The sequence below is a fragment of the Pavona decussata genome, unplaced genomic scaffold (assembly GCF_977016875.1).
Source record: "Pavona decussata unplaced genomic scaffold, jaPavDecu1.1 SCAFFOLD_8, whole genome shotgun sequence".
Classification (NCBI taxonomy): Eukaryota; Metazoa; Cnidaria; class Anthozoa; order Scleractinia; family Agariciidae; genus Pavona; species Pavona decussata.
Genome location: NW_028145431.1, coordinates 1,082,585 through 1,222,797, shown reverse-complemented (window position 1 = coordinate 1,222,797; position 140,213 = coordinate 1,082,585). Strand labels below are relative to the sequence as shown.

At 39.0% G+C, this 140,213-nt stretch overlaps 13 protein-coding genes and 1 long non-coding RNA gene across 20 annotated transcripts in view; 8 read left to right on the top strand and 6 right to left on the bottom strand.

Moving 5' to 3' along the window:
- The window catches only part of LOC146488780 (cilia- and flagella-associated protein 74-like), a 37,310-nt gene extending 19,389 nt beyond the window's left edge, over window positions 1–17,921 (top strand). For both annotated transcript variants that reach the window (XM_085113696.1, XM_085113693.1), the window contains exons 30-50: window positions 135–263; window positions 894–981; window positions 2,333–2,506; window positions 3,450–3,542; window positions 4,737–5,054; window positions 5,847–6,002; window positions 6,533–6,675; window positions 7,485–7,610; window positions 8,105–8,214; window positions 9,283–9,338; window positions 9,420–9,539; window positions 9,665–9,820; window positions 10,155–10,296; window positions 11,073–11,138; window positions 12,110–12,198; window positions 12,893–13,019; window positions 13,952–14,076; window positions 14,959–15,027; window positions 16,182–16,247; window positions 16,922–16,951; window positions 17,414–17,921. In XM_085113696.1, the coding sequence (XP_084969822.1) occupies window positions 135–263; window positions 894–981; window positions 2,333–2,506; window positions 3,450–3,542; window positions 4,737–5,054; window positions 5,847–6,002; window positions 6,533–6,675; window positions 7,485–7,610; window positions 8,105–8,214; window positions 9,283–9,338; window positions 9,420–9,539; window positions 9,665–9,820; window positions 10,155–10,296; window positions 11,073–11,138; window positions 12,110–12,198; window positions 12,893–13,019; window positions 13,952–14,076; window positions 14,959–15,027; window positions 16,182–16,247; window positions 16,922–16,951; window positions 17,414–17,533 (2,503 nt within the window). In that variant the 3' untranslated portion in view covers window positions 17,534–17,921. The remainder of the gene's footprint in view (window positions 1–134; window positions 264–893; window positions 982–2,332; window positions 2,507–3,449; window positions 3,543–4,736; window positions 5,055–5,846; window positions 6,003–6,532; window positions 6,676–7,484; window positions 7,611–8,104; window positions 8,215–9,282; window positions 9,339–9,419; window positions 9,540–9,664; window positions 9,821–10,154; window positions 10,297–11,072; window positions 11,139–12,109; window positions 12,199–12,892; window positions 13,020–13,951; window positions 14,077–14,958; window positions 15,028–16,181; window positions 16,248–16,921; window positions 16,952–17,413) is intronic.
- A 3,680-nt stretch (window positions 17,922–21,601) lies between these two features.
- On the top strand, window positions 21,602–42,291 carry LOC146488779 (uncharacterized). 4 transcript variants are annotated; one of them, XM_085113572.1, is made up of 5 exons: window positions 21,602–21,740; window positions 31,857–32,685; window positions 35,080–35,431; window positions 38,964–39,173; window positions 39,844–42,291. In XM_085113572.1, the coding sequence occupies exons 2-5, from the start codon at window positions 32,068–32,070 to the stop codon at window positions 40,881–40,883; spliced, it is 2,220 nt and encodes a 739-aa protein (XP_084969698.1). In that variant the 5' UTR covers window positions 21,602–21,740; window positions 31,857–32,067; the 3' UTR covers window positions 40,884–42,291. The 4 variants fall into 4 exon arrangements, with proteins under 4 accessions (XP_084969698.1, XP_084969689.1, XP_084969708.1 ...); XM_085113563.1 differs by lacking the exon at window positions 21,602–21,740 and adding an exon at window positions 22,908–23,067; XM_085113582.1 differs by lacking the exon at window positions 21,602–21,740 and adding an exon at window positions 29,536–29,680.
- Window positions 42,292–43,254: 963 nt separating this feature from the next.
- LOC146488778 (inosine-5'-monophosphate dehydrogenase 1-like) lies at window positions 43,255–51,466 on the bottom strand. The gene is made up of 6 exons (XM_085113544.1): window positions 50,821–51,466; window positions 49,629–49,799; window positions 49,177–49,358; window positions 47,889–48,164; window positions 45,832–46,174; window positions 43,255–44,045 (listed from the first exon to the last, which is right to left on the bottom strand). The coding sequence occupies exons 1-6, from the start codon at window positions 51,083–51,085 to the stop codon at window positions 43,741–43,743; spliced, it is 1,542 nt and encodes a 513-aa protein (XP_084969670.1). The 5' UTR covers window positions 51,086–51,466; the 3' UTR covers window positions 43,255–43,740.
- A 2,026-nt stretch (window positions 51,467–53,492) lies between these two features.
- Window positions 53,493–55,746, bottom strand: LOC146488777 (uncharacterized). The gene is made up of 2 exons (XM_085113553.1): window positions 55,167–55,746; window positions 53,493–53,769 (listed from the first exon to the last, which is right to left on the bottom strand). The coding sequence occupies exons 1-2, from the start codon at window positions 55,602–55,604 to the stop codon at window positions 53,638–53,640; spliced, it is 570 nt and encodes a 189-aa protein (XP_084969679.1). The 5' UTR covers window positions 55,605–55,746; the 3' UTR covers window positions 53,493–53,637.
- A 1,332-nt stretch (window positions 55,747–57,078) lies between these two features.
- On the bottom strand, window positions 57,079–61,175 carry LOC146488776 (signal recognition particle receptor subunit beta-like). The gene is made up of 8 exons (XM_085112328.1): window positions 61,056–61,175; window positions 60,726–60,820; window positions 60,220–60,297; window positions 59,630–59,715; window positions 59,046–59,105; window positions 58,891–58,967; window positions 58,112–58,166; window positions 57,079–57,348 (listed from the first exon to the last, which is right to left on the bottom strand). Exons 1-8 carry the CDS (start codon window positions 61,156–61,158, stop codon window positions 57,135–57,137), a joined length of 768 nt encoding a protein of 255 aa, XP_084968454.1. The 5' UTR covers window positions 61,159–61,175; the 3' UTR covers window positions 57,079–57,134.
- A 1,648-nt stretch (window positions 61,176–62,823) lies between these two features.
- On the bottom strand, window positions 62,824–65,315 carry LOC146488775 (ankyrin repeat domain-containing protein 49-like). The gene is made up of 2 exons (XM_085113536.1): window positions 64,761–65,315; window positions 62,824–63,119 (listed from the first exon to the last, which is right to left on the bottom strand). The coding sequence occupies exons 1-2, from the start codon at window positions 65,194–65,196 to the stop codon at window positions 62,863–62,865; spliced, it is 693 nt and encodes a 230-aa protein (XP_084969662.1). The 5' UTR covers window positions 65,197–65,315; the 3' UTR covers window positions 62,824–62,862.
- Window positions 65,316–65,415: 100 nt separating this feature from the next.
- LOC146488774 (bifunctional peptidase and arginyl-hydroxylase JMJD5-like) lies at window positions 65,416–74,274 on the top strand. Its single transcript, XM_085113524.1, has 10 exons — window positions 65,416–65,657; window positions 66,995–67,202; window positions 67,437–67,550; window positions 68,477–68,631; window positions 68,772–68,863; window positions 69,881–69,953; window positions 71,100–71,172; window positions 72,727–72,762; window positions 73,327–73,437; window positions 73,794–74,274. The coding sequence occupies exons 1-10, from the start codon at window positions 65,416–65,418 to the stop codon at window positions 74,034–74,036; spliced, it is 1,347 nt and encodes a 448-aa protein (XP_084969650.1). The 3' UTR covers window positions 74,037–74,274.
- A 91-nt stretch (window positions 74,275–74,365) lies between these two features.
- Window positions 74,366–81,387, bottom strand: LOC146488773 (adenosine receptor A3-like). The gene is made up of 2 exons (XM_085113528.1): window positions 80,822–81,387; window positions 74,366–77,059 (listed from the first exon to the last, which is right to left on the bottom strand). The coding sequence occupies exons 1-2, from the start codon at window positions 81,048–81,050 to the stop codon at window positions 76,077–76,079; spliced, it is 1,212 nt and encodes a 403-aa protein (XP_084969654.1). The 5' UTR covers window positions 81,051–81,387; the 3' UTR covers window positions 74,366–76,076.
- A 3,276-nt stretch (window positions 81,388–84,663) lies between these two features.
- Window positions 84,664–93,766, top strand: LOC146488772 (tRNA (cytosine(72)-C(5))-methyltransferase NSUN6-like). Its single transcript, XM_085113517.1, has 10 exons — window positions 84,664–84,770; window positions 85,130–85,282; window positions 87,997–88,201; window positions 88,468–88,624; window positions 89,766–89,926; window positions 90,875–90,915; window positions 91,378–91,525; window positions 92,125–92,285; window positions 92,986–93,111; window positions 93,556–93,766. The coding sequence occupies exons 1-10, from the start codon at window positions 84,687–84,689 to the stop codon at window positions 93,733–93,735; spliced, it is 1,416 nt and encodes a 471-aa protein (XP_084969643.1). The 5' UTR covers window positions 84,664–84,686; the 3' UTR covers window positions 93,736–93,766.
- A 1,408-nt stretch (window positions 93,767–95,174) lies between these two features.
- On the top strand, window positions 95,175–101,119 carry LOC146488771 (zinc finger MYND domain-containing protein 12-like). 2 transcript variants are annotated; one of them, XM_085113509.1, is made up of 8 exons: window positions 95,175–95,389; window positions 95,598–95,739; window positions 95,900–96,071; window positions 96,690–96,859; window positions 97,365–97,487; window positions 98,456–98,575; window positions 99,004–99,153; window positions 100,685–101,004. In XM_085113509.1, exons 1-8 carry the CDS (start codon window positions 95,280–95,282, stop codon window positions 100,796–100,798), a joined length of 1,101 nt encoding a protein of 366 aa, XP_084969635.1. In that variant the 5' UTR covers window positions 95,175–95,279; the 3' UTR covers window positions 100,799–101,004. The 2 variants fall into 2 exon arrangements, with proteins under 2 accessions (XP_084969635.1, XP_084969630.1); XM_085113504.1 differs by having other exon boundaries at window positions 95,176–95,389; window positions 98,456–98,579; window positions 99,008–99,153; window positions 100,685–101,119.
- A 1,760-nt stretch (window positions 101,120–102,879) lies between these two features.
- On the top strand, window positions 102,880–104,269 carry LOC146488770 (substance-P receptor-like). The gene has a single exon (XM_085113494.1). The coding sequence runs from the start codon at window positions 103,008–103,010 to the stop codon at window positions 104,121–104,123; it is 1,116 nt and encodes a 371-aa protein (XP_084969620.1). The 5' UTR covers window positions 102,880–103,007; the 3' UTR covers window positions 104,124–104,269.
- A 6,985-nt stretch (window positions 104,270–111,254) lies between these two features.
- LOC146488769 (neuropeptide SIFamide receptor-like) lies at window positions 111,255–113,956 on the top strand. The gene has a single exon (XM_085112318.1). The coding sequence runs from the start codon at window positions 112,345–112,347 to the stop codon at window positions 113,509–113,511; it is 1,167 nt and encodes a 388-aa protein (XP_084968444.1). The 5' UTR covers window positions 111,255–112,344; the 3' UTR covers window positions 113,512–113,956.
- Window positions 113,957–117,118: 3,162 nt separating this feature from the next.
- On the bottom strand, window positions 117,119–122,027 carry LOC146488768 (uncharacterized). Of its 2 annotated transcripts, none has more exons than XM_085112300.1 (4): window positions 121,809–122,027; window positions 120,764–120,852; window positions 118,754–118,963; window positions 117,119–117,480 (listed from the first exon to the last, which is right to left on the bottom strand). In XM_085112300.1, exons 1-4 carry the CDS (start codon window positions 121,906–121,908, stop codon window positions 117,382–117,384), a joined length of 498 nt encoding a protein of 165 aa, XP_084968426.1. In that variant the 5' UTR covers window positions 121,909–122,027; the 3' UTR covers window positions 117,119–117,381. The 2 variants fall into 2 exon arrangements, with proteins under 2 accessions (XP_084968426.1, XP_084968432.1); XM_085112306.1 differs by having other exon boundaries at window positions 117,119–117,465.
- Window positions 122,028–125,771: 3,744 nt separating this feature from the next.
- Window positions 125,772–132,325, top strand: LOC146488767 (uncharacterized). Its single transcript, XR_014865155.1, has 3 exons — window positions 125,772–125,829; window positions 130,355–130,455; window positions 131,680–132,325. It is a non-coding gene; the product is annotated as an uncharacterized LOC146488767 (long non-coding RNA).
- Window positions 132,326–140,213: the final 7,888 nt, after the last annotated feature.

Sequence of the window (140,213 nt, the reverse complement as noted above, 5' to 3'; positions counted from 1 at the left end):
TACACACCTCCACAGTTTTGTAATCCTTGTAAATTTGCATGAAAGTTGTAAAGTAGTATGTAGAAATAAAGAAACTTGAAACTTGAAACTCAAAGTTACACTTATAAACAGCTCCGTTTTTTGTTCTCCTATAGAGCCACGTCAGCCCTGAGGTTGAAGTTTGAAGTTTGTAAGGAGCTCAAGAATCACCTGGAGCTGTTACCTAAAACAGCTTACATACAAGCTGAGTCGCAGTTCTCTGCACAGCTAAAGTTTCTTCCCAGGTGAGAAGGATATCACGTCGTCTTTTACATTTATCGTACACCTTCCATGTTGAGTGGGGAAGGTTCCTTGATTATCAGATCTTTCAAAATCACACAATAAAAGTAGGAGCCAAAGCATTGCTGGTTGCAACATAGAAAAGCATTTTTGCCGTAAATAGTGATTTCTTTGATCGGTACATTTACATTCATTTTGGAGCGATGTTTTTGAACGGTAAACCTCAATGATGCATTCCTCCGACTCCCGTAAATCAAATGGAATACAATATGCAACAAAAGACTGTTTCCGAGTTGCTTTGAACCTCATTATGAAAGCAAAAATTAGAAAATTAGCTTTCATTCATATGCAAACAAAGCTAATTTCCATTGAACAGTTTTGCACTTAGCCTCGCTTTCATAGTGAGGTTCACAGCAACTCGGAAATGGCCTGTTTTGTTGGTTCATCCCAAAAGTGGGTTTCAGAACAATTAGGAAAACATACTTTACACGGGCTGAGACTAATATCTAACCTCATAAGTTACAATATATAATATAAAAATTACTAACAACTATTGTTAAGTTAAAAACTTCATATTGAAAAAAAATTCATATTGGTAGTTTGATGTCATTAATGTCTGCTGGACTGTATTTTAGGCAAACTTTGGTGGATGACTGTCCGACATACTTTGACAGTGAGACAAGGTTACTGGACGCACCTATGGTCATACGAGTGGCAGATCAGGTATTTTGACCCTCCCCTCCCTCGTGAATTAATCAAAGATACTGTCAACCTGGTTCTCTGTACTGTAAAGTATTTGTGACACTTTCTAGTTTTTGTTTGTCTTGTTCTTATAGCTCGTGTTCCTCTTCGCCAGCGGACTATATAAACCGCTGGTTAAAGTGCAGGTTTAGGATACCCATTCTTTAACGAAAGTTTTGAATGCAGGTGACCACACGTCGCACGAATAAACTGTTCTGAATATTTAGTTACGTTTCGTTGCCGGATCTCTTGGAGTAGAAATACACGTGCCAAACATCAGTTTATGTGTAAATAAACCAAACTGTTTGCAGGGCTGACACTACAGCAAAGGGCAATAGACCCTTCTCCAAAATGGCGGCAACAGATTTGAATGTGTTAAAATTGAACTGAAGGAAAAACTGATATCAGCACTAGAAAGAGCACCTTTACTTTAGTAACCTTGCAAAGTTTTAGCATATTAGGTGTTATATCAGCTTGGGAAATGTAAGATGAAATTTGACAAATTTACAGACGTTTGTTTGACTGGGGGTATACGTCATATCCCCAGTCATACAAACGTCTGTAAATGTTTTCATTTTTCAACTTACATTTTCTCAGCTGATATTACACCCGATATGCTGAAATTTTGCAGGGTTACTAAAGTAAAAGTGCTTTTTCTAGTGCTGGTACACGTTTTTAATTTTAACTTATTTGAATTTTCGGCCGTCATTTTGGAGAAGGGTCTATTTAACAATTAGATTATGAGCTCGAGATTTCTATCGCGTGATAGTTGATGAGGGCGAAGCCCGAATCAACTATCACGCATAGAAATCGAGAGCGAATAATCTAATTGTTTTAGTATAAATCTACAAGTCGTTCAAAACTAAACAAGTAAATTATCTATTTCCTCATCGCAGACACTTCGAAAACGCGAAGAAGCGGCCGCCATTTTGTTGAGAATCGCTACTCACTATCTATCACAGAATAGATAGCGAGTAGCGTAGCCAATCAGAGAACGGCATTCGTGATAGAACACTATTAGATTTATACTAATGGCCAATATTTCAACTAGTACTACTAGTCTTCTTCAGGGCCAGAGTTGCAGTGAGAGAAAATGGAAATAAGCTTTTTTGTGCCGTTATTTTCTGTCATTGTAAGTTGAAATATTGACCAAATAAATTGCCCGTTTGCCGTAATGTCGGCCCTGCAATCATTTTGGTTTATTTACCCATTCTCTGTCATATATGGAAGCCATCGGAAAGATTGAGTGACACAGTGTGGTTTTTGGGACATTTGAAAGGATTGTGTGACAGTTCATGTAGTATATATGATGTGGATATGTTTTTGTCTCCAGACCCGCCCAGTCCCCTTCACGGTCAGAGCGGTAGTGACGTCATCGGACATAGAGTTCAACGTGCAGGACATTGATTTTGGTTTTTGTACCGTGCGGGAGTCTGTAAGGAGAACAGTGACAATCACCAATAAGTCTGTATTGCCGCAGCAGTTTGGCTTCTGTGGAGTGCCAGATGTGAGTGCTAGCTGTCAACAAGCAGTGCACGGCTTATGAATTTTGAATTTTACCACACTGGGCCGGGTTGTTCGAAAGCCGATTAACGCTTATCCACGATTAAAAGTTAACCGAGGTTTTTATCTCGCTCATTAAAAATGATTTTAAAGGCTCATTTTAAGCTAATGGTAAAGAAAAGTCTTAGGCAAAACTGAGGGACAAAAATCTTTTGGACGAATCCTTATGGATAAGTAAATACACTCGAATCAAAGTTCACGTTAACCCAGGATTAGCTTAATCGGGCTTTGAACAACTGGGCCCTGTTCATGAAAATCCGGTTTTGTTGCTCTAAATTAGGGTGAATTCATGGGTCTTTGGTATTGTATCTAAGGTTTTTTCTTTGTAGTTTGAAGAATTTGAAGTTATAACAAAGCACCTCCTTGTTTGCAATACTGAATCCTTGGACATGAATTGGAAAGTTACTCACAATCTCTTTCTGTACTAAACCATTATACCTTTCAAGATTTTCATAACATTCTATTTCTTTCATTTTACAACTTTACAAATATGCGTTTCCTGTCCATTGTATAAATACTCGAAATTGATTAGTTTTGGATGATTCTTGAGGGCTAATACTATGCACAAAATCCACGCATCTTGTCTATTGTCTACTAAACTGCGTGGGTCGGTTATTAGAAGATAGTTCAGACGGTGTTTAACAAAACCACTTTCTAAGCCATTTTCAATTTTGCCAACAGTCATATCTAAACATTGTCTGCTGCTGACAGTAACAAGAAGGCTTGCATCCCAGACTAAAAAACTATTTATCTACTAGAAATAAACCACTTATAAAAAGATTTGGAGGCCCACTGATTGTCTTAAGCCGCGGCCTTAGTTAGTCTGTTTAAATAATTGGCCCCGTGAGGTTTTGCCAGCTTTTTATTTGTGCTTTCTCTGTTTTCAGACAGTTGATGTTCAGCCCAATGATGGGTTTGGTACCCTGTTGCCGCTGGAGAGTTTTGATGTAGATATCATGTTTAACGCGAAAAAGGCAAAGGTAGGGAAACATGTCAGATGCATTTGAAACAATGATAAAAAGTCAGATGAGAATAGACCATTTTCGAGTTGCTTTGAACCTCATTATGAAAACGAGGCTAAGTGCAAAGTTTTTGTTATAAAATTAGTTTTCATTCACATGCAAACAAAACTAATCTTCATATAAAAAGTTTTTGCACTTAGCCTCGCCTTCATAGTGAGGTTCACAGCAACTCGGAAATGGCTATTACAGCATGAGATCTACAAACAACACAATACTGATTGTTTGGTGCGATGAAACATAACATCAGGCATCTGTTTCTCAAAAATCGCAAAGTGTTTTATGGTGCGAGAAGTATTTTTTTTTTTTTCAAATTTGTTTTCTATTGATTAGCAGTAGTTTTTCAAACTGCAGTGGAACCCCGATTTTACGATCGTCGATCTAACGATATTCCCGATTCAACGATCAACATTCTGTGTCCCGGCAAACGTTATTTATAAATCCGTAGTTCCCTTACCATATCGTAAAATCGAGGTTCCACTGTAGTCCAATGTGTTTCTTAATTTCGTAAAGCTTTCAACGCTTTAGCTTTAAGATGTAATATATCAAACACAAGGAAGAGTGTTTCATCAGATATCCAAACACTGAGAAGTAGGTTGGAAAAACGAGGCGCAGCCGAGTTTTTTTAAACGACTTCGAGTATCTGATGAAACACACTTTCTAGTGTTTGATATGGATTCTCAAATGATCAATAATTCTTGGAGAAATTCAAGGCTAAAGTTGGCAAAATTTTATGGTAATTAGGATCACATATCCAAACCACGGTAACGATAGTGATTTTCTTTGTTTTCTCTTGATGAATTATTAATGAGTTTGAGAAAGTTTTAAGACAAAACGATTGAATTTCTGGCAATGAACGTTATCCATGCTAGATAGTTTTTCGGGCCCGAGACGTTTTCGAGTGAGACGCACACCAGTATTTCTATGTACGTATAATAAATTCAATTTTGAACTCTAAAACTGAAGATGAAGGAAGAGCTGTCGAAACATGTCTTTGAAAATCAAAATTGTTGGGGGCAGGGCGGACTTAAATTTCATCCGACATGACTGAAATGCAGCATTTAAAAAACCCCAAACCTGACCTAACCTGTAAGACCGGTATTACCTGTTGCTATCTTGTCAGTCAACAGTGTTGTGGTTTGCTCGTTATTTCAGGAGTACGAGTTTGATCTAACCTGTAAGACCGGTATTGGCCGTGAATTCAAGCTTCACTGCCGCGCTATTGGTGTTCTGCCGCCGCTGGAGCTGTCACACTCTGTGATTAAAATGAAAGCTACTGCTGTTAGCGACACGTGCTCTGCGCATATTGACGTCATCAACTCACACACCAGTGCAAACGAGTTCACGCACCCAGTCCCCAGGATTGGCTCAGGGCCCATTGTTGAAGTGGGCCCCACATCATTCGAGTTTGTGGTCCCCGCTGGAGCACCCCTGACCGTGTCCCCAGCTGTTGGTACTGTAAATCCAGGAGAGGTAAGATAATCATCTGCTCACGGGCTTAGTAGTTTTGTCCGCATTTTAGACTTTTTACTTACATTTTTCTACGAGCGCGCGAAAGCGAAAGCGCACGGAATATGACCTGATACTTAACGGCAGAGGTTGTAGGCCGAGCTGGCTAAAATCAGGGGATATTCCGCAAGATTGAGCAGGATAATTGTTTTATTATTCAACACCTTGGTATCAAAGCACAGTTTTATTGCACGGAGGCTGGATACGATCTTTATTTTATTTTTCTTTCCGACACATTAAATGACGCCATATCGCAGGATATCTGTTGACTACGGGCGACGAATATTCAGTGCACCGCGACTATATTTGGACAGTGTTACAATGCGATAAATAGCCGATCCAACAAGCGCGAGTAGAATGATTGTTTTATTAACAACAACCAAGAAATATTGCTAGATCTCGTTGATTTTATTTGCAAGAATGATTAAAAGACGATTTAATGGACGCTATTTGTCAGGCGTGGTATAATGGCTGATATCCCATTGCCGCTTAGCCAATCAAAACTCTGGAACTACATTATCCAATGGTCCAGATAATACTTAAATGATGAATTGAAAAACGAGAACTTCTCTCCTGTGACTCCTGTTTTTAGGAGCAGACGAATATTTTGCTTGAGACCAAAATTAATAGTGCGGAGTCTGCTAGCCTTACCTTTTGCGCAAAAGCCACGAAGAATTCCTGAAGTGCTGAAAAATTTATACTTAGTTAACAATCCCGAGTGTTTCTTCAGTTTTCACCCACGGTTCTTTGTTTCAGCGGTGTTTGGTTCACGTGACCTTTAATCCCCGGATGGACCCTAATATGGTGCGACTGGAAGGCGTGCGCATGATGGAACGAGAAGCTGAGGCAGAGAGAAAGAGACTGGAACAAGCCTCGCCCCAGGAAAAACCGCAAGAACAACCCGCTGGACAGGTGAGCCAGTGGACGTACAGTTGTTAGTAAAGGCCGATTTAGACGGTACAACTTTTGCTTACGACTGTCGCATGCGATTTCTAGAGCACGCGCAGCTCGCGTCATGCAAAAAATCGCACACAACTCTCGTCATTCAACATTGCCTATACCTACGATTGTCGTAGAATTTAAAAGTCGTACCGTGTAAGTCGCTCTTAATAGACCTTTATCACTCGGCGGCCATGTTGAGTCTCAGGAGAATAAAAAGCTTTGTTTTAGCACGGTAAGCCTCGCAATAAATTCGCCTCTGACCGAGGCTTGCCGTGCGAAAACAAAGCTTTTTATTCCCCCGAGACTCAACATGGCCGCCGAGTGATAAGGGTCTATCGGATTGGCAAATTTCAAGATTTTCTTGTTAGGCAACGATTTTAAGCTGCTTTACGGAGCGCGAAGCGGGTTAAAGTTATGTAGGGCAAACTTGCAGCATGTTTTATTTAAATTACAGTTAATCTGATAGCAATGTTCTTCTTTTGTTTTCAATGATTCAACAGAAGAAAAAAGGCGGCAAACCTGCTCCCGCTGGTAAGAGCCCCAAGACATCACCAAAGCGAGGCGGTTCACCGAGCGCGCCAAGCCTGGTCACTAGAGCCAAGTCCCCCGTCAGAACATTCACCATTGACGACGTGGTTGATGGGTAAGATGATTTATTGCTTGGTACAGTGAACAATAAAGTCCTTTCTTTAGCACTCCATGGTAATCTGTTTTGCAAATTTGAGTGATACGAAATTTTGAAATTTTTATGATTTCTGGGGAGCGTCAACCCGTGTAAGCTGTGTTGGAATCCCGTTGTGGGCTGAATCATTTCAGCTCACTAAATTACGGAGATTACTAACTGTTTTGAAGTCGAAAGTGTGGAAAATGAAAGTATGCGTGAGAAGGACTGTTGCTCGTGACAAACCAGACTTCATACTTAACCGACTTATATTATGATGGTTCTTTGCTTCAAAGCATTTATAATGCCATCTTAAGCTTTATCAAGTTACTAACTTCTAAGTGTTAATACACCAACAAATTGACCCATTTTTTAGCCCTGTTTGAGTCAATATCCAGGCCGTGGTCGTAAGACGGGGCGCAAAGCCTGGCACTGTTTAGTTTTAATTTACTTTGCCTGCTTTAATCACGGTTCACTCGTTTGTTAGGCTCGATTTCCGCCGCTCCCTCGGGTATTGGGTGAAAAAAATCGGCCCCTGATTGGCTAAAACTCTGATTAGAAAAATAACTCGGGTTTTGATTTTGGGGTGAGCGCGGGCTCATTTTCCCGAACAGCAGCTGGTAATCGAGCCTACTCGTTTGTAGGCATATACTTTATGTTAAGGTTAGGGTGACTATATGGAGAGTTGGGTGACTATGTGGAGGGTTAGGGTTAGGGTTATGTGGGTGTCTATATGGTACCATTACATGTATTACTCGCCCGTTTGTAAGACACTTGTTCTGTTTTTGCAGGTCCAATGAATACGAGAATGCGCACTTAGCTCTGCTGAGGACTTACCATAATACGTTTTCTCGTTACGTCATTCCTTGCTTTCTTGCCCCAGGACGATGCACAGAACCGAACACTCTGTCATGCAGGTGAGAGATGACGAAAAATGGTTTCTTTTTATAAAATGAACAATTTTGGTTTTGAAAAGTTGTCTTTTTATCCCGTTACACTGAGTCAATCTACTTCACGCGTGACCAGTATTTTTGAAATTTGAACGAAGTTGCGAAATTTATATGCCAGTTTTGAACTAACTTCGGCAGCGAGATTTCAGAGTTCCCGTAGAAATTTCCCAAGTTTGTTGACGGTATAAAGCTCTGAATTTTCTTTACATTACAGCATTAAGTATTTCAAAAATAACAATTGTTTCCCAAGTATTTTGAATTTTTTTTTTCAGTTAATGCGTCTTTTTCGCAAAGATTTCCAGAGAAATCTTCAAGATTCCATTCAAATGCCGGGCACGACAAAGAGAAATTCGAATGTTCATTTCATTTTTGGAAGTACTAGTCCTGCATGACGTAGACTGACTGTAACTTATTTTGTTTCGCAAACTCAGCAACTTTTGATTGCTTTTTGCTTTCCTTAGTGTACACAACACCTTGTTCCTGGAGGTGCATTGCCCAGCTGTTAGGCCACATATGGTGGTGGTCTCCGATTGCGGAAGAACAGTTGTGGACTTTGCAAATGTGTCCCTCGGTAAGTCTGCCTCTCTGTTTTGCGATACTTTCAACAACAACAACAACAATACTTTATTTTACCCCATTATTATTACAACAGAAAATATAAATATATACATACAATAGATGATAGGGGTGCTGGCTGCCCGAAATAACCTAAAAGTTAAAACTGCCAGGCAGCCAGCTGTAAGAAACGATATTTAAATGTTAAGATCAGGGACACAAGAACAAACACACATAAATACACACAAAAATAAAGTTAAAAAGAGTTAAGTAAAGTAGTAGTATATTAAAATGACCACAATTCTTACGTTGCAAAACAGTATTATTTCTTATCTTAGAATTGCAAAACCAAAATCGAAGTACAGATGTCTAGTAATCTTTGATTAAGTGTTGTTTCATTTTCTTTTTAAATAAAGACAAAGAAGATGATTTAATATCTTCATCAATGGAATTCCACACTGATGGACCTTGAAATCAAGGTCATCATCAAGGCTGAGTTCAAGACCATTCATAGCTGTGCCTTTGCTGAGAATACGATCAGTCTGAATTTATGAAATATCATCTACCAGTGATCAGCATCAAATTTCCCCTTGCAATATCAATGCTTTTTCAACCCCTGAGGTCATGAGAATTAAGGATATGATCACTCAAGGGGAAATTTCTTGATATTGTTATAACTTCTTCCCACTACTTTTATGAGAAGAGTACGAGGACAAGATAGGAGAATTTTTTTCTTTGATATTAGGGGTTAAAGGGTTAAATCGCGTATGAAGGATTCTTAAAAGACATGGAAGACCGTCGCTGTTATGCACGCTACTTGAACAGCTGCGTAAACAAAAAGCTGCAAAACAAATTCAGGCCTAAACGGCATTCGAACCAATAACCTGTGCGATGCTGGCGCAGTGCTCTACCAACTGAGCCATCAAGCCAACTGGGAGCTGGTCATTTTTTTAGTTCGTTTGAACCCGTTAAGAAAGAGAATACATTGTTCGTTCCCTTTCTGCCATTGTTTCAAATTTAACTCGCAGACTGAGACATTACGGTTGGTTGTGTTTAATACGATATTGTTTTTCCTTCTCACCAGGTCAATCCGAAGTGAAAAGTTTCACCATCCAAAACATCTCTGACGAGCCGTTGCAAGTGAGTTCATCGTACTTTCTTCACTTGTAACCATGACTGGTTGTGTTTTAACGTTCATGAATGTTTTTACTTGTTTTACAGCTAAGCTCCTCGTTACTAGACCCTCACGGTCCGTTTCAGATGCTAAACGCGCTGAGGATACTGGAACCCCAGGCAACTCATAACATAGTGATATCATTTGGTCCTAACGCGCCAAAGGAGGTGAGTGACTGATTGCGTTACTTACAACACGTCGTTTGGTCCCAATGCGTGACAGCATTGCGTTACTCATAACGTCATCATTCTTGTCAGATTGGTTAACTATGCCTGTGTTATTCTCTTTATAGTTTCACGAGGTGCTAGAGGTGGGGTGCCCCCGGAACACACTTTACATCAGACTAAAAGGCAGGGGGGTGCAGCCCGTGATCTCTCTGTCGGTGGAGGATGGTCTACTGGACCTAGGAGACGCCTTGGTGGGGGACACAATTTCATCCTGCTTTACGGTGCGTGGATTTTAAAAAACGTAAACTTAATGAACTGAGGGGTGATTTTGTAAAGAAACTGCTGCGTCGGTGGGGGTGTGAAACATAAAATTTGATATCAACGGTTGATTGTCGACCGTAGAGAAATTCAAAATTGAATTCTCTTTACGATGGACACTTGACCTTATCGACTCAGTTGATATAAGCTTTGTTTTTGTTGTGAATTAGGTTGGCGTTGGAGGGACAGAAAACCGTTTCAGTTCAACTGTGTTTAGCATTACAAATCAAGAACTCTTGGAGCAAACTTGTTGTTGGAATGAACTAACGTCACTTGTCTTGTCTTCTCTCTCCTCAGATCTCCAACACATCAGAGCTGTCAATCAACTATTCTCTCAACCTCGACAGCTTGTCTCAGTTACGTCATAGCCGTGCACAAGTGTTGCCAAGGTTCCTCCCGCCATTTGATGAGCTGGCCGAGACTCAACTGCACGTGCTGGGTAGGCCGTTAGGGACTTGGCGCGTAATTCAGATATTTTAAATTATATTTTAAATGGCCTGGCCTGTGTAGCAGTGGCTTCCTTTTGGAGAGCGTGGGAAGCCCGTGAAGGCGTAGAAAGACTGTTACACAGGCTATGAATGGCTTAGTGTGTTTTCCATTTGTTAGAACTGGCTGACCGGCCAGTTTGTAAATCGAGTGCGTCATTTTTGGCTGGGATGGTGCTGCAAAATCTTGAAAAATAATCACTCCGAAAATAGTACGCGCCATTTTGAAGAAATTCGAAGGACTGGGAGAAAACGTATCCTTCAGATTGGTACGTAGTATATCAAACACGAGGAAGAGTGTTTCCCCCGATTTCCAAACACCGAGAAGTAGGTTGGAAAAACGAGGCGCAGCAGAGATTTTTTAACCAACTTCGAGGTGTTTGGAAATAGAAGGAAACACTCTTTCGAGTGTTTGATATAGCTTCTCAAACTATTAATAATTCTTGGAGAAATTCGAAGCAAAAGTTCACAAAATTTTATGATAATTAAGATCACATTTCTAAACCTCCTTCACGGTTGTGATTTGCTTTGTTTTGGCTTGATGAATTATTAATGAGTTTGAGAAGTTCTGTTTACAAACTGTCTGGTCTGGCCGGCAAATGACAGGTGAACGTCACTCTGAACTGCTATTTTGGGATCTGTTTGGTTTGGTTTGTTTGTGGTTCCTTTACAACTGCCTTATTCGCATCACATTTATTCATTTTCCTTTATTTTATTTTATTTTTTTCAGGTCCGTCCAATTACAATGGCATGGCCGTGTTTGACTGTGTTCCTGCTCAAGGGACTATTGGTCCAGGTAAGGCGAGAAAGGAAATCAAAACTCGTTTAAACTTTGCTGTGAACACTTGTCTTGTCTGTCTCTGTTGTTTGAGTTGGTTCTGGAACCGGCGCACAGTCTCGTCAAAGTGAGATCGGTGCCTAAAGTCTTCGAGCAGTAGATATACAGGAAAGAAATGCAATGTTTCTTCTGCAAAGGTGGAACAACTAACAAGGTTTGCAGTCACCGACACTTGATTTTCGAAAAGCAATTTGTCAACGAGAACGCGATAGAGCGGTTTTCAATTGAGTGTCGAAAGTAATTTCGCGTTTGCTTTGGTTTTGCATTACTAAGCTCCGTGATTGGTTAACAAAGCTTCGAATTCAGTAGATATACAGGAAAGAAATGCAATATTTCTGCAAAGGTAAAACAACTAAAAAGGTGTGCAGTCACCGACACTTGATTTTCGAAAAGCAATTTGTGTACGAGAACGCGATAGAGCAGTTTACAATTGAGTGTCGAAAGTAATTTCGCGTTTGCTTTGGTTTTGCATTACTAAGCTCCGTGATTGGTTAACAAAACTCGCGCCACTTTCTCAACCAATGGGAATCCAAACCAAAACCAATCGTCTTTTGGCCGCACGCGAATTCCCGCGCTTGGCGCCTGTTACATGTATTACATGCTTCGAATTCTGATTGGCTCGTTGTGTTGTTTACATCTGTTGCGATTGGCCAGAGTAATTACTTTGGTTTTGGTTTCACGACACTCAATTGGAAACCGCTCTAAAACAAAATGTAGTGGATTAAACCAGGAGCTCATAATTAACTTGATTAACAGAAACCATCCGTATTTGTTGCTAAGCTCGCTGTGTGTTGGTGCGTTCTAAAGCATCACGGATACATCACGTTCAGGTTATCTGTTAGTAAACAAGTGCTGCCTGTGACATAGGTAGAGTATCTGCCTTTAATTGTATTTATTTACTAATGTACGACTTTTCTGTGTAATTCCAGGCGATTCTAAGGAGATCACCGTATCATTTAACCCCGATCACGCCAGCGAGCTTTATGCAGACGAAGTTTCTGTTGAAATTAACAGTGGGGTGAGCGCAAAATCTCAATTAAAACATTTTTTTAATTGTTTTTATTTTAATGCAACACACAAAAACTAGTTACAATAAAATATTTTACAGTTTACACGTCTTACATCGATTACATTGCTTACGGCAACTTAAACTGAAAAGAAAATTAACTCAGTTAAAACATGATAATTTTTATTGATGATGTAAGCCAGGGATATTTACTCACGGGGTTAAAGTTAAATTTCTGCATCATAATTTGTTACTTACTGCACGACAATTATTAGAGCTGCTTTCAATTGAGTGTCGAAAGTAATTACGCGTTTCCTTCGGTTTTGCTCTACTACGCTTTGTGATTGGTTAACAAAACTCGAGCCACTTTCTCAACCAATGGGAAACAAAACCAAAACCAATCGTGCCACGCTTGCACGCGGTTACCCGTGCTTGGCGCCGGTTACATGTATTTACTTCGAATTCTGATTGGTTTGTTTTGTTGTTTACGTTGTTCGTGATTGGCCAGAGTAATTACTTTGGTTCTGATTTTACGACATTGGATGAAAGGTGTGCGTGATAATTGATTACTAAAAGCATGGTATCTAATGATGTATACAGCCAATCTGAACTTGCAGGATCACAGCGTCAAGTAGAAGTTCTCTCTTTTAGTAACGACATTCTTCCTTAATTTGAATGAATTGTTCTATTTTATGACCCATTTCAGGACAAGCCCTATTCGATCAAACTACTGGGCCGCGCCTGGCAAAATATCGTGTACATGAGGGGCTGGGACGAGCTGATGCCAAGTGCTGAGTCACTCAGAGCTGAAGTGGAAGAAGAGGAAGAGGAAGGTCTGGGAACTAACTTTTATTTATTTTGGAGTTGAATTCAGTATTCATCAGTTTTGAACCCGACTAACTTCGTTGTTGCATTTAAAAGTTTGTGTTAGCTTCTATCGGCCTTGACCCAGAGAAGAAAATTCCTGAGCACTGTGAGCTTAGAATCTTTGTTTTGTCCGGGGCGAGGGCGTAAGGAAGAAGCGAAGCATTTTCAGAAAGTGTAACCTTGATCTTACACTAAGTGCAATATTTTTCAATATTTTTAAATTGTATTTGGACAACTGGTGAACAGAAACGTTTTCATTAGTTTTTAAGCCAAAGTGTATAAAAATAAGTAAATCACTTTATTTAAGTGTCAATATATTTAGCGCAGAGCACTAATTGGAGATACTTTCCAGGTCGAATTAGAATTTAAAAGTGTTGAGGACAGGGGAAAACCGGCGCACCCGGAGAAAACTTCTCATATGCATATGAACAACACAATTTAAGACTGTGCAAGGTTTGGCAGTGCTTCCAAGATCAATTGCCACACGTCAGTTATTCACCTTTCGTCTTATAAATACACCGTCAACTAACAGTAGATAAATGTATGAATTTAGTAGAGCGGTTTTCAATCGAGTGTCGTAAAACCAAAACCAAAGTAATTGCTCTGACCAATCACAACAGATGTAAACAACGCAATGAACCAATCAGAATTCAAAGCAAATACATGTAACCAACGCCAAGCGCGGGAAAAGGCATGCGAGCGAGGCACGATTGGTTTTAGTTTTACATCTTATTGGATGAGAAAGTGGCGCGAGCTTTATCAACCAATCACAGAGCGTAGTAATGCAAAACCAAAGCAAACGCGAAATCACTTTCGACACTCAATTGAAAACTGCTCTACACCGTCAACTAACAGTAGTTGAATGTTGAATGTATGAATTTAATCTTTTTTTTTTTAGATGGTAAAGCAATCCAGAAGACTGTCCTATTAACAATGAAGAGTGTTTCAACTCCTGATGGGTATGAACCTGTAGAGAGGGCTGTGGAGATCGGGTGCATTAAGTCCAGCATTCAAACGAAAAAGGTATTGCTTTAGGTGTTAATCCCCGATACAAATGTTATAAGTATTCATACATCCCACAGAAGTCAAGTCCAAGGTATTTGTAAGTCTTTGCACGTAGCCAGACGAACATTTTTACCGGGATAGTAAGGGTAAAAAAAATCAAGTTAGCGGTATGCGCGAAGAAAGTTAAATCAGAAACAAAACAGATCAATGCGCCTTTCCGTGGGCGAATGAGTTTTTTACCCTACCTTCGAATATAGAAGCCCCGATATTTAGAACCTCACATAATGCCTAAAACTCAAGCGCACTCCTGATTATGATGATGTAGATGATGATGCAGCTGGATCAAATTTTACAGTGCACATGAATTTAATGAGAAGCTCGGGTCAGGAGAAGGAATTTCTTGCGCTCGTTTTGAGAAAATCAACCACCATGGCTTGCAATAGCCAAAATCTTAAATTTCTTAACCTGTTTAAAATATGTTTTGAAACTATTTCTTAAAGTCTTAACTAAATTCCAGATGTTTTGAATACGATGAACTTGGAAATTTTTTACCAAGGCTAGTCTGAACATAGATTTTTTTTGGGGGGGGGGGGGGGAGGGCGAGCACGGGCACTACCTCAGAGGGTAGTACTCGGGCACTGGTCGTTGGCACAGCACTGGTTTGAACAGGATATTGTTGGTTCTTGCACCTTTACCCCACTCCTCCCTGCAATAAATTAAACAAAATGACGGGCGTTTAATTGGAGAACGAGGAAACGATTGTTTCTTGGGCACCAAGGAGTCTGAACAAGTTCCTTCTCAATGCTCCGGATACAGAGCCCTGGCACGGGCACCTAGTGTGAACAGGGCCTTATGTTTTACAGAAAAGGTTGTCATGTTATTGATCTGTTTTCTCTGCAGTCCAGTGATTTCTATTTTGATAATCCTAAAGAAGCCAATGAAAGGGGATTCAACTTTGAGCCTCTAAAGGTGAGCGCTTTAATTTAACCTTCTTTACTCTAGAGTTGTTATTTTTATTAATAATAGAGTTTCAGTCGCTTCCAAGCTCTTCTAAATCAGGTGCAGAGTATCTGTGGTTTGTACTAGACTCTACAGCTTCAAAAGTCTCTGCAAGTGATGTTGGATGTCAGCTTCCTAGTTTCATCCGCAGTTGATATATGGATTTTCGTATATTTCGGTCGTTTATTTATCCTGCACGGGTATATTACGAACTCACTAAATGACCACACAATGTGCACTGCACCGGTATCGGAGGGTGATGATGGTTTCGAATAATTTTCCCAGCCTGAATTTATGGTTAAGTTACGTTCATAACGTCAATGGTCCTTCGTCTATTTCATTTTTGTGGGTAGTGCACTGTACTGCTCTACCCACTATGTCGTCAGGCATGTAAGAATGAGTGAGTGAGTGAGTGAGCGAGCGAGCGAGCGAGCGAGCGAGCGAGTGAGTGAGTGAGTGAGTGAGTGAGTGAGTGAGTGAGTGAGTGAGTGAGTGAGTGAGTGAGTGAGTGAGTGAGTGAGTGAGTGAGTGAGTGAGTGAGTGAGTGAGTGAGTGAGTGAGTGAGTGAGTGAGTGAGTGAGTGAGTGAGTGAGTGAGTGAGTGAGTGAGTGAGCGAGCGAGTAAATGAGTGAGTGAGTGAGTGAGCGTGCGAGCGAGCGAGTGAGTGAGCGAGTGAGTGAGTGAGTGAGTGAATGAGTGAGTGAGTGAGTGAGTGAGTGAGTGAGTGAGTGAGTGAGTGAGTGAGCGAGTGAGCGAGCGAGCGAGCGAGTGAGCGAGTGAGCGAGCGAGTGAGCGAGTGAGCGAGCGATCGAGTGAGCGAGCGAGCGAGTGAGTGAGCGAGCGAGTGAGCAAGTGGGCGAGTGAGCGAGTAAGTGAGTGAGTGAGTGAGTGAGCGAGTGAGTGAGCGAGTGAGTGAGCGAGCGAGTGAGCGAGCGAGTGAGCGAGTGAGCGAGTGAGCGAGTGAGCGAGCACAGCACTACCCACATGTTCACAATGCGTACCTATTTTTGTTTTTCCTTCATCAGCGTAAATCGAGTTGTTGTTGTTGTGTATTTTTTATACTTGCTAAAATCAAGCAATTCGGTGGTATTATGACTGATTTTCATGATGTTTTTGTGTTTTAGGCGGGAGTAGATATTGGCGTGAAAAAGAACATTGTCTTTCGATGGCAGCCTCCAGCCGGCCATGACGTAAGTTATCAACAGGGCTGGGTTGCTCTAGCGCTAAACATTGGTTAAGAGGTATTAAAACCTATAGGTTGTCATGGTATTTAACCCAGGTTAGTGCTAACCATGCTTCGAGCAACTGGGCCCAGGAGTTTACTCAAAAATATAAATCACTTTATTTACCCTCAGGTTTGTGAGGCTGGTTAGGACTCTAGCAAAAAATGCTAACGCTCCGAGCAATCGAATTAGAATTTGAAAATGTTGTTTTTGAGGAGAGGGGAAAACCTCTCGGAGCAAGGACGAGAACCAACAACAAACTCAACCCACATATGACGCCGATTCCGGGAATCTAACCTGGGCCACATTGGTGGGATGCAAGTGCTCTCACCACTGCGCCTTCACTGGGATTTCTTTTAAGCTTAAAGAGTGACAACTTGCGGCGCCTAAAATCTGCAAATGGTACTGTACTATGTAGATCATAAGTCAATAGTAAGCAAGTGTTAGACTTTTACAACAGAAGTGCTTTAAGTTATTTCCCTCGACAAGAAACGTTATTCCACATCGTTTCCTTCTATCCGGGTGTGTAACTGGGTACCGGCAACACACTGCTGTGATTACCCTGCGATGGACTAGCTTCTAGGATGGTAATACGTTTAGTAAAACGTCTAATCGTACATTCGCTTCTTGTTCTCTCACAGCCCAACCAACCTGTCAACACCAGCACCATGGTAAGTGGAAAGTTATCATTTTATGCCATCTTTTAGAGCTGTTTCCAATTGAGTGTCGTAAAACCAAAACCAAAGTAATTACTCTGGGCAATCGCAACAGATGTAAACAGCACAACGAGCCAATCAGAATTCAAAACAAATACACGTAACTGACGCCAAGCGCAGGAAAACGCGTGCGGCTAAAACACGATTGGTTTTGGTTTGGATTCCCATTGGTTGAGAAAGTGGCGCGAGTTTTGTTAACCAATCGCAGAGCGTAGTAACGCAAAACCAAAGCAAACGCGAAATTACTTTCGACACTCAATTGGAAATCGCTCTATCAGACGCTTTGATTGAATATCTGATTTGATCAAAGTTGTTCATGTTCTCTTAATATTCTTCGTAGTAATATCGCAATTCGCTTGTTAGCGCGATGATTTTACAAAGAAACGCTTCTTCTTCTTCTTCGTTCACTGTTCACAGTTGACTGTTAAGAGTGACGTCACCACTCAATACAAGATCCTACTTCAAGGATTAATCACAACCGAACAAAGACTCCCGGATGTTGTTAGTCACGTGGGCTCTGCAGTTCAAGAAATGTAGATATCAAAATACTGACTGGCTGATATGGACGATTTGCAGACTGAGTTATTTAAGTATGGAGTTGTGATCAGCTAGCTTATTTGTGCTTGCAATTTTTAATAATAAACGTTGTACGCATTGCGTAAAAACATAATGATTCTCTTTGTTGAGAAGAGAAAAAAGCATATATTACCTTTGCTACGAGTGCGACTGTATTTATACAACTTCTCATTTTTATTCAGCCTGTCAACGCAAACGGGTTTGTAATATTTGCCGCCTTTTTGGTAAGATGTATATTTGCTGAGTTTGAACGTTGGTGCATTAATTTACGGTATTGTCAGCTATTTGAAGCCTGTTTTATAAGCAAGTGTAAACATTTAGGCTGTGAAAATAAAATTTGGCTGGAATAGCTCTGCCTCAGTAGAACATTGTTGCGAAATGATTCAGTCATGGGGGGGGGGGGGGGTTAGGGGGGGAGGCAGCGGGTATTGTTTTTAAACCCTTTGGTTGGAAGTCTTGAAATCGGTATGGATTTTAGAAGCTAAGTCTGAAAAACGGGTGTATTGGAAAATTACAAATTTGGTCTGAAATAGTGTCAGGATTGGAAACTGCCCACCAAAGATCCCAAGATTGTAACGACCATGTTCGCATAAATTATCTATCTCAGATAAATTTGGTTTTTAATTAAAATCTCTTTTTTTTTCCTGAAACGAGAGGATGGTGATTACTACACCACGCGTCATTCGTTTGAAATCAAAGTTAAATTTGAAGTTTGGTAACGTAACCGGCAATTTTACAGCTCGCCAGGGTCTTTGTTTACACTGAAGTGTTTTCACGAATGTTTCCTCCTCATGGTAATAAAATCAATCCATCTTGTTCTGTCGTTTACACAATGTGTCGCAGTTTAATGAGCTTGTTTCCAGGCCAATTTGAGGCAGATATTGGACTGTCTGTTGTATAGCAACACTTTTTAATAGTGGTGAGTGTCGGTGGTTCTGTGGGTTGAGAAATAAGAGTTTAGTGACGGTGGCGGTGGTGGGAAGGGATGATATATATATACACTCGATTGCAAAAACGTTGACACCTAAAAACCATAAACCGTGAACGATGAGACCCAATGGCTTTATGGGTATAAGTGTACTAAATTTATTTGCATAATATTCTGTCCTCGTGCGACGGCTGATGACCAAAATTAGTGACACGTGGTGAATGATGAAAACTGTCCAAGCTTTCCTTAAAGTGTCCAAGTTGGCCAACAAGGGCCAATTTCAGTAATATATCATTCGCGATTTGCCTAAGTTCAAAACAGGCAATGAACTTAAGCAGTATTTAGTAGAAAATTATTCGGAAGAATTAAGTCAGCATTGTACTTTTTATTGCAACGAACGAGAATAGTAAATTGTTGATTATGGAAATGAGGTAATTGTTCAAACACTACTCACAAAAGTTGAAATCTGTTGGGTCTCGTCGTTTATGGTTTATGCTTTTTAGGTGTCAACGTTTTTGCAATCGAGTGTATATATTTAGCAAAAACATGATCGTTGCATAAAGCAATTCCAGGGTTTTGATTGGCTTAGCGGTCATGGCATATGAGCCGTTATACCATGCCTGAGAATCGCGACCATTAAATTGTTTTCTGGTCGTTCTTGCAAAGCAAAATAAAAAAAGATCTAGCAATATTTCTTGGATGTTTTAATAAAACAATTATTCCACTCACGCTTGTTGGATATGAGATGATTATAGCCAACTCGGCGCTACGTGTCACGTCGGCTTTCATCATCTCATATCCAACAAGCCTGAGCGGAATTATTGTTAAATAGCCTGAGGTACAAGAAAGAGATAAAGAAATGGTGCAAAAGGAACGCGTTGGCGGTAGAGGACGGGTATAGAATGAAATTGGTGAAAGATAGAAGAATTGTGGTCGTGGGGATCCAGTGTGCAATCGTGGTACAAGAAATGGAAAGAGTACAAAAGGATAGAAACTTGTGAAGGAGGAGGAAGAGTTGAAATAAAATTGGGTGGGCGGAGTAGCCGAGGATCTGGAGTATAATTTAATGTTGAGAAGATTCGAGTTGAGCGTTAAATGACTAACTTTGAAAACGTATCGGTTTAATTTAAACTAGGCAAACCAGTCAGCTGTTAAACTTGCCCCTAAGGAAAACAATTACGGTACATCAAGATCAGTGGTCGACACGCCATTGTTATTTCTATCTATCAAGCTAATTGCGCAATCGTAGTGCAAGATGTGTACAGAAAGAGAACAAAAGGGTAGAAATTAGTGAAGGTGGAGGAGGAGGTGGAGGAGGAGGAAGAGGAGGGGGAGGAGTTGAAATAAAATTGAGTGGGCGGAGTAGGACGAGGAACTGGGATATAATTTAATGTTGAGAAGATAACACGGCGCCACTGACAAAATGTTCTTTGTTCGAGTTGAGCGATAAATGACTAACCTTGAAAATGTGTCGGTTTAATTCAAAGTGGGCAAACCAGTCAGTGATCAAAATCACGCAGGCGTAGATGTTAAGCTTGCCCCGAAGGAAAACAGTTATGGTACATCAACATGGCCGACACGCCATTGTAATTTATATCACTATAAAGGAGGGGATGGTGGATTTAGGTAACGCTTGAAAATAATAATGTTGCCCCATTTCCACTATCTTAAAAGGAAAGATTTACTCAGAATAATACCCTAGCAATTCTCAGAGATCAGATGGTTCAATTACGAACCGGAAAATATTCAATTTGCAGAACGAGGTTTGATCATGAAACCCCGCAGCTAAGCGGGGGCATAGTGAGACTAATAACAATGCAATGAAACGTGGAGTGCACAGTTCCGTGAAGAGTGGAATAAAACGTTGCCTTGGGGCTGACACTATGTTTTGAAATCCTTTTGTTCTTGTAACTAAATTAACAGGTCAGGGACTACAATAAATCATGATGTAGCACGACTGTCACGCAATACTCTCAAGTTGAGAGTATTGCGTGACAGAGCCCTAATTTTAGAGATAATGGACTCACGACCATTGATTTTACATACAGACGTTTATAAAATCGCCCGTCTCTAAACAAACAACCGTACAATTTCCTGAATTTGAAGAACTAAATCTTCGCAGGTTTACTGATTTTATGGTGCTTTTTCAAGCAGTGTGAATGAAGTTTTGTTACTCCTTCTAACAACAAAATTTAGAATTACAGTTGTGAAGGAGAATATGGCTAATTCATCAGATATTCAAGCCAATACAATGAAGGAAATTATCACTCACTAGAGGAAAAATATCTTGATTCTTAAACAAATTATCCCAACCAGCTCCCCCAAAAATTAGGGGAAACGGCGAGGAAAACATGTATGTTGATATCGGAAATTATACGGTTAAAATCCCTGTTATTGGATTGGAGAGCACTAAACACAGCGATATTAGAATGCGTCGCATTCCTTTTGTTTTTTTAAGTGACTGTATCACTCGGCTTGAGTTTGTATTTTTATCTCGTTGATAAATTAAACCCTTTTAAGTCCCAATCTAGTGACTAGTATCTAATTTCTTCTTACCGAATATCACTTCTTGTGAGACTTATGGAACGATCGCCGAAACATGAAGTGTCTTAAAACCAAATTCTCCCAATTGGTTCCATTACAAGTATTATGATTTTGCGACTCGAGGGTTGACTAAATTTCGCTCACACCATAACAAGTTTGTTCGAAGAGGACCCACCTTGTCTGAGGGGGGGGGGGGGGGGGATATCGAAGACACCACCTATCTCATGAACATTACCGACAAAATTTTATTGGCTTTAAATTTGAGTTGACATAGAAATATTCAGCTAGCAAGAGACAGCATTGCTAGATAACCAAGAAAAGTGAGGTCTGAATCTCATTGTCATTTTTTACTGCTGGATAAAGGGGTGGATATGCAATAAAGACACCATCTTTTGGGGTTGGGGAAGGGGGGTGTAGGCAGAGACCATCATCTATTTTGTGGCTTGGTGGGTCCTGTTCGATTAATTTTCTCCATTCACCTATTGTTTGAGGTTGATTAATTAATGCATGTTTAATGACTCATGACGTAACTTATTGTGTCAGTTACAGTCAACGCTATTTCTAAACACATTGATCAAAATTGAACGAGGCATTGTATTGTTTGAAGTGCAACTGATCAGCACGAACTGTAACGAAACCAGGTTTGACTTCTTAAAGGAAATCGATAGCAGAGAGCTAGTAACCTCGAAGGAAAAGGTAAGACACTGCTTTTGGCATTATCAGTCACGTACACTAAGTTGGTTTCTCTTCGGTGTGAAGTCGACAAGCCTTGATTTCTTCAAACAGTACTTTGCAACCACGAGTTTGATCAGGAGAGCGTCCGCCAGGCTTTGCGAATTGTCAAAATTACTCTTAATGGAATTAACCTATGGGAGAATTTTTTTTCACAAAATTCCGTGACAGTGGAAGTGAAAGAAACTGATCTTTTGGACTGAAAATGCATTCAGTTTGGGATAAACGGGAGTTGCGTGCGAAGGGAAGTCCAAACATGCAAATCACTCTAAGTTCTAAATTGTAAAATTTATCTGACGTATTTTCTGATGTCCTGTCTTGGCTCTTTTTTTTAAGGATTCGTACTTCAAGTTGCGAATTCCGGCCCAGCGATAAATGAATTTACAGAAAAAAAATGAGGACGGGGTGTACGGAACAAAATGAAATTGTATCCTCGACTCTCGATCGTGAAAAAGACAGATACCCATAGCATGGCGGCCAGTAAATAAATATCCTTTTGTCGATTTGATTGATTGGTTGATTGATTGATTGATTGATTGGAGTTGATAGGGTTCGTTTTTTTTTACTTATGCTCGCAGCATAACTTTATCTTGCTGATGTTTTTGTTGTCGTAAGTTATGCGCGCGACAAACTGACCAAATTGTTTTTCTTCAGCTACAAGCACGCAAAAGAAGCGGTCGGTGTGTATTTGGGGGCCACTCATACTTTCGACCTTCAGACTGCCGTCGGCGACCACCGAAACAAACACATCCTAATGCTTTACGCTGATTGGTCGCCACTTCGTATGGCGAACAGAAATATCGTCAAACAATACTTATTGTAAAACTGGCGGATGAACGAGCACGCACGTAGTGTTTATACCAGAAGGAACGAGATGCGTGCGAATTAATCCACTGGTACGCAAAGCGCTGTAATCTAGCAAACAATTGAAGGATTTCAAAAAGCAATCAGACGTAGCAACAGAGGAGTTCTTTGGGAGGGCATTGTTTTTCCTAAGTGGAAGACAGCTGTGATGACGTCAATGGGTCCGTGCAAGCGAGGCGCGATGAATGCGGCCATGTGAAGGTCATCGCACCGTCTCTCATTCCAGCACGCGCGCGCCGTAGTCACTGTCATTAGATATGAATTGAATAAAAATCTTCTCGATATTTGATTAGCCTCCAAAAGGCGGCCCTCGGTTGCGCAATGTTCGCCAGATTCTTTACATGGTAATCATTGGAATAATTTTTCTGCGCAGCTTCGTCGTCAAGAAAGCCTTGAAAGAACGTTTTGGTTCCTGTCTTCGTACCAGGTGCGTTTATTTCTGTAATCAGTAGGCTTTATAAGATGAATTTGCCAGTGCGAGGTAGAGCGTCGACCGTAACAGAACTGAGAAAAATTTTTATTTGAGCTGACAGATGGCAGTTTGTTATGCAATGAAAAATAAAAACGGGCACAGGTCAATTCGTGCAAAGTAAGGCAGCCACAAAATATCTGTATATACATTCTCGTGATGGTTCGAGAGTATCAATACCTCACCACTACTGGGAGGATTTTGCTACGTTAGAACAGCAACTGCAGCAATTTCAAACTCGAAATTAATCGGCTTCACTGAGTGCGATATTTAATATTTTCCTGTAGGACGTAGCCGCCCTTTTTGCTGCATCTGATATTTTGATCGCCAAACGTTCACTAACCGATATTGTTTTTACAGTAGGAAAATTAATTCGACCGATGTAAAGACGACCTTACTAGGAGAAACTTTTTGCTAAATGTTGGAAACGATTAAACTGCACGCAGCTTTCAGAATTATCGTTCATCGTAAACGATTCATACGAGAATGTTTTTCGTTCCTCCCTTCGGTAGATCAGACCGGCATTTTAATTTGATAGCAGTGCATTGTGCAGGCAGAGGACTATTGTTTCCTGCCGCCCGCCCGGCAATTCACAACAGCGAGCGTGCGGGAGCTCACATCACTTCACGCCAAGCAAGAAAGCCTTTAAAAATGATTTTCACATTTCATTTACAATATCCAAATGTTATGTTTGTAGCCATTAGTTATACAGCTAAACAAAAGACATGAATTCTTCATGAGTTTGCCAGACAGGAAAAGATTTGGTTGAATAGATAGGCGGGTATTAGTTCCGTTATCATCAAAGCGGCACTGAAATAAAATTTTAGTGAAATGTTCATTCGAGGCCAAATGTACAGTTCTGTGTATAGTAAATGATCTTTACAAGTGTGGTTCCAATTGAAACACCGATCTCTCAGAAAACAGCAAACCACAAAGTTCTTAGTATTTCGATGCTGTTAACGGTATTGAATAATCCGCTGAGAGCACATTTAACAGCCATTAGAAACGCACTACTTTTTCATTCGCGTTAAGCTCCAGCTTCACGGGTTATATTCGCGAAAATGGCTGTACGGTACTGGTAAGTCCTTAGAGTGAAATCAATACAAACGATTCACGCCATGTCAAAGTAACATAATTTATTTTAGGGTGGAACTGGTGTCGCTAAACACCTAAGTGATTTCAGGAGACTCAGTTATGCTGTTGTATTTCAGCTCATCTCAGTTTTCTTCGCTGCAGTTTATGTCCAATTATTTACACGAATTATATTCTGTACAGAATTGTTCAGTTTAGCTTCATAAGACTAGAGCGGAGTAGAGGCTTTCTTGCAGACAAAGTATTTTTGTCTGAGAGTAAGAAACAGTTTACTCCAAGGCAGCTAAGGGTTCGTATTTGACCTTAGTCAAAATGATGATCAGGCGAGCCTACCAGAATAATTTTCTGAGATAACATAACCTGAGATGCCTGTTGTAGACAAACCCCAACTCTTTTGACTCAATAAATTGAAATAAAGATAATTTTTAAATGAATAAATAGTTTACAGATGCATTTCCTAAGGAAACTTTGTCCAGTGAAGCCTCGCTCATATTGAGAGTGATATGATGTGTTGGTTTGCAGTGGAAGTCATGTTTGGTTTTGGTCATTTTATCTGCCTTGGTCCTGGAAAATCAGTTTGCCGTCTTAATTTAATCGAAGGTTTATTAACCTACGTGTATCTACATAAAAAGCTCACTGATTCAAGCCTTCTGAATTGTTTATTTTGTCAGCTGTGAATTTCGATGTTACCTCAAGAGTGAATCCGAAGGTCCAAACTTGCTCATTAAAAAATCAGTGTTTTTGCATTTACAAAATGTTGTCAAACAAGCAGGCGTCTAATGACAATACTCACTCAGTCCCTTGAATTTTGGCCTCTTGGATGTAATTCAGTCTTCTAGAACCATCTTGTAAAAGAAAAATGAACAATTCTACACTAGTACAGGATATAGCAGCTTCACTTGAATGATGATATGTTTTACAAACAAGTTCTGTGAATGGTAATGTTTCAGCGTACTCAAAAGATAGATCGAAACATTCTGTACAGTTCAGAAACAACTATACAAAAAATACTGCTCCATAATTTTCATTTGAGTGGCTCAGTACAGTCCAGAATTCTATCCAAAGACTTGTAGAACCACCCTGCTTATAAATAGCACCACAAGAAAGTAAAGCGAGACTTCTCACACCTTTGTGATCACACTTTAATATGTCGTTCACACATGCAAAAATTTGAGCCAATTTGTATGGTGAAATAGACAGTTCCACAGAAGACTAGCTTTCACTTTTATTTTTTTCAGTTTCAGTTTCTTTGTGTAGATCAAAACCGAAAACTGAGCAGTTCAGGTCAAGCATGATAAATATACACCACAGGAAAGCCCTGCTCAAAAGCGGGGCTTTTGAAGTGTACTGTTCCAACTTGACTCGCCCTCGACTCATGATGAAAATGTGGAAATAAGTTGTCAGCACAACGAACGCACCGTAAAAAAATTGGATAAATCAATCAAGCAGTCGAAAATTTCATCCACAGATGAGGGAGACGAGCCAGCTTGTCTCGCATATCCTGGGTGCTACAAGAAAAGTTATGCTCATTAGCTTTCATATTTTTTTTAGAATAGTATGGTCACCTTTTAGGCATGATTTCATCCACAGAGTATAAAGCTGGGACCACGTTGCACAGGACAACAAATCAGTGTACCACTGGGCCGCCATTTTAATATCACAGGTTTGGGTTTCATCCACATTAATAGGCTCTAGTTACCATGTTGTACAGCATGCATTTATAATAAGCATAAACAGCGCCACACCGACAGAAGAATGAATGCTCAGTAGCTTGCATTTGAATGGTCACCTTAGGGTTTCATCCACAGACTCAAGAAGTTAAAAATCATCCTGAACAGCATAACAAACAGCACAACAAGAAAGTACTGCTCAGTAGAATGCTCATGGTCATACTTTAGGGTTTCATCTAAAGACTCAATAAGTTAGAAATCATCCTGAACAGCATAACAAACAGCACCACAGGAAAGTACTGCTCAGTAGATTTCATTTGAGGTGTCACACGTTATGATGTCGTCCAACTCAAACGCTAGTACTACAACAGAGTACACATCTAGGCATTTTACATCACTAGATTGAACTCTGAGGAAGAAAGGATTCAATGTAGCGTGTCAGTTTGTTGTTTGAGGAAGTAAGAAGATCCTCAGTCTCCACGCCCTCTTGAGTTCCATCCAAACAATTTCGTTAGATAACGAATGAATTTCTTTTCAATCTTAGCAAAGTTTTTCTTCCTTTAATGTTCCATAATGATTATTTATGTAAAAAATATCATTCAGATTTATTCTAGGGTAGTTTTACTGTGCCATCTTTGGTTTGAGTTTATACCTTGGAGGATCGTTCCCATTTCAAACCGGTGTAGGGGAGGGAATTCGTGTCAGATGATCTCAGAAGCCAGATGATTTGTATTCTGTATGTACATTTACTCAATATTCCTGAAACTAAAACTTGACCATATTTATCTATTAAGATTAAAACAACTCTATTGAGGCATTAAAGTAGTCATTGCATTACCCCTGTTTTTACTTCCTACTGTTTTTGTGCCCAGTGATGAATACTCGTTTTGAGCAAATACCGAGAATCTGGAGGATACACTGTTGCGGCTGAAGAATTGGTAAAGTCTCAGTACCTCGAGCGACTGTCCCGTAGAGGATGAACATGATTCATAGAAAATAATGAAACATTACAATGCCTGCAAAAGAGATTATTTGGAAGTGATTTCATGAGAAGTGAGATTCCCAAGTAATCGGCAAGTTCTTTTCACAGGGCAGAGGAACTTTCTATGCCTAAGCCTGCTGTGTTTCACTAGCAACCCAGCACTGAATCGGACCATCCTATCTCTGAGAGAACCAACGTATTTAGAGACGATTAAATTCCCCTTTTATCAACCGAACGTCCTCAATCACTATCTTCTAGCTGTTACATATCAAATCTTTGTCAAGCTAGCAGAAGTACCCTTGAACGCCATGATGGGAACATTTAACAGTTACAAACAATGGAGTATGTAAACGAAGAACTACAACTACAGATGCATAATAATTTCAAAATGTTTGTCTCTGGGAGACGAAGAAGCGATGATTTACCCGAGCAACGAGACTTCCACCTCGAATCTCTTGCTGTGTTGGTGCATCAGAAAGATCTGCTCGAGCGAGACAAAAGGCATCATGTTTGGGATCAGCCCTCCTACCTTGAGGGCACAGCTTTGCCAAAGAATCGACCTAATGGTAGAATAAATATGAGGAAAACGTGTTGCAAACTGAAGAAAATTTAGTCTATCTCCTCAACATTGAAGTAGACAAGCTAGACTAACCGCCAAATAGCGAAATATTTGACAACGATCAAGATAGCAAATAGTGAAAGTGAACTCTTGTGGCATAGATACATTTAACGGGCGGGGTATTTTTATGGTTGAAATGAAATGTCCAGTGACTTTTGATGCAGTCAGAGGTCGTAAAATCGACATTGCTTGCATAAAGGGAGAAAAAAATACCAGCTATCGTTCATCAGTAAAAAATAAAGTAGATTTCCTGTGCTCGGGTCAGGAAAGATTGCAATGAGGGCATTGGATGATGCGTTAACTCAGCGTGCGCGATGACAGCAAGCTTAATCTAAACAGCATTGCTCTTAGCAAGGTTACGGCTACAAACTTGTGTACTACGGCGGCCTTAACGTAAAAACTTTTACTGACTACGAATAGGCAAACATTATGAGTGTCTCAGCTGTTAAAATTGTATGAATTTCGATAACCTCTACAAGTGCATTGTAGAATTGAATGCCTTGGCAGTGACAGCAAGCATCATCTTTTGTTAGAATCCCACACAACAGCTGGTAAGGCGTTATTTTACCGAATAAATCCATAAACCAACTAATTTTACTCTAAATTTTGCGTCTAAAATGAAAAATTTTATATTTACTTTTGAATGCTCCAAGGAAAAGAAAAAAAACATAAAAGAATTAATTGCTTAAATGTTCTTGTCAAGAGGGCTTTCGTGACAAAGAAATAAATTGTCATATTTCCGCACAATCTATTTATACAATGTTAGAGAGTCGCTTTTGCTTACATTATATCCTATGGCTTCCGTTGTTGTTTAGCCTTGGAAAAAGAGAATTTACCTTACTGAAAATCTTTTGTTATCCAACACAAGACTAGCATGATTAACAATTCACTTACTACGCATGTCAGCAGCCGATCACCACATGCCCTACCGAATGGGTGGCCGTATTGAGCAATACTTGTTCAGTTATTGAGCAACCTTTGAACAGTGAATGGTATTGTGCAATTGTTATTGCTTCTTACGAAACTTGCAGTTTGTCGCGGAAAAGGCGTTCCCCTCTCCAGTGAAGGTAAATGGGTTTTTTTCACATACATATCTAAACACAAACAATTATTTCCTTAAAAGACAAGCTAACAGGTTTTGTAGCCAGCTGGGATCATGGGGAAAACAGCTTTTGGGTGGACGCCACAGTTTGTCCACGCACAGCCGGTTGTAGTAACGACCAGCTGATATTTGAAGGGTCGGAACCTTAAAAAAAACACTTGACGACAACTGTCACTCTCACATAGTTTCCAACAATAAGATCCGACTGGTACCTTTTAATTTTGTTCAAACATTGTTGTGTTTTATCATGATTCCAACGTTGTATTTTTTTTTTTAGGAAGCTGTTAATTAGTTCAGATACTGATCCCACAACCTTGAAGGCTCAGTGTTTTTCATTGTCCTAGACGCCAAGAAAGGTTTCGCACTCAGTTTGACGTTGTCGACGTCAGGCGAGAACACTGATCCTACAAAACATTCTTTCTGTGATGGAAGCGCTACTGAGCCCACAATTCCAAAACATCCATGCAATTTTTCACTTTGTAGGTCTTTGTACTCACCGCTCCCAGGGCGCCAACAATTATGGGAGCACCACAACTTCTGTACAGTTCTGTAATCCTTTCTCGGCAAGCTCTGACCCTCTTGCCGAAAGGGTAGGGAAAATCGGAGAACTGTTTACCAGTTCTAGATCTCTCTACGTTAAAAATGTCTTGAGTATTTTATATATTTCCGGTATAGGATCCATTTGAATGGTAAATGCGAACCTGAATAATTCTCACTCTTTAATGGAGCGGATTGAGCAATCCTCATTCAATTATTCCGACAAATTTGCCACGTGCAGCCATTATTGTTTCTTTCTTTGCAAATTCGATTTTTAAACAATTTTTCCTAAATATTTATGCGCGAGATAAGCGATCAAGCTTTGCAGTCAGCTGTGATACCGTCCGAAATACGACTGCTTCGAACACGATCAGCTCTGTAGTCTGGCCAACTTTTTGACGCCTCATGACATCATAGCTAACGTCAGCCGGAGAAAAGATATGCAGCTACTTTGCAACTCTCCTCATTGTGATGTTGAACATTCAGTTGTGAGCGTTGTAAATTGATGGAGATGTAGTTAGTTTTGGTTAAAAAGCGGCTCAATTCTTCGTTCCTCAGTGTGTATTCAAGTAAGTCACTGGACCTCTCGCCATTGTATGTTGCATTTGAAACATGGTTAGTTCACAATCGTTGAGTTTTACTAAAACGCTGGTACCTTAATATATAAACAAAAGAGCTTTCTTTCTTGATGATCGTGACAACTTTCTACCGACGTCCGCTCTAAACCATTTAGCGCGGCAGCCGAAGCGCATATAGATTGCTCACAGTAATTCTAAATAAACTCGTCCTAACCATTTTTAGACTTTTTAGAAAACTCCAAACCGTTTCGAAAAGGCAGATTATATAACCTTTGAACATGCCTCAAGAAAATGACAAATTAGTTGCAAGATAAGAATTTTTCCCTAGAAAAGGACAATAGGTTTTATTATTTTTCTAAGTTAAAGGTCGCCGATTTTTTCCAGCCTTGGTGAACAATAAGATTGCGGGGCCAAGGTTTCAGTAAATTAATCTGCAGTGATAACACTCATTGTGTGATCCAGACGTATTCATACGTGGATTGTAAATCACTCAAATAGCCGTTCGATCGAGACTCCCGCCATGTTAATAGTTCAAATTATATGCTATACATGGGTGGATGCGATATTGCTTCAGACCTTGTAATGCACCGAGCTGCGTCTGCTCTTTTCAGTGACATTCTCACGTGCTATTTCAGTATTCAGGTCGCGCTCTAACAATGTTAGCTGTACCTTCTTAAGTATCGATCTTAAACGCATAGGACATCCGGTGATAGCAAACTAACGAAGGATTTCCTGGGTTAAGACTCTTAAAAGCGGACCCAAATCAAACAAATGCGAGTAAAACGATCATGCACGAATCAAACCCCGAATAGGGAAATGTAGGCTGCATTTTGCTACTATTTGGTTACAAGCGCCGTATATAATCAAAAATACCTTTTAATTTTTTTTTTACACTTCTCTGCGTGACTTATTGGATACCTTACATTTGCGGAATAGCGAATTTTCCAGTCCACCATTAAAGACTGTCACACTAGGTCTGCAACTACTCCGTTGATTTTTTTAAAGATCCAAAGTCCGAATTAATCAGAAATTATTCCGTAAGGGGTATATCCTTAACGACCTTGGCGTTACAGCGAAACCGCACAGTCTTTGATATATTCTCTTTTGATATCGTTTGAACAGGAAGCGAAAGCCACTACATATTCAATGGTTTGAATATTTATAGCTTGTCGCGTGTTCACAGCGATAATGTTATGTGTCTGGCAAATTACTCCAATAAATAAGGTTTTTGTGCGAACCCCGCTTATTCTTCAGCAAATAATATTCTTCGATATCAAATATGCAGAAATAAACTCTATTTATTCTGCATCACTTCTCGCTAACTAATACCGGGATTAATTTACTGACGATCGCCTCGCTGCGATTGCGAAATCGCTCAAAATCTCTGTCGGCCTCGAGGTTTGAATTGTCAGGAATTGCAAAAATGTTTCTATCAAAATCTTGCGATCTTTTTCCCCGTTTTACACAAACGAACCAGTCTCCATCGTGCCGTTTGTCTAGTCGCTGTTTTCGCCACAACTGGTGAATTCATAATTTACAGGGGGAAAGCAATTTTATCACATCTTTCGGTTAGTTTAGTCTCGATCGTTTGCGTGGGATGGAATGACGTCATCACTCTCGCAGAGCACAATGGTTTGATTATGAATCTTTGAGTCGTACGTGTACATGAATTATTCACAAACTGGCTGATAACACACAACAAACGCGCCACAAATGGCGAAAATCATATTTTTGTTCAGCTGCTGACGGAGAAAATGAATTTAGCATAAAAAAGGGAAACTTCGCAAAGTTCTGCTTCGCATCGACTCACGTCGACGATGTCACTTTCAGATGCGATCGGTCGGCCATTGACGTAATTAAGGTTTACGTTTCATAAGCTCCGTCTAGATGAAACAGGAGGAATTGAAAACAGATAACTTTTCAATTGGAGAAGCGTGTTATACAACATCATATCAACCCCGTCTTGCATCTCACAGTTTTCACGCCCCAACGATCAACTTGACAAGATGAATTTTAATTTTTTTTCCCCATAAAAGAAAATTTGCTGGCAGACATGAATTTAGTGTTTTATGACAGGACAATGAAATGCCGTAATAGTAGACTTGATATTTAGTCCTGTACTCGTTTCTCATTGGTCGACTTAACGGTTAGCGTTTCACTCCGACAGGTCGTTAGCCAATCAGACGTGTGAGATGTCAGCAGGGCATCACGCCAAATAAAAGCGGCAAGCTGATCGCCGACAGACGGCAGTTGGCTCGCCGCCGGTGTCGCCCCGTGAAAAACAGAGACTTTACACATGATAACTTCCGAGAAACTTCGCGTTCTCTTCACATTTCTTTTTGTGGATCTGCAATTTGTCTGGCCACGAGAATGTGAACATGTCTGCTAGTGAAACCGTTGACCCAGCAGTCTCGCTAGACGTCAGCACAGGTTTACCGCATGCTAATGAACTTACGACACTGCAGCAAAGTCTTGGCTCCGGATATAATCGTGACGATTCTCACGAACTAAACTCCAACTGCGGCTCCTCGGCACAAATGCCTCCTTTGAACCAGAATTCTAATTCTACGGGAGCAGGTCCCGCTCACATCAACTTCACGCACTCAGAAGCGTCCAACTTCGGCGTGAAAATAGAACCAAGCGATACAGCCCAAAAAAATATCGGCGAGCCGCTTCGCTTTGACGTGAACAGCGAGCGGACGCCTGCAGATGGGCTGGTAACGGAAGAACCGTTGGAGATACAATGCGGAGAAAATGCCGCGCTGCTATATGTGTCTAAATTGTGTCAAGGAAGCAAAGGTCCTTGTATTTTATTTCAAGGAGAATGGTTGACTCCAAATGAACTTCAGTACATCAGTGGAAGAGAAACTGCCAAAGACTGGAAAAGAAGTATACGTTACAAAGGGAAGTCTCTGAAAAGTCTGATCGCACGCGGACTTATCAAAGTTCACCCACCGATATGTGACTGTCTGGGATGCAGAATCTCATCGCCAGTGGTAAGGAATTAGTTTTTATATATTTATACAATAAATCACTGATCTTAGAATATTTCATTTTTCGACCTCTGTGGTCTACCAACTTAGGTTGTCGCATACTGCTGTTGGAATTGCATTCATAACATGTTCACAGGTAACTGAAGGTTTACTGCCAAATATTACATAGCTCTTTTCCTGATGATATAGAAATTTTCTTGGTATGTTTATGTTTCTCAGCATGCTGGAACCCAAGCCGGTTAAATTAAAATCTGAAGCCCCAATATCGGCCCACGAAATCCATTAACATTAAAAAGGAGACAATTATCCCTCTCTACTTGTGCCACTGTAATAACCTTCGGTGCAGTTTAGAACAAATGACCCTAGAAATTTCAATGACAGTCTACAAACAGTAAGGCGATTATTGATCCAGAAAATCACAAATATGGGTAAATTTTTTTTGGTACATCTCAAATATTTTTTGTTCTGCTAATTGACAGCTTTGAAAGAGCGCAGATATTTGTTTGCGAATACAATCAAGTTGACGGGAAAAGGCGGGACAATATGGCGATAAACTTGACAGTTTAGAGAAACAATGGCCCTTGAAAGTGTTTCACAGTTTTAGGTGTTTGATCAAGTGACATCAATACTTCGCGGATTCATTCTTTGTGGTGGGGCTAAGCTCGATTTTGCCTGACAGAGATAATCGTTCCACTGTTGCGATAACGTTTTGTGAGTACGACCGTGCAATATCTGGAATTGATTCTTTTGTTCCTTCGATGATTCATGTTTCGACGCTACTTGTAGTTGTTTGTCCAGGTTATTTTTTGATTCAGTATGGAAAGTGCAAGCGCTCTGTGGCAAATTCTCTTTCTTTGCTACATGAATAGCAAGTGAGTTCGTCATATAATTAAACCTAGCAGACTTTATACCATAGGGTCAGCAACAAATACCCCTCACACCCCACCCGCTGCTTTCGACATATGAACTCAGTGTTTGACATATTCTACAATGCACTTTGTTTCAACGAATCAAATCATTTCCGGATCTTGTGTGAAGCACAGGATTGATACGCACTCGCGTAAAAGTACGATCATGGCTAAGCACACGAACATACTGCGAAAAAAATAAGTACAAATGTTATTTGCAGGCCCCCACCTGCAGGATGTTTACGAGAATTTTTCAAGCATGTCTGTTTTGTTTTGCTGTTTATTTATATATTTTTGCCAGTATGAAATTTCCGAAAGCTCCGTAGAATGCGCGCTAAATACCTAGTAATTAAACGAGAGGAAATCGAAAGGTCCTATCGCTATAGAGTGGCTGGATTAGCTTTAATTAATAAAACTTACGTCCACGGGTCAAATGTCAGTACAAAACACGGCTTTTCTCGAGTACATTTTGTGCATTTGAGACGCCGGGCGAATTTTCTCACGTACGCAGCAATTTCGGCATTTTCGAACCCCAGACACATTGCACTGCTCACAGAAAAAAAAGAGAATACAATTTTTATTGGGGTAGAGCTCCGTTAAAATCTTTTTACAGCATTTTGAGGTTTATCCTATTGCTATATGCAACTGACAGCTTCTTCATACAATATTTAGCCAGCGGAGGAATTGGGAACGAATGATAGCCTTTCAATATCTTCCTGGGGACCTTTGCCCATATCATTTATTCCTGCCGAGCACTTCGTGTAATACTGGTCTTGAGGCTTATCTATTGTTTATGTGCTAGCTACGGTAAACATTGTACCTACACCAGCGCACTCAGAATGTTTATTGAAGTGAGCATTCAGCTAAAAATATTTATTCAGTTTAAAACGTGTGACGGCTGTTAGAACCGGAGATCAAAACGTGAACTGTTTAGGACGCTCGTTTGTTCCCGCAGGCACAGCTAGTACTTCAGTCAGTGAGTAGTATTTTGAGCATTTCGATGGAATATGTGTTCAGATGCCTCATGCAGGCATTCGCATTGATTGTGGAGAAAATCTGCAGGTTTTGTTTAGGAATCGTTAACTCGAGCTTTCGCAACTTTGGAGAAGATAACACTTTGCATTTCACTGTTTTTCGGAGATACACGCATGTCTTGTTGAAGAGAATCCCAGCAAGGATGTTTCGGAAAAACTGAACAAATGCAGCTTGAAGATTTGGGTGATAAGGTTCTTTTTCCGACTAAGGCTTTCTGTGACTTGAGTTTTCAAGCCATGAGTCCTTGGAGAACAAACCGTGTTAGCTTACACAGATATCCTTTTAAAAAGCTCTTGAAAACGATCTAAGAAACACGAACGATTGAAAACGTTATTTAAAGTAAGTAGTATACTTAAATGTTCTTTTTCGGTGGACCTGAACTTCGTAGAATCTTCTAAGTTGTTTTCAAAATCAGTATCTCCGAGAACCAACTTTCTGTTTTATTCCGGAACAGAACCGCGGCAGATTAGCCAGTAAATGCAGTGTTTCGTCTCCACCCTCCCCCACTAGAAAAAGGAAGGAATCTTCCAAGCCTGTCTGGAGGCAAGATGGTTTTGACGGCGAGCTGGGCTTCTCTGGCGCAAGACAAAGCTCATCTTCTGAAGCCGACAACTGTATGACTGTGTCTGTTGTGCGCAACGGCGTTGATCCGAGGGCTTCTCCGGTTGATTCCAACTCATCTACCACGTCGGATTGTTCCGACCCTGCCGACGACTGCCCATTTTCTCCCGGCACTGAGCCTAAACGAGCGCGAAGTTTATCGCCTGTGAACTCAGCTAAGCTGGTCAACATGAAAAGAAGAACAAGTAAGTCCGCAGTGTTATTGAACAATGTCCGGTGTTGTTTCTCTCAGCAGCCCCACAAAACAAGCTCGTATCTGCTGTTTATTTATACAAGCAACTCTGGAATGAAAAAGTTTCGCTGTTTCCTCTGCTATATATCGTGCAGCCATTGTTGTTAATGCAGCGAGTTCTACCTGAACGGAATAAATCTCACGCATATAGGATTACTGTCTTTGGCTATATAGAGAAAATAAAATCTATAGCGCAGCTACAAGAACGAAAGGGAAAATGTTTTTGTTTGCACTGGAGACAGAGAGTTGAAAATTTTAATGGGGTTAAAGGTATGCTATCATTTTGGAAAAAATTGGGCTTGTTTCAAATGTTATGTTGTTGACGTGCCATTGGCTTGGCTCTGGCAGTTGTTTAATTTCCAATTTATCGTGTAACAAGACAGAACTCGGCGCCTGCACTATATGTTTTTAGTTACGTGCTGTAGTGGTACGATTTGAGACTGGTCGCAGTGATACATGTAGTTAATCACGACAGTAGCTGCACTAATAGCAACTTTTGAGGCCGCCTTTATTGTTGACCGTTCATGAAAAGGAAGCAGTGAAATATACCATTAGGTGTATTTAGAGTGCTGGACAGAACTCAGAAACGGTGTCTTGATATTTTAAATTCCTGAATTCTTTCTCTTTTTTAACCTCAGATACTCATTACTGTTCGATAATCTCTTTAATTTCTGATTTAGTTGAAAGAATAACAGTCAAGGTGAAAAGAAATATTTACCCAAGCGGCCGTTTGAGTATGTTGTTGAAAGAGTAATTTCCAAATCTAATATTAGACTGTTAAAACAGAAAAAAACCTTACTGAAGAATGCTTTGCTTTGACGTTCTTTGGAAAATGAGAACAATTTTTACCTCAGGCATTTAAAGAAAAGACAACGCGAAGTAATTAAAAAAATTAACTTCTGCTCGTGGAGGCACCCGTGCGATGAGTCATTCGCGTTCAGATTTTGTTGTTCAGACGAAATATTTTATATCTTGTGATCAAAGTGCCAATCAACTGAGAGCAGTTACGTGTATGATTTTAGGCTTCATGTCTGATATCAAAGTCACCTTTTATCGGGAAAATATGCTGAACCTTTATAACCCGCTATTCTTGAAAATTCAGTTACAATAGTGCTATCGGATTTTCACAGAGGACAAAAAGTTGTTCGTGCGTTGGTCGAAAATTCTTTTACCTAGAAGGTTCAGTGAAATTTAATATCTTAATTGAATTACCTCTTAGCAAATAAAATATTGATTTAATTGTACAGTGCAGTAAGCCCTACTTGCCTTTTTATTGATGCTCTATATAATTTTTTCCTGTGAATTTTTCCGCTCCAGAAGTAATTCAGTTTTCATCGCCAGTTCTTAGTTAAGACTGAAGTAAAGCCATGAAATAATTGGTAGTCAAGATCCATACTATAATCCCTTTGCAAGGTTCGTTAGCTCTTTGCCTCCATCGTGTTCGTTATTAAAGTTTATTTTTGATGCGAGGAAAAGAGTTTTATAATGTTACCATCGCAACTTGAGACCAGCAATTGCCCTGAATCCGCACTTTACGTATAAAAAAGTTTACTGAATTAGATACAGCCTGAATAAGGACAAAGTGTGGTTCAGTTATACGTTAAACATCTCGTTTCACATGGTATTGTTAAGCATGGTTGTAAATATCGCATGTGAAACATCAAATCTCAGTGAGTAATATTCTCCCATTATTTTCCGGCAGTTGACCATCATCCTTTGTTTGAGAGAAGGCACCTGGGCTCGTCTCTAAAATGTAGCTGTTTTAACATTTTCACGACGGTGAAACTGCACATGTATTTTTCTTTTCTGTTCATTTGTTTCTGTGTTAAAATCTCCTACCTATACCCTTGTTTCGTTTCAGCGGCCGCTAAATTTGCGAGTACGTGAGAAAATTTGTGACGTCATTGCGCACAATTCAAGAATAGCTTTGTTCCTGGGGCTTTTTGTTCGATCTGCAACAAAATATGACTTATTCTGTATCAAATTTTCGTGCACTCTCGAGATTAATTTTCTCTGCTGGTTGTCAGCGTTAAAACCCTTTTTCCGGATCTGCTCTGAGCACGGAAGTGCGTTTTACATACCACTGCGAGCAAAATAGCTTGGCCCGGCTTGCATGCAAATCGTAAGCGATTTCCTCTCATTTTCTTTGGAATCATTGTTTGCTACAAAGGCGGTCACAGAAAACATTCAGCTTTTCTAGAACGCTGGAGGCATATCAGGAAAAGCCCGGTGTCTGGGAATTTGTTTTTCCGTGCGATGTTGAGTTGTCACCCAGTGCGTCTTCCATCAATACTACAACACCACGCGGTCCGCAGGAAGTCAAATCAAAATGGAGCTATATTGGGCGTCTGCGGATTCACGAATTTTCCGCGCTTACCGGACGTCTTTTTCTATTTCAGCTTTTGTACTCTGATGCAAATATAAGGAAACGGTTTGTGAAAACAAAGCAAAACAAAGAGTACTAAACTCTAATGGGTTTTATGCCCGCTATTCTTAGTGTTACTTAAAAAGCTAAATGACACGTCCGAAAGTCCAAAAATAATGGTTAAGTTTTGTTTTTAAAAATATGCCTCTGTTGGACTTTTGCTGCGGATCGCCAAGAGATGGATTGCAATTTTTTCAAGTTCTTTCCTTTTTTCGTTGAAAGGAAAGTACTAAACACTACAGTCTTCTCTTGTTATGCTGGGCACCCCCTTAAAACAGCAATACTTAAAAAAGACCGCTTTGTTCTTTTGCGTATTGTTGTTGTCATGACGACGCTTGCCGAAAAACTGAAACCAATATGTATGTAGTATCGTGAAGAAGGGATTTTACAGACGCTTGGCGAAAAAAACCCTGTGGCTGTGTTTTCTTTTGCGGCAACTGAAATAGTTTGCGTTTCATCGAGATTTTTAGCTTGTCCGTATGTGGGAATCTATTTTTGTTTGCTGTGTACACAAATATCGTTTTCTCATATGTTGCGACAGCTTATCGGAGATTAACAAATGACACGGTGTACAGATAGACAGCTGAGGCGATTCATCCACCGGCTGCTCGCCTTCCGCTATTTTTATTCCAACAGATACTGAGCTGTGTTTATCACCCGCTTGGTTGGTCATGCACAACGTGTGCAACTTCCTTCTTGAATTTGAAAGAAACCGCAACACGGTCATATTGGGAAAAGTCTTTTCTAAGTAGGTTTTGAAACAACTTTTCTTTAAAGCAACCATAGAAATTAACACAAACGCCAATCTATCTCATTTAGAAACATGTTCTGCTGACGTCTATTGGAGGAATATCGAAAAGTGAACTAACTCATGATGGCTGGCATAGTATCAACAGTTGAAGGGGAAAACTATGAGTTGCTTACTTGACGATAACAACTATACCATTCGGCGGGGTCGTCATCGTAACGGGTGGAACGCTTGATATCTGAATTGAGGAATAAGCAAGTTTTCAACAATGTCTCTATCTAAATCATTGTTATTCCTTTTGTACTTCAACAGCCGAGAGATTCCAGTTCGACCCAAAAAGCACGTTTTTCTTCCGAGATCTTCCGACCGAATACGCGTCTCCGCCGAATACGGACGCTTCAAAGCAGGGGCGAAAAGACCTTACCCCAGTTGAATTAGCGAACCATTATCGATCTCAAGAAACGGGAGAAATTCCTGGTGGATCCCCGGGAAAGAGGAGCGCTTTTAGAGCGGTGCATCAAGGTGAGATATCATTTGCATTCATTTAAAGAGGACCCTGGCTAATCTTGTCGTAAAATTATGAAGTCTCCCTTAATGATTCGCAGTACAAAGGCGAATTCTTCTTTTCTGGAGGGAGGGGAGAGGGACGGCGGGGGATGGACACAAACTTCAGAACCATGCTGTTTTTAGCTTTGATATTTCATTATTTTGCTTCAAAACATGTATTTTTTGTAGTGGTAAGTCAGTTGGTTGGTACGTTGATTTTATCACGTTATGAACGTTGTCAGGAGCGAATTGGCTCGTATAGTTGTTTACTGAATAAAATTGAGACTTCCTGGGCGAGGAGCTAGATGTTTTTCTTATCTCAAAATGATCATGTCATTTTTTCCCTGCCACGATAACACTTCTGTTCATTGAAGACTATGTTTTCCTAAATTGGCTGATGTTTAGACCATTGGTACGTTAAAGTTTTCAAGTATTCCTTTTGTGTCTTTTTTTAACATGGGAAGAGGGAGGGAGAGGGAGTGGGGGAGTTTAATAGAGCTTTCCCGATATCGAAGAATTTTTTGATACGATACGATACGATTTACGATATCGAAGAGTCTTCGACGTCGGAGAAAATCACACCATCAGTTAGGACTCTCGGTCGAGTTCCGACTCAGCTGTTCATTCTTATTTACTCTTTCCACAGATACACTCAATTCTCATAATGAGATGGCTGGTGAAAACCATGTGAACAGCGATGTTCTTCAGCGAGACCTTGCCTCACGAGCAGCAAAGAACCCAAAACAACAACAAAAACCACCCGCGCCATTCATCCCATTCACGCAACTCCCCAGCCCCTCCCCCCTCATCAGTTCCACCCACACCTCCCCAAGACTGTTACCAGATCCCTTGTTATTAGCTTCCCCTCACGGTCCAAACATTTACCATCAAGCTTTAAGAGGGAGCCTGTCTGGAGTCCCTTCAGCTGCTTTACATCAGAGTTTAATGCACTACAGACTGCTAACACCTCCCTCACCTCACAGTCCACTGGCACAAAATATTCCGCTCCAGTCCTCCTTTATTCAAGCCAACGCTGCTGCCGCGGCAGCAGCTCGCGCTGGTCTCCAGGGCCTCCCGGTCACACATTCTTCACTGTCGATGCACCGTCCCTCCATACACACATCGTCTAAGAACACTGCTCTCATGAACGGACACAATGATGAACATACGAACTTGAAAAAACCCCGAATCACGCACATGGACGACGAGAAACAGGGAGACGAGGATCGAGATCACACCAAAGAAACAGAAGCTAACTGTGAAAACCGAAATCCTCAAGCTTCGGTTTATAGTCGTGATTGCGTGACCCGAAAAAGCCCCGATGTTTCAACAGGTTCAAATGAAAGACATAGTCCATTCGCCACACCCAAGGCTTCACCAAGCGGTAAAGACCCACCTCAAGTGCTACCTCATAAATTGGTGCCACGCTTTTGGCCGGATTTGAACGAGAGTGTCCTGGAATGGAGCGTTGATGACGTGTGTCACTTCGTGTCTTCTCTGACCGGATCCCCGGATATCGCGCATGCGTTTAGAGAGGAACATATCGACGGACATTCGTTTGTTTTAATGCAAGAAGATCACCTATTGAATAGGATGTCAATAAAACTCGGGCCCGCTCTAAAAATCATTGCGCAGATCAAGAAACTCGCCGAGAATTTAGAAATCGAAGAAAACAGCTCGAATTAAAGCCGATATTTGCATTCGTATTTACATACTGTACACTCAGGACGTGCTTCTATTAACCTATGGTTTCCTGTAACCTTACCTTTTGTTCGTAGCTTGACATCTTTAAGGAACTGACGCATTATCACTCAAATGTTAAGACTGTGTGGTTAGCCTGATGTCCAGACGTTCGCCGCGGGCGTGAGGCGACCTTCACCTTACGAGAATGTTTAACCGCAGATTTGTGGACTGATTTCCGCCATCTATCACCGCTGTTTCAACGTACGCGCGAAGCAAGCTCAATTAACACAGCTTTATCGTTATCTGCGTAAAAAACATCTCATTACATGTGGTTTAAAACAGTGTGTTGTTTGTCATATACAAAAGATTCCGAACATTTCAACAGGCTAGTTTGAATAATTTTGGTTTCTCCTGCCCGGAAATGTCCAGAAGGAACAGAACGCCTTGAAAGTTTAGTTCTTTTTGGTGGAGATGTTTTAACTTAAAAGTGTACGTCCCTTTTATTGCCGACCTCCCGCAAGTTCGTTTCTGTTTGCTGTTGTTTCAAGTTTTTTCGGCGCTGTTCCAGCATTTTCGCGTTAAATCTTCAATGGAATTTCCCTTCGTGGTTTTTTGACAAAACCGCTTGCCCAAGTCAATGCCAAACAAAGGCAATAAAATCACGTAGAAATCTAATTTTTCGTTGGCTGTAAATTCATGTGAAAACTTAAAAAGTTATTATGCAAGAGGACTAAGAAAAGACATTTAGCTTTTTCGTGTATTATATAAAGATTAAGAATCGGTAAATCAAATTAAGGTGTTGCATTGTTCATAAACGCCAACGCTTTCCGTTTAGAGAGAGTTTCAGAAAGCTAAAGAAGCTTTTCTTTGACTGAGAAGTGTGCAATTACTGACGTACCAGTTTAGTTTTTAATAGAGCAGAAATCGTTTGTTGGGTTTTGCAGATTTTTTTTTTTAATTCTTGTTTGGATAGGTAAACTTTTTCATAAAAATCTTTATTTTATGCCGATGAAAGGAAAATCGAAACAAATGCGAGGTATAAGTATACTGAATAGAATCAGAGCGTTGAAAACGCTATTTTTCTGTTTAATACCTGACATATTAAATATTTAGAGACCACAAGTCTATAAAAGAAGTTATACGCCGAGTGTGTGTTTGATATGTGGTGAGAAATCATGATATTTATTTTATTTGTTCGATAAGAGTTTTAAATTGTTGTATGAAAACAGGAGTAGAATAAGAAGCTAGCGTCTATTTGGGATTGAGGTAATCCCAATTAACTGCAGGGTTTGTTGTTTTAAATAGACCTTTGCGTTTTGTCCTGGTGCAGGTTACCGCAAAAAAAAGTAAACAGTTAAGTAAATACGCAGAAATAAGAGTGTGTCAGTTTGAATAAACAGAAAACAGATAACTTTGGCGTTGATGTCTGTCTTGGGAGATAAGTTTGCATTATGCGTTCAGTTTTGGTTAATTCAGGGTGCGTTCGATTGGGAAATCCGGAATCCAGATTTCCCAATCGAACGCAAAATCCGAAAACGGATTTCACCTCCGAGAAATCCGTTCTCAGGGTGGATTTCAATTAAGAAATCCAAATCCGAATTTTTTGGATTTCCTTTTTTGTCGTTCGATTGGGAAATCCGAAAAAGGATTTGCTTGACTATTCTCGTGAACAGCGGACTATCTCGAGCTAATTAAGCGTACGTTTTTGGCGCGGAACGGGTACGCTGTTCACGAGAACAGTTTAGCAAATCCTTTTTCGGATTTCCCAATCGAACGGCAAAAAGGGAAATCCAAAAAATCCGGATTTGGATTTCTTAATTGAAGTCCACCCTGAGAACGGATTTCGCGTTCGATTGGGAAATCCGGATTTAGATTTCGAAAATCTAAATCCGGATTTCCCAATCGAACGCACTCTCAGAGTTCATCAGTCCAGATCGCGTGGACAGTAAATGCTACGTAGGTAAAGTATCACGTGATAAGTGTCCGGCAAATAAAAGCTGTGCCACGTGACTTTTTTAACCGATCCGTGATATGGTGGATTCTGCAACACGATTCTCGTTGAACTAAATTCTTTTTTGACTAAATAATAATAACTGTAATGATAAATAATCGATACATTTGCCGGATGGAAATAAATACAAATTTAGGTCAAAATGTAATTATTAAAAGTAAATTAAACGTTTTCGATCACCCAGGTCATTACCGAAGCATAAAACCGGACGGACAGGGATGGGCAACCAGAAAGCATTGAGAAATATCTAATAACATGTACAACTCTTACAGGCCAAAAAAATATTGAAACGCATATCTGAAACAAAATATTCATTCGCCTGCAGGTGTTTGCTCTCGTAGGAAAAAAGACAACAACAAAAGCAGTTTTTGTATTTATCAAACATCGCAAAACTTTGTTAAATTAATACACGTCACACGATTCTTCCAAGACAGTCACTCCGACCAGCGGTTGTATTCAGCACTCATGCGCGCTAGTAGTTTAGTTTTCACTCAAACAGTCATTAGTCTATGCACAGCCACTCCTCTATTCCTCTATTCGCAGACTAACAAGCAGGATGATCAAACTGATCATTTAACCCACAAAAGTAACGCTTTGAAATTTCATAGTAATGTGAACTTGCAGCAAATTTTGTTCACTACTCAAACGACTTTAAGCTATGCTGTTTTCACTTTGGGGACTGATTTTTCAATTCTGTAGCCCTACCATAGTAGAGCGATGTGAAACACACAAGCGTGAGGGAAAATCGCGAACTCTCTCTCGATCGAGAGGATTTTCGCCTGCTATCCTATACCTCTGAGAAATAAGAGAAGACTCCATAGCATACAATTTTGAGGTGAATGTACTAAGCTAATACAGCCTCTTCTCGTACGAATGTAAACCGTGAACTCCTCCCTCCAACTGCGCTGAAGGAGATCTCTTCTCAAACTTGAGTTGCCCGTTGTACATCATAGACCGTGTTGCAGACAGACTCTGTGTACCCATGTCTTGACAGCCGTGTTGAATTCCCGTGTACAGGTATGGGACAAAGCGATGAATGCTGCCCTTATCAGGCACAGTTCCGGAAACTCCCTGTGCCACTTTCATTCTCTGGCTTTGTACAAAATAACGGCTTTGACTTGCGCTATGTTCCAGCGCGTCCAATGACCCCATACCTAATGACCAAAGGAAAACAACTGAACTTGCTAAGAGTTCCGTAATTAACACACGATCTGTCATCTATTTTTGCTTTTCCCAATTTTGGGCGCAGTTTTAAAATTAGCTTATTTCAAATGACCTTTAGCTTTAAAACCTCATTTCCGGATTTGCGATGAGGAAACTGCGTCGCTACTCGCTCTCATGCGCGTATGCAACTTAAAGTATTGTCTTAGCTTGTTTTTGTTATTGAATTCTTTGCTTTAGCAAGGAAACAAACTGTATCATAAAAAATCTTGATGAAATAGATGTCTTTTACTTAGTATTTGACAAATAGTCTTGTTTCCGTGCAGTTTAGCTGTTGTCACATGTACTCCATCTCGACCTGTGGATGAATAGCTCTTAAACAAACACTCGATACCGTATAATATCCACCTCATAGCGGTGAGATATGGTTTATTATCAAAATTGGCTTCTAAGGACCCATTAGGACCCCTTGGGAGATTTTAATGCGACTTTATTTTTTCACGAAAATTAACCAAGGATATTTCGGTTTCTAACGAAATATAAGAATTAACGGTAAGTTGGTGAAAAATTAATATTTCGATATATGATTAACAACCTTTTCTAAGTTGCTTTGATAGCAGATTAGATTTGCAGGGAGTGTAGCGTTTTCGTGTGTGTAGTGCAGAACTACTTCAAAATAGCACAACTGTGTTCACAAAAGTTATTCAATTGTCAAATATCTTTGTCATAGAAGCGCAGCCTTCTTTGGTGACGAGACCTGTGCGTTAGCCTTGGCTTACTTCTGTGAATTTTCTGCGCCAATATATTTTTCTTTACAGTAATCCCACAAAGCCAAAATCTGGAATAAAACCTGAGTGCAATGTCCATTAACGCCATTTTGATTATAAGAAAGCTCATTAGGCCAATAGGGTCCATCGATCGACATGAATTATGCTCCTGCTTGATGCAGGATGCCTCTTCAATGTGAAGTTCTCCCTCAAGGCCCTTCCAACTTCTGTTACATTTTCCAAAACTCTTTGCTACTACCAGTTTACAAGAAATGCTTCTAGGACGGACATGACAACGGCTCAAATTATCGCACGAAAGGCCAGACTACCACGCCTACAGATTAGTGTACTAATACGGAAATCCAGCTTAAATTCCATTAGGAAAGGGACTTATCTGTACTAAAATAACTGACACGAGATATCCACTAATTCGATTGAAGTTCAAGGACTGAGATCCTCGAGTAATAAGGTTTTAACGTAAGATCTTTTAATTAAACCCTTTCGACACTGGTTTCAAATGGTGTCGTTTGTTTGTTTGTCTTTTAAAGATATCGCCAAATGAGATAAGAGTTTGTATAAGAATTGATAGCCAAAAAAATCTATTCTTAAATGTGTTATTTTGCAACTTTCCCCACTCAAAGCCTAACATAAGAGTTCATTGAAACACACTACAGAATAGACCGCAGCCATTGATTTTAACTTTTTTTCTCGAACGCGTTTTTTCCCATACATTCTCTGTACTGAAAATTACAGGAAATATGTGGGAAAAAACACGATTGAGAAAAACGCAAACCAACCTACGGTTTCAGGTCTGGAAATTAAACGTGTTGTTCCTTTAAGCCTATATCTATGTTAGGTTTGGAGTGGAGAAAGTTACAAATATGTACATTCGCATGTAAATTTTTTAGCTTTCAATTCTGATGCAAACCTTTATAGTATTTTCCAACATGTTTCCCCGATTACCCATGAACCCATGATATTCTTTGTGATAAGGCATGTTGAACAATCTCACCTCTGTACTTCTTTAACCGGACTCCATCTGAGAAAAAGTACTCTCCTGGTGTCTCTGTGGTTCCCGCCAAAAGTGATCCCATCATAACTGTTGAAGCGCCGAGCGCAAGCGCTTTGATGATATGACCAACAGACCTGATCCCTCCATCAGCTACCACAGGCACACCAAACCTCCGCGCATACTCCGCCACGCGGAACACAGCGGTGGCTTGGGGCCGACCAACTGCCATAACCTCCTGTGTAATGCAAATAGAACCGCTGCCCATTCCCACTCGGATTGCATCTGCACCTGCGTCTATGAGGTTCTTAGCCTGGGCAGCGGTTACAACATTTCCAGCTATGACCTGCAAGAACACAATGCAATTTGAAGGTCATTTCGTTAGTATAAGATAAAATATTCGCGGGAGATCTGTATGTATATGGGCGTTTACAGTGGCGAGCCATTGCAAAGCCCATACAGATCGGACGCGAATATTTTATCGTTCTTGTGAAAAGAAACAACAAATTGAATGTAAAGTATTTTTATGCAATTCGGTCATTAGACATGCATGTCAAAATATCATAGGTCCCACAGGAGAGAAAGCACGGGACAATAGTACGATAATTTTTAGTCACTTGTAAACCGTGAGTATGGCGACAGGTCGTTTTCATTCTCCGAAAACAGAAGCGGGAGAAATTGCCTTACTGTCTGAAACAGTACCTAAAATACGAAATATAAAATGGGCGGTGAACGTTTTTACTACCTGGCAGAATACGAAAATGTACAAAAAAAAAAAAAAGCGCAGCTGGAAACAGTTGGAGGGAACGGACTTGAGAGAACGGATGTCGAGGACTTGTCAGCCCCACTCGAGCATATGTCAGCAAAGAGTTTAAACTTCTGACTGTGCTAATTCATTTGTGAAGTGGCGAAGCAAACTGGGGAACGGTACATTCCTAAGACGTTCTACCTACTTGTTTGCTGAATTAACCACCATTTGGGAAACGTACGGGGTTACATGGCTTTCAACATGCAGGACAAAATTGAAAGGAGGTAAAACGGCATTCTTTGAAGCGATATATTTTTTCTTTTGCATTTTAATCATTACAGATCTGTATCAAAAGTTAATGAATACTAATTAGCTGAGCAGGAGTTTGTATCAAAAGTTAATTCTACTGTTTAATAATTCATCAACCCCAGCCTTTCCCTGCTAGCTGCTACCTATTCAATCCCTCCCCGTGCTTTCAGACAGTTGATTTGTATTGGAGTTTACAGAGGTGTACATGTGACTCAAATACTACCTATTGATTGGTCATAACTTCGATGAATAATTAATGATTTTGCAATATTGGATCTCGATCGATACATTTCCAGATGAATATTTTAAAAACTATTTCATTAGCGCGCGTTGGATATGAGATGCTAGATAGCCAACGAGGCGCATAGCGCCAAGTTGGTTATAATCATTAACCGCGTTAGAAAGGCTAAACGGCGACAGCTTTTAGTTTTGGGAACTACGTGGTTTTCTTTACTTTTACATTCTCGTCCCCAAATCCTTTGGCTTCTCCTGGCTGCGCATTTCCCCCCCCCCCCCCCCCTTCCCCCTCAAGTCATACCAAAAATGGGTGGAGCCCTGGGGTCGAGAATGTCACATTGAAAGAAACCTCGAAATGATAACGCTCTGAGTTCAGTAAACGATCAAGGATGGTGACTGAAATCCGGTATTCGGTATTACAGACGACGATGATTTTAAGGTATATTTTTATGCTTCGATTGACTTAACCTGCCTGATAAGCCCCAGCTTTGGAGACAAAGTACATTTTATAATTGACAATTGATTAGCGGGGGATTTTCTGGTGGTGTAGATTCCACTCTCCTATAGCCTTTGTGGCTGGGGGTATTTTTTGGCTGATAACTTGACAAAAGTTTGATGACAGACCTGCGAAACGAGCGGGGACCATTTTCTTTGTTACTTGTATTTGCGCGTACGCTTTACAAACTCTTTATCTGCGCGAAGAAAGCTGTCGGCTTCGAAGGGCAACTTTCCCGTAACTGCGTGATTATGAAAGGGCACAACGCACCTGCAAATCTGGGTACTTCTCTTTGATGAACTTGATGAGATTGATCTGAAATAACGAGTTTCCCTGGGACGAGTCCAGCACTACTACATCGACACCAGCCTGCACTAAGGCCTCGATTCGGTGTTTGTCTTCCTCGCGCGTGCTTACTGCAGCTCCTACCAAGAGCTGTTTTTTGCTGTCTTTAGAGGCCAACGGATACTCGCGGTTTTTCTTGAGATCTGTGTGCGCGATCAATGACACCAACTCTCCCTTTTCGTTGACAATGGGCAGCTTTGCCTGCAAAAGGGTGCAAGGGTTATTCTATTAGACGGATCTGCGGTTAGAATGTACAACTAACATGTAAGTGAGAAATTTTAAATTACTTTCAGGACAAGCAACACAGGCCGGTACACACTCGGGATTTTTTTAAGACCCGCACGAACATTCAATAGCAATCAGAATACGAGACAGCACGCTTTACAAGGTTGACGAGCTATTTTCATTTCGTACTGGTTAAAATATGGCTTTTGTAGATGCCCAACCAACGAAAAGAGTAAGACCTTTTTCTGATTCAGCGCACAAATTGACAGATGTGCAGTCGATCACAAAAACCACAAAAACAGCCACGTTCCGCTTCCGCTCTCCTCGCCACTGCACAACATTCCAAAAATCGTAACAAATCGAGTTCAATCAACAGTGAAAATCGCAGATGGTTAACACAGGTGATTTGACGCACTTAAATTCCCCGATGATATCGCATCCGAAATCCCAGCTGTTTGAGTTGCCCTTGGCCTACCGACTCCATCTTGATTAGAAAATGTGACAATAACAAACCGCGTCAGGAAAGTTGTACATATTAGTACAAATGTCTGGTTTGATAAGATTGTTTGACCGCCGGGTAAAGAGATTCGAGTGCTGACGTTTCGAGCTTAGCCCTTTTTTTAGAGTGAAGCAAACAGTTGTGGGTTGTATGCGGTTTATAAAGTGAGCAGCGCAGCTACTGTCGATTTGGAAGACCAAACCAATCGCTCGACACTTTAACCCACCTTTCTTTCCTACCTTTTTTTTCATGTGACCATATTTCCACAAATAGTATTTTTGCTCAGTATTTAACCCACATGCATAAAACCCACAAGTCCTTGATACGAACGGAAACGAATCAAATAACCTTATCAACAACTCATCTGGGGGAAACAGCAATACTCCTAGTTGGTGCATGCTTCGGATTGCGACTTAACCTTTTACCTACAGTATGTTTCACATGGTGTTTACTTGAACAAAGCGTTTGTTAAAACTTTGCCGACTTTACCTTTTTACTTTTCTGTAAGATCTGATTGGCTTCTCTCAGCGTACATCCTGACTGAGCCACAATTAGCTGGTCCAGCGGTGTCATTACTCTGTCCAGCGTAGAATCATACTGATCTTCATCAAGAAAATCGATGTCACGTGACGTAACGATTCCAGTTAAAACCCCACCAAGTCGCCCAGTATCTGGAGAACAAAAGAATAACAAGTTGTGGATGGGATTGATCACGTTCAGGTCACATGATCAGGACTGGCGATGATGTTGGGGAAGCGCCAAAAATTCTGTGATCATTTGCAATCGCGTGACCGTGATGGCAGACGATTCATACATGCCTCCTACGATCGTGCAATCGTGTGATCTTCTGGAAAGCAGTGTTCCGCGAAAAGAAGCCAAACTGGGCTCCATAAATTCGGACCAGGTTTCAATCTATGACACATGAGTATTTAGTTACTTACCGGTCAGTGGTATGCCAGAAAAACCAAACTTCTTCTTAATCTCCATGACGTCACGAACGGTGTGAGAAGGGCTAAGGACGATGGGATCGCTGATAAATCCTTGTTTAAACTTCTTTACTTTGTGTACTTCATTGGCTTGAAATTCCACGCTGCAGTTATGATGGATTATTCCTGGGGAGACGAAGAGTGAAGCGACGGAAAAGCATTATATCACAGTGTGGCAAAACCGAAGAATCAAACTTTATAGAGATTTTAGACCAAACGGAAAACAAATCAAAATAAACTGAAATATATTGAGATATGTTTATGGCTTTTTCGTGGTAGCACCGAGCCTGGTGTGAGACAATAAGAAAACAAACTGTTCTTAGATAAATAGAAATTCGCAGCAATTTGAAGGAGGTACCGTGATCTGGAAAAAATATGTGATACTGTAACTATTTATATTTACTTTCTCCTTTTTATTGTACATAACATGATACGCTTTTCTATCTTATAGTAGCTATAAATTATGCAGGGCCCCTATTGATGCCAGCCTAGTGTTAAAAGGGCCAACCTGCCTAAATAAAGATGACTTGACTTCACCCGGAACTTGCGGCGTCGGATTGACCACTCTGCCACCCCACCCCTAGAGCTTCAAGAAAATTACCGTGTGGTGCGTGGATTTAATTGTCACGCGATTTGTCGCAACTATTTAACTTTTAAAACTCTTCAGTTAAAGCGGCAAACAATACAAACTTCATTTGATTGCTTTAAGTTTAAATAAGGTCAGATTTCTCTGTTTTATTTAAATTAAAATAGTTTGTATTAATTCCACTCCATGAATGAAGTTAAATAAATAAATAAAAATCATCTGGGTGATGATAAACGAGGTTGAGCAGATTTGTATTAAACCAGTGTAAACTCAAGCCGGTCCGGAACTTGAGCGATCGTCGATTTTGTGACCTCGTTGTTTCCGAGTAAAAAGTAGATATAAAATAAAAGAAGACGTCAGACAACATTTAGCGAATATTTCAGCACAAAGTTCATGTTATTTACCGGATTCTGTCCGCGCGGGTTTCTCTCTCTTGTATATTAAAACTCTTGGGGCACGAACTCGACTGTTTGCATTTAAAACATCTACATCATGGATTTTCCTTGGGCAATTGAAGGAAAATCAAACAAATGATGCATCAATTTTAGTAATAATCCATACCTATTCCTCCGTGAAGCGCCATCGCAATTGCCATTTTGGATTCTGTCACGGTGTCCATTGGCGAGCTAACCAGAGGAGTCTTTAGTGAAATCTTTCTAGTGAGAGCTGAAGCAAGATCAACAGTATCGGCGGTAAAATTGATGAATCCTGGTAAAATAAGGAAGTCATCGTAGGTTAAACCTTCACCGTTCCCAAACAACTGATTCGCACTCAAACCGTCTTCAGGGACATAACTTGTGTGACCGCTAATTAAATATTCCGCCATGTTTGACGTGGAAACCTCCTGTCGTTTAGTTCTGTGTCGGGATCTTCGAGATCACAAGAGTACTCACAGCGCGATAATAAGCTGATGACAATCACAACAATGTAGATGATCGGTGTTTTGAAAGCTCTCCTCTTGTCGCCAGAAACCTTACAAGTTCTTGTCGACAGTAACAGTGCCGGTGAATTAAGGCAGGATGCGTCACTGATCTCGAACTACTGCGATCTGACGAGATTCTGGTTGGAAATTGCAATCGCTAACTGTTTCAGTACTCGTTTATCCGTGCTATACTGTTGAAAGATGATATTTCTTTTGCACGCGGCAAGCTGGAGAGAAGTAACTGAGCGACACTGGGGTGAACGTCGTAGTGGTAATATCACGCGCGTCTTTTAACGAGATGCAAATAGTTAAAGATATGCTGACAAGTGTCACGAGTGCTTTGAAATAGTCCTCAAGGGACAAAAATATTACCAAATATTTGCATACCATATCGCATGACCTATGCATTGTCAAATATCCATTGGCTCTGAAGATTAGGCAACCGGCAAAAAGAATTAAAAAATACTCTAGCAATAACGATGCTAGATTACGAGTAGTGTCTTTTCTTTGCCGGAAGAATAGTAGAACACACAGAGAGTAGTCAGGAAGGACAAAAGTGCGCGAGTAAAAAATGGGTTGCCGCGGGAAAGGATTGCGTGTAACAGGTGGTATTCTCGCGCGCCAACTCGCATGTTTTCTCGTTATTAGAGTAACCAAAGAGAGGTTGCCTGCGATCTTATAAGACAATTATTGATTAGCTTTCAGTTGCTAACAAACTGAATTACACCATGGTTGAATAATTAACAACATATTATTTATTTCGTTTTTATTTTCAACAAGTATACAAATTATAGTAATATAGTCAATTTACACGTCAAGAATATAACAGGCCAGGCCTCCAGATTTTGTCCAAAGTAGTTTGGATAAAGCTGTGAGGTGTGACTTCAGTTGCAACGCTTCAAGAGGGTCGAGCATGCGTATTATACAGTTGTATTGTGAACTCTCCAACTCCTCAATCAAATAGTGGAATGGATTGTCAGCGTCTATTTTAAGGCCCCATCCGCACTTATTCGTTTTCAAAAGTCTCATCTTGCCGAAAACGTTATAATATTTTCCCCCATCCTAGTGTTTTTGTATCGTTTTCACCTGTCCACGCTCTAACGCTCGGAAACAATGAAAACGACTTGGAACTGGGTTGCGCATATGCAGATGCCCCAATTTGGACTGAGACCTATGTCGTGTCTTTTCCCCCGCAACAAACTTTCATGTTGCAAAAAAGTAGAAACAGCGTTTACGTTTACTTGTACGTGGAGGCGGTAATACTGCGCGCAACCGAACAATCGCAACTTGCAACGCAACAATTCAGTGTTACGCTTCCCTGCTAGCAGAGGCCTCTTTTCCGTTGTATTTGCGCCCGTCAGTTCAGCGAATACAACGGAAAAGAGGCCTCGACTCTGCTAGCAGGGAATTGTTGGACCACCAGTTGCAAGAAAATGTTGCCGGTATTATTTGGCCTTTACATCATCATTGTTTTCAAAAGTTTTCGTTTCCACCTGTCCACATATACACTAAACGACGGAGCGGTTTCAAAAGTCACCACTTTCGTTTCCGAAAATCTCCGTTTTCATCAGGGTTTCGATCGTTTTAGTATGGACAGTAGGCAAAAACGTATCAAAAAGTATGCGTTTTCAAACGGAAACGTACGCATTAGCGTCGGTGGACGGCGCCTATCTACTGTGTCCTGATTTTAACGAATTAGTAGGTATAACTTAAATGAAATTTGAAGAAAACATGGTCGACATTATAGCTGTCGAATAGACAGATAAGCTTTAAAAATTTTAAGTTCACTGAGTTCAAGATTGCAAGGTCAAAGTCGAAACACTTTGTACTTTCAGCGCAAACCCTGAGTTCATTTTACCCAGACAACACAATAGAGACATTAGATTCTAGTACAAGTGCAACTACCAACAAGACATTTGACTGCAAGTTTTTAACGAATTACTGTAAGAAGAGATATGTCCCTGCAAACTTAATTTTATTCTATGTGAGCAACAAGCTTGACACAGCTATAATGTTGGTAGCTAAATTTGTGATTCCAAAAGACGAGATCACCTACATTTCGATTTCACCACTTCTTCGTTCTCACAAAAACTCTAAGTAAATGACGACGGCTATCTCGTTTTCCCGCCAAAATGACACTGGTTCACGCGTGCGCACTCTTTGTCTATTGGAAAAACGCGGGCTCGTAGTCATACTCGTACTTTTACTAGAATCTTAATGTCTCTAATAGTCTGCAGAGCATGAAAAACGGTTATTTTTTTATCAATCTTAGGTGTTTGTCTTGAATGGGTGCTTCTAGCTCTGGAAGAACTCATCCTCTTCGCTTACTTTGGCTTTTTAAAGTCACTAAGTTAGCTGCTTTGTAGCTGGTTTACAAAATATTTCACTTCCAACGGTGTCGGGGGACGTTTGGTCACGTGGTGCCGCGCCTAAAGGTAGCGGTTGGTAAGCTGTTATCAAGAGAGAAACTCGGGCTCCTGGCTTCCTGTGGAGCTGTCTGCTGCCTCTCCCCGGGAACTCTCCAACTCCTCAATCAAATAGTGGAATGGATTGTCAGGTCTCTTGTAAACGATTTGAGCAGCTAGGTTCTGACATGAAACAAAAGGAAAATAAGCGTTGGCAAAGTTATTTCGATTATTTATATCTATAGAGGCCCGTTTAAGATTTTGCAGCACTGGTTCAGTCTGGTTGAAAAACAGCACTAGGTCAGCACGAGGTCACCTGGATATGCTGAACTATTTTGGCGAAGATTGGGTGGGGGCAATGAAGTTTAGAGCGTATAGCTATTTTATTCACGTCATGATTATTCAGTCAGTCACTCAGTCAATCAGTCAGTCAATCAGTCAGTCAGTCAGTCAGTCAGTCAGTCATTCAGTCAGGGTATTTGGTGAGTCTGTCAAGGTTATTTGGTGAGTCCGTCAGTCAGTCAGTCAGGGTATTTGGTGAGTCTGTCAAGGGTATTTGGTGAGTCTGTCAGTCAGTCAGTCAGTCAGTCAGTCAGTCAGTCAGTTGAAATGGATAAGGGGGTTGGTTTCTAAAGAAACTGTGGTGCTGCGTCGGTGGGGAGTAGAAACGAATGTTTGGTTTATCAGCACAGTTGAAATATAACATAACCTTTACTTATCAACTCTGTCGATAAAACCAAACTTTAGTCAGTCAGACAGACAGTCAATCAGTGCACTGTTGTCAGTTAATCCTGCAATTACTGTACGTTTATTACAGACAGTCAGAAGCATAGTCATATTCAGTCAGTCTGTCGAACACACCACTGTTTCTTACAACATGCAGATGGTCTTAATAAATGGTCAATTATCCATGCTCCGAATCTTCCCACCATCAGTTCCCTGATAACCGAAACTTAAAAGATGTCAAGTTCTTATGCCAAGTCGACAATAATTTTGCAATTTGTTTCTGGTCTGGGCCCAAAAAGCTAATAAACTGAGCTGAGATTAAAAAAAAAACAGTAAGGTTACTTTATCCTGTATTTTGTTCAGAAAACCGGTCAACAATGTCAGCAAAACGATAAAAGAACAGGTCTACATTTGCATTAAAAACAGGGCCGAGGACTATTCTTTCAAATTGCTTTCGTTTTTACTACAAAGGGATTTAAAACGGTTAAAATGTGGCCGAACAGTTTTTCAACTGGGACTAGCACTGAATTGCCGAACGTGTTTAGTTAAGAGAAATGTGGTGACGTTTTATTGTGAAATATTCAATTTGCTAGGTATATAAAATGAATATTATACCTAATATGCTAATTATCTCGATCCGTGCGAAGTACCCGGACCGGCTTCGCTGTGTATTTAAACCATATCACTGTTTAAACTGTGAATTTGATTAAAAAGTATCGTACGCGTTGAGACCGGAATTCGGTTGGTACCATTACATGACCAATATATAGAATGAAAACTGGTGAAATTTTAAATTGTCGAGTTTTCGTTTAAGATTATGGAAATTAAAAATTTCAATTTAATTTGTATCTCACCTGAAAGAGCCGTAGAATCTGATGTTTTTCCAGATATTTCACAGACTGGATGAAAGGATCGTCTTCTGTGGCCTGTATTTCGAAGGTTTCTCCTTCGCTCTTTCTAGCGACTGCATCACTATCCAATGAATTTTCGTGTTTTCCCACGAAACTTACTTCTGTAGAATCCGAATTAAACGACGTACTTGCTGTTCTCGGTTGAACAGTTGCATCATCCAGATTTACGTTGTGATCAGCGGAGAGAGAAGAGTTTAAGCTAGTTTCCTCTGCTGTACAATCCGAAACACTTTCTTTCCTGTTGAATTCACTGTCTCCTGTTTCTTGTAATGATGCGCTATCTTGGCTTTCATCGTCGTTTATACTTTTAAAATCGTCACCCGCAATTTTGTCGGGGTTTTTCGTTGACGGCCGTGAATCTAACAATACATTTTCGCTCATGATTTTCCGTCGTCAACAGTGAGCTACATCAGAAGAATCGTTAATTAAAAGCAAAAGATTTTGCAAGTTAACATAGCCATTTAGATTGTTCATTGTTTGGGAAAATCGCTGTTTGTATTGAATGTTTTATTGAATTTTCTTTCACATGCTAATCGCCAACAATTAAGGTGACTGCTGCCATGGCAACGAGTTCAATTTAATAACATACCAGTTCTTTTAGATGGTGGCTAATAACCTTGTCATAAGCCATTGTTTTGAAGCAATTATGCTTGTAAATTTGAATTGAAAAGAAATATTACACACGGATTACACCTGACAACACATCTGTCACGGTCATGTCAATTTTTATCATCCCTTCCCTTCAGACAAAGAAAAAAAATTTTCATTTTGGCCTTATCACGGTTTGCGACGCCATTTTGACGACTACGCAAACACGTCTTGAAATAACAGTGTTTGTATGGAGGATTTACAAACAATAACCGAGGAATGTAGCTGTGCTAGAAAGCATCTAGTTGCGTTTTGACATTTCCATGCATTTGTCTGTAAAGCGAGCGAGCCGTGAACTGCTACTAAAAATTGTTCGCGGGAAAAAAATACAGGGAAATGTATGGAAAGTTCAAAACGCCACTGGACGCTTTCTGGCACAGCTACATCCCTCCAATATTTTTCTTAAAATCCTTTTCCAAGTCATGCCAAAAGTACCCAATTCATGAATTTTTTAGAAGCGATGTTTAATGAAATTATTCGACATCGAATCTCCATACAAACGCTGTTATTTCAAGACGTGTTTGCCTACTCGTCAAAGTGGCGTCGAAAGTCACGAAGTCAAATACCCAATCAAAGAGGAGTAATGACAATTAAATTATCATGCTCAAGGAAAAGCAGTCTAAACATAAGTCTGCTCGGGAAAGGCTTGACTCAAGGAATTAATTCAGACAGAGGTTCCTAGTATTCTTTTGGGGTCCAAAAGGTAACTTCTTTGCTGGTTGAAGTATTCACTGGCCGTCACAGGAGCATCCGGCGGTAGAGATGAACTCAGGATAAGGTAATTTTTTTCCTTTTTTGTCATTCAGGGGTAAGAGGAAACAAAGGAAATTTTGCGGCAAGAATTGTTTTATTCTCGATGCAGTGGGAGACATTGCAAACGAGTTAAATATTGATGTTCCAAAGATTTAAGATGAAAAATTATTGGGAGAGAAAAAGCAACCAAACAAATAAACCAATAACAACAAAACAAAGAAATGAAAATAACAAAAAAAAAAAAAAGCAAAACAAAACAGAAACAAAAAAAAAAGATGATTTTGATGAGTATATGCCACCGTGAAACATATAAACTTGAGTATGTCAAATTTTCTTGAAAAGGAAAGACAAGCCATTTAAATGGAGAACGTTGGCGACGGGAGAATGGATAGTACTGTTGTTATTTGCCACAAAGTATAAAAAACAAACCAAAAAAAAAACACGACATGCGGAATAATACTTAACAGTTTATTTCTTGTTTCGCGTACATTATTTGATTTGTTGACGTTTTTAAGCAATCTTTTCCAGCCATTGTTCCACTGCAGTCAATTTAGCCTCTCCGTCCGCCTGTCCCTTAGCACTGCACTCTACAAACTCCACCTTCACTGGTAACACGTGACTGAACTCAAAATCCTTGCCTTTCTTCCCGACATACACCGCGGTGCTAGTTGAGCCGCCATCTTGACCTTGCAGGGCAGCGGCGCGTGTGACGCGCAGAGTGTTACTGAAAATGAAAAAAAGAAAGAAAAAAAAGAAGGGCAAGTGGTTGGTTAAAACAACGAACAAGAGTCAGATGGATAGCAAAAATAAAAGCTTTTCAAACAGAATATGAAAGACAAAAAAACGGGACTGCATGATGGCGTAATAAGGGTATACCACATGCCTTTGTCTGTCTGGAGAAAGCGAAAACAGGGACTGTGTTTGCCTTATACCGGAGAGTTGCGCGCCGTTTACACGTCTCCGTTTTTTCATTGTTTTTACCAAACATCATACGATTGAAAACGCTTCGAAAACAGAGATGCCAAAAAGACTAATCCGAAGTGGAGATATTTGAAAACGGAAACTTATTGCTCACGTGTGGACAGCAAAAACGAATGAAAACTGAGGTCTACTTCCTTGTCTATCGACGTCACTACGCTACGCCGATCTCAAGTGAAGTCTGTTTCAAGTCCATACCAGAAACTCGCGCAAAATACGCCCGAAGTTGGTACAAATCGCTTAGTTCCAGGCCGAATACCTTTGGCGTAGCGTACATGTTTTCCAGCATGGGCTGTATACAGGAAAAACAACAACAACAACAACAACAACAAAAACAAAATCAAAACAAAAACAAAAACCAAAATCAAACAAACTCTTATAAATATGCAGTATCGCTTCAAAGTAAGTTGACAGTCTCGAATCGATCCTCGCGAGTATCGAGTATCGAGTCAAGAATCGAGAGTCGATTCATTTGTATTTTGTCTATTATCTTTTAAAGTATTCCTTACATTTCTTTTTCTAGCTGAGACTTAATCACACTCTGTGACTTGGCCATTGTAAGGTCTGGAGAAGAAAAAGATCAATCAATGAAACACAACAACACAAAAACAACAACAAAACAAGAAAATACTCTTAAAAGGAGTTTGTATTTACAGTAAGTTGGGGAAAAACACGGCCCTCAGTATCATTATGGGGCAAATTTCAATAGATGTTACTTATCCTCACTAATTTATTATTTTAGATGCAACTCAAGTTATTGTAAGGCTTTATTTTTGCTTTTTCAGTTAAGTTGGGGCTTAAAGGCTCGTGATTTTGGAAACGAATGGTCTTTAATTCTATGTTTTTTCCTACATCAGGAAAATAAAAAAATTAGATGAAATTAGATTAAGATAAGATTGAAATCTTTTAAGAATGCAGTAGGAGGTGGGGAAAGGGAGGTGGCGGTGGGGGTGGTGGTGCCATGCTCATGGAACAACAACTTCCTATAGAAGGTTCCATGCATGGTGGGATTGTTTTAGAATTGTGCACATCGATGGCTTTGACAAAAGGATGGTCCTTCTTGACCCTGACTGCAACTCCGTGTCCCCAGTGTGAGATATCAAACTTTGTGTTTACTTTAAGTATGTACAGTGTAACAAGTATCCTGTATTATTTAGCCATGTACTGTATGTAGAGTAGTGTAAAGTTTTGTATTGTAGGCATTAAGTATTTTTTTAACAAAGGCATTAATTTAAAAACAAGCTTTGTGTTAATCTCAAGTTATCAGACAGTGTGTTAATAATTTTACCTTGTTTGTTACAGACAACGAGGATGGAAGCAGCAGACCTTGATAAATGTTTGTCACCGAGAATGTCATACATGATCCTGCAATGAGTCAAACAAATTCATCTTCAGTTGCATGCTAAAATGAAATAATAAATTTAAATCTTCAGCAATACTTACTCAGCGACATCCCTCTGTTCTCGTGGGAAGTTCACACTATCGACAACAAACAAGAATCCCCTGGGAGAAAAGGAAATATTTCAGGAATGTGTAGCTACCAGAATGTAGAGTGTGTAAACAGCAAACAAAAGAAAACAATAATGCACATGTATATGCTTTAATGTAGTGGCAGTGTAATGTGATCAAGTCCTTCCATTCAGCCTTTTAGCGAAAAAAAAAAAAAAAGAAAAATTAATATGGATCCATATTTAATGCACACAATCCACAGCGTATGCTAAAACTGAACAGCACAAGTTTGGAATGTCTTGCATCCTTCTTGCAGCAAACCCTTCAAATACCCATAAGCACGTAAATTATGATCATCCGGGTGAGTGTAGACTTTCTGAGAAGGACTGTTTGAGGTGATATTGACTGACGTTTTGACAACCTGAGCGGAAGTCATCATCATAGTCAAGTAAATTGTGGAATGTCAGTAGATGGTATAAATGTCTCTGGTTATTGACCCCACTGGTCAACAAAGTTGAGAAGTTATTGGTCGTTTGTCAGTTAAGCTGTAATGTGAAGACGATAGTAATTCTACTAACCTTGCTTGGTTCTTGTATTGTTCTAAAAACCTTGTTCTTACTCTCTCATGACCAGGCAAATCTATCAAGTCCAGCACCTTACCACTCTGTTTATGGAAAGAAATAATTATGAAAACATTGTTAACTGGTAAAAACTTGTATTGAATCACTCAACGATTACAGACCGAACATAGTAATACTTCTTAAGTACTGAAGGTTGGGACCAGCACAGTGGGGTTAATATATACCTTCAGGATCATGCCTTAGTGTCTGCAATGGAGAAACCCTAACAACAAGAACGATTTTCAGTAATTCTCTTTGCAGTAATTCAACTCCTGTGTGGCATAATAACGGTGGCCAATTTACATTTAGTTATCAACTCTGTTGATAAACCAAATATTTGTAACAACAAGAGCCACCCTCAGTAAAATTGATTTTTTTGGGGTTGCATGAGATGAAAATTGATGAAAGTGTACTGGCGGCAACAATCTGGTTTTCTGGATAGTGGCAAGAAAAATCATGAAAAACTACATTCTGCTATGGATGTACAACTAAAAGTTAAATTTGACCTGGAGAAAACAATGTGATATATGCAAATCTATACAAGTTACCTTGTTTCCTTTTAATTTGTATTGATCTTTGTTTTCTTTTATTGATGTGTGGGTCATCACATATTTTCCACTAGAGAGCTAAAAACAGAAACAAAATTGAATACATCACAAAAGAAGTGTCTCAGTCAATCTTTATACAGAATAATAAAGTATCCTACAAGATGGGGGGGGGGGAGGGGAGACAGGAATTTGACATTTTTAGGTTTTTAAATGTCAATTACCCCACCCTTGGGTTTTCATTAAGAGTCAAATCACTTGTGGATGTCAAATCCATCTAAATCAGTCATCAGCTGTGGATGTCAAAATTCCTACCCGGGTAGAGCTTCACAAAGTCAAATTCCCATGGGTTGCCCACCCCCCCCCCCCCCCTACCATCCTGGGGCAAACCATTGATACATACATGTAGGTGCATAAAACCTGCATGAACATACGGTATCAATGCACAGTGAAGTGTGTCATCATTTTATTAAATGTTACCATGTAACAAAATACAACTGAAGACTTACTCTGCTAAATAGCAGTGTTTTGCCAGAGTCTGTCAAGCCAATCAAAATGACACTGCGGCCTCTGGAGTGACTTCTACCAAATATGAAGTACAGCACTGAAACGAGTAAACAAAATAAATAAAAATATTATATAACCTGTTGCCTGGCTATTAAGTAGTTTAGTAAATGAACACGTCTCTTACAGATTCGTTCCTTTCCCTCGTCGTTTTCACTTTCATAAATACAACACGTCATCCCTTAGATCGGGAACTTGTCAAAGAAAAAGAACTGAAGAAAAAAATACTGTAAACACTGACAATATCAATCAATAAAAATAACTTAATAACAAACCTGTAGTCAGGATGACAATAAAACTGGCAATGAGAATGCCGTACACTGTTCCATTTGGGCTTTCAAACAAATCAATAACCAAAGAACGAACGCTGGTCGCCATTTTGGAGAAATTGTGAGCCCGCGATCATTGAATTTTTTTTCATTGTGACGTCGAGTACTCTGTATATGATACATTGTGAAGTCTCGCCTCAAGCCAACTCCCAACGGCTAGCAGACTAGTAAGGTATTTTCATAGTGTGGTCTAGGAGCTTAAAAAAAGGCCATCCATTGGTCAGAGAGAGGAAGATTTCCAAGGAAGGGGGGGGGGGGGGGGGGAGAGAGACACCCCTACGGACCTATATAAGCTGTACATTATGCGCCGATCAACTCGATACTTCAACATCCCCCCCCCGGGCAAACCCCGGGCATTTGAACTTTTGAAGATTGGATCGTTCAAATTCCCGCCCCCTAGGGCCCAAATGGTGTTCAAATGCCCTACTCTTATCGTCGGATTTGTCTGTCAAATGCCCGTCCTAAAGAACAATCGTTGTCGGCTCCTGTCATGAGTTACTACAAAAACCACAACTTTAACATTGAAACTCATGATTGGAAATTGAATTTATTAAGTCGGACGATGTCAATCAGCAAGTGTAAACTGTTCACGGCAAAGGTTGTTATAACGAGAAATACATAATAACATATTTAAAATAAGTTAGCCGGCTACGTAGACTGTTCAAGTGGCAGGGTATTCTGCAGCTTAAGCCAAAGCAGCGGTTTTTCATTCGACAATATTTTTTCTCTTTAACTGTTCACTGCTGTTTTATGGCTATTCTAAAAACCTCTGCAAATGCATAGAAATACATATTAATTAGTTAGCCGGCTACGTAGAATGTTGTTCGAGTGGCAGGATATTCTGCAATTTAAGCCAAAGCGGTTTTTCATTCGACAGTGTTTATTTCTTTCACTACTCACTGCGGGACAAAGCCGCAGCTTGACTCCTTGTATAAAAAATCTACATCGTTTACATACAATCTATGAAAATAATTAATATTTAAGCACTCTCACTTTTGAAGACCTTTTTTGGTAAGCTTTCATTGTAATGCTGTATCTCTTCCTTTTCTCATCCATATCGTCCAAACACGTGTTTATAGCTGTTAGCGACTTCGGCGACCTCCCAAAAAAGCGATTTGAAACCTGACACTTCCGGTTCAATTTTCCCCACCCCACCCAGGCAAGGTCAAATTCCCCACCCCCGGGAAGGCTTTACCCGTCAAATTCCCCACTCCCGGGCACAGAAAATAGTCAAATGCCCGGGGTTTGCCCGGGGGGGGGGGGGGGGGGGGATGTTGAAGTTTCGATTTGATCGGCGCATTATAGGTATGTGCAGTGCCAAAGGTTATGGTTTTTGAGTTGTTTTGGTCTGATGAGTTATCATTTGAATAAAATGTTTTCTGGTTTTTCCCACAAAGTAGTCAAAAAAGATATAAATTACGATGTTTTGACTGCTCACTGCTAGTCTTCATCAGGTGACGAGGTCAACAGATGACATGTCACTATACAAGAAACTGTTTGGATGGAACAGTCTTACCCCGATGAGGATCAAAATGCAATTTGATCCCAACCAACAACTGAGAAACAAATAGTGATGCATGACCTGTTTACCTCAACTCATTGCCTGATAAAGGCAAGGAGTGTCCCTGTGAGCAGTCACAACATCGTGCTCTATATCTTAGTTGACTGCCTTCAAAGACACAATAAAACACATTATTGTTCCCACAACTTTTTCAAAACACTTATCATTTTATTATTTTTTGCTTTAAATAAGTTATTTAACATTGATACAGTCTTCAACAATTTCAAACAATTCGTAATGTTTTCCACTCCGATATGCAATGTCATATGCTGTTTCATTCTGCATGTTGAGTACTTTAGGATCCAACCATCTGTTGCATAACAATAACTGTAGTGTTGTGGTTCCACCAACTCCACTTGCAGCAAAATGAAGGGGAGTCTGTTTACCATTGGTCCGTGCATTAATGTCGGCCCCATTCTGTAAGAGCAGTGACGCCACATTTGTCTTACCTGTCAACAGAAATAGCAAAATTAATCATGTGGGGTTATTCGGTGCCATTTGCAAATTCTACCATTCTTTACAAATTATGCAAAATGTTTTGTTCATCTTCAAACCCTTCCCAAAGAAAGTCTTTTGGGTTTACCTTTGGATTCCCTTCTCACCAAAAAGTGTCAATAATTTAGCTTCACACTTCACAGCTTCCTTTGGGAGGGGATGGATATTTTCTGGAACTGGACAATGGACAATGGAATGATTGACAATCTGTGTTTTGTGCAGGGAGGGGTGGGAGCTACCTCAGCTCTATTGTAAATTGCAATAGCTGAAATAGTAAGTCTGTGGACTTGTTTCTTAAAATAACATATAAGGGTGGGGTGGAAACCAATATTTTCTGGGACTGGACAGTGGAATGATTGGAAAATTGTGTTTTGCACAGGGAGGGGTGGGAGCTACCTCATGATCTACTGTGATAACTGAAATAGTAAGTCTGTAGACATGGTACTTAAAATAACATGTGGAACATTTTCCACTTTTAATAAGTTGTATGGACTGCTTAAGGAAGCACCTGCCTGGAACTAAACACAGACCACATTACATAGATACACCAACAAGCTAGAGAGTGCCTTTTAGCCCTAAACACCACCTCAAAAGATCCTTTTGGATAATATTAATGGTTAGGATCTTGGACACTGTCTACCTTGTTACGTATCCTAGCACAATGACATGTGCTTGTAAAATGAACTGCGTTTTGTACCAGCTGGAAGGCAACAGTATCCTCTCCAGTGCACAAGGGTGACCAAAGTTGCTGAACAACTCCAGTAATTGGTGGTTTTCACCTCACACATCGTCACGCAAGTAAAAAAATGAAATCCTCAACCATTCAATAGATAATGTCAAGAAATTGATATGTTGTAAAAGAGTGATACATAAACAACATGTGAAAGCCACGGTGCTGTGCGATATCTCATAATCGAGTTATTCGAGAAAATGTACCACGGAAAATTACAGAGTTTAGTATGGGATGCCAAGTTGGTGGACACCAACATAGCCACCAATGTGGTGGCCCGAAACCAGCAAAAACATCTGGAGTTTACTTTGGTTATTTCAAAGCCTTTCTTCTCTCTGCTGAACTTTCACACATTGACATAGACGTTTCTATTACAAGTTAGCTGATCAGACCTAAAAAAACACGAGGTAAATCGATGTTTTCATGTACGTGGCATGTTTAGAGCAGCAATCCTTCTGTCACGCGCTATGCAAAAATCTAAAATTCAAACTGCCCTATTTTCAAAACAAATAATGCTATCCTGCTGAAAACAAGCAAGCCAATTGAAATTTATATTTTCTTTTATGTGATGAAGATAAAAACTCAAAATTGTGTTTAGCTATGAATTTCAGTTTTTTATGACGTCATGTGAAAACCAAGAATATATACTGTTATGGTGCTGTTTCACACACACAAAAAATGTTGCACTGCGAGTTACAGGAAAAGCAGACTAATTTACTTTTTGCAACGTTGTGAGATATGTTGCAGTGTGTAACATGTTTTCTACAGCTTGTAATGTAATGCTCTCGTCAGCATTGTTTTGCAAGTTGAAGAAAAATTTGCCTCCTGTAATTTATGCAGCTAACGGCATATTCAAGATATTCACCCCATCTACAAGCACAGTGCAAAGGTTGCCAGCCGTCCTCTGTTATAGCTGTCACATCTGCTCCTCTTTCTAAAAGAATTCTCACCACGTCCAAATGTCCATTATAAGAAGCTCTGTGAAGCGGTGAATACCCATCCTCATCTGTACAGTTGATGAGTGAAGGATCTTTGTCTAGTATCTGCACTACATGATCAAGTATTCCATTCTCACAAGATTCAAGCATAACTTTAGGTGATGGTGAAATTTCTTGATCTAAATTTTCTTCCTTGATTTCTTGCAAACTGTTTCTTTCATCAATTTCCTGATTATCCTCTAATGGAACCATCGAAGACGGGAGAAAATCTACGACATGAGGCTTTTCACTGTTAACTTGAGTTTCCTTTAAGTCCTGCTTTTGAAATTCTTTTTCATCGTCACTAGAATCAACGTCTGACATGTTCAGTTCTTTCAATCAGTCAATTTCTTTCAAATTAGAGTTGAAAACTGATTACATGGCAATAACTAGGACCGTCCGCCATATTGAAATGGTCATCTAGTTCCCAGGTTGCTCTGCAGAGCATGGTGATGCCCCTGGGACATTTGCCAAAAACAGCTTAGCAGCTGCGGCTTTCAGGAAAATCAAAATTCATGCGATACCTGTCGAAACAAAAGCAGGATGTTTAGATTTCTCTTGTTGTGCCAATTTTTCCTTTTCTGTAAACAGGAAACAATCCCTGCAGGTCATCTACAACCTTTGGGGTCTCACCGAGCACCAGAAGGGTCGATAAAGTCAATCGAACATCTCCCGAGTCCTCAAACTTTTTATGATGAATATCTTTTGGCGGGCCAACCGGTTATATTCAAGGGAGCAGCCAAGTTATCACCTGGGTTTGATCTTTGGACAGACGGCTATTTGAAGTAAGCCCTTGTTTGTTGTTTCATCTTCTTAATTTGTTTTTGAAGTCCCGTTTTAGTTAACCTTTGATTCCACTTCTAATACGAGTTGAATAAGCTTCTTGTCTAACTAATAAGTCGGGTTTAAATTATTAATTAGCTTGTAATACAGCAGTAAACGTTTTGTAAACATCTACCTCCCGCCTTTCGTATCGCAAAGTTCTCTTAAGCGGCAGAAACTGAAAGCAAAATTATTTAAGCTTATTCTTTGTGAGAAAAATCATGTCACGCAATATGAATTGAAGTCTTTACACAAAAACATTGGTACGTGGACCGATTTCTTTTTATGGAACACACATCTGAAACGATACTATAAAAGAACCATTACGCTGTAATTTTGTGGCATAAATTTTATTAATTACAAAGCCAAGAATGGCACATGAACAAGGACATTTTTAAAATAAATGAGCACTTGAAACATTCAAGGAAATAGAGTTGAATTCGAATTATTTTTAGAAAGCATCGATACATTCCATGATTAATAGTTAATGAGATGGTGTTATTTTTGGCTTTGTCAATTGACACGTCTAAGCAGCTGATGCACTGCTTGACTTTGGATTTATGATTGTGTATATTACCTCATTCAGATTTCGTTCAATACTTTGAAGCACTAAACAGTCAAATTGTTGGTTAAGTCTTGCAAATCTCAATTTTGTACCTCAGCTAGTTAAGATAAATTACCAGCATTATTTTTTGATTACTGTTTGTATTTTGAGTTGGGGTTTTAGCCAGGAATTGATAATCAGGTGTCCAAGAGGCATGTGTCTTGTTAAAATTTTAAAACATAACATTGTAGGTGGCTTTTTCACCAATTATTCCTTCCTAGTGGGTCCTCAAAGAATACAATTATGGACTTTTACCTAAGATGGGGGGGGGGGGGGGTGAGGATTTGGTAAGGAGGCTAGTGGAAGTGATTCATAGAAGGGGGTTTATAATAAAAAAAGTATTTCTCAATGATAAAAGATCTGTAGGCTGGAAAGGAGTTTAATATAGTACAAAACACACTCACATCTGGCTGGATTTTCGAGATATTTTTTAAAAGTTTCTTTTGCTGATTTTTAGAGTGTGTCTCTGATGATCACTATTTGCAAAGCAAGTTGGAAGAAATACAGGTGCAGGGAGAGAGGAAGAATCCCCTCCTCCTTTTTCCTGGTAATTTGCGTAATTATTTGAAGTTATATATAAAACCTTTGATGACTGTGAGAAAAAAGAAAATAGGTTTAGATATTAAAAAAAAATTAAACAAGTAAATATAAGTTGTGAATACACTAAGATGTGCTTGTTTGGTTACACATAAACAGAGAAAAGTATGGAGATGTTGACGTACGAGTGGATTATGGTAAAAAGGAGAACAGAGCTAGATCTGCAGACAACATGCCACTTAAAGAATTCTTGACAATCTACAATGATTCAGACCGATACTTAGTGGATACTCTGCCTGAAGAAATGTTTGAAGAATTTGTCCTTCCATCCTGTCTGCTTTGTGGAGGATTTACATCTAGACTACAGGCAAGAAAATTTACAAAATTTTACAGGTCCTGAACATTTTACAGGTCCTGACCCCTATGTTTGCTGGTACTTTTTATTCATCTACCTTTTTCAGGTTTGTCCTCTTTTTGGTCTGCTTATCCTATCAGTTAATAACAGTTACGACTAATATTCATAAGCACTTTCAAGTCCTTGATCTTGGCATAGTTACATTAAGTATGAGAGCTACATAATTTTATAATATTTGTGTTGTAGGATGCTGTTTTGTGGTTCAGTAGTGGAGGCTCCAAATCTTTCCTTCACATGGACACTGTGGACAATATCAACTGCATGATAAGTGGAGTCAAGGATTGGTTTATAGTAGACCTAGTATGTACCCCATTGCTGCCTTGTTATGCCAAAGTGATACAATGTTTGTTGTCAAGAAGAGTTTATATGGGGAGGCTGCCCTGAGGTCCAAACCCTTACCCTGTCATATTTTTGAGATACCTCCCATAGGAAATGATACCCCTTTCACATATCTACAGAAGAAACACTCTGACTTACTATCTTTTTTTGTTAGGTCTGTTCGAGATATTTTGAAAGGTCCTCTTAAATACCTAATTAAAAATAGCAGTTTTTCCTACTCTTTTCTATACTTTGGCTTGTGAAATCCCTATCCTTTTACATACCTTCAGTCTGAGAAAGGTTCCACTTTTGGGCGGAGCCTCCCTGATAAGTCCATTATAGGGAGTATCCCCCCCCCCTGATGACATGTGTTGATCATGTTGCTGAGTTTTGCCCAAGTAAAAACACATCAGGTTTTGTGGTGTTATACATTTACTCCACTCACCGCTACATGGGGTGCCATGCCAGTTGCTAGTCATTAAATTCTAGTTATCACTGATTAGCTAGGAGCTTCCTCCATTGTGCCTCAGAATCTGGGGTCATATATATAGCCTCCCAGATAATGTTGTTGGGGAATTTAATTCTAAAGGAACTCAGACCCCCCCCCCCCCCACCCTGGAAGTGTGTTAGTACTGCAGGCTTTAATCTAAAGATTGGCGTTGCTTTGAGTCTGGTTACTGCCATCATACCGTAAATTGCCGCTTATAAGACACAAGGCAGTTGCCTAACAAAAAATTCAAGAAACCCACAAGGCTAAAAGATTAGAAGTTAGGAGCCCAACATGTCCAGTATTAGGTGCTGTGCCAAAAATTTAGGCTCCCAGTTTCCCATTTTCTTGGATGAGCCTTGAGACATAAGGCCAGTTATTAGCGCAGATGCTATAAAAAAGTCGTTATTATAAATTTCAGGAACACAGCAAGTTAATTGAAATGGATCATGGGGAGGGTGACTACTGCAGTGTGAATATCGACAAAGTTGACATGCTCAAATATCCAAGCTTACAAAACCTGCCTTGGTGGTCTGCACATTTGGAGCCTGGAGACTGTATGTTTATACCGTATGGGTGAGTTATGCATTTCGGCCATTAAATTTACCCCTCTGTGTGTACACTACAAAATGGTCTGGCTACGCCCCTGCCTTGCCATTGTCTGCTTTCTGTGTAAGAGTCTTACTGTAAGATGTTTTCAACATTTTCAATTGTAGGTGGGCTCATCAAGTTACATCTCTCTTTCGTAACATTGCTGTGAACATTTGGTGGACCCCGCTCAACAGATTCAACTCAACAGACTGTGAAGGTGCAGTGGCAAATTCTGAACAAATTGTAATATTTACCGGTAAAATAGTTTATTGTTTGTGTATATTGATAGTACATGATTATGCACTTTAAGTGCCATGCAATTACCAATTAGAGTTGTCCCACAGTTGTATTGGTAAACAGTTTGTTTTTTTTTTCTTTTTAATGGGGACCTTACGAATGCAAGACGGCAACGCCAACGAAATTGTCACTTGAAAATATAACTTTATTTCATTTGTGCTTTTTTCGCTATTATTTTAACTCATTCTACACAAACGAAAAACTACCCAGGAACCAAATTGGTAGGAGTGGCGTTCAAGAAAAATTCAGCGCCTTGTGTTCACGTTCTCCACAAAACCCTCAATTTGGTCATTTCACGTTGTTGTTTTGCAGAGGACGGCAGAGAAATGTACCAAAACTTAAAACGCACGTTCATAGCGATTGTTTTTGCTCATTAAGCCTTTTGTTTTGTGGCGTTGGCGTTGGCGTTGTCGTTGCCGTCGCCGTCGTAATTTCGTAAGATCCCCATTAGCAACGACGACGGCGACGACAGCGAAAACGTCACTATTAAAATAAATTCGCACTTTTTGAAACGCCCTCGAGATATTCCAACTCGCTTTAAATATCACTGAAATGTAGGTGAAATTTCCTGGAGTTGAATTCTTGGAGACCGCACCCAAGTTTAGAAAGAGAAAGAAAAATTCATCGTCGTGTGATTACGTCCTCCATAAAACGTCCCACCTGGAAATTTCCCGTCCAAGTCGTGCAGTGACGACAAAGAAATTTACCAAAAAGTGTAATGCACGTGCAGAGTTGTTGTTTTGGTTATTTATTTATATTAAGCCTATTGCTTTTTAGACGTTCTCGTTGTCGTCGCCGTCGTCGTTGCTAAAGCTCCCTATTGTTGGGAACGAGAATCGTGAAAGCCGATTATATATTCCGCCACTTGTAATCTGTAACTTGTATGCTTACTAACTTGTGTGGCTAATGTCATGCTTTACTTATTTTTTGCTTATAGTTAACTCGGGAAATATCAATCCATCCCAAGCAAAGTTGAGCAACTTTAAGTTCACTCCAGGCGAACAATTAAGGTATGAAATACATTCTGGAAATACGTGATCAATGTTCAACTGACTCGAAAGTAAACTAACGGTCCACGCTGTTTTTCTTTGTAAACTGAGCTATGTAGAGGTAATGAGTCCATGCGCTTTTGAAGTTCATTTCTTATCAGAATGCAAAAATTATTTAAGACTATTACATTCCGATGCACGAAAAAAATTATGGTACCCAGCATGCACAAGTTTCCACTGCATGGATAGAGAGGTTTTTTTCAGTTGAATGACGTAAAACCAAAATGCAAACCCCGGGGCGCTTTGACACGGAAAGTTTCCGAAATTTCCGGAAACCGAAAATGTTGGCGCCTCAGAATTATCACCTTCATATCAGAGTTGAGTACGAGATTGAGTACGAGTATGACTTTCAAATTTCAAATCATTCACATCCCCAGAACTCTCGCTCCTTCCCGTTGTTTACCACTAGATAAGAAGACCCTAGAAACAAGATTGGTGTGACAAGTGGTTATCTAAACCACACAAACTAGACTTGAAAAGTGGTTCTCGTACTCAGTCTCGTACTCGTAGTCAAATCTGAACTCTAACCAACTGCAACGTCAAAGGCGCAATGAACCAATCAGAGTTCGAAGCAAATACATGTAACGTGCGCCAAGCCCGGGAAAACGCGTGCGAGCGAGGCACGATTGGTTTTGGTTTTGCTTCTCATTGGTTGAGAAAGTGGCACGATTTTTGCGAACCAACCACAGAGTGTGGTAAAGCAAAACCAAAGCAAACGCAAAATAACTTTTGAACTTGGAGGTTTTTGATGTTGTAATATTAGCGCTTTGGACATCACAGGTCTGGAAGTGGTTGGCTCGAGGCCTAGGGCCAGTTTCTCGAAAGTCACAATGACTCACTGGGCTGGATAAGTATTTTTGTCAAATCCGTTCTTTATCAATTTGTACCAACCTTTTAATATAATGGTACAAGTTCAACCAATCAATGACTTCTTGCTACAGAAGCCGGGATAAGCCCCGACCGTTTTGGCCACCAGTTCGGGACTTACCAGTACACGTTCCCAGAGCTTGCTTTCCCTCCACGAACGAGGTTGCTTTGAAATCTCGCACTCACATGACTCAAACAAATCACAAGTCACTAAGTGGTTTATTTCTGTGTACATTGAAGGTTCATGTCCCTCCAAGTAATCAGAGAGCATGGTGGATCTGTTTCATTTGAGCTCATCAATTCTTTGATTGTGGTAAGACAAAACTTTTGTTTTTAGAAATTGTTGGTTTTGCCAGCCAACTGGCCAATATTCGTTTCATCAGCGTTTGGCTCTGGTTATTGTCTTCACTATTTTGGCGAAGTTCTCTATGCACGTACCTTCGGCTGTTTGTAACTTGCTCTGAATAAATGCGCACCGTTACGAAAGTGTTTGTTACATACGTATCGTGGTTCCAAGGGTATTGGATTGTTGGAGGCTCGGCTGAATTTAACTCACAGTATGACCAGCTCCTAGGTAGCTTGATAGCTCAGTTGGTAGAGCACTGCACCGGTATCGCGGAGGTCATGGGTTCGAATCCCGTTCAAGCCTCGGCTTTCTTTTAGTCTTCTTTTCGCAACTGCTTATGTTAGGTAAAAAATTGTGAGGGTCTTTCTTCTATTCAATCTGTTACCCGCAGTTCAAATTCCGTGTAGCATGAAAATTTTGCGGGTTCTAATTTTTGCGAATTTTGCGGATTGACCTCGATCCGCAAAAATTAGTTTCCGCAGAAAAAAACACCCGCAAAATAAAACGCCGCAAAAATTAACTCCCTTCAGTCAAATTTAAAACATGTGCGCTTTTAATAGACGTATGCCACTGGAGCGATATACATTGGACTTAAACAAGAACATTAACATGATTTTTCATTGGAAAAAGCAACGAGAGCTGTCAAGAGTAAAGCAATTCAGTACATTAGATTGTCACAAATGGGTCATCTGCAGGAATGCACAGACTTGAATCATGCAGCAGACCAACCATGTTCTAGTGGCGCATCTGCGGCGGCTTGCACAGAAGTGCAGAAGTTCAACTGAACAAGAATGTTATTATTATCGACTGAGTCTGTCTCATTGCGTTACAATAGGGCATAGTTTTGCATTTTAGCAGGCCACTCCCAGTTAGGTCTCAAAGTTGTATACTAGCTGGAGTACATCTTTCACTCGGAAGCCCCTCTCTATGCCTAGAAAGGTTTCAGCTACGGTAACTCAAAAATTCATACTGCTTCCTTATAAAATAATATACGGTAATACCGGTCGTGGTAAACAATATTAACGAAACAGTGTTTGGCTGTGCATGGTAGGGGTAGGCTTTTTGTTTAGTTGTTCATTTCGTTTGCGCAGTAAGGTATAACAGTGATATGTCTCTCATTCGTAACTAGAGTGAACTGTGACTCAATTGACCGTTTCAATAAAAGTTGAAAATATTCAGGTTTGTTCCACTAAATATTCTGCTGCTTGAACCAGAGCATCGCAAAAATTAGTTCCCAGTAGAAATTTCAGTCATCTCGAACCGCAAAAATTTGTTCCCGCAAACCACAAAAAATCGGCAATCCGCAAAATAAAACTCCCGCAAAATTTTCGTGCTACACGGTATATGTTTCCTATATTCATATTTATTCGGTTTGATGTTTTATTTCCAAGTCCAACAGCAGCAAAAGCATTTTGTAGCCTGCCGGCACATGATTTAATAAATTGTTGTCTTTGTCTACAGTAATTTGAACTGTTTTTCATTCGCTTTTTTTGTTTTTGTTTTCTATTTTTTTGAATCCAGGGAGAACACACAGGAGAAAGACTCATCACCAAAGAGGTAATATTAACGGTTGCTTGATATCAGCAAAGGTCCTAAACATGTTATTGAAAGCGTGCTGGCAGTTGCCCTTTTCTACAAAATCCGACCAGCATTCAGTAGACTCCCAGTTAGCTTGATAGCTCACTTGGTAAAAGCACTGGGGTTCAAATCCCGCTCAGGGGTGATTTTTTTACGGCTTTCGGTTTTACGCAGCTACTTAAATTGCGTGCATAACTGCGACGAAATCTTATTTATTACTAAATTGGTATCTCATCCGTCAAATATTTTACTTCTAACTACCTCTTTTAAATTCTTAGCATTTATCCTCGAGCGAAAAGTAATGTTCATGCACAGAAGAACGAGAAAAATATAATCACCACGCGGATCTGACTCGTTGCTTTTTATATTGAAAGTTGGAGAAAGTGCGAAACTGTCCTTCGTTTTAGTTCGACCTGGGCGCTTAAACTGGGATTTTCGGGAGTATTTTTTACTTTGACAAGCTCAAACCTGTTACTTTTGTGATGCATATTTAGCAGACTCTGGTTTCATCTGAATTTCATGGTAATTTTTTTTTACGTGCAGCGCTTTACAATGCTCGATATAGACCAGGATGGCCACGTGACAGAAGACGAAATCTTTTCTGTACCTGTTGACGTAGTGGATGAGGCATTTGGACGGACACCACCAGGAGAGGTAGGGACTGGGAACGAATTTCTTCTTGTGACGGTTTGTTAGAGGATTATGGGTGGAAAGGAGAAACATTCTCGAATTCATAGAATTCGAGCGAAACGTTTTCCCAAAGGTATAAGGCTACCAAATTGTCTGATGAACCTCGCCAGAAGCGCAGAAAATCAATATTCAAGAAGCTTCAAATCTAATTTCGTTGAAAACCGAAAAATGATCAGCACCACAGGAAAGTATTGCTGAAAAGGTTTAATTTGAAAGGTCACACGTTAGGATTTCACCATCAGTTTGAAAGTTAGAACCGCGACCATGGTTTGGCTTTGAGTGTGAACATCTCAATTAAGAATAACTTGTTTGTGTTTTAGGTAAATATCCGGGGTGAATCTCGTCGTCAAGATCTGAAGGTTACTGCTCTGTTAGAGTCAATTGAAAAACAGCCGCCGTTTGTTGAAGAATTCCTGTTAAGAGAAGATAAAACTCGAGAGGATTACCAGAGTTTCCTTGAACAATACTCTGACAAACTGGACGAAACAGTTAAGGAGTTTGTACAAGACAGACTTAATCATGTATTGAAAAGCGAGCCAACGCATCTGCATCCAGAATTATAATATTTATCTATTTGAGGATAAGTTGAAAATATTTCTGAACTTTATTACACCCATTTTGAAATCACTTGTGATCCTTCTAATGATTTATTCACGAATCGCACTATTCTTTCTTTCTTTCTTTATTTATTTTGCTCTAAATCGCATCCTTTTTTAGCCCATCAAATGAAAATGAAATAATAATAACCAATCAACTTTCATGTCTTCAGTGGATAAATAAATATTAATATTGACAAAAAAACTGCGATTTCGAAATGGGTGTAATAAAGTGTTGAACGCGTGCTCGTTCGATTTTGAAATCACGCTTGATTTCAGACCAAATTGCACTCCACTCAGTTCAGTTACCATTATTTATTGATAAATTCAACCATTTATATCTTAGAATTGGGCATTTTCGAAGGGACACAAAAAAGGGACTATTTCAGAATGAAGCTAAAATTACAGTTCAACTAAATAAGCGGAACAGCTGTAAGATTTGACTTTTTAGGTAAATTTGGGAAGACTTATCGACAAAAGTTTGCTGGCAGATATACGATAACGGAAACCATTTCAGTATTTATTTATTTATTTATTTATTTATTTATTATTTAATATCCCAGCAACTCCAGAAACATCTCACTGTGTGTATTCCTATTCCGCAATAGGCCCACTAATAGAACGCACCGTAACTTAAATACTAAAGGAAGAAAAAAGGTTTGACAAAAAGGTAATTAAACATGGTTGCCTGCTTAGAAGGCATTCAAAATCTACGCATTTTCGTTGCATGTAGTTTGTTTGTCACTTGTGATATTGTCGAGTTAAAAATGCTATTCACAATTGCTTGTGGCAACGTAACAACAACAACAACAAGTTTATTCATATCATGTCTATCATTCATAAATATATTGAATTTGTAGCTATATACGCTATAAAACTATTTTCTAAACTATCCTATTTCACTTTAACTTAAAGTGACCAAGTTATAAGTTATTGTGGTAAATAGACTAAATATTGAAATAAACATCATGTCATTCGAATTGCAGCTGATATTTATAACATGAAAAAGAAAAACTCGTTTCTTCGTTTATGCTGCGAAGTGTAGTCCAGCATGATCGAACATCCGAGAATCGTGGCTACTTCAGGGCGATTATGAGTTCCAATCAAGTCCCTGGATTTTATCTCTGGGGCGAAAAGTAGATGTTTAGTAATTCTTTGCGAGTCGTGTTGCAATGTAGGCTGCAATATACTGTAGCACTATCCACTGCACGCACACAATGCATATCTGCTGTGATGGGCTTGCCGCGCCTTTGTGGATCATAAGTGTAGATTGGAAGGCCTTATTCCAAACCTGGCTAAGTAGCCAATCTACATCTAATTAAAATTTACCAGTCTGGACCAAGCCGGTTTTAAGGGCGGTCCTTCCCTTTGCTACTGCGCATACTTTCTGCGCATCTAAGGATGGTGCCATAAATTAGGGTGGCTACTAATTCGATGGTATTTTTGCACAGTTTATGGCTGCGGGAAAAGAAGATCTTTATAGCAAGGGTTATTGATAAAAATTGGGGGTGGTAACCACGCGTTTTTCAGAGATAAATTAACCTTCAATAGAACATTTCCGAGTTGCTTTGAACCTCATTATGAAAGCGAGGCTAAGTGTTAAGTTTTTAATGAAAATTAGTCTTCATTTATATGCAAACAAAACTAATTTTCATACGAAAAGTTTTGCACTTAGCCTTGCTTTCATAGTGAGGTTCACAGCAACTCGGAAATAGCTTATTTAGACAAAAAAAAAAAAAAGAGCTATACATGGCTATGCCATTTATCTATCTATTTATCTATGCCATTTATTTATCTATTTTTATTTATATGGTGATCAGAAAAACACCTCTGTATAAGGAAGCACCTCGATCCTTAATTAATTGCGTATATCACTGTCAGTAGCAGATCCATATCTGACTCCATTCACATATTATCACAGCAAATTTGATTCGCCACAGATCGAGTGAGCGAGACAAAAGCACTCTGCAAGGTCGTTTATATTTGACAGATTTGCACCGGGCCATTTTAAACCCAAGTTTCCTTTCCAGATTTTTCCATTTTCTCGGCAATGTTTTCAACAAACATATTAATCATAGCGTTCTCGCTGTTAGTGAAAGTATTTTTTCTCAGCAATCCAGGGCTCTCCTTTATTATCTTGTTCACTGTTTCGTTGCTCACTCTGATCACAGTGTTGTTAAACGTGGCCAGGTTTGAGCTGGTTCGCCGGCTACGCGCGCCATCCAGCTCGTCAGCAGATTCGCGTTTTCTTCGACAGATCTGCCAAACTCTCTTGAACTCGTCCCTCATGGTCTTGTCAAACGCCGAGTAAATGGCTGGATTCACAGCGCTATTAGCAGCGGCTAACATTAAACCTAAATGAACTAACCACGAAGGCGGGGCCTTGCGAAAAAATAGTTTAAATGTTGTAGCGATGGTGTAAGGTATCCAACAGAGGGCAAACATGCCGATAACAACTAGGACTGTTCGTAGAATAGCGCTCTGTTGCTTCCGACGAACTGGATCTTCTGGTATAGTGTTCTGAGAACGATTCTTCATAAAGCGGCTGCTCACTTTAGAGCGATAATAAATGATACCGTAAACCACTATCATTGACAATACTGGGATAGCGAACGCGAATCCCGCTAAACCCATGGTGTACAATGTGTTTTTGAGGCCTTTCGCCGCCCAGTTAGGCTTACACGAGTTCGTTGCATCATCCTTGATAATCTCTCCCCAGCCAACTAGAGGCACCGCGGCCCAGAATATAGAGTGCACCCAGGCAAAGCCTATCAGCAGCATTGTCCATTTCTGCGTAAATGTTTCTTTCGCTCTGTAATGAAAAGGCTTGGAGACAGCGTTCAAGCGATCCAAGCTGATGAGGAACAAAGTCATGACTGAGACGTTTAGAGAGGTCGAAATCACTGTTGAATACGCGCAACACAGAGCGTCTCCCATGATCCATTGCTGACGGAAAGCCACAGCCAAAAGCACAGGCGCACAAAATATTCCTAGGGAGAGAAATAAGAAGTCAGCTAGTGCTAGGTAAGTTGCAAATAGTTGAATCATTCGTAATTCCTACTTGACTTTCTCGATCAAGTGTAATTATAATTCGGGGTTTTCTAAGATAGTTAGGTGTCCCCAATTGGTAGAGGATCTTAGTGTCCGTGTCATTAAAGTCACTAGGGAGCTTAAGCAACGACGACGGCAACGACAACGACAACGCCGCAAAACAATAGGTTTAATGAGCAAAAACAATCGCTCTGTACGTGCGTTTTACTTTTTGGTACATTTCTTTGCCGTCTTCTGCAAAACAACAACGTGAAATGACCACATTTAAGGTTTGTGGAGAACGTGAACGCACGAAGGTGAATTTTTCATTTTCTTTCTTAACTTGTACGCCACTCCTACCAATTTGGTTCCTGGATAGTTCGCCATTTTTGCCCCCGCAGGGTTCTGGCCCAGACGGCCAAAACCCGAGGAGGCACATTAGGACTCCCCGCGTATAGGGTATAGAATTTCGGTGTGTCGAGAAAAAATCTCGATTTTGGAGAAAACGGTTCGCAAAGGATTGCCCAAAAAGTTCGCAAAGGATTGCCGAATCTGCGCTGGGGGTGAATGAGGATTTGAATAAACAAGCGAAGAATGCTGGGAGCGGAGTCTTCACCACGAGGTTTGCCAGTGGTAAGTGCTAAGGTAAGTCATAAGTGCTTATAGCTTTATAGATCATTCGGTTAAAGTCAAAATTGTGGAAACAAGCATCGCTCATCGAGGTCTTTGAAGAATAGACTCGCACAAATTTATATATTGTTCATCGATCTTTGACCGTAAGACACGGTCACACCGGTCAGTGTAAAATGCAGACTGCAGACTGGGGGTAAAATGCAGACTCGGGGTAAAATGCAGACTAAATTATAAAGACTATCTTTTTAAAGTTACACTGTAAAACACTCGAAGTGATTTTGGTCTGCATAGAAAGCTAATAAGTAAGTGTAGAACTCCAAAAAGATATATGTAGCGTTGTTAGCGAAAAAGGAATTTGAGGCTTGCGAAAAGAAGTTAGGATTTCATTGCGTGACTTTTGGTGACGGCGCCCTACTTGTTCAAATACTTTCAAAAATTATTTCTCCAAGAATTCGCTTCGAAATAAAGAGAAAAACCGCTCAACAAGATATTTAAATGTTTTAGTTTTGAAAAAAAAAATGCATTTGACGATGTGCTGTCGAAATATATCGGTGAATTTTAAAGTGCGCGGATGGATGTACCGTCCGCCGTGAATTAATTACGTTGTAAACAAACCGAGTACAGAAAACTCAAAAATTCATATCTCGGTAAATATATGTCCTATCGAGCTCATTTTTGTCTCTATAGAAAGCTGAGTAAATGTAAAATTCAAATATGGAAAGATTTCTGTTGCGAAGATAACGAGGAAGGAATTTAGCGCTTGCGAAAAAATCGTAGAAAATGAAAACAGTTCTCACGGTTTAAAATGAATGAATACTTTCCGGGATACAACCTGCCCAACCGAACAAAATTTAATTTTATTTAGTCTGCATTTTACCCCTGGTCTGCAGTGTTCAGTCTGCATTTTACGCAAAAAACAACATACCCTGTACAAAGCATCACACCATAAAAAAAAAGCGGGGGCAGCTTTAGTGAGAACTATTACTAGTTGTAAAAGTTGAGTGAGTTGAAATAAGCGCGGAGTAGCAGAAATGAATAAAGATATATTTTCAGGTGACGTTTTCGTTGCCGTTGCCGTCGTCGTTGCTTAAGCTCCCTATTGATTGAGTGATTGATAATACAACCGTACGTGCAGCAATGACAAGATAAAGGGGAAATATTCACTTTGAACTCTCAAAGATTAGACGGTTGCTGTTCCCAGAAAATTCCAGTGGGAAAAAAGAACAGGAACGGCCTTGTCTACCCCCCCTCCCCACCCCCTTACGCCAGTAAAATCCTTCAGCAACTTGCACTTCCCGTTATGCCGTAAAACTCCGAATATTAGCTATTCTAGGGGGTTATTCTGTCTTAGGGGCTTCAGTTTTTGCGTTTCAAACTAGGTTGAGTTCAACATTTTAAGACAGCTTGAACACTAAGCTAACACCTGTAGCGAAGGACAATTGCATCGTGACACACCTAACATCAACAGTTCATTGGCTCACATTCCGGAGCCTGTGCTTTATTGATGTCTGAGATTTGGGGATTTGGATATTCGGAATTTTACTGAGTATTGTGGTTAAGATAATCGTTGATTCTAATCTAGATTGTGAGCAGTTCTCCTTTCCAAAGATAGTATTGAAAGCGAACGAACGGGCAGAACTCATTGAGAGCTGGCGTGATCTGCAAATAGGGCAAGGCAAAGCACGGAAAACCTTACACGACAGCCTGCGTGCAGACGTCTGTTTCCTTTGTATCATACGACGTCTGCACGCATGCATATGTGCAGGTTAGGAGCCCCAAGCTCGCTGTCGTTTCTGACAACTTTGTGTCTCGCTTGCTCAGCCATCTTTAAGAGGAAAATAAGCGACCGTTTACATCCTAATTCTTTTCTTGTTTCGAGGATCATGAGTTTTGTTCGTGATTTCCTATTTCACAGAGAAAAATTAACCAGCATTTCCATATTTAAATTTGACTGATCTGGAAACAGGGCCCTACATGGATTTCGTCTCTAAATATCATGAAAATTCTCGTTATCCTTTTGAAAGAATCCGGAAAAAAAATAAAAAAAAAATAGCACTTTGTTTTTCTTCGTGGCAAACACTTGTATGTATATTGAGCGTGTGTAGTGTTATACCTTTGCTCGTCCGAATGGACGTGATTTTCCGCCTAATTAGTTTTGTCACGTCACTAAGTACACACGGAAAGAGGATGTGATCTAAATGTTTTGATTGAATACGCTCTTCAAAAAAGAAAGACGTTTCCTTTGCTCAAATGGAAACAACTTCCAATTCGTTCTGGAGTAAAATTAAAAGAGAAAACGTCAATATTCTTTCAAACTTACCTAGACAATCAGAAACGTGGAAATCGGTGGTCTCAACGAAAACTTTTATTTGACAAAGACTTATCACGCTGTCCGCCATAAACCTATTGCAGGGATAACTATAAAGGAAATCTTAACTTTGAAAATATATTGCGACGGAAGTCGAGAAGAGGGTCACGGATAGGAGGTCGCATTCGAGAAAATTTCATTTTCGTGCCGGAGAATGAAAGCATGTTCACCTTTTCCACAACAAACACATCATTGACAAGCTGACTTCTCACTGTTTGCATAAAAAACATGAAATCTATTTTAATCGATTGAGATAGCACAGGTCACGGAATACACGCGATACATGAACAAACGAACCGTCATCCTTAAGTTTCTGTTTACGTTGAAATATTTCACTTACGTTTAATAATTAGTGAAAGAAATATTGAACGTGGACTACAAAGCAATGTTACATGGCACACGTTTTCTAAATACTGGACCTTTTCAGCAATACAGTCACTTTACCAGCTAAGTTAGCTTGAAATTAATTTGTTGCTCATCTCGGGACAAAATCGTTCGTGATTAAAATGGGTAGGTTTATAATCGGGAATTTTAACTAAATTTGTTTAATATGCAGATGTGCTTTCTGAACTGCATGTATTTACAGTTTTTATAATGTTTCTTGGCGACAGTGATCACAAATAATAACTGCTTCACGATAATTCGTGTTTCATTATATCTAACCGGCGCCTTAATTTGTAATTAAAAACAAAATTGCAGCTGATTTCTTTGTAATACCAACCTACAAGAAGGTCTCCTAGCGCAAGACTTCCATAAAACTTGAATGTGGAGGAATTTCGTCGCTTTTTCATAAGAATGCAGGCCAACACTAAGCCATTTCCAACGAGAGTCGCTATACTCAACCAAGTCCAGAATATCACTTGGAATGCTTGCCATCCTTTGGATGTCTCACCGTTGTGCGCCTCTGTAGCTTTGAGTTGCCGTGTAAGATTGTCAGTATCGACTTCCATTTGATCCACAGTTGATTTTTTTAAAAATACTTGCTCATGTGAAATGATAAACACACGAAACGACAAGCAACATACTCGTAATGCGATCAATACACGTATTACTCAATGAACCGAAGGTCAAAATATTATACACATCCGAAATATCTCGAATGATAATAATGATTGATGTATGACGTCACAAGTGACACTTGACCATTGTGACCTTCACAAAGGACTTATTTGTAGGCGCAAAAAATATAATTGAATTATTAAGATTCGTGATCCACAAGACGCCTTCTTTTTATCTTTCCTTTGTAGCTAGCGTTTATGTACATTTTCATTTTAGATACAAACTGGAAAAAGAAACGGACCAGCCGAAAAAATTCTACATATCCTGCATGCAAGGCACCTTGCGCTTAATTAGTTTATGTTTCTAATTGAATGGCTGCCTTTAAGGTGGGGCTCTACCTGAATTTGAGTGAAATTTGAAGAGTTTTAAGAATGGATAGAAGAAAGAAAATGATTTTTGGAACACTAACAGACAGTCGACAACCACGCAAGAGCACCCCAGGTTGCTAGTGGACTAACTTGGTATCCGTCTATTAATTATTAACTACAAATTCTAATTTTAAAACTTCACTAAATCTTCAACATTCCTTATTTCTTTTAATTTTACCAATCCTTCAAGAAAAATTATTTCCTTCCAAATATACCTAAAAATCACCCAAAAATTCATAAAACACCCCAAATCATTAATTTGTGCTATGAATGGAGGGTTTTTGTATTGCTTGAAATGCAAACAAGATATTTTCATTTGACCGATTTTAAGCGGCGTGAAAATGGCTTTTAGGTGAACCCCCACCTTAATCAGAAGTTTTAGAAAAGGAAATACATGTAGGTGGTAAAAGTACACAACGGCCGGAACAAAAATGTAAATATGGCAGGAAAAATTCAGCTGATTAAAATTCACCACCCCTTGGCAACAAAGTTAAAACTCCAGATTTTTATCACTGAAAATTCCCTTCACTTTCCAAGGCGAGCCTCAATTCAATTATTACACCCAAGCCAGTCTGATAGGAGCGGCGGAGGGGGTACATTAATTTTTTTTTCATTTTGCAATTATCACTCTGGAAGCCAAGGGAAACGTGCCCATTGAAATATATATATTTCTTATATTTTTAATGGCTCTCAAAACATTTTGAACATTTTTATATAATTTTAAAGAGCGATGCGATAAATATGAGCCGTTTTGTACCAGAATTTTATCACAATTTTTGCCTCTGAGTTCGAGAAATGCCCGTCCTCGTGTACGTAAGTGATCCTCAATTATTTTGCTCTCATCTAATGGCCTGTTTATTATAGAGCGGGAGGGTGTGCACCATCTAAAGCTCAAGGTGAAGCTCATCTCGTTTTGCGCTCGTCAGTGTAAACTACATTTTCCCACGGTCGATCTCGAGCCGAGGTCAAGGGAAACTTGTCCATATAAACGACAAGTTTGGTTTATATTTATTTATTTATTTATTTATATTTATTTAAAAGTTATGCTATAAAAAAAGGAGACGTATTTTACCAGATTTTTATCATAATTCCGAGTTTCTTTGAGTTCGAAAAAATGCTCGTTCTTACGTACGAAAGTGATCTTCGATTATTTTTCTCTTCATCTATTAAAAAACCGGTGCATTGGAACGCGAGAAGCTTGTTTAGGATCGCTCTCATTAAGTAAATTTAAAAATTTTTCGATGATCGGTCTTGAGGCCAAGGGAAACGTGTTTATTTAAATATGTACATTTCTTATCTTTGCAGGGCTTTCGCAACAGGTTTATGTTAATTTTGAGTCATGCGATAAAGAGGAGACGTATTGTATTAAACAGACTTTTTATCATAACTTTTTGCCTCTGAGTTCGAGAAGTAAACCGTTCTCAAACAAGCTCTTTCATGCCTCCTTCACTCGGCCAAATACAAACTGTTACTTTATGTCAATACACGGCTGTTTGCTAACGCACAAAAAGCCACCGGGAAACACTTGCTACGTAAGGCTATATACTGCCGCTAATGAGGACTAAGGAAGCGGAGACGTCACTCAAATTCGGTGGAAGAAAGCACGCATAAATTCACACCCACACGTTTGCTTTAATTTATGGGTTGTGGGAAGTTAGAGGTCCGTTTTTGATAAGGAGTGTCCGGTTTACAGGGGTGCATAAGTACGTGCTAAAGCACAGTTTGTTTTATCGGTTCACACTTGTCACGTACCGGCGTAGCCAGTATTGAACAATCTTTTAAACATTGATGAAATGTCTAGCCAAGATTATTGGTTCAACCGATTGAAACGCAGATGGTAGCGCGAATGAAACGGAAATTTCCCGGAACAAATGGACGACTTTCGGAGGCACCCCACTCAGTTTCCGCTCCAACCGGTCAGATCGGAAATTACCGTTCATTTGCACAAAATTTCCATTTCCAATTTGTTGTCTACTTGCACTGCTTGCACTACGTACGGTTTTTTGGTGTACTAATGAGATTATGAGATTGCGAAATTGGTACGAATGGAAAAAAAAGCCTTTCTATTTGACACGTAACGTTTCCAGAATTTCCGACCAACAATTTTGGCTAAATGAAAGACGCCCCCCCCCCCCCCTCCCTTCCCCATAAACTCGAAAAGGAAGACATGTAAGGGTTCTTAGGGGACATTCATCCCTCTTCTAGTCTCTGTAGATTTTCCAGTATGAGCACTACGGGAACGTTCTCTTCTCATGTTACAAGGCACGTCCATATGTTTCACGTGCCCGCTAGTTAATCCCCAGAATCCAGTATTAATACGGAATTAACGCCAACCCAAAGGGGCGTTTAGACAACGACATAATATGTTGTTATCGCAGTATATATACTGTGAAATTTAAGGCGACTAACTTTGGTCTGTATATAATATTATCCAAAGGAGGTACTATATAATTTTCTGCCGGAGGGTTCAACCGCTTACTTTCTCTTTCTCTCTTTTACCAAATTTTACCGAAATGGTTTTCCTTTCACATACATGAAAACGAAGCATTTTATCGTTTCTTAGAAGCCTCATTTTTTCTGCGAGCAACCGTAATCTTTGCGCCATAATTTCTGCTACCCTTTCAAATACTTGGATTTAATTGCTATCCTTTCGGTTCACTGTCTAAGTTCAATTTTAATTCTAATTTTTTTTTATTTTATAAAATCCCTTTCTATAATATAAATTTAGGGGAGGGGGGGGGGAGGGTACCCAGATAGTATGTCTGCCTTGAATAGTCTTAAGGCCGATTTAGACGGTAAAACTTTTGCTTACGACTGTCGCATGCGATTTCTAGAGCACGCGCTGCTCGCGGTCATGCAAAAAAAAAAATCGCACACAATTCTCCTCATTCAACATTGCCTAGGCCTACGAATGTCGTAGGATTTTGAAACATGATTTAAAATCCTACGACATTTTTTGTGACTTACACGACAGTCGTAAGCCAGTTGTAGGTTTGATTTACACGAAATAGCTCGCAGGCTAACACGAAACAATTCGCGTCGTAGCCGTCGGCATGTGACAATAAAGGGTCTTTGGAGGGGGGTTGGGGAGGGGTATCTAATCTAGGGGGGTCGAAGGAGCCTGGGAAGTAATGGAATAAAGATGGCGGCCATTTGAGTATGTTAGTTCATCGTCTGCCAAAGTTGACATTCGTATTCCCTGAAGTCGAGGAATTTTTAAGAAGTTCCCTCTCTTCTGCAAAGGTAAATGTTAGTACATTCATTCTAGTGAACGCATTCTGTAACTGTTCTCAGAAATTTTATTGATATGCCTTTCACGTACACGGTACAACGACCAAAGAATCTTCTTTTAGAGTGCATTTAATCTGGAAAGTCTGTTGTTCATTATCTCTATTGATCCTGCGTATATACATCAAGAAAAAAAGCTACACTCATTAATTGGCTTGTGTAATTTTTGTTTGTGATCAGGCAATCAAATTGCCATTTTATTTTTTATTTTTTTGCTTCGATTTTGTTCACCTTCATTTAATCACTTCAGTGTCAAACGAAAATTGTTCTTAAGCTTACTATTATATCAATTTATTTTTCCTTTGACAAGGCAGGAACCTGCTCATGATGTGGCTGGAAGTTCTGGAGAGTTTGATCACTTGCTAGAAACACTTGGTACTCCTCCATTGTGCACTGTAGTACGAGTAAACACTCTGAAAACAACAGTAAATGATGCACAGGAGCAGCTGCAAAGAAGCTTGGATCAGGTATTTTGCAGAAGAGTTTTGTATTTAAATTTGTTAAAGTCATTAATAATTCATAAAGAGAAAACAAAGGAAATCACTACCATGAAGGAGGTTTGGAAATCTTAGCATAATATAAAATTTGATGAACTTTTGCTTTGAATTTCTCCAAGAATTATGAATGGTTTGAGAAGCTATATCAAACACTTGAAAGAGTGTTTCATACGATTTCCAAATACCTCAAAGTTGGTTTAAAAAACTCGGCTACACCTCGTTTTTAAACCATCTTCTTCGGTGTTTGGAAATTGGATGAAACACTTTTCCTCATGTTTGATATATTACTTCCTAATATGGAAGGTACATGTGCAACCATATGGAGATGATGATCATAAGACAGTGTACAGTCAACTTTCGCCTTGCGAACATCTTGCTATTACAGACACACCGATAATACTAAATCCCTGGCAAAAATAAATTACAGACATCTGACTGAAATAAATTCCCGCTATTACGGACTCTCACTGTTGAAAAGACACTAACTCGCGGTCCCAAGAGTCTCCACAATAAAGGGAGTTAACTGTACTTACACCTGCACAGAGATTGCTATCTGCCATGTTAGCATCATCACATAGAGAGCAGGTCAAATTTGATGCCAGGCATCCTTATAATGGGCTTAGCAAATTCAGTTTCTTCTGAGCCCTGCTGTGAAATTTTTCCATGTCAAGTCAAGGCAACTACCCTATATTTAACTGCAAAAGCCAAAACTAAATTATTTTTTTTGCCCACAGTGGTCTTCATGGACCATTGTGTTGATACAATGCCACCCCAACTAACCTATATACCAGCATGCAGTGGACGGTAAAATGTTTGTACAAGTAGAACATATTTTTAAACATTGGGCGATTCCAGAAAATATCCATACCATACCACGGACGGCTTTTAGGATTTCTGAAGGGGAGGGGGGGTTCACGATTATGGAATTCTGAGGGCATGGGGGGGCTATTGCGCGTTTTTTAATCAAGGAAATGTTGTTTTCGAAGTTTTGATTCGAAAGATTAAAGTACGATCAAGCATAATTATGTGCAGCGTACTGGTAGCGATCGCGCGTGTTTCCATTCTCAGCTTGTGAAACAGCGGCCGAAAAAGTCGAAATCTTTTAGTAACTGTTTCGCTTCCTTCACTGTTTATTACTGGGTTTAGTGGACAGGTATTCCAGTCATCTTTGAGAGTAAGACACGGTTACAATTTGAAATGAAGAAAACGTGAGATCGGCTTTTGAGATTCGATGAACTCGATAATATTTATGCAAATTTGTAACGCTACGCCGAAGATGTAGTCTGCTCAAAGGCAAGCGAGCGGCCACGTTGAAGTTTCCCCGGTTCCTTGCCGAATTCTACCGTAGACGTTGTACGTTTTTTAATTAGGAAATGCTTTTTCCGAAGTTTTCATTCGAAAGATTCAAGTACAATCAAGTATAATCTTGCGCAGCGTGCTGCTTGCGCAGCAAAGATACTTCAGAAGCGATCGTGTTACATTCCGCGAAAAAGCCGCAATCTTGTCCACGTGCTCCGGCGTAAGAGTCGATCGATTGGAAGGCTGCTCTTGTATGAGGGTTTAACCCGGTTAATGACTGCTACTTTTTTCAGTAACATTTTGTAAATAAAGTAGATAATTACAAAACAGCAACGATGTATGTTTACTCGTGAGGGACTCGGGCACGTGGAATCGAACATTCAAGACGTGCATTACATATCACTGATACATTCGCATAAAGTTGTCTTCAATGTTGTTGACAATGGGTTTTCTTCTTCCTCGCTATAAGAGTTTGAAATAGTTAAGACTAGGTATTCGTAATGTGGTAATTTAAACCACAAGTTTTCTCTTGATAGCGCCTGGAATCACAAACACAATTTAATTGAATTTTTGGTTCAGAAACTGAAGCCGACTGAAGCATGCGAGGAGTCCTGGGATCCCAGACATTCTATGGATTTTGTGCGTGTATAAAACAAGGGGTGAAAAGAAATAATTTTTGTTTTCATCCAATGTGTTGTTCTAGTTTCCTTCTTTTCCTAAAGGAGTTGAATGGCACAAGAAAAGAAAGGGGAGTAAAACTGCCGTAAATGGTGTTTATTATTATAACCAAATTCGGACTTAAAAAGAAAATTTCACAGCCTGGCCACTAGCGGTAGGTTTTTCTTGTCGCTGAAGAGTAAAGCTTGTCGCCTAGCGCCGCCAGATCACAGCCCTGAGGAGGCATAAATTCATGTTCGTTTGTTCATATAGGCGTTGCTAAAGTCGAAAATGTACTTCCCAGAAAAACCGGAAATTCTGAAGGGGAGGGGGGGTTCACGATTATGGAATTCTGAGGGCATGGGGGGGTAACGCATTTTGGAATTTCCAAAGGCAAGGGGGGGTTAAAACATGGAAGCCGTCCGTTGTTGGGTATGGATATTTTCTGGAATTGCCCATTGGTGGTTGATGCAGTTAGTGATGTGGTTTACTAAAAGAAATTAATGTCCTTGTTTGATTAGGAAAAATCAAATTATTTATCTGGTTCACAATGGTCCACAAGTTGATTACTCCTACAATGCTGCCTCAACTAGCCTATTATATAATACCAACAGTGGGTGGTAAACTTTTTGTACATTCAGTAGAACAGATTTTTAAATATAGGTGGTCGATGCAGTTAGTGATATGGTTTATTAAAAGAAATTCATGTCCTTGTTTGATTAATTTAGGAGAACAAATCCAAGGACAAACAGCAGCATCATTACCAAGTGAGAGAACATCCCAGGCTGACAGATGCCCTGTTAATTGATGGCTCAGGGCCTCACGTTGATCTTGTGCCAGTTGAGAAGGAGATAATAGTTGATCTGCACTGTGGTGCAGCGGTCCTCAGAGGAGCAGATATCTTTGCCCCTGGTGTCTTGGCTGCTCATCCTGGTGAGTGTAGTCGCTTATTACATTCTTATATCTACTTCTTCTAAACTCTTTTCACAAGTCCTTGGTGGAGGGGGTAAGGGGGGGGGGGGGGAGGTAGTAAGAGTATTGACTGGTGATTTTTTACTGTGTTGTATAATGAAGTAACAGAGTACTCCCATGGGCAATGATTTTCTGAGAACATAATTCTGACTGACAATGATAACTGGGTCTAATGCTCTGACCATCAATAAATATTATTGCATAATTCCTTAAACTGTTGTTATCAGGTATTAACAGAGGCGATGTAGTATCAGTGTATGCTGATCTGGATGACAAATGCCGGCAGGGTCTCATCAAACCTTATGATGGACAGAAGGTGTTTTTAGGAAATGGAGTTTCTGTGCTTGACAGGAGAGATATATTCTGTTCACAACAAAACGTGAGGTAGGTAACTATCACGATTTGGTTTTCCTTATTCTTATCCTTCCTCTTATTAGTCCCACTTCTTCTTCTTCTTCTTCTTTTTTCTCCATGTACTTCTGCTTGCTCTTGTTCTTGTTCATCATCATCATCATCATCATCATCATCATCTCCTCCTCCTTTTTCTCCTTCTTCTTCTTCTTCTTCTTCTTCTTCTTCTTCTTCTTCTTCTTCTTCTTCTTCTTCTTCTTCTTCTTCTTAAATGAAGCTAATATTTATTATGACTGGATATTAAAAGATTGTCCAAACTGATGAAGGCTCCATTCTCTTTTATTCTTGTGTGCAGAACAGCTTTCTAATATCAATAAAAAGGATTGGCTTTCTGCTTTAAGCTCTTCCTCCCACTGTTGGGTCTCAGGTTCAAATTGTTCTACTTGGCATCATATTTTTTTCTTCAAGGATTCTTCCCAGAGTTTGCTGGTTTTCTGTCCTCCATAAAGCCAACGGTTCCAAGTTTCAATGATTTGAATATTGACAGCATTCATCAAAACCACCTCATCACAGTGATTAACCCTTACTCTATTATATTTAACCCATTGACTCCTTAAAGTGCACCTAACCCCCAAATTTTTTTCTCTTAAATAAATCTTTGCACCTGTTCGAAACATATTGCGCTATTTGGCGCCTTTTTCAACCAAATCTTGACTTTTTAAAGGCTGTAAAAGTTATGAAATCTAGCCATCATCTGTTCCATGACCGAGCTAGTAAGGGGCATGGGTCTTTTCCTTACTTGACATCACAAACTGATTTGCATTGTATTAAGTCTTTGCGAAAATGCATGCAAAGCAGTTTGTGACGTCATGTAAGGACTAGACCCATGCCCCTTACTAGCTCGGTCATGGGGCAGATGATGGCTAGATTTCGTAACTTTTGCAGCCTATAGAAAGTCAAGGTTGTGGTTGAAAATGTGGTTGAAAAAAGGTGCAAAAAGGCTCAATGTGTCTCGAACAGGTGCAAAGATTTATTTAAGCGAAAAAAAAAAATGGGGGGGGGGGGGAGGGTTAGGTGCACTTTAAACGCCCATGACTAATAATAAATCAATTGATTTTATTCAATTGATTTTATTTTGAGAACAAATTTTTGCTTAAATTTGTTTTATTTGCAGTGGTGTAGCAATCCAGATGACTTGTCCACTGTACAACTGTCCTTCTTTAAGTGGTGTCCTTCCTCATTTGCTGTTTCTTCAGAATTTACCTTCTGTTGTTGTTGGACATGTGCTCAATCCTCAGCCTGGTGAAGTTGTTTTAGACATGTGTGCTGCACCAGGTAAGTTTCAAGGCTCCATGGTGGCTTTGGCTTTGAACAAATTGCTTTAAAAAGACTGGTGACTGGCTTGGAATCACCCAGATCACTAAGGCCAATTAAGGTTACAATTTAATTGCTTGGGACTGCCATATGTGGCTTCTGTAACCCTACATTACATGCTGTTTACGGCATACAAGAATTCACACACAACTTTTGTCATTCGCCAACATTGTCTATGACTTTGATTGTTGTAGCATTGCAAAACATGTTTCAAAACCCTACATGTATGATGTTTTACGGCTCATAAAAAAATGTGATAAGCTGTCAACAGGTTTCATTTATATGTGCATGAAACAATTTGAATTGTGCAGCTTTTGACTTGCCAATGCCAGCATGCTACCTGCAACAAAGTTTTACAGTCTAAATCAGCCTTAAATGACTTACTTAGCTCAGCACCTCCAAAGACTATCACTGCAGTTACATTTAGGTAATTCATGGTCACCTCTGCACATTTTAGAGTTGGTGCTGCAAAAGGTAATCCTATTTTTTTTCTCTCCTTCTTTATCTTAGACTGCAAACAGTCTCTTTCTTTTCCTAACTTCTGTAGCGCGCGATAGATCGAGCATAGCGCGAGGCGTAGCGCGCAATTGATCGAGCAAACGAGGAAGCCGCGACCTGAGAGAAACTCAAGCGCAATCTGTCCTCGTTCGCTTTTTAAATTTGCATAATTTTGCCAGCGCTTTTGCTCACGTGATCTGAGGAAAAAAGGAGCACTGCTCGCAGTCTATCTTTATCTATGTGTGCCCTTCCCCTGCCTCAAATGGGTCTTTTCTTCTTACAGTTGGAAGCTACCTTGTATTTATGTTCTGGGATATTATTAAAGTAAATGTTGTTGCTGTTTTGGACTGATTGCATTTTTCTAATTAAAAGGAATATTTATTACTTTTTTGTTATTCATAAATTTCACAGGTGGAAAAACAACACACCTTGCATCACTTATGGGAGACACGGTGAGGAGGAAAAACTGTTCAGATTTGTCATACTTTGAAAACATCTGGATGCAAACTCTCAATTCTGTTAATTACCAAATCCCCTGATGCTTTGTAGGTGTGAAGTTATAATTATAATTTATTACCTGTAGTTTCTTGATTTATCATGTCATGTATTCTCTAGGTGTAGGATTGCATGTCCCATGTCCCGTGTCCCATGTCCCATCTAATGTCCCATGTCCCATCCTTGTGGTTTTTCTTAGCCAACAGTGTAACTAATAATATGATACCCCCTTGCACCACCAAATTTTGACTAAGGCTATCATCCTCCTCACACCAACATTATTTTTGCGTAAGTCCAACATCCTCCTCACACCACCAAATTTTGACTAAGTCGACCATCTTCCTAACAGTAGGATTTTTGTTGCTTAAGTCAAACATCCTCCTCACACCACATTTTCCTTTTTTTTTCTTTCATTTTAGGGTATAATAGTGGCCTTGGACAAGAGTGAACCTAAAGTAGCTAAACTGCAAACAAACTGTGCTAGGCTTGGCGTCCACTCTGTAAAGAGCTTTGTGTTTGATGGTGTCAAGGCTCTTGACTCTGACAAACAGTGGAAGTCAGAAAATAGTATGTAGACAATTTTGCATTGCTTCCACATGTTGATATAATATTGTCATATCATCTGTCAGTTTCTAGAGCTGCTCTCTCTAATGGTGACTAATCCTGTGAAGACCTGGCCAAAACTGATATTCCCATCATCTGGGATCCAGGTTGTTCACTTTGAAATAAATACATTGTAACTGAGGGGCTTTTGTCAGAAGCTTGGGTCCCCAGATGGGACTGAGATTAAGAAATTTTTTAGGTTATAGGCTTGGAAAACCAGATAACCCAGAGAAAAATCCTTGGTAAAGACCAGCAAAAGCTCAACCCATGTAAAATGCGAGTTCAGGGAATCAACTTTGAATAAAGTAAAGTAAGTGCTTGTTCAACTAGTGTATGGGTACCCTCCTTTTCCAAAGAGACAACTCATCTATTCAAGCCCCCCTTTTCTATGTACCTAATACAGTGTGCATTATATTTTGTTGCTCTCATACAGGCTAAATATTCTGGAACTTCAGTATAGGAGTAGCCTCTCTCACAGACCCTCTCTTGGCTTGTCATGCGCCAAAAGATCATCTGCAAGGGAGGCTAGTAAAGGAGTGTTGTAATTTCCTTTTTTTTTTCAGTGTCCCTTGCTGCTTCCCCACCCTACCCCTGTGGAACATTTGATCGTATTCTCCTGGATGGTCCTTGCAGTGCTTTGGGACAGCGTCCTCAGTTTGTCGTCAGAATGACTTTGAAGGAGTTACAGTCCTACCCCAAGCTACAAAGGAAGCTTTTCACAGCTGTAAGTGATAAACTTGTAAGATGCTCAAAAGGTCCTTCAGCCATTTATTGAGAGGGACATGGGGGCTTATGGTACTGTGGTATCGGGCCATTTTTCTTATGGTAGAGCAGTAATCTCAATGCTACAGTGTGGTATTAATGGACCCTTCTCCAAAATGGCGGCAACAGATTTGAATGAGTTAAAATTGAACTGAAAGAAGAACTGATACCAGCACTGGAAAGAGCACCTTTACTTTAGTTACCTTGCAAAGTTTCAGCATATTAGGTGTTATATCAACTTAGGAAATGTAAGATGAAATTTGACAAATTTACAGACGTTTGTATGACTGGAGGTATACGTCATACCCCCAGTCACACAAACGTCTGTAAATTTTTTCATTTTTCAACTTACATTTTCTCATCTGATATTACACCTGCCATGCTGAAACTTTGCAGGGTTACTAAAGTAAAAGTGCTCTTTCTAGTGCAGGTATACGCCTTTAATTTTAACTTATTTGAATTTTCGACCGCCATTTTGGACAAGGGTCTATCAAGTAGATGTGAACAAAGTATCAGTATGTCATTGACTTTCAACATGATATTGCAGGTTTAGACACTTTTTTGTGGTGTTGCAGTTTCAGCCATCCCCAATGTCTCGCTCTTTATTGACTCACTGCAAGACTAATAATGCTCACTGTTAATCACTGTATTTATCTTTACAGGCAGTGGGCCTATTGAGGGAATGTGGTGTGCTTGTCTATTCAACATGCACCATAACTCCACAGGAAAATGAACAGCAAGTGGCCTGGGCACTAAAGTCCTTTCCCTGTTTGAGGCTGGAAAAACAGGTCAGTGAGTTTTAGATAATGATAGAGGAGTCTTCAGCAAATTGAACTTTGGTGACAATAAATTCAATTCGTAATTCAATAAAATAAAGGATAATTACTTTTATTATCTTTTAAAATTATTGCGTGTAGGACCAACAAGAATTACTTTCCAGTAATTTAACTTTCTTAGGGGTCTATGGCGTTCATCTCATCTCAAAAGTAATGTTCTTAACTAGACAACTATTAGATTTGCAAGGTTGTGTCAAGATAAAATTCATGAAAACACCCATTCCTTCTGAAAAGTAATAACCACTTTTTGATCCAAACTAATGTGTTAATATTTTTACGTCTTTGAGCTCTGATCAAACAGTCTACCTCCACAGAATTTTGTTAAGTTATCAAAATAATAAGAGAGGAGAAATGCAAAGTATTAATTTTATTCTTTTTGTTGTTTTTCCTTCCCAGACACCTCACTTGGGTGGACCAGGCCTTTCTAACTTTGGTCTGTCTGATGATGACTGTCTGTTGGTACAGCGGTTTGGTCCAGCCAAGCTTTGTGGAGACGAGGAAACAGAAACATGCGTGCACAATTTAGACACTATTGGCTTCTTTATTGCTAAGTTTGTAAAGCAGAACTGTCAATAAATACATAATAAATTATTTTGGCAAAATTTCAGTGATTCCTTTGTGGTGCTTTTCTGACTTGTTGTCCGGTGAAATTAGTTGAGAGAAACCAGACAACCATCTTACTGCTGCATGAGGAGCTGTAATCACTTGTGCGCAACTACACTGTAATGTTACCGCACTCACTCAACCTTACTTGTTTCTGATTGACTGTAGAATGGACTCTTCAGCTAGAGTCATCTGACCTGTCTTGCACGCAAAATTTTGAATTATGGACCACAATTTAGGGCTTCAAACTGCTCTATTTTGGTAACTTCGATATGCTCTCTCCCAATTAAAGTATTCTTCAAGTTATAGGCCATACTCTAAAAAAAGTTTGTATTCAAATTAGGTCAAGTGGGGAACGCATTACTTGGAGCTTATAACTTCCATGCTAAAGGCGCTGTTACACTAGGCAATTTTTCTAGCAACTTGTCTCGCAATTTCATTGCGTCTTTGCGTCACAAGTTGCCCGAATCGTTGCCTAGTGTAACATGCGTTGAGATGAACATGTCTCGCAACGTTTTTGTTGTAGTCACCGTTGCAAGAAGTAGAACCGACTTCTACTTCTCGCAACGATTGCGGCAACAAAAAAATTGCAAGACATGTTCATTTCAGAGCATGTTACACTTGGCAACTATTCGTGCAACTTGTGTCGCAACAAAATTGAAAGACAAGTTGCAAGAAAAATTCAACTGTGCCTGGTGTATCAGTGCCTTAAGTCATGGTTACAGCATTTTTACAGATTGGTCTATTTTTAGATGGGTTTTACAATACAATAAAGTATTTTCCGCCTGCAAAAGTTTAAATTATTCCAGTCCGCATGTGAATTATGCAAAGCTTGTGATAGGTTGGTAAGGCTCCTATGGGAGTCTGAATTTGTGGAAACTGGCTTCGATTTGACACCCAGGCACCAGTAAAAACTATTTATAGCAGTTGGAAAATCTGGCATTTATCCAGAAAATGGCTAAACTTTTTCATTACAAAAACAATGGTGGGAGTTTTGGAGGACATTTTTGCACACTTCTGTTGACCAGGGAGGAAACATCCACACTCAACTGGTAAAATATACACCAGTCTTCCAGTATACTAGATGCAACTCAGAACTGTTAGCAGTGAAAAAACTGTATTATGAGCACATAACTTTATCAGCGGTTAGAAGGCGCTATTCTCTTACTGGTGACAAAAAGTAACCTCTGGTAGCCAGGGTAGGACCTTGTCGGACCTCAAAGTACTTTTACTTACCACTAAACATCGAAATAAATACCTTAATTTAATAGAACTCTGTTAACTGTCAGCTTCTGATTACTCGAAATAAAATCCAAAATCCAGTCTGTAGCTGATCCAGTCCATTTGTTTACACTTCGCTAAAGAGAGAGTGCCCTGGGACGAGGTGAGAAACCAAATAAGTTTGTTGCATAGCAACAACACCTTCGCGCCTTGAAACAATATGGCGGTCGGTTGAGAGGATGACTTTTTAGGTTTCAACAGTTTATTTAACCTCCGTCTCGTCACTTGTTAACGCAATGAATACTATAAATCCTTTGGCTAACCCTAAGGGTGTTAAGCTTTTATGTGAATTGTGTCAAAAACCGGCTTTTGTTCAATGTACGGATTGTCGAGTCACGTATTATTGGTGAGTATAGCACATACCCAGAAACATCTTTTCTGTTATCTGTTAGGGTAGATTAATTTTATAAGCTAATTTAAGCTTTTGGAAGCTCATTTTAACGTTAAACTTCTTATAATATTGTTTACGAGTTTTAAGTTGCTTCAAATTGATCTTAATGCATTGTTTTCTTGTATAAAAATTCTTGAAAGAAATGAAAATTTTATCCATTCAGTTCTGCAGAGCATCAGAAAGCTGACTGGTTGGGAATTCATGAAAAGATTTGTCAACTGTTGATTCCTTTACGAACACCAATTCCATTTCTTGGATCTGAAGAAGAAAGGCAACACAGAAAACAACAGCAAATAGTCAGACAGGTACAGCAGCTTTCAAACTTTATAAATGACGCACACACTCGATCAGCTGAATTAATAGAATTAAAGAAATCATATTCATACAAATATAGCTTTCAAGATGTTTTTCAATAATTGACTGCATGAATCTGTTATTTATGACACTTTTTGCCCGCAAAAACAGAAACAAATGATTGAGTTATGTCGTACAGAGGGTCAGAAGTTACTATTTGAAGGAAGATACGACAGAGTGGTCCCCGCTGCATTGGAGTCATTGAAGTTCTCCATTGAAGTTTATGGTCTGAGCAGCATTGAGCTTGTTCCTTCATACCTTATACTTGGTGAAGCCAGCATAGGTCAGTATCCTGCCATTAGTCTAATGATAAATGTCAAATGTCAGTCACTGTCACCAACAACATTACTTCTCAAGACAATGCTCACCCAGAGGAAAATAACTTGCTGACTTACTGATGTTTCAATTTTGAAGTATTGTTTCACAAAGTTTGTATTATTTTTATGTGTTGATTGTTATACACGTATTGTGGTAAAACATGTTTCTGCAAGATTTCCGCTCAGCCCCATACTTAATTTGCGACTCCAGCTCTACATGTGTACATGTATTCATGCTTGCCTTTTCTTGAAGAGGGTTAGTATGACAGTGGTGTATGTATAGCTAATGTAAGGGGCTATGCGGAAATCTTCTGTATGTTTGAAAATCCCTCCATATATTTACTAGCAAGTTGTAGGTTGGATTAAAAAAAATTGTATAAATTTATAGGCCTTGTTGCAAAAAACAAAGTTGTACAATCTTTTAAAATTTCTATTGAGATCCTCAGTTACTCTTGTTTAGGACCCTACCAGCATTGCACCTCTGATTACCCTTAAATGATAGCATACCCCAGTGCAGGCTGGAAGCAGGAAACTCTTAATCTGTTGCTTGGATGTTATTTAAATTTTTCATTTCTTCTTGTAAGGCCTTGGCCGCTTATCTCAAGCAGAGGAATATTTAGGTCAGGCTCAGTGGACAGTACTCAAGACTCCAGAATGCACTGATGGCATAAGATCCAAACTCTTCAGAAACTTGGGATTGCTGTATGCCGCACAGGGAAACTACCCTGATGCTCTTTCACAGTTGGCAGATGATGTAAGTTCCTGTTTTTATACAAATACAATTTATTTGGGTTATCATAATTTGTATGCTGAAACATATTTTTCTTTGAGCCGGGGTTGGTGTTTTCTTTTATATTCATTTGAGATGATCATTGTAAAGTCATGAAAGGCGTAAGTAACTGTAGTTTTTAAGTGATAGCTCAAAAATAAACCGAGTCTTACAAGCCTCCCCTTCCCAACCATCGAAGGATTTTCTTTACAAGACCCCTGCTACTCTGGAAGTTCAAATTTAGTTTCATACTTTCTCTAAATGGTTTGGACTTTGAGGTCCCCACACCCAAAGCATTTCAAATCCCTCTAAATGAATTTTTTTCTTATACTACCGTACCCATAGTTTTACCATTTATGGAGTCTGACCAACTTTAGAGCAATGATTGTGTTTTGACCACTTTTTCTCGAAAACTTTGTCCTGTGTTTGTGATGGAAATGTGGTGTGAGTAACTTCAGTCTAAATATTTATGAAACGCTTGCCTTGTTAGATTTATCACTCCTCAAGAGTTTATGGCACTGATGACATTAGAACCTCTGGTGGTTATTTTCACATGGCTAATGTGTTTTACAGACAGAGCAAACTGGATGTTGCATTCTCCTTGTATAACCAGGTAAACACAATAATACTGAACATGTCAGGCCTTCACAGACCTATGATGACTATATGTATATCTTCCAGACCTTGACTATTTTTAATCACTGAATGAGTTACCCTTAATTGAAATAAAGGTATCCATTTGAAAGAAATGCGATGCTGTATATTTAAACCTGGTGAATGAATGGTAGAGGTTTTTTTCTGTCAGTGATTTAGGCATACTTGGAAAAACAAAACTTATCCAAGTTGTGAGATCCCTGTAATTGCCTGTGTCATTGACTGAAAAAAAAATGCCACCAGGCATCTATAATTTTATCATTCTGTTTGACTAGGAGATTGTTGTTTCTTCTAGGGGGGCAAAGAGTTTTTGTATTGGTACCTGCTTAGTCTGCTTTAGGGTGCTAAAATCTGAAGCAAGCTGCAGTATAGTTATTGCGGCACCTTGGTCTCATTCATCCCTGACATCAATAAAAGAGCTTTCAGACTGTTGGTACATGTGTTGTTTTAAAACTGTGTTGGTACCTCTCAGGGGTGCACGTGAATTTGACCCACACACAGCAATGTGTCCCATGTGTAGTACTTTATTAAATTACCTGAACTCGATGATCACCTCAAAGTTGCAATCCCTAAAATCTACCGTACCGAAAAAGGTGGCAATTAGTACATTTACTCATAATTCTTAGCGTACGAAATCTCTAAAAACACTCATAAAAACGCACAGGAAAGTTCTAAAAACTTCAAACCTAGCATACACAGTGTTGTTCGTACAGGGACAAATCTCACCAAAACTATGGCTGCGAACTATGGCTGTGAAAAAAATATTGGCTCTGTTAGGTTCGCAAGGTATAATTTGTGGTAAAATGTACAGCTGCCATCGTTTTCTGAACAGTGGATTAAGCACAGGAAAATGTTTCTAAATCTGAAAGTAACCTGCAGCAATAATGTATTCACATAGTTATTATGGTCTATGGTCTTTTCCTCTAGGTAACAGATATATGGTATGAACATCTCAGTAGATTGGTAGGACAAAGAACAAAGACACCTGCAGAGCCTTCTGGGATAGGACCAGCTTTCAATTCAGGCGTACCTACAGATTTTGATATTCTTGGTAAAATACACAACTGATGCTCATTAGAAAATAATTTGTCTTCATGATGCTGAATTTGAAATTCAAAGCGCCAAATTCAGGTCCTGCTCAAATCAACTGGCTCCAGTAATGTTCAAAGAGTGGATAACTTTATCCAACGGATAAGTTGCTATCCAGCAGATAAAATGGATATTAGTTGGAGCAAGTTTTGTCCGTTGGATAGCAAGTTATCCGCTGGATAAAGTTATTCACTCTTTGAACGAGCAGGGCCTGGCGTTGTTTTATGGAAGATGCTATTCGCCTCCTGCCTTCTCGGATTTTTCACCTTCTTACTGCATTTTTTTTAATGTTTTATTTGTAATGTTTGTTTGTAATTACAATGTAAACTCTGGGCTTATCAGCAGTAAATAATTTATTGTGTTGTTGACCTGAGAATGTTTGGTTTTTAGATGAAGCCCAAGAAGCTGAAGCTATCCAGGTGATAAATGCCATATTAGACCTGCGAGAACAACAGTCAGTCCAAACACCTGCAGTCATGTGCAAAATATATTTCACTACAGCCATGTTACAGTTTATCCTGGGAGACATGCCTAAGGTGAGATCACTCAACGGGATTTTACCATACCATTTCAGGACACATGCAAATTTGGAACTGGATTGCCGGGGTCCTGACATTTCGTGTCTTTCAGTAACAGTTAGAACCCTCTGGGCTTAACTATGGAATACCCCGCCACTCCAAAAGTAATCCTGAAAAGAGTGGCTACGTGGCTACGCAGATGCAAAGTAGTCAATGCCATTCCCTCCCCACAAGGAAAACCGTCAAAAATTAGAAGTACATGACTGTACGACTATGCCTCGTTCTTTGTGTGAGAAGCCACGTAGCTACGTAGCCGCGTAACCACGTATCCACGCAGCCGCGTAGCCACGTAAGCCCCTGCAGTATTCTAGGGAGAGGGGGTGGTGTTGGCCACTTTGTATCTGCGTAGCCACGTATCCACTCGTTTCAGGGTCACTTTTGGAGTGGCGGGGTATTCCCTTGTTACGAACTCTGAAGCTCAAACCCAATAAACGCCCACAAACAGGGTGTTTTTTTTCCGGGTCCTCTAACCGGGGCGGGGGGTACTCAAATAAAGTTTTATACCAGGAGGATCCGCCCCAAGGTCCAAACTCTTACCTTTTTATATGCAGTGAAACCCGGTTAATACGGACACCAAGGGGACATGGCAAAGTGTCTGTATTATCCGGGAGTCCTTATAAAGCGAGCTTTCAGAAGAACATGGAAAAACGTCACGGACACATGTTTCATCGATACTAAGACCAAAGAAGACATTTTTACAGCAACGAGACGTTGTTAAATTTCTTAACTGTAACTGTAACAAGTTCAAACCAAAGAAACCTTACGCTCATTTATGATAGTCTCGGACTAAAGCTACTTTATTGTTCTTGATACGCGACAACGGAGTCGAAGTCTTATCAGCATCAGCCTGCGAGCGGAGGCTGATGGTGATAGCGGCAAGCATAGGACGTCAAAGAGAAAGATGAAGACTACAGGCAATGACTTACAGCAAAAGGCCAACGAAGTGAAAGTTTTGTGTATGCATAGAGAGCAGAAAACTTTAAAGGACTACGATACAAGCGTAAAACACAAGAAGAAAGGCAGACGTCACATTTTACGCTATTTTGCTACTATCTTTTAAGAATAAAATCGTATTAACCCGTAGAAATATGCCTACAATTAGCACATAATTGTGACAATGAAAGTAGACAGTGCGCAGATAATCAGTGTCCGTAAAGCGGGGATGACGATGTATGAGAGTTTGTCACTCGGGACACAGAAAAGTGTCCGTTATCCGTATTAACCGGTGTCCGTATTAAGCGGGTTAATTTTAGAGAAAATATATTAGCTTTTCTTCGGGACAAACGAAACTGTCCGTAATATCCGGGTGTCCGTGCAGCGGGGTTCCACTGTACCATTTTTGACAGGAAAAGTAACCCTTTCGATTTCATATACCCTCCATAGGAAATGGTTCCCTGCGTTCTTGTGATACTATTTGTACTCTTGTGGGAACTTGTCTATCTGTGTTCAGTGAACTTCATTTCTGATCATTTTTTAATTATCTCTACAGGCAAAAGAGTTTGGAATCAAAGCTCGCACAGCCTGTGAGAGTGCTGTGTCCGCTGATGACGAAGCTATGAAGAATGTTGTTGAGTTTTTGAAAGCAGTTGAGCGGTCCATGTAATTCCTGCAAGGAGTCAGTCATGGGTCTCGGAAATGGAGCCTTGGTTCTCCTTTGAACAAGAACTAACAGTAAAAATATGAAAAGACTTTTGTACAATATTCACAGTCAAAGAAGAGATCATCCATCGAACAAGGTTTTTTGTATTTGTCTCAGTTTTTATGTAAATACCTTTGCATGTAGGTAGGCTGTCGCGCGGGGCTTTTTTTTTTTTTTTTTTTAATTCACATGGAGACGTAGTTGTGTATAATGTAGAATTTTGTACGTTATTGAACTCTGTCACATGATAAAGAGTAAAAAATAATAAGAAGAAACAACAGCTGACTTAATGTCCAAGTGCTTTCAACGTGAGAGAGGGACGACACTTACTTTCTTTCGGTTGATTATTCTCGCGGTAATGTTATTTGCCAGGAACATTGTTCTATCCCATCCACGATCCGAGTCCACGATCAACTCCGGGGGCAGTGGGGAGGACTCCCATATAAAAGTGTTGAGGGTGATCGTGGTACCTTTTAGGGGTTGAAATTTGTGGTTTGGTACCCCTCAGGGAGCTAAAATCTAAAATGAATTCCGTCAGAGGTATAGTGGTGTGACAAGAAGTAAATGTCAGTCAACTGATTAGGTACCTCACAGGGACCACGTCGACAATTCAGAATTCTGGTACTTTTTAGGCGTTCTTTTCAAAATTTCCAACAATCACCCCCTTCATTTTTATATGAGAGCCCAGCCTCTCCACCCCCTTCCGTATCAAGTATTACCGTCGAAGCACTTAAATGTTTATAGTGATGTTAAGTGCCAACTCTGATCAAAACTGATTTTTAAGCCATGTTCCTTAAGCAGTTATTCCGAAACTTACGTCGGAAACACGTTGTCAACATCATGACGAGTAATTCCTATTGGACAAACTTTCCGAAAACGTGTTCGTTCCCAGTTCGGGCCGAAGTCAAAGCGTTGTCGGCTTATAGGCAGAATGTTGACGGACCTTCAGGGTGGAGCATCGTCCAAGATACTCCCCCAAATACTTCTCAATTGATAACAATCTTTTAAACGCACTTGAACAAACATATACAAAATGAACTGATGAACCATGTTAAACAGTAATGCAACTCACTCAACAAAAGAAACAACTACTGTTCTCCCCTCGCCTCGTACAATTTACTGCTAGAGATATCATGATCCAACTCAGACAGCATCTGCTTTGTAATGCATCCAAATTTCATTGAAAACAAGACATCTCTGTTACAGAATCGATGAGAATTTCCTTCAGAACGCGGTAACTCAGTACGGTCACTTGAAGAACAGGTTTCATTAATGAGCATTAACGTAACCAGATTCCGACCCACCCTACCCTGGGCGCTACCTCCGAGGGTAGTACCCGGCCGGGCACGCGTCTGAACACGATTTTGTCAGTTCCCGCGCTTTTTTCTCATGCCTCCCTTCGGTACAATAAACAAAATGGCAGGTGCTAAATTGACGAACGAGAACACGATTAATTGTTTCTTGCCGTCTGAACAACGTCCTTTTCAATGACCAGAAAAAAGGACTCTGGCACGATCAACTAGGCTGAACAGGACCAAAGATTTTCTCTTTCCCCGGTCTTTTTCACATCATTATTTTGGTTAAAATTTACCGTTTTTCGCTATTCACCAGGGCCCGGTTGTTCAAAGCCCGATTAACTTAATCCCGGATTAAAGTGAACTTTGACTAAACTTTAATTTCTTATAAATAACGTTTCTTCCAAAGATTTTTGTCTGTAGGTTATGACTTACGATTTTTCTTTACCATTAGCCCAAAATTAGTTTTTAAAGACAAGTAAAAGTTTTCTGAAACCTTCTAATTGTTTACTGGTATGTATTATTTCAAAAAAAATGTATTAGAAAGATAGGCCACCATACCCCACAATTGCTTGCAATGTTTGCTTTCAAATATGTCTCTATTTAATCAGTCCTTGCCATGTCTGGTGGTGCAGGTGTATTTGAATTTCAAGGTTGGTGTGCTCTACATTGTCAGCGAAAAATAAATTTGAAATTGATGTTTAATCGGTAAAGTGAAATTTTGAAGGTAGACGTTGTTTTTTGACAGGTTGCTGTTATAACATCGAGTCGTTCATTCGTGAAGGCAGCTGTGTAACTTGCCCAGTTCAACACAAGGAACTTTTTAAGCCTAACAGCGAGACAAGTGTGGTTTACGTTGGGCCCTTCACACCGAGACAATGCCGGCTAACGAGAGCTTTAGTGCCTTGAACATGACAAAAATAAGTGGAGATGAGGATTGTTTTGTGAAAGATTCCACAGCCGGTAAAGCGGCTCGTATCACAGCTTATTGCGTCCTAATGATAACTTCTTTGGTTGGAAACTCTGTCGTAATTACTGTGGTTTGGAGGGAGGCGCGCATGAGAAAGACGATTAACTTTTTCATTGTGAATATGTGTGTGGCCGACTTGCTAATAACTCTGTATATGCCTCGTGTGGTGTCAATATCGTATGCAGGTTTTGAGTGGCAAATCAGTGGACTTCCTGGTTTGATATTCTGTAAACTGTCCGTCTTTATGCACCAGACGGCCATAACCGCTTCGATATTCACTGTGGTAGCCATAAGCTGTGATCGGTTCTTCGCTGTTGTGTTCCCGCTAAGAATCTTCATTACAAAGAAAGTCTGCCGAATTATTATCGCCGTAATATGGATTTCATCTGTTTCCATTCCCCTGCCAATGTTGTACGCACTGGAACTAGTTAAAGTGCACGGCGAAATTGGCAAACTCGGCTGCTTTTTGTCTTTGGATGACGCCTTTAAGAAAGGAGCAGAGAAGTTTTATTATAAGTTTACTCTCATCAGCCTGTTTGCTGTGCCTCTGTCAGTGATTGTTATCCTCTACTCGGCAATTTTAGTCACCTTGAAACTAAGAAAATTTCCTGGCGAGGAAACGTCGGGAAATGCGCAGAGGGAACAGCGACGAGGCGCTGTGATACAAAAGAAAGTTTTACGTCTCGTGTTGATCGTAGTGGCTGCGTTCATTTTATGTTGGCTGTTATATTTCATCCGTTTCATTCTGTATTCTTATAAAATTCAAGTTTCCTGTGAAGTTTTATTTTGGCGACTGTTCTTGGCGCATTTCAACAGCGCACTTAATCCCTGTCTGTACTTCGTGCTTAATGAGAATTTTCGCGAAGGATTCAAGAATATTCTAAGGCAATGTCCTTCTGGCAGACACTTCAGGGTGCGTTCTGTGCATTTGCCAGAACTGGCTGGCGACACGTCGACCCCCCAGTCTGTAAATCGAATGCGTCATTTTGAAGCTGGGATGGTGCTGCAAAATCTTGAAAAATAATCACTCCGTAAATGGTGCGCTCTATTTTGAAGAGACGCAAAGGACTAGCATAAACCTTATCTTTCAAATTGGTACATTCTGTTTACGAGCTGATCGTTCTGGCTGGCCCGTTGTGACCAATGGAAAACTCTCTTAATTAAAGATAGGATTCATCCCTTGGACACTGTGAACCTCAGGTCAAGAAGACTTCAAAGCAAAGACGAACAGACATTTGTTAATGAAGGAATCAGATCCATACTCAACTGCACATTAAACTCTGAACACTTGAGTTGTCTTTGAAGTTCAAATTTTGCGACTGTTCCTGGCGCATTTCTTTGAGCAGGGCGCTCAACCTCTTCGTGTACCTTGAATTTTCGAGAAGGCTTCAAGAATATTCTAAGGCGACGCTATCCTAGTAGATACATAATTGCGGAAAGGATTTATCCCTTGAACACTGTGAATCTCAGCCTGGCGATCTACAAAGGAAAGACGAAAAGACGTGGAACAATGGAGGAGTAACGTTGAGGCTGAGATTAACTAAAATTTAAGAACATACTAAGAACATTACCCAGGATGAGAGTCAGTTAAGAACATTTTTATTCCAACCAAAATTGTTAAAATGAACAGTATAAATACGGATAAAATAAAACATGAAAAAATTCTGTCTATGTTGTCCAATTAACCCAAACAATAGGTGTCTTGGTCACGTCCGCATAGATTTATTGAAATACTATAAAAGATAACTTAAGAACATTTTCAAAACTTTTCAGGCTCAAATTGTTAACAATAATAAGAATGTTCACTGGCTCAGCCTCAAAATTAGACGTTCATACAAAAAAAGAGTGTATCAAGAGAAACAAAGACGGACTTGCAACTCATAGAGAAATCTGTTGTCCAGTATGTGTACACAGCCATCTCGCTGAGAGCGTGCATTCGGAGCGCATTTTTTTTCTGTTTTCTTCATGTGCCTGCAAAAAAAATTTGGCGAGTGGCTTTCAAGTTAAGCTTAATCAAAGAAAATCGGTCGGTGTGTGTTTTTTTCTCGCTCTGGCCAACGCTTCTTTCGTTCCGCTACTTTCTTTCTTCTCTTTTTTTCACTGACTCAATATTTTAGCATCGCTTTTCTCGAAAGCTAAGCGTATACCAGCGAAAAAACAGAGCCATGTTCACTTTTGGGCCAAATAACATATGGCCCTAAAATTCGACGTAATTAAGACAGTTATGCACTCATCCCTCGAGTGAAACATATAACTTAAGAAAAAAAAAAACGAAAATTACTACATTTGCGCTTATCATAAACTTAATCTAACCAAGAAGCATACTGATGTTTTTTCTTTCTATTTCGTTTGCTTAAATTGGGAATTCTGTCGAATAGTCTGCGTTTAACTTGGTAGACCTAAACTCCGAATGTAGAAAATGCGATAAAAATGTCAGAATTTCTAAAAATACAACTCGAATTATCACGTTAAGAAATTTTCCTCTGAGGCTGTTGAAATCATTCAATAGTTCAGTCCATTTTTAAATTACCGGTCAACCGATTATGGAAAGTCCTGATAACTTCCTGGGCTTAATAATGATTTTTCTTAAGTCCATTTTTTGTCGTTCGGCGGTAATTAATATCTTCGCGCTGGCTTACTAAATGTGTTCATAGAATCATAAAGACATAAAGACTTTGAAAGTTAGCTTCAAAATCAATAAAAAATCGAATCTCTGTTAAGAAATATTGTACAGATAAAATGTTTTTGGGGCCCGGTAAAGGCTTATAGATACAGGCGCCTGTTCTCGTTGTTAAGAAAGGTATTTAGCGGCAGAAACTTCGTCCTGCATTAAAAATGGACGAAGACTTATCACGGTCATCGGTAATTTAAGTCGGAGCTGCTAAACTTCGTAAATAATGTAATGTTTCGTTTGTAGTGATGTGTTGCAAGATATTTCTCTATAATTACATTTTTGAATTGATTTATTTAATTTGCGTAAGACTCCCAAGCGAACGCTGGACACCTCAATACATACAGACATGAACTTTATAGATCCCGATTCCATGGAGCGTTTATGTTCGAAAATTAAACACTGCAAAAACAAGAAAAATACAATCATAATCAAATGCTTTGATACTAAAAATCCAACTGAATCATAAAATTTTTGTTTCCTAGCGGTCCAACAGCGCTTTACAGCTACAAATTGCAAATTTGTGGTTTTTGAATATAAAACACAAACTACTAATTTACGAATTACAACCTACAAAATGCTACTTGAGGGAGTAAGCTGTAGAAAAAGGGTAAGCATTTTCATAGCTTCACTATAAAAAAAGAGAAAATAACACATAACAATATATAAGTCCGTCTTAACTTTTATGAATGTTCATGAACTGTTTGGCAATATGTTGCAATACCCACTTTTCTACAATTTGGCAAACAAACAATTCATTAATATTGCACCTTCAGATGAAATTACATGTACAAATAAAAGAACCAATATATTATTGAACAGACTGTTTGCTGTACTTTAATCAAGATCTTAAAACGGGTTTACAAAATTTCCTTTGAAAACGCCGTGGCAGTCAGAGTTTGGGTCTTGCCTGTGTATAAAAACTATTCAGTGCGCGCGAGACGCTCAGGTGAAGGTAACGAGGAGGTCTGCGCTCTCTATTGCCTCGCGCGAGCCTCCCGTGCGCGTACTTCTATATTTCAGAAAGAAAAGGATCTTACCTTGTCTTGTACTTTTCGTTTTGTACTTTTCGCAGCGAAACCACGAGGAACGGTACGAAACGCGCGGGACGTCAAGATGCTGTTGTGACCTTCTTATAATGAACGGTGAAAGAAAAGTTCCTCGGAGATGCATGATATGACCACACTGGAGAAACGTCTATGTTTTTTAAAACCATTTTTGACACCTTTTGATATTTATTTTTATAACAATTTAATTTAAAGGTTCCTGTAATCTTAACATGATTTATGAAACCCAGTTAGAAGCCTAGGGGTCTAAGTCGACGCACTATAATCTTCGATTACTACTAGTAATAGTTATAGCTTGCTATGGTGATCAACTCTGCTCAAAATGCCATAAATGCTCAGTTGGTACGTGGTCAGGTGATCGTTTTGACATTACAGACACCCTACAGATGCCTTCATTCGTGTCATTATTAATTGATATTAGACGTTTTCCTGTGAAGATATATGATACACCATTTGAAAGGTTTTGATGAAAATCATGACTCAAAAAGGGCTTCTGTCAAAACCTATTAACGTATTCAAGACTGAAGGAACATCTGATAAACTTGTTTGAAATATTATGACAAATGGTCAAAGTATTTCCACTTTCATAACTATAGCTTGCTTTGCTTAAGTCTCAGTGCATAATGTTTTTAATGGGCAGAACTCTTCAACACCAGTTTTGTGCATCTATTCATAAAAATTCAGTGGATATGATCAAGTAACCTGTTTGAGTTGTTCAGAAAGTGTTTTAGTGGCGCAAATAAAGTTGTGACGCAAATGAACAACAAAAGCCAAGGGAGAGAAGCGCCTTATTATTATTCGTACGCATCCCGATAGGCCATTTCCGAGTCTCGTTGAACCTCATTATACAAGCGAGGCTAAGTTCATATGAAAAGCTTTGCACCTTGTACCTAGCCTCGCTTTCGATTTCATAATGAGGTTCACAGGAACTTGGAAATGGGTTATTTATTTTCCACCTTTCCCCGCTATCTAAACGCCTGGTACAGGGTGTTAACCAAGTAATGGCATAATGCGTTAGGTGACACTACCAGGAGCAAAATGGTTCATTAATAACTTTTAGCTTGCAGTTTTCCTCTTGAAGGTTCCTGCGTTTAACGCAAGTAACTACTAGAAATCATGTCATCTTTTCGTTTTGGCCTTTCCCCTTAATTTTGACACAAATAATGGGAGAGAAAGAAAACGTGAAGAATTCTGGTAATTCAAATTATGCCATGATGTTTACAATGTTTTGTTCACCGAATCATGTTCTGTTTTGAAGACTGGAGAGAGTAAGTTCCAACCTCGTTTCTCAGGCTGCTCTCTATTTCTCCCTCGATAATGCGTTCTCGAGGGAGAAAGAGAGGACCCTGGGAACAAGGTTGAGTAAGTTCAGGCCGGCTATGAGGTCATTGTTCAGGTCTGCTGCCATAGTAGCTGGAATGATCTCATATAGAATTAAGAGAGAATACTGATCCTTACGGCAGCAAAAAACATGAAAACAAAAAAGTTGGATATACAAAATGAAAAAATCTTTGTATAAAAATTGCCCGATATTTCGCTTTAGGAAAAAAACATTCTTTGGGGGCTACAAAAATAAAGGAGACCCCGGGGGCAGCTAGGATTCCGCCCCTGAAAATCCCTTCCTCCCGACTAGCTGTCCCTGGCTCTTTGAGGATGAGTAAATACCTTACAGGACCACTATGTCGTGAGCAAAACCAAAGGACAACTTGGTTGTAATCCTTTTCCCCCAAGTTTTTCACTGTGGAAATTATTTTAAATGTGTTTGAAAGCTGTATTGTTTTATTCTACGTCAGAGTCGTTTCTTCTTGCGTTTTTCCAGCGCTTGGCACCAATCATATTTTTGTAATTCTTGTGTTATTATTTGAATTTGCATGACTGTTGATTGGCTCAGTGTCAAAAAGAAATAGAAAAGAAAAGAAAAGAAAAGAAGTTAAACGTCAGCATGTAAATGCACATGGGAGGATTTCATCTTAGTTCTCAGTTCCCTCTCGTCATTTTCGTATTACATGAAATCAGCTCATGAACATTTATCCCTGACGTCCACAGGCCCAGGCCTAGGCGGAAGTTTCTAACCCAGATCTAGCCCAGTCTCCCTAAGAAGGCAATAGGCCATTTCCGAGTTTTTTATTTTTTTATTTATTTATTTATTTATTTATTTTTTTATTTATTATTTAACATTACTCTACATATAATAATAGTAATACAGGTTACATACGCTAATAACAATCCAAAGACTCTACTTACAATTCCGATATTCACCTTACTAGCAAAAACAGAAAATACAATGATTTACATTACTTACAATACGGGTTACGTAATACTGACAATACAGTACTCTACATATAACACAGTTTTTACTACCGAATTAGAGGCATGAACTGAAAGGGAGCATTGCTTTCCATTTCGCATTATGAATATCTATGGCGTTATTTTGCTTAGCTATGAAAAACTCCAACTGATAGGCATTTTTTAGTTTCGTCTCAAGAAGTGAAAGGGAAGGTTTTATATTAAGATGTCGGCTTTGATAAATAACTTGTTTACCCAAGAATATAATATGGTTGAGTAACGGCATATCTTTTCTAAAGAATCCAAACATTATATTAGTGCTTGTTAAAACATCAATTGTAGTAAATAAACTCTTCAACCATTTAGCTACAGAAAGCCAAAAAGCGCTTGATGTTGGACAGTGTAAGAATAGATGCTCCAGGGATTCGTCTGATACTTGGCAAAAGGTGCACGCAGGTGAATTTACAATGCCCATTCTGTGGAGGGCTTTGTTTGCATAAAGAATTCTGCTTAAGACTTCATACTGAAATTCTCTCAATTTAGAGTCTAGAGTAGCTCTTCTAGGGAGAAGATAAATATCCTTCCAAGGTAGATCGTGTGTCGGAAATAATTGTTCATATTTAGATTTTGCTAATGAGATCCCAATATACCTCTTTAGAGGAGGTGGGAAAAGTGTTATCGTGGCATTCATTATTTCTTGGCGGGTTATTTGGCATGTCCTTTAAAAGAGTCTTCCATTCTAATGGGATAGCGTCAAAGACACTCATAAGGACAAAATACTCCGCACCTGTTAAGTTTTTGTTTTGTAATGTGCTCCATGATTTGGCAGTTTACCTTTATCAGACAATATGTCACGCACAGTGAGGAAACCTTTCTTGAGAACTTTGTTCCTGAACAAAGGTTTTCCATTTATACACATAAACTTATTGTTCCAAATAATTTCTTTTAGCACGTCAGGTAAGGTGACAACTGGTGTTTTTTTGTAATCTGCCCACTCGCTTAAGGTTACCCGGGACCTTCAGAGGTGTCTCGCGTTTAAGCGATGTTTAAACTGTAGATACCTAAACCCCTATATCAAATTAAAGCTTATAGAGCTGACTATCAAACCATACCAAGAATTTTGAAATAAAATAAATTGTAGAATTTTTCACGACCTCTAATTGCGAGCGTCCGAATCACCTTTTTATAGCTACAAGTCAAAGTGAATTTTCTTTTTTGCTAATTTAATTTGCTCCTCAGTTTCCGGACCCAAAGCGCTAAAAAAACGTGTCTGCGTTTTGCCATATTCAATCGCAGTGAAAAGTTATAGAGCATTTTCGAAATAGGATGAAAAAAATGTGGAGTAATCGTACAAAAATCGCTCTCGGAGAAAAAATATTTCGAAAGAAAAAATTCGCAGACACGATTTTGTTGTTTGTATGTTAAACTAGTCACTGTTTAAATTTGAAGACAAACGAACAAATTCCTTTTGAGTTTTAGCTCTTTGAAGTGGCTCCTCCAAGTGAAAAATATTTATTCGAGAAAACAGCGCTAAAAATTCGGCAATTCATTTTATTTCAAAATTCTTGGTTTAGTTGGATAGCCAGCTCTATAAGCTTTAATTTGATATAAGGGTTCAGGTATCTACAGTTTAAACCGGACGCGCTACGTCGCTTGGACGCGAGACACCTCTGAAGACACCTCTGAAGGTACCGGGTAACCTTAAGCATTCCTTATAAAATTTAGGAAGTGTCTTTGGCAGGAAACGTACATCGTAGTTGCATTTAATTACAAAGGAGCTACCGAAATCAGCAAGATAGCTATCAAGAAATATTTTCCATGTGCTATTATGGCTGTCCAAGTTTTTCCATCGCCATGCATTGATAGACTTTTGAATAGACTTAATTATATTTTCAAAGTTTAGTTCCTGAAACTTCTGCCAGTTGTACGTAAAATAAATGCCTAAAATTTCCATTGGCTTGTTAACCTTATCAATTCCGATATCCTCTGGCCATTTCCGAGTTGCTTTGAGCCTCATTATGAAAGCGAGGGTAAGTGCAAAGTTTTAGCCTCGCTTTCATAATGAGGTTCACAGCAACTCGGAAATGGCCTATTTGACTCTTCGGGTTTATAGACTCGGTGCATAAGACTTTCACGGTTTTGACAACTTGCTTTGACGAATGAACGGGTGTGCTCTTCTAATAAAGGAATAAAAAGCATGCGACAGCTGCTATTTGAACAACGCCTAATTTTATGACAGAAAACAAACAGCCACGAAAAAAATCCCTTGCCTGTCTAAATATAACGACATGAGCTCCCTTCAGGGGAGAATGGGTTAATGGAAGCTGACAAACCTAAGCTGTACAACGATTTATTTTAACCATCCATACAACGCCTACTGAGACGAATAAAACATTTACTCGCCACATTAATTATAAGCTCAAATGAACTCAGTCACTCGGCACCTGAAGCGTGGTGACGTTAATAATTTTTTTAGCTTTGGTTGGAAAACTAACGCCATTATTAATATTGATAGAAGCGTCCAGTAATTTGACATGCAGATTAGTTTTCTGTTCTCAGCTTTCATGGCCACCTCTCTTGACAACATGAAGTTTAATAATGTATAGGTTAAAGAGGCGAATAACTCTTAGGAATCTTATTTTATGCAGGCGTTTGTCGAAAAACCTGAAAGCCTCTTTTTGTCGAAATGTCAACTACTGAATTTTAAGATTTTTTCAGTTTCTTCCGTTTGCAATAAATTATATGTTCACCTCCAATACTTGAAAAATAAGATTCCGGTAAGTAAAAGCTTTTCTCGTTCAAATCTTAAATTACTCGAGGACACCTGCTCGCAAAGGCCCCACTCAAATCTCACGATTTCATGGGGGTTTAAGTCGTTTCCCACTTAACTGACTCAAATCAGTCGCAAATTTGCGAAAATTTGAATTCAGGAAGCGATTAAAACTGAGGAGTGTATCTGTTGTTGTCCACTTTCTTAAAATTCCCCTAAGCATAAGCGCATTTAATGAAAAAGACCTCCAAATTTTCAATTTGCGTTTCACCGTTCTAATCACTGATGCTACTTAAATTTTGACATGTGCTTGACATCAAACAAGATGCGAACTAATTAAAGCACGACATGTATTTGTTCCATTTTTTAAATTTATTACAGAGCGAATGAGACTTGGAAACTAAGTCTGGGAAAGTTTAAAAGCTTCTTGCTACTTAGCCGGACTCATACAATGGATCACGGAACGTCCTTTTCGCTTATTTCTAACACAACTTTCGCTAACACGAGTTTAAATCTCTCGTCGAAGGATTCCCTTGTTTCGGAGAGCAAGTGCTTTCATCAAGACTCGCTGGCGGTTAAATCGGTGCGTATTATTCCATATTGCTTGATAATCCTGGTTTCTCTGGTCGGAAACTCAATGGTTGTGGCAGTTGTGTATAAGAATCCCCGAATGAGAACTACAGTAAATAACTATATCGTAAACCTGGCTATAGCAGATCTGCTAATTACTTGCTACATGCCTAGGGTGATTTCCATCGCTTTATTTGGCTACGAATGGGTTGTTGGCGGCACTACTGGTCTAGTAATGTGCAAACTTTCGATCTTTCTTAACCAAACACCCATGATAGTGTCAATGTTCACTGTAGTGGCTATCAGCTTTGATCGCTTCAATGCTGTTGTGTTCCCTCTCCGCACATTCGTCTCGGCGCGACTTTGTAACGTTATCATACTCTGCACATGGCTTCTTGCCTTGGCATTTCGTCTTCCCACAGTTTACGCCGTGCAACTCATGTCTGAAGATGGAAAGCTTTACTGCAATCTTCTCTTAGATGTGACATTCGGCCAAGGAACAGCTAAACTGTACTATCATGTTAACTTGGTCGTTATATTTACTATCCCTCTTGTTATGATTGTGGTACTTTATTCCGCCATCATTATCACATTGAAAAGAAGAAAAATTCCTGGACTCACACCAGAAAATTCGTCCAACAACAGCGAAGGGTTTCGGCGCAGAGAAGTTGTGAAAAAGAACGTTCTTCGCTTGGTGTCCATCATAGTAGCTTCTTTCATTCTTTGCTGGCTGTTATATTACATCAGACTGATCATGTTCGCCTATGGGTACAAACTCTCCTGCGACTGGCTGTTTGTTCGCCTTGTTTTAGCACATTTTAACAGCGCTTTGAGCCCGTGTTTGTACGCCATTTTTAGCGAGAACTATCGCAGAGGATTTACAAAGATCTTAACGAGCTCTAATTGCTTTAAAAAGCTCAGAAATAGGCGTTTTTCAAATCAAGCTCGAGATTCAGTCAGATTTACCAGAAGGTTGGGTGCATGGGACAGTAATGGTAGCATTAGTATCCGAATTGAACCAGCAAACCAAAGAATATCTTCATTTTAATTATTCCTCGCTTAATGATTATGCGTGGATACGTTCCGGTGCGCTTTAAGGAAGATAAAGCTACTGTGACAGAACAAACAGTCGGTGCGCCAGTATATTTAGCTGCCTTTAAGATGTGTACTAAAGGTCAGTTTAATTAAGGCAAAAAAAAAAGAAGGTGACAACTGCTTTCAATGTTTCAATCTTCTCCACCAGCGGCGAGGATTATTGCTAATTTTTTCTTCTTAAAAGGGACTTTTCATATATCATTAGGGGAGATAAGGAAAGCAGTCCAATACTGTCAGAACGGTGATTGGCACCATCTGGTTTCAAATAATGGCTGCAAAAGACGTATTTTCAATATCATAAGGCGAATCTTTAATAAGCCCCTTAAATGATATCTAGAGGGATCAGTCACCAAAAATTAATATATTATGCGCTGTCTTAAGATATGGATAGACTACGAGGGTCGGCTAAGCGAGTGAAAAATGCGAGCGCACGCCCTTGTTTCAGAGGGCAATTGTTGCGCACGCGCGCGTGTTTCGGGGGGCAATTTTCGCGCGCACGTGTTTCACTCGCTTTGCTGGACTACCCGTAGTTAAAAAAAAAAAAAAAACGAACATTAGGTTTTCAAGATCTTGTTGCCAGGGTTACAAGTTGTATCAAAATATTGCAAAACGTCAAGCTTTCACAAAGCTTTGTTTTTAACCAGAATCTGATAATAAAATATTTATCTTTATTATGCACGGTCTATGAACAGTCTTAACAGTCTTTTAGCTGTAAAAATACCATATGCAAGAAAATTGAAATAAATGTCAGTTTAAGAAATGGTGGTGCCTTATTTTAAGCACGGTTTTCGGTGGGAATTGCCTTGTAAGAAAAATGTTAAAAAAATAAAAATTTCAAAAATCTGTTTTCATTGTCTTTATTTAAACTGCAGGAGAACTTCAAGTAATTTTTGAATATTGACAACCTGACAGATTTTCGGCAATATTACCCGACACCAAGTGTTAACAACCAAACTCACTCACTGGGAAAATGTTAATAACCGAGAAAAAGAGTGAGTTTCACGGTTCGGCGCATGTGCGAGTGATAACGTAAGCGCTGTCAAGCTAATTCTTTTTGGACTAATTAGAAGCGAGTACACAACACCGGCGGGATATGGCGGGCAAGTCTTACAACTTGCTGGCATAAAAATAAAACTGACCGGCCAGTGTTTCGGTCACGTTTCAGAAAGAAACAAAAAGGCTGCCCATGTAAAACACATCGGGATTTTTGCAGCACTTCATGCAAATGTCCCATGACATTCAAGAAATGCCAGAACTTACGAACTTATGCGAACGTATACGGTTTTATTTTAGTACAATGTCGATATCTCGCGGCATCGACTTTTTTTATTACGCGCGGTTCAAAAAGCCGAGAAGCTCCCTCAAACTTACGTACTTAAATCCAGTATTTCATCAGTATTCAGTGATAAACTTACTATAGTGTGTTCGTTCGATAGCCTGATTTTATTTGGCCAGCGAGAAGGCAAAGAACGAGAAATCCGCAAGCTTCAAGAAGCGATGCGACCGTTTAGTAACAACAACACTGAGCGTCCTACCGCGATGCTGGAATGCATTTCCCGGAGAAAACTCTGCCATGGTGGCAAATCAAAACTGCGTTTGTCATTCGCAATTACCATAGTTTTATAGATAAATGAATACCTTACAATAGATTTTGTAGTTTGCCGCAAATCTTTTTTTTTCTACTTCCCGCTATTGGAGACCGCTAATAGACGACTACAACTAACTCGCACATTTGATCACATATTAATTCGCTTCGCGTCTCAGTGTTGTACAATTTTTTCCACCCAAAGCAAAACGCTGATGTTTGATGCTGTTTGTTCGTCGAATTCTCCGTTTGACAGTTGACTTGACTTCCATATGAACAAACAGTACGATTGAAATCTAGAAAATCCTCGCGAGTTCATCCAAAGCCAGTTGGTGACCTTTGCCATTTCCAGCGAAAGCAGATGTGCCGCCAAATCGTTGTCTATTTTAAACAGACTTATCCCTTTACCAATTTCCCACGTTTGGTGGACGTATCTTGTTAACCACGCAGGATTTCTACATCTACTCCACTCTCTCCGCTTTAACTTCTGTGCTTCCGTCGCCGGTCGGCCGCGACGTCTCTTTTGACGATCCATCGACAAAAATGTCGTTTTCGGATGCTAAAACACTTTTAACCTTACAAAAATCGAACTAATATTTACAACAGGAAACAAAGATTATAAAAAGTGAAGAACGAAGAGCCGATGATCCAAATTCGGGCGCGATTTCAACAGATTGTTCCACCACAAGCTCACATCGAATTTAGTGTCGACTCGTACAATTTATTTTTGAGCCGCTCTGCTCGCGCATGCGCTTGACCGTGAACATCGGCCTTTAACTATCAGTTTTTATTTGAAAAGACTCCATTTCTTCGCGTTATTTACTTTAACCACTGTGTAGATTAAGAAAAATTTCAATGAAAGCAGTCGTTATTTTGAGAGTAAAATTACCAAGGAACCCTTTCCCGAGTAGATTTATTTTTAGAACGGGTCTCAGGGGACCTTTGGAACGCCTACAGTTCAAATAGCCAATCAAAGAAGAGCACTGACAATAGTCCATTTCCGAATATTGAAATTCTAGCTTGGCTACGAGGCTTGGGGGAATAAAACAACAGAAATTAATTATTCATCTTTAAACCTCAATGTAATTCCTGTTGGTTTATTCCCCCAAGCCTCATAGCCAAGCTAGAATTTTAATATATCTGAAATGGCCTATTAAATTGTCACGCGCCACACCTTTTCGCAGGAAAAGGAGTTCTAAAAATAGATCTGCTCGGGGAAGGGTTGGCTCAAGAACATAGTATAGAAACAGTCTCCTGGTCATGGGCTCTTACCACTTATAAGAGAAGTGTACACTAAACACTACTTAAAGCGTGCTTCGGTACAAAAAAAAATCAAATGATTTTCTCTAGTGTTTATGATATGACATCAGAAGGAAAGATATAATCATAGCATGAATGGACTGTTCCTTATGTTCCTGACAAGCATTCAAAACGCAACCCCTGCTATCAGCAACGCCATTACAGTTTGCAACAGTTATCACGGTTCAAATTGAACTCATTATGAGCAGGCGTGCAGGCAGAAAATACAACAAGAGACTTTATTTAAGGGGGCAGTGTCACCAAATTTAGTGTCACTTTGACTGGCCTAAAACATATTTGAATTAGTGGAATCCTTACAATTATGGTTCAGTTTTGTTAACAATATCCCTACTAGTGCATAGAAACTTGTACTAATTATGTTTGGCTGCGGATGGCTAGGATTGAAACTTGAAACAATTGGCCAATTTTTTCAAGTTCTTCTTGTGTATTGTAGAGAAGTCGCTGAAAACTGATTATAGTTGGTTCTTCTTTGGAGAATTTATCGCTTAATATTTTTCATCCAGGTGTTCTAACAGCACTTTCATGTTAGCAGAAAGGTTTCTCGTCAAATATTCGAGCACTTTTGACCAAAATACAGCAAAATCGCCATGACAGTGCCCCTTTAAGAAATAATGAAAAGGAATAAAATAACTCGTAGCTGTTGCCATTCGCGGCGGGTTATTTATGTTTCGCACAAATTAAAAAGACGGAAAACGAAAACTCACAAGTGTTGACTAAGCTCCAAAAGGAGGAAAAGAGGGATAATAGCAATACCTAAGAAGAAGAGATTATAAAGAGACATAATAAAGTGAATCATTGTATCGTCAGTACCTATTTTTACACAAAGAAGAGGAACCATCGACAATAGGAGACAAACGGCTTCTGTAACACTTTATTATAAAGTTTATTTTATTATAAGCATAGATATTTTTATATGTTTCAGTACATGGCACCGTGCTGACGTCTATGACTCCATGTGTTACTGATCGCCTCCTTTTCGTCCGAGCTCATCAGTGAATGCACCTTGAGTGAAAACACCTAAAACAAGTTAGACACTGTGCTTAGATGTAATAAACTAGCTTTACTAGTGAAAATGCATGTACGTTCAGTATAAAGATTTTTATTCAGGAAAGCCTTAGACGATTTTTACCTGTAAATTTTTACTGTAGTTCTAAATTAGTACATGGTTTGCTTTTACATATTTTAGTTATTCTTATTTGTAAGTTCTTAGTCAACAGGACCCCGTTGATAACAGTATTCCATACGGAAGGGTTATCCTATTATTATTATTATTATTATTATTATTATTATTATTATTATTATTATTATTATTATTACTATTATTATTATTATTATTATTATTATTATTATTATTATTATTAAGCGATGTGGATCGGCTATAAATGACGTTTTTCCTCAACATCGGGCAAAATCATATAGGAAATCTTATAATAAATAATAAGATTTCCTATATGATTCTGCCCGAAGTATTGTGCGAATTTTGTGTCATTTCAAAGCCCCAAAACGTTTGTCTTGGATCAGAAACAAATAATAATTATAATAATTTTCTAGTTTTGTTGTAAATTATCACCCCAGTGCAATAAAACTGTCGATTAGTGCCACTGGCCAGAGACAGAGTAGGTCGGAATGGATTGAAACTTGAAAAATGTTAGCATAACGTTTTTCAAGTTTTCGCATTTTTGTTTTGAAAATGCGCTAGAACAGATCACGAGTTGTTCCTTTCAAGAATTGAGTTGATTTCTTTCCTTTCGTTGTTCTAGAATTATTTTGTAGGTAAGTGAAGGTCTTATTTTACCATTTTTAGCATAAGAGGCAAAAAACCTCATGACACGTCCCCTTTATAAAAGTATGTAAGGGAGACTCGGCTGGCTGGAACCTTGGTCGCCACCCTCCAGAAGGTGGATATCTATGATATAAGTCGTCGCGGATTGCCTGAGAAGACTCACAGTTCGGGGTCCAAAGACAGTCAAGGAAGTTTCTACAATCGTGGACAAAACTTGATAGGAAAACTTCGAATTTTGCGCATATATTTCAATCTACCTTAAAGAAAACACCGGATGGAGAGTAGAAAACCTTCACTCCCCCCTACCCCAACTCAATGTTACTTTGAAGGCCGGACGATGACCCAGCCTTTTTTTCAGCGGCAAAGCAACATCGATGAGGGGGAGGGAGGGGGAGGGGGCTGTGCTGTTGACGTATCATTGTAGCGATCGAATTTGGAGATCGACTAAAAGTTTCTTAATAGTTTTGTCAACGATTGTAGGTTATTCAAATGAATAAGCAAGCTTACCAAAATTGAAGTGACCATCAAAGATATCAAACTAAGCATGAGTGGAACTAGCTTGGGGTGCAGCTCATTATCAGCGATTGTTTCTTTGTCGTTCGGACAGTCTTCATCAGACGCTAATAAATCTTCTTCAACATGGATTTCATGAATTTCATCTTCTTCGATTTCCGGCAAATCATCTTGTAGTTCTTCATCCAAGAATTCACCTTCCCGCTGTAGTTAAAAAACGATTAAAGTTCGTTATAAAACATTGACTTCACAAGAGTGAGGAACACATTGGGCTAGTTTGCACGAAAAGCTCCCAGTGACTTCCGTGAACTTCGAAAAGCTACCACCTTGATGAATACAAACGAATTCATGGTTTATGGTTGAATCAGTTGGGATCAGGAGCCATAATCAGGGATTATGGCTCCTGGTTAGGATTTGTGACACAAGAGACTGCGCAGTAAGGCTGTGCAATGCAAATAGGCCCTTTCCGAGTTGTTGTGAACCTCATTATGAAAACGAGGCTAAGTGCAAAAGCTTTTCATATGAAAATTAGTTTCGTTTGCATATGAATGAAAACTAATTTTCATAATAAAACTTTGCACTTAGCCTCGCTTTCGTAATGAGGTTCACAGCAACTCGGAAATGGTCTATTACATAGAATCACCTTGACACGGAGTAGGTTTTGATTCATTCAAGAAATGAGTTGACAAATGGTGAATAAATTACCTTGAACTTATAGGCATACAGTCTTTTTAGAGTGAGCCCCATCATCTTAGTTATATTCTTTCAAGTTAGAGTATACAGTCAACACTCGCCTTGTGGACACCTCGCTATTAAGGACACCCCGATAATACGGACAGCAGCTTAATCCCCAGCAAAAATAAATTTCAGCCGTTTGACTAAAATAAATTCCTGCTATTACGGCCTCTCGCTTTTAAGGACACTAACTCGCGGTCCCGAGGGTGTCCGCAATAAAAGGAGTTGACTGTAGATGTCAAAAATTCCAAATACATGGACTTAGATACAAACGAACCTCTTTATTACGAAAACCAAGGGGACAGGGATAAGTGTCCGCATTATAGAGGTGTCCGTTTTGGAGAGATAGGCTTTATATGGATTTCGGTCTCTCAGGGACTAAGTGAACTGTCCGTAATAGAGAGGTGTCCGTATTATAGAGGTGTCCGTAAGGAGAGGTTCCACTGTATATTATCTCAGTTGACCGCGTTAAGTCAAAGAGCGAACAATTATTCACCTAAATGAACCAAACTGATTGCAGGACTGACACTACGGCAAAGGGCTTATTTATCTGGACCAATATTTCAACTAGTACCACAAGTCTTCTTAAGGGCCAGAGTTACAATGAGGGAAAGGAAAATTATTTACCTTATAGTACACTCATAAAAATAACTCAATTATGATTAGTCGAGAGCAGTAAAATTAATCCCAAATTGTACTCCGTAGGAGTACCAATTATGTTTCCATGGCAACGGCGCGTACTGCCTGAAACGCTTTTGTCGGAATCACGGTTGCAAAACTCTACAGTATTTTCGTGAATTAAGATTTATTGTCTTTGGATTCGTTGGTGAATTTTATTGGATTTTCGACAAATTGAAGAAAATTGCCTGTTACTAAAACTCAACATCCTATCAAAGGTTTGTGAACATATCGCAAACATTCTACATCTTTCACAATATCCAAGAAATTCGATCCATGTTCAGACGAATACAGTTCCAACCTCGTTCCCAGGCTCTCTCCTCTTTACGTCCCAAGGAACGAGGTTGATACAGTTAAATTTGAAAACGTAACTTTTTTAATCCGCATGAATGTATACAGGGCCTTTTCAAGGAGCGCATTTTTAAAAGATCCATTTTCGGTTGGTGAAAAACACCATTTTAATGTGGACAGAAAACCTAACCAGAACGTACGAGAAATGATGCTTTTCCAAATTTATCCGAATTAGTGTGAAAGTACATGACCGCCGACTCATTGGTTTAAGACATAAACTTTCAGTTACATAGCAATTACCTCAATCATTACAAACAGCACCATTGCCGTTAAAAACTCGTTCGCATCAGCCTTTTGTAGCAAAGCATTTCTCCACCGTTTGAGTGACTCTGCAGAAAAAATAACAACAAACAGCATGAAAGTAATATGAAATCCTCAAAGCAACAAACACGCCTACAAACTTGATAAAACCGTAACCAATTCTTTCGTATCACTAGTTTTGAAACAACAACAACAACAACAACAACAACAACAACAACACGTTATTTGATGTCGCGACAAGGTTATGTACTTTTAAAATTGTTTATCCACAAGTATCAAAAGCTAATCAAGCCTCTGTTTAAAGACATGTCTCATCTGCTTTTAGAAATACTTTGAAAATACAAAGAACGTTTAGCTTTTTAATCCAAAGGGCTACAGTATAGTGCAACTGAGAAGCGAGTGTATTTAAACGTAATAGCTAGCTGTAAGTATGCGAAAACGAGCATTTTTTTTACACGAACGTTCATTATTCTACCGTTTTTACACAAACTCAACAGCCTTAGCTGATTCTAAGAAAAACGAGCAAGAAACAGCAAACGCTATGAGCAACAATGATCGATTTCTCGCACACCATCGGACACACGTGGCTTACCACGCGCGCACTGTTTAAATTTGAAAGCCGTTGCTCATCCCGATTCTTATAAATCTGACGCGACAAGTTCGTACTTTTTCGCCTGAAATGTTTCTTAGATCGGAGTTTTGGTATCTTACTTTTTCTGTTCGTAATCCGCTTACATCAATCTCTTGTTTAACGAAAAGTATAAATGATACGTAAAGGTTTTGGATAGCTATGCATTCAAGCTTATTCTATCTTCTTCTTCTTCTTTCGTTAAAGCAACATCAATTTTTTTAATTCAAATTATTGAATTTAATTTTTGTTGTTTTCTTGCAAAGCTAAAAGAGTGCTGGCATAACACTATGAGCTTTCAGTCCACACACGAGAAGCAGTTATTCTCAAGGATCTTGTATAGACGAGAAACATGTGAAAAAATTAGCATCCAACGAAAGTGTGAAACGTACTTACCACAAAAACCATTGCTAGGATTGGCTTCACATTTTTCGCAAAGCACATAGCTAGCATAGAGTACGCAGATTATAGCAACAAACTTTGCGATTTCATTCATTTAGCACTCAGTTTAAATTTCAAGTGCTTTTTACAAATGCAGTGAAGGTCAAACAGCTGTTTACTGTCTAGATCAAAGCAGTTGTGAGTTACATGATTGTGATGTCACAATTTGTTATGATGACGCAAAGCAGCCAGCGCGCGCGTGTGTAGCGCGCGCTCTTTGTTTACGTCAACAAAAAAGAAGAAAAAGAAACGGAAGATGAAAAAAACCCGGGCCACACACAACAAATGGCAGCTACTAAACGCACGATTTTGGTGCAATTTCTGTCGTTTTTTGGTAGTGCAACTTTTATCGCACTTAAGTTGCAGTTTTAAATCGCCTGCGTACTGTAAACTAGTGGCGATTTCAATGCGGTTTGTTGCCGCGATATCGCAGGGGTTTCGAACAAGTTTGAAACTTGATGCAAACTTGCAGGTCTTATCAGAAAATGTACAACGATATCGCCCTCAAGTCGCACTGAAATCGTAGCTGTTTTATCACGTGTGATTTGAAGTCGCAGCCTTGCGCGGGAAAATTGCAGTGAGGATCGCATGTGTGGAGTGAGATTTTAACCTAGTCAGTAACGGTTGTTGTAACGGTTATTTAAAAGGTTTTCTTAAGTTTGATATTTTGGAAGCTGTTTTCAAAGGCATTAGGCCCGGTTCATACTTTATACGTGCCGAACCCACTAAAAACGTTCTAAAACCTCGCGTCGTACTCTAAAATATCCCAATTCTGATTTAAAAAGTGGCCCTTTTATTGTTTTTTTTTTAAGATTTGCGTTAATCGGCTATTCGAATGTAAAAATTTGCATAAAAAAGTAAATTTTTACTGAATTCAAACGTAGGTTTGTAATTTTTCGCTAATAGAGGGTATATTTTGTCAAACTTTTGCTTTGTTTTGTCAGATATCGCAAATAATGCCTCTTTTGGAATATACTGCCTTCCATCGACAAAAATAAAATGAACATTTGCCTTTTTGGGCATGGAAATTTCCAACGCCAGTTTCGACGCAAAGGCCATGGAAATTTCTCACATCAGTTTTTGATATAAAGGCCATGGAAATTTCCAACGTCATTTTTAGAGAAAGTGCAAAGGGAACATTGAAATTGCATTCTTCTAGATGAAATGCTAAATTCGTTGGAAAACTGGCATGAACCGGCGATGAGCGCGAAAATTTTTCAACGTTACTTTTAAAGCCTTTCAAGACATTTTCTTCCTTTTACAATTTGCCTTTTCTGTACACAAAAAATAGTGCAAAGAAATATAGAACGAATACCTACATAAAATAATTACAAAATTACAAAAATATTTATTTCCTGTTTTTAATTTGCCCGGAATGACGGCAACCCTTTCGCTGAAACAATTTACATGGGCACCTACCCTGGGCGTGCAGTATGTTTCTCTTTGCACGTGCAATCAAGAGCGCATAAAATATTTTCGTGTAATTAGCAGCGATTGGCTTCAGTTTCTAATTCATATTCATGAGTAATTTTGCAAGCATCTCGCGGATTTCTGAATCATCCTTTCGAAACATCGGTTGAACTGTTGGAATTAAAAGCCAAAAATGGTGAAATTTGAAGGCATTAACGAAGGAAAGAAGTTTGCACAAAAGTAGAAGGTAAGCCCTGCTTTGGAAATAATTATTGCCGGCTCATGTTTGTACCTTTTAGATGACTTTTGAAAACACGAGCGCTTGCTTGCTGTTCGCTCAAAGCAGGTTACTTGGAAACTTGTCTATAAAACAGATATTTTGGGCTCACTTCTGCTCTGTAAAATACACTACTACCTTGAAAAATAATACGATTGTTGTGTATCCTTGTTATTTCAGCATTTGAAAGAATGTTGAGACTGTTCTCGATCCTTAGTCAAAATTGACGCTGTTTACCATGCCATTAACCATGAAACCATTGATGCGCGCAAAATTTGCAAATCGTTAACATACATGAGATATTCATTTCTAAATGCTATTGCTAACTTAGGTAATAAAATAAAATAGGATAGGGAAATAAGAACGAGCATTGTATCTGTAGCGATAACATTTCGTGAAAGCGGTTCTAAATGTATATAGCTATCAATTGTTTGCTTGTTTTTAGCAATTGCAATTGCTCTTGCAACTTAATTGAAATTGAATGTTGATGCGATAATCTGCTTTTTCAGATATATTTGTCAGTAAATTTATAAAGTAGTCAAAGTGGAAATATGACGACGGGATCATATGGCAGTCTGGAATCACTGAATAAAGACGAAAGAGCAAAGGTGAGAAATTTCAAACTATCACACGATAGAAATCTCGAGCTCAATCTAATTGTTAAAAAGAAAAATGCTAATAAAGAATACCAAATGGTAACATGTTTGTAACCCATTTAGTCTGGGTCGTGGGGTTGGGGAAGGGAGAGAATAGAAAGTCTCTGCATGCAATGAATTAAAAAACTGGGAATCTTTTTTAAAATCCAAGATTTGATCTAGTGTTTACATGACATTGTTAACAGAATCAATCAATCAATCAATCAATCAATCAATCAATCAATCAATCAATCAATCAATTTTATTTCTTCATTTCAAAGTTATTACATGAAGTATCATAGATTAAATTATTCTTGGGCAGGAGCTCTCAGCAAACCCTTTGGTGCTTTACGAGGAGAGGCCATGATCAAGTTCTTTAATGACATAGTTTTTTTAGAATCTGCACCCAACCCACTCTCCCCTCCCCCCTATCAACTCTGAGAAACGGAAATAGCCTCATAACGCACGTTCTGCAGAATAATTGATTTGGGAACTTTTACTTTTCAGTGAATTAAGTACAGAAATATGACGACAGAGTCAGATGGATGGATCTGAAATTAGTCAACGTGGAGGAGAGATCTCAAATTAAGGTAAAAGACTTTCATATCATACAATAAGTTTCTGCTGAAAATGGTGGCTAGTGTAGGCTGCGCCGCAGACGGAATTAACCACCAGAAAATACCGTCTCCAAATTAGCATCCAAATCCTTGTTCTAGAGCCCCATTGTTCAATTGGTCTGCTTATAGCCAATTAGATTGAAGGGGATTTGGAAAATGACTTCCAGTATTTCGTTCCCTTTGTAGTTTTTGTTTGTTATATTTCTAGACAGTGTATTCGAATGAGTTTTACCGTGCATAAATAAAGTTATTCAATTCAATTCAAAGACGGCTAGCACTGACTGAATCTCTTCATATCAACGGGATTTAGAAATTCATTAATCTCAAAAAGGTTTTCAATTGAGTGAAGTTTTGAACTAAACTTGAACACGTTTTTCAAATCTTTCAACACACAACTAACTGAAACATAGTGCCAATGGATTGTGCATCACAAATGTGTCACTTTTACATTTACTGTAATTCGCATAATAATGTCTGCACATTGGAGAGCAAGTTTTTGCATAGGAGTACTAAATGATTCAGTAGTCTGCTAGTGTTTTGAAACATTGATTCTGTGTTCTCTAACAGGGTAAATGGTGATTGTGATGGGTTTAACAGAGGAGGAGTGGGGGTATTAAAATATCCGACCCCAAAAAGGGACCCTAAAAGAGCTTTGCGGTAGACGGCTTGCCTATGTTTTTCGTGTCGAATACAGTTCAGATGAGAGTCGAATTATTTAACCCGCACTCGGTTCGATTTTTTGCTGGTGATCTCTCAAAGTGACAGTTTTTTCTTGTTGATTGTGTGGTTATTGGGTTGATGAAATGCAATTTTGGAAGTATTTCTCTGGGGGCTGCGACTGAAATCGGAGATCTTCAGTTGGGCCTTCTTTTATTGAGATCACTCATAAAGATAAACCATCTGCGGCAGAATCATGAAGTTGGTTATTTGTATTTCCAGGAGCGCTTATCAGAAGGGAATTGAAAGACGAAATAAGAGGAAAGAATCTAAGAAAACAAGCTGGTATTGCTGGATAAGAAAGAAACAGTGCGGCAAAGGTAAGAACTTGTAAAACTGTTCAATAACTTACTTTGAAGTGAGCTGTGTCATAAAGATTTATTTAACCTTGTTGGGTATAAAGTTTTCTGATGTTAAAACTGTTTATTTTCTGTCGAAAAAAAATGCACGAGATCATGATCACCAACTGGGAAAACATATCAAGTGATTTTCTCAAAGGGAGAACGAAGCATGGTCACTTTTTGGCAATTTTTCACAAACGTCATTCTTGAAAAAAAGTTGGACGTCCGTGGCCAAAGACAATTACTCGCACCCATTTCAGAATACTAATAGGATAATTTGCGATGCTGTTTTTCAATATTTTAGAGATTTTAAGCTTTTAAAAGAATCAGAAAACCAGGTGACAGAGCTCCTCCAAAAAATGGTCGCTGGCTGTGAATTTTCAGTGTCAACGGACTGTTAATTGTTTTCAATAAAATTGATTTCACAATTGTGTAAATCGAATAACGAGCATGGCGAACATCGGAGATGAGCTTGCTGCACTTGAATTTGGGACACGTTAATCACTATTTGATAAACGGCAGTCAAGGCACTGAATCATTTGCTATCACCTTGAACAAAACTTGATAGTCTAATCATACATAGCTGCTCATTTATGCTATTCAGTTTCAACTTTCTAATTTGTGTCACTTTCTGTTTTTTTGTGTGTGTACAGTAGCAGTTTTAAAGTGCCCCTAACCCTACAATTTGTTTTCTTGTGGTAGTTTTCCATATCTTTCAAGAACTCATTTTCGAAAAAAATTTTGAGAAATATTGAATCCTTTTTATTTTACGAGCGCTAAAAGTTACTGAAATTTTTAAATTTTTGCGCCCTTTAAGCCCCGCTGGACAAATTTTTCTCTCGTGGGCTCATTAGGAACGAGCCAATGAGAAGCGTCCGATATTTAACACTGTGACGTAAGAAAAGGACACCAGAAGGATTCAGGAGGAATCTTATGAGGGGTATCGAATGGTCTTTGCGAGCATGCGACCACTGTGTTTATTTTTGCGAGCACGAGCTGTTGTCAAATTTTTCTTGCGAGCAGCGAGCACTTTAGAAAATACAGATGGCGAGCAGCGAGCACTTTAGAAAAATAGAGATAGCGAGCAGCGAGCACTTCGAGTACTTCGTAAATTTTCCGCGAGCTGGAATCTCTCTTTTATTAATAGGATTAACGAAATCTCGAGCAATCGAGTACATGTTAACGAGAGTGCGAGCATGCGAGCAGTTGCAAAAATTTTGCGAGCACGAGCAAGCGAGCACCCGTTTAATTTTTGCGAGCAATTCGAGCAAAGGCCAATTTTTGCGAGCACTTTTAAATTGAATGGGACCATTCGACACCCCTCTTATGCATGCTGATTCCTTTCTCTACATTTCGAGAGCTGCTGCATCCAAAAACCACACATTTTCCAACCATTTTCTCTGTTTACAATTGAAGCATTACCGCGAATCTTCGGATATTTTTGCACGATGTCCTTTTCTTACGTCACGCTCCATATTTGGCCGAGTGGGGGACTAATGCGAACGATAGGTGAAAATATCGACAAGACTGCCTTCACTTCTAGCGCTCGTAAAAAAAAAAGGATTCAATATTTCTCAAAAATTTTTTCGAAAATGAGTTCTTGAAAGATATGGAAATCTACCAAAAGAAAACAAATTGAAGGGTTAGGGGCACTTTAATCTTGCAAATATTTTGACGTGAAGTATACTTTGGCAATATTTCATTAATTTCATATAATGCTGGTTTAATTGAAGTGATTCTTTGACAATCGACAAATCCAAGATGGAGGATTCAATATCGTGGCTATAGAAATAAATGATGTAATTTTAAGCGATAGATGAGCACCTAGCCTTATCTCGTAGGGGACACAATTAGCTATCTGTTGATCGTAAAACGTGGTTAAATTATCTGGAGGACGTTCAATCTATCCCCTCCCTTGCACCCCCCGTGGTGGTTGTTTGTTTTGAGCGTTTAATTTTTGGGGGGCGGGTGAGAGGGGGGAGGGGGAGCATTTTTCGGACATGCATTCCGTGCCGGTAATTTTTTACCAGTCTTCTAACTACTGCAACGTAGCGAAAGTCAATTTTACAATAAATGTAACGGGTATCTCGCCTTAGAATTACCTTACAGTGTACAATGACAGGTTTTAAAATAAGAACAAGTTTATAACACACTCAATCATTAAAAATCAGTTTTCATGAGATTAACAGAAAATTTCCCAGGCTTGAAAACAGCGAGGAATAGATATTAAGAAGAACAATGGTTGCATGAAAAATGCACATTTCGATTGATGGATGTATGTACTTAAGGATTTGCCATATTCCGGTCAGGTTATGTTTTTTACTTCCTGAGTCTGGGGAGGGAGGTGGGCAGTGTCCGGCATTTGTAAGTTCAAAAGCTTGAAAGCTGCAATGAAACTCGGAGGGCATATAGTATTGCCATAACTGTTCGCTTTGGAGTCCGCAAAATGGAAGTGTAATGTCTTTTGACGACATCTTGCATTGTTTGATTTTCCAAAACATCAGAAAATTAAACCGCTATGGGCTAACTGAATTGTATTGCAATGTAACGGCAACAACAGCACCCGACAAGTTTTTCACCAAAAGGTAAAAACTCCAAATTTCGAAAAACATGGCTGACAAAACATATGTAAAGTTTAGTAAAAGTCACAAAGTTTGATGTTCTTTCCTTTGTTATTAAAAATGTTAGGCATGCCATACTGTTAAAATTCAACAAGCAGGCTGGCACTCGGGGGGGGGGGGGGGGACGTATCGACTATGCAATACTTAAATATAAATGCCTAAAAACTATAAAACATGTACATTCTGTGACTCGGTCAGTTCATCCACGATCTTTTTATTCAGAAATATGAGACTGAATTTTTGAAATGGTTTTTGTTACTTAAAAACGACTTTTAAGCAGGATATACTCAGGCAGCGGAGTTATAAATACGATTGGGGCGAGTCACTATATGGAATTTAGAGTCACCATGATATAGACAAATAAAACAGCAACATGCATTATCTCGTTACTGTACACCGCAAGTTTATTATGTTTAGTTAATATGTTTAGTTGGGAGAATCAAGGCCCTTTATTCTTTACCGATAATTTTCTTTTTTCTCATTACCTGCTTCTGTTATTTAATGATATCGTGAGGAGAAATTACAAGCTGGTCCCAATTGGTGCTTAAAGGATTGAGGGGGATAAAGTCACTTTTCCCATACAAATCTCTTGAAATTTGTAAGATCCACATGTTTCTTAGGACTGGAAACTCAAAATGCCCACAATTTCGGGTATAGCATCTTTTTAACGCCTTTTAAAACCTGGTATAATTGATCTATTGAAATTCTGATACAAAAAGAATTAAAGCCATGACCATTTTCGATACTCAAAGCACGATTAGGCTTGTCATTACGTAACGTTGAAATCGCTGACAGAGAACAATTCTATGCGCGTAATTAGTGTTGCAGCGGCCAGCCTCTTTTTTCACTCCTGGCCGATGCTTAGTTTGTCCGTCTGATGTCTGAAAAAGCAAAACGAAATAGTGTAATTATCACGTTCAGTTTGATGGGCGCAGCGTTTTGTAAAAACAATTGGTGCTAGCGTAGAAATTATGCGAATAAAAACATTTGAAGACATAATTATTGCAGAAAAATGAGTTGCCGAGATTCTTGTACCGTCTCATCGTAGACTGCGTGCATTTCAACAAGACGGAAAATAAACATCTTACTTACATAGCGTAGGTGATATATAATTCTCTGCTAGCAGAGTGTATTATTCCAATAACCTTGTCATTGTCTTGATGCACCAGTTAATTCTTCCAACAAATAAGGAGAAACATGTTTGGCATTCATTTATGAGAATATATTGAGCACGTGTAAACGGTCTGGTTAACCCTATCCAGACCGGGCTTTTTTTTGTCTTCTGGGGCCTGGTGGGGTGGGGCTGATTGGGCCCCTCCACCATAACTTCACAAGTATAAAAGCTATGATAGTTAGGCTTAGGGGATAGAAAGTACGTCTAAAGATGTCTCCTTTGAGGTCTGCATCGCAAAGTGAGGACGTCTCATCACATGATAATTATGTCATGATTGCCAAATCACGGCCATCTTGGATCCGCCATCTTGGATTTCTGGATTTTCCCAAAACTTTAAGAAAGCGCCAAAACCAATAAAGGAACACTGATATGAGCTAGAAAGCTAAATGTTACGGGTAGAAAAGTGATTTTCCTTCATTTTAAAAAGGGATGTTTTATTTTCTGAAAAAACCGCCTGTCAAAAATTGGTTGCCATGGTAATATAAAAGTCAATTAAGTCAATTAACACTAACAAACCACATCAAATTTATTCCAGATAAATTTAGGAAAAAGTCCTGAAGTTTCAGGGCGTTTGCTCAAATATTAAAAGCGGTATTCGGGTTCAAAATCGCCGCAGGCCCCATCCCCCCCTCCCCCGCCCGCCCGGCTTAAGTAGGTTAGTTGTATAGTTGTGTAACTTGCCATTAATGTCAAGTTCCTTTTCTTTCAGCTCTCCAATCTTCATCAGTAGCACAATCCCTGGAAGAAAGGAAGCCTATCAAAGAACAAAATAAGGACTGAACATTGGTGAATGTTTGAGACAATTTTGAGGTAGGAAATTTACTTTTGTTAGCATTAAGTCGTAACGGAAAAAAGTTAAAGTTCCAGTACAAATGGTTGCTCGGTACACTTCGAGTTGAAAATGAAATAACTTGAACCGATTACACAAAAATGTTTTTGAACGACAACTTTCCGCCCAAAAATAATGAAATTTATATATGTTATTTCGCAGATCGTGCACAAATATTGCCGAAACATGTTTGCAATCGTTTTGGTGTTTTTCTTCAATGAACCGGGACATTACTCAATAGTTTCTGTACTGAAAAGTGAGTTCCTTCTTACAACATGTGCAATAGTCTGTTTTACTGGAGCAAGGAACTGCATGAAAGGAGCAGACAAAATCAGTGAACGATTAAAAATCTCAATGCGTTTTTCTTTTCAAGGATTCGCAATTTTAGGCTTGCCTTCAAGGAGACCAAAATTCGGAGACCTGTCGATCTTTACGATTTCCTTGCAAATAAACAGTTTAAAATTTCACACTCAGTGCAATTCATTCCAATATAATGGAAAATTGTATAGAAAGAACATTAATTTTTTAATTTGGATTTCTGCCAAAATTTTAAAGCACCAATGTAAAGAAAAATCGGGTCGTTTGAAATTTAAATTTTACAGCCAACTGAGACGCACGTGCAGATGTAAAAATTCAGGAGAAAAATGTCAATCCTGTATCGTTCATTAATAATTTGTTTAGGATTTTGGAAATTTGCAGTCCCTTATCAAGTCATAGAAAAGCTAGTAGTTTCTACAAGTTTGTGAATTTGTCTGTTGAAAAATTATGCTGATATAATCTGAGAAGACACGGCTTTTTTGGAAGACGTGACAGTGACAATGAATCGTTAATTAGTCATTTATTATTAATTAGTCCTTGCCCCTTGAGTGCCAGTTTGTAACCATGACAGCAAGGTCGTGAACGCGTGCAAATTGTTCATAATAACAAGCAATTTCACAAACAGCCATAGCTGGAAGAAAACTTACTTGCGATCTATTTTCATAGAACTCAAGGATCGCTGTTTCGTTCCTAATTTTACTGAAGCAAAATTCAAATTGGGTTTAGGAAAATTTCTACGAAAAAAGATTGATTGTCAGCGTTTCCTTTTTGTAAACATCTTATGAATTTCACAGTGTGCAAAACAAATAATTTAAGCTGTCATACACTTTTGTTACATGATTGTTGTTGACTTGGGTATAATTAATGTAGAGTCTCCTGTCTTTTAGTTGTTAATCTCAATTTCGATTAAACGCAAGACGAAGAGCAAGAAGAAAGCGCTAGCAAGCATGGGAGGAACACAAGCTTACAATTGAACACAAGAGAGAATGAACGTCGAGGAATTTTCTGGACGCGTTAAAGGTAGAAGATGTAACTTTAATGAACATTTAGCTCGATCAGCGCTTAACATGAAGTTCCAGTTTAAAAATTCGAAGAAAAACCTCAAGAAGTGAAATTGACGTTAAAGCTTTAATAACAAAATTCAACAAACAAACAAACTGAATTTTATTTTTTTAACTAAATTTCCACTAAAAACGCTGAGATTTTATATTTTAATTACTCGGTTGCTAAAACGTTTTTGGTCGCATAGAAATTGGATGGAGACACGTTTGGCTTGAAGATGTTTACATTTCAGACCGAGTAATGAGTTTAAAAAATGCTATTATATATATTTCTAGTTTGGAACTTCTTGTTTACAATGTCTGTTCAATACTGGAACGAAACACGTATTCGGGATTCACTAATAAGTGCACGATACAAAATCCCACACTAGTACAGCGGAGGATTCCTTGTTTGTTACAAACGTCCTTACTTTTGGCGAAAACTCTAGCTAGAATCCTCTCTAAATGATTGCTTGTAGGTTTAAGGTGCAAAATTTTTGCTCGAAAACATGGAGCTTCCAATGATTATTTTAAGTGAAAAATGCCGAGAACACGATTGAAATTCATTTCCTTGAAATCTTTAGGAATATTTCAAATCTAAGCTCCGTTATCAGATTTAATTAAATACTTAAGGGTACTTTTGAAGACGTTCCAAAATACTTTTAGCAGAAAATTGCGAGCTTGTATCGTGCACTTATCTCGTTCTTCGGATTTTTTTTTCTAGTCATTCATATACATATTCGTTTTTTTTCCATTTTCAAAGAGTGCGAACATAGTTTCAATGCTGCCTTTGTGTGGAAATCAAAGTCTTGGTACCCATTTGGCTGTAAATTTTACCAAGAAATTCTCTAAAAATACAAAAAATTGCAGTGTAAAATCTTCTATTTAGTTCTTTCAGTTGAAAACTTGAAATTCTTTTCATTGAATTTCCACACAAAATCAATTCGCACCATGTTTCTACTCTTGAAAACAGCTTACAAATTTTGTGAATGTTAGAAAGTGAAAGCTAGTTTGCCAGTATTGTACTTCAAAGATAATTCATTTATTCTTGAACGAAAGTTAAACCGAATAAGTGCATTTAGACTAATATTTAGGCAATAAATGCAAGGAAACGGTGGTTTGTTTCAGTAATATTTCGAGATATTACTGAAACAAACCACCGTTTCCTTGCATTTATTGCCTAAATATTAGTCTAAATGCACTTATTCGGTTTAACTTTCCTTCTATTTCTCCTGAAATTATCTGCCGGTAATGGTTTCATTTATTCTTGAAGTTTTCATTGTCAAAAAAAACTTAGCTGCAGTCAATATTTTCCAGTGTTTTCCGTTTTGACTTCAGAATATCAAAAAAATAGCTTATTTACTACTTTCACTACTTTATTTTGTGATATACATCAATTAGTCAATAAAGAATTAAAAACTTAACTATTTCATTGTTCAACTTTATTTGTCTTGTATCCATTACAATAATAAAAGGGAAAACTCGCGCTCTTAAAAGGGGCCTGATAACTAGTCATTTTGTTATTGTTAATGGCTGTAAAGCAGACCAACAAGCTAATATTCCGTATCGGGACAGAAAAAGGTGGAGATAGTATGTAAAAAGGGAAAAAGTCAATAAAACAAAAAATCACCAACAGAGTACTGGGCTAGTTTTTGATTCTGGAATAAGGAAACCACAAAATGTATGCCAACGTTTTCAATATTAATTATGCATGCTGACATAATGTTATTAATTATGCATTCACGACGTCACTATCAATATACACTCATTAATATTCATTGGCATTAGACTCAGATTCAGATTTGTAATTAAACCAGATTCTGAATCCCAATCCGATTCTGAGTGTTGTTGTACCTATAGGTGTCCTTAAAATCGAATTCGGATTCAGAATCGGTTTTATTTTTTCGAATCTGAATCTGAGTCTAATGCCAATGAATATTAATGAGATGATGACGTCATGCATGTATAACTAATGATGGCGACGTCATGTATGCATAATTAATAAGATGATGTCAGCATTCATAACTAATCTTGATATATGCATACATTTTGTTCTTAATTTATTCCAACTCTTTTTAATTTGATTTTTTTCATATATTTTTTCACATTTATTATTTAAGATCTGACCCAAAGACTCCATTAAAAAAGCAATGCAATTTTTATTGACAGCAAAATACGTTACAATTTTCTTCAGACAAAATTCGACATTACACTGTTATATTCTTAGCCATTCAATAGACCTTTATCATACAGCGGCCATGTTGAGTCTTGGGAGAATTAAAAGCTGTTTCTGCACAGCAAGCCTCACACTGAATTCAGGTCTGGCCGAGGATTGCCGCGCGAAAACAAAGCTTTTTAGACTCAACTTGGCCGCCGAGTGATAAAGGTCTATTTCTAACACAAAATGTTCTAGATAAAAAAATAGTCCAAAAATTACAGTGTATAATATTAGGATGTAACATTAGTCAAAAACCATAGTGTATAGATTTTGGATAAAAACTAGGCCAAAAAGTCGAGGCGGCAGTATTAAGATGAAAATTGGGCCAAAAAGCAGACGGAATAGCATTAGGATAAAAAATGGTTCAAAAACCAATAGGATAGTGAATAGCATCAGGGTGAAAATTACACTTAAAACAAGAGTGTATAGTATTAGGATATTAGGATAAAAAATTAGACCAAAACCCAGTGTAAAGTATTAGGATGAAATTAGGACAACAATCAGAATTTTTAATCCTGATACTATACACTGTTGTTTGGCCTTATCTTCATCCTAATACTGTACACTCTAGTTTTCAGCCTTATGTCTAACCTAATACTACACACTCTAGTTTTTAGGCCTAGTTTTCATCATAATTCTATATCACACTAGTTTTCGGGCTGATTGTCATCCTAATACTATATACTATGATTCTTACACTAATTTTCATCCTATTACTGTACACTCAGTTTCTTAGGCTTATTTTCACTAGTTTTTGGACTAATTTCCATCCTAAAACTACGCACAAGACGATGGATTATGGCCTAATTGTCATCCTAATACTATAGACTATGAATTTTGCCCTAATTTTCATCGTAATGCTATAGACTATCTCTTTTACTTTTTTTGCCTAGGAGAGGTTGCCAAGAAGAAAAAAAGTCTTGCGCTTTTAACACGGGTCGAGTACAAAATCAAAAATATCTTGACTTTTGAGGGGCTAAATCCGGCTAAAACCTGCACAGATTTTTACCGCCAAAAGACTTCGATTTTTTTGACTCAGTGCTAGAATACCCCCATCGAAAGCACAGCACTTTTTTTCTTTTTAGCAATCAAAATATACAAAAATATTGAAAGGAAATAATAGCCTACAGTTGTCTAGTTTTCAAGCCCCCTTTAAAAGTGCGAATAGAAAGAAAAAAAGTTCTGAGCTTTTAACACGGGTCTGACTTAATTATCTTTACGTTTGAAGGGCTAAATTCGTTTAAAACCTGTGCGGATTTTCCCTACCAAAAGACTTAGAATTTTTTGACTCAGTACTAGAATACCCGATCAAAAGCGCAGCTCCTTTTCTCATTTCTATGCAATAAGACTTCAACAAAACATTTAAAATAAAATAGCCCACTAATGACTAGTTTTCAAACCCCTTTTTAAAAGCGCGTTTTGCTTTAACTCATTTCAAAAGCGAAGAGCTGATAGATATTCTGGATTGAAAGAAGTATCCCCCAATTTTTAATACTCAAATACTTAGAATTTGGCATTAAAACCTTAAAACGCGACGCTCTTTGATATGGTACTGATTAACTTTTTCTCAATTTAAAACTGCCATCATTAGAAACCATGAAAAACGCGCTTTTTGGAGCAAAGTTACATGTTTCAGGGCCCGGTTTTACTCAAAATAAAGCTGATGTACAATCCGACAATTTTTGACACAAATTGAAATGTTTGCGTGGGAAAAACTGTCGAAATTCCATGGCAGATAATTTCTGTAAAAAAACCATTAAGACTAAGATAAAAATTTATTCTGACGATAGTTGAAATTTTGCTGGCTGAACACATTTTTACTTTTCGTTTCATGTTTTTGTAAATATTTGCCACCAACATCAATTTGTGACAGCCTGATGCATAACAATATAAACCACGATAGTACTCTTTCAACCTAATCTCCATCACTTAGAATTTAGACTAGAAGGAATCTATATACTACACACTGATTTCAAGTTTTCAAATCATAAATTTTCAGATTTCAAATTTTAAAATAATTTTTTGTTGTCGGATTTTGCTTTTTTAATTTTTTGATTTCTTACAGCTTTCATTCCAGTTTCAAAATAGTGGCGGATTGTACAGAGCAAAGGTCTAACCTGGACCAGCATTAACCGTCTTTAAAGCACAGCCTTACCATTCACTTTGTGTGGTCACCTGTGCTTTTAAATGGTGGAGTCGGTTAATAATGTGGAAAAGTTTAATTTGTCCTTTTTTCAAAAAGTTGAATTAAAACAAAAACGCTCAAAATATTAACACGGTGTCGAACTTTGTTGATTCGAAGATTTGGAGAGTAGTTTTACAACGTTAATTTTTTCAAAAGCAAACATAATGGTTATACTTTTGAGCGTTTTCATTTGTGAGATTTGTTACAAAGCCCTAAGTATCGCCTTTAGAAACCGTTAATTTTATAACTGACGCAGTAATTTTAAACACAGTCAACCAAAGAAGCAGAGGATGGCAAACCTGTGGTTCAGTTAACCCGGCGGACCCTTTAGTTACATACCCTAATGGCTTTCACCCAAATGATAAAAATTTCGTCCAAACGTCACCATATCTTGATCAGACATCGCAGCTCATAGTATATAAGGGCCTCGAAAGAGTGCAAACTGTTCCGTACTAATGGAGATAGATTCCAGAAAATCTTCGTTTCTGTCCTAACAAATTACGAATGCCTTTGTCTCATCTTAATCTTTAGTTATCCTGTATTTTTCTGCTGTCGTGTGTGAACATATTTACATTTTCTCTCTCATCAGTTTGTTCCAGTTTCTTAGTCGCTTTTAATCGTTGTTTCTCTACAGTTTGTCGTCGTTTCAATGTACTTAAGTCATATTTTGCTAGCTTTCCAGTAGTTTTGAGCCAATGTTCCATGTTCTGATGTCAGCAGTTATTTATATCGATAAGTTTTCGGTCCGTTTTCACTGTTGTTTTCCTTTTTTTCTCCACAGTTTTGATCTTCATTCGCTATATTAGTTTGTTCATTTTTCCTTTGTAATTGTCTTTTTGCTTTTACAAAATGTTTGAATAAATTAAATTTCTTTTCGTCTCCCATCCATTGTTTAATTTGCTGTCCTTTTCTTTATCAGGTTTTATAATTATTTGGTCGTTGTTTTCCTTTTTGCTGTTTGGTATATTTTTCATCATGTTTCTGCGTAGCTTTTATTCCTTTTTACTTGTAATGAATTGCTTGTGATCCCTTATAGTTCTGGTTTTCCTACTTGATTTGTTTCTGATCTCCTTTAAACTTTCCTGTTTTCCTGGAATGTTTTCCTTTTTCATCTTTTTTCGTGTTTGTTTTTCTCTAACATTTAAAGATGATTTTGTTTTTCAGTTCCTCTTTTGTCGTTCTTTCTTTATTTCTCGTTAGGCATTTCCTCCTTTTTTCTGTTTCATCTGCTTTATATTTTATCCATATTTGGCTCTATATTTCTGTTCCATTTTCCCTTTATTTTTTGTTTTGTTCAGCTCTTTTCTTCACTCCAGCTAATATCTCATTCTTTTTTGGTTATTTTTTGTCTTAATTATTTTTCCTAACTTTTTCATTTTTGTTTTTTTCTCCATCATGATTATGTTCCTGTTTTTCTGTGGATGAATGTATTTCAATACAGTTTTTGAGCGAACATACCTGACTTTTTTAACTAGTTATTAAGTAGTCTTGTACGATACCGATCGATGAGAAATTTACACCAGTTATTGCTTTTGAATCGAAGTTTTTCAGGATTGAAATTTTGGGAAAACCGATATTACTATAAACAAAATCCTCGAAATCAATAAATTGTACATTTCGCGTCATTCAGATTTATATTAGAAACCATGGTATATGACAAATGAAATGGACAAGAATAAATGCTGCATTTCAAATATATTGCTAAATCATTTCAAAACTGAGCATTGTTGTGGTTATAGTGAATGGACCGTAAAATAAACACTGCTTTGAAGTCATCTCTTGAAGCCACCAAACTTTTATTGCTTGTCTCTGATGGGCGATCCTGAGAACGAGCTTTATCTTTGAGATCGCAGGCATTTAATTTTCTTGTAATTTTACATTTATGCTTCTTTTTTTACCCTATCTTGACCGGGTGAGGGGTGGACTCTACCCGCGGCGACTTTGGAGCTGAATAACGTTTTTAATATTTAACCAAACGGCTTGAAACTTCAGACCTTTTCCTGAAATTTACTGGAAACAATTTTATGTCTTCTGTTAGTGTTCATTGACTTTGATGTTGCCGTGGCAACCAATGTTTGACAGGCCGTTTCTTCAGAAAATAAAAAATCCCTTTTTTAACTTGAAGAAAAAGGACTTTTTTTCTGTAGCTTTTATGTTTTTAGCCGATATCACTGTTCTTTTATCTGTTCTGAATATCCTTCGTTCAATTTCGGCGCTTTCCTCTAGTTTTGGGGAAATCTAGAAAACCAACATGGTGGAAACAAAATGGCCGCCATTTGACAATCATGATGTCATAACAACGTCATATAAAGTCATCACTTCTCGTTGCGAGCCTCAAAGGAAACATCTTAAGGCATAATTTGTCTCCACCAAGTCTCATTGTCCTGTCATACTTGCCAACTATTTGTAGAGGAGGGGGGGGGGGGGGGGGGAAATCCGCACCCCCCCCGCCCCCAGAAGACAAAGAAAGCCGGGTCTAGATAAGGTTATAAATCTCCGCAGAAACGCAAGCTTGTTGATGTGAACAACTTCACTCCAAATTTTCCCTGAAATTTCAGGAACATCTTTGAATTTAACGATGAAGTCCACGCATGAACCAACCTGTTGACGTTACAAACTCGTAGATTCAAATCATTGTAACATCGATTTTACCAAAAAATCAATCCTGACAAACTTCAATCCAAAAACCAATAACTGGTGTAAATTTCACATCGGTCGATGTCAGAGAAGACCACACAATGGCCAGTTAAAAAAGAGGTATATGGTCGCACAAAAACTGTATCGAACCAATCTTGCTTTCCGCTTGTTATTGTTTTTTCATCGATGCTTCTGTTTTCCTGTCGGTTTTTGTTGCATCTTTATTTTTGTACGATCTATGATCTTATTTTTAATTTTTTTCTCGTCCATTTTTTTGTTGATGTTATGCTTTTGTTTCTAACCAGTTTTTCTCCATAATTCTTCTGTCGTTTTCTGTCATTTTTAGCTATAGTTTTTTCTTTGCCATATTTCTTGAATTTTTTTTTACATTTCTGCCCCTTTTCAGTCTCTTACGTTGTTTACTCATCTTTTGTCTGATACAATCTTCTCGTTACTCTATAGTTTCCCTCTTGTCTTGTGTTAATACTGTTTTGCCTTTTCAATAGCTTTGCATTTTGTATTTTTCTCTGGCAAATCTTATTAGTTATTCACTGTTGTGTTGTATTTTCCTCTTGTTCCTCCAGCGTTTTTCTTTTGGCCTTTCTGACTTATTTTTCCTATCTCGTTTCCTGCCTTTGTCGCGTTGTCGTCATGTTTTACTATGTTTCTCTGGAGTTATAATTTTCTCGCTTCTTCTCCTCGGCCATGTTTGTTGGTAGATGCATGTCAATGTAACAGTTTTCTTTTTTCTCTGCCATGTTTTGTTTTCCTTCTCAATTATCACGTCTATTCGCGTTCGGGTTTCTCTGTCAAGTTTATGAATATCTTTTCTCTGTTTCTTTTTTGGTCATGTGTTAATGTTGTTTCTCTATATTTCCTAACATGTAAATGAATTGTTTTTGTTGAGTTACTGTCATAGAGCGGTTTTCAATAAATTTTCATAAAATAGTTGCTCTAACCAATCACAACAAACGTAAACAGCGCAATGAACCAATCAGAATTCAAAGACAATACATGTAGCCGGTGGCAAGCGCGCTAGCGCGGGAAAACGCGTGCGAGCGAGGCACAATTGGCTTGGGTTTGGATGAGAAAGTAGTAGGAATTTTGCCAACCAATCACATATCGAAAAATCGTCGCGGGAATGAAAGGCATTAGGGTGACCATTTGTAAACACATATTTATTTTATAAAATCTTAGAAGAAGGTCTGATTGCGTTTCAACAAGTACTTCATAAGTACAAGATGATAAAGAAGAACTTAGGAACGAGCAATCTTTCAAGAAATCACGAATTTTTAACAGAACGCGTCCAAATTTTCTCTAAAAAACTGATCCCTTAACTCA

Coding starts and splice junctions, on each gene's coding strand:
- LOC146488768 (XM_085112300.1), bottom strand. CDS start 121,908: ATGAATGAAATCGCAAAGTTTGTTGCTATAATCTGCGTACTCTATGCT. Junction 118,964..120,763: donor TGCTGTTTGTAATGATTGAG/GTAATTGCTATG, acceptor TTTTAACTACAG/CGGGAAGGTGAATTCTTGGA. Junction 117,481..118,753: donor TGATGGTCACTTCAATTTTG/GTAAGCTTGCTT, acceptor AACTTGTTTTAG/GTGTTTTCACTCAAGGTGCA.
- LOC146488770 (XM_085113494.1), top strand. CDS start 103,008: ATGCCGGCTAACGAGAGCTTTAGTGCCTTGAACATGACAAAAATAAGT.
- LOC146488775 (XM_085113536.1), bottom strand. CDS start 65,196: ATGTCAGACGTTGATTCTAGTGACGATGAAAAAGAATTTCAAAAGCAG. Junction 63,120..64,760: donor GCACTGTGCTTGTAGATGGG/GTGAATATCTTG, acceptor TTCTGTTGACAG/GTAAGACAAATGTGGCGTCA.
- LOC146488774 (XM_085113524.1), top strand. CDS start 65,416: ATGTTTAGATTTCTCTTGTTGTGCCAATTTTTCCTTTTCTGTAAACAG. Junction 68,864..69,880: donor CAACTCAACAGACTGTGAAG/GTGCAGTGGCAA, acceptor TTTTGCTTATAG/TTAACTCGGGAAATATCAAT. Junction 72,763..73,326: donor AAAGACTCATCACCAAAGAG/GTAATATTAACG, acceptor TTTTACGTGCAG/CGCTTTACAATGCTCGATAT.
- LOC146488773 (XM_085113528.1), bottom strand. CDS start 81,050: ATGGAAGTCGATACTGACAATCTTACACGGCAACTCAAAGCTACAGAG. Junction 77,060..80,821: donor GCTAGGAGACCTTCTTGTAG/GTTGGTATTACA, acceptor TTCTCTCCCTAG/GAATATTTTGTGCGCCTGTG.
- LOC146488777 (XM_085113553.1), bottom strand. CDS start 55,604: ATGAGCGAAAATGTATTGTTAGATTCACGGCCGTCAACGAAAAACCCC. Junction 53,770..55,166: donor AGATTCTACGGCTCTTTCAG/GTGAGATACAAA, acceptor GTTTCATGTCAG/AACCTAGCTGCTCAAATCGT.
- LOC146488771 (XM_085113504.1), top strand. CDS start 95,280: ATGAATACTATAAATCCTTTGGCTAACCCTAAGGGTGTTAAGCTTTTA. Junction 95,390..95,597: donor TGTCGAGTCACGTATTATTG/GTGAGTATAGCA, acceptor TTATCCATTCAG/TTCTGCAGAGCATCAGAAAG. Junction 99,154..100,684: donor TCCTGGGAGACATGCCTAAG/GTGAGATCACTC, acceptor TTATCTCTACAG/GCAAAAGAGTTTGGAATCAA.
- LOC146488778 (XM_085113544.1), bottom strand. CDS start 51,085: ATGGCGGAATATTTAATTAGCGGTCACACAAGTTATGTCCCTGAAGAC. Junction 49,359..49,628: donor TTCTGGCATACCACTGACCG/GTAAGTAACTAA, acceptor TTTGTTCTCCAG/ATACTGGGCGACTTGGTGGG. Junction 44,046..45,831: donor CCGGTTAAAGAAGTACAGAG/GTGAGATTGTTC, acceptor TTTGGTCATTAG/GTATGGGGTCATTGGACGCG.
- LOC146488769 (XM_085112318.1), top strand. CDS start 112,345: ATGGATCACGGAACGTCCTTTTCGCTTATTTCTAACACAACTTTCGCT.
- LOC146488779 (XM_085113572.1), top strand. CDS start 32,068: ATGTCTGCTAGTGAAACCGTTGACCCAGCAGTCTCGCTAGACGTCAGC. Junction 32,686..35,079: donor GCAGAATCTCATCGCCAGTG/GTAAGGAATTAG, acceptor ATTCCGGAACAG/AACCGCGGCAGATTAGCCAG. Junction 39,174..39,843: donor TTTTAGAGCGGTGCATCAAG/GTGAGATATCAT, acceptor CTCTTTCCACAG/ATACACTCAATTCTCATAAT.
- LOC146488776 (XM_085112328.1), bottom strand. CDS start 61,158: ATGGCGACCAGCGTTCGTTCTTTGGTTATTGATTTGTTTGAAAGCCCA. Junction 59,106..59,629: donor CAATACAAGAACCAAGCAAG/GTTAGTAGAATT, acceptor CTTTTCTCCCAG/GGGATTCTTGTTTGTTGTCG. Junction 57,349..58,111: donor TCTCAGCTAGAAAAAGAAAT/GTAAGGAATACT, acceptor TTTCATTTTCAG/TAACACTCTGCGCGTCACAC.
- LOC146488772 (XM_085113517.1), top strand. CDS start 84,687: ATGTTAGTTCATCGTCTGCCAAAGTTGACATTCGTATTCCCTGAAGTC. Junction 88,625..89,765: donor TGTTCACAACAAAACGTGAG/GTAGGTAACTAT, acceptor TTTTATTTGCAG/TGGTGTAGCAATCCAGATGA. Junction 92,286..92,985: donor AAAGGAAGCTTTTCACAGCT/GTAAGTGATAAA, acceptor TTATCTTTACAG/GCAGTGGGCCTATTGAGGGA.